This window comes from Ammospiza nelsoni, chromosome 1 (assembly GCF_027579445.1).
Source record: "Ammospiza nelsoni isolate bAmmNel1 chromosome 1, bAmmNel1.pri, whole genome shotgun sequence".
Taxonomy (NCBI): Eukaryota; Metazoa; Chordata; class Aves; order Passeriformes; family Passerellidae; genus Ammospiza; species Ammospiza nelsoni.
Window position 1 is genome coordinate 108,454,024 of NC_080633.1, and position 144,179 is coordinate 108,598,202.

General features: G+C 39.3%; 1 protein-coding gene across 5 annotated transcripts; it reads right to left on the reverse strand.

Annotated features, from left to right (window-relative positions):
- Positions 1–10,306: 10,306 nt before the first annotated feature.
- On the reverse strand, positions 10,307–97,289 carry CHST9 (carbohydrate sulfotransferase 9). Of its 5 annotated transcripts, none has more exons than XM_059488979.1 (6): positions 97,196–97,289; positions 96,426–96,473; positions 96,227–96,325; positions 89,913–90,125; positions 27,060–27,097; positions 10,307–11,849 (listed from the first exon to the last, which is right to left on the reverse strand). In XM_059488979.1, exons 4-6 carry the CDS (start codon positions 90,010–90,012, stop codon positions 10,752–10,754), a joined length of 1,236 nt encoding a protein of 411 aa, XP_059344962.1. In that variant the 5' UTR covers positions 90,013–90,125; positions 96,227–96,325; positions 96,426–96,473; positions 97,196–97,289; the 3' UTR covers positions 10,307–10,751. The 5 variants fall into 5 exon arrangements, with proteins under 5 accessions (XP_059344962.1, XP_059344970.1, XP_059344954.1 ...); XM_059488987.1 differs by having other exon boundaries at positions 97,206–97,275; XM_059488971.1 differs by lacking the exon at positions 97,196–97,289 and having other exon boundaries at positions 96,426–96,640.
- Positions 97,290–144,179: the final 46,890 nt, after the last annotated feature.

The following is a 144,179-nucleotide window of genomic DNA, read 5'->3' on the forward strand; positions in this document are numbered from 1 at the left end:
ACTTTCAGAGATCTCTCAGCCAGGTCTGAACCCCTTTGCTGTTCTGTGGCTAATGAACAGGGGCAATGCTTGAAGCAAATATAGCTCAGTACAGCAGCAAAGGCTCTAGAAACACTGAAACACACTGCTCTGTTCAGCTGCCTCTGTCAACCATTATGAGATTTAAAGATTAAATTGTGTGGTTGTTCATTTTTTTCTTTTTCTTGGGCAAGGCTGAGCCTCAGTGGCGTACATTTGACATGTGTCCAAGTGCTAGGAATTTGTTCTTTGTCCAAGGTTTTTTTTCTTTTTTTTTTTTTTGTATAAAATAGAATGAAAATATGTATAATACATACATAGCTTCATATTCATAGGATTTATATATGAATAGAAGTCCATGCCATGGAAATCTATGCCATGAATGGGCTTATGCAGCATATTCCAAGAAAGACAATTTTGCTTCAGATCATTCAGGTTATCTTTGTAGATTACTACAGTAACTGTTGTCTTAATACTATGTATTTTACAAGGATTATCTTCCCTCTCAACACTAATACCTCCTAAAAGCTAAAACCTCAGGGCACAGATGTGAAGATGTTGATCCTTTTCCCATGCAGTGGTGCATCTTTCATTGAACTAACCAAAAAAGGAAGGTCTGACTATGAATATTTACAAGTCCTTTTGTCCATAAGCTTCTAAAGAAAACCTGATAGCATGTTTTTCTCAAAATCCTTTATAGAACAGTAACTTTATTTCTGACAGATTTTTGTGTTTACATCTTGGAAAAACCCCAGCACATCAAGCTAGTGATACAGGTGCTGCATTTTTACTGGACTAGGAGAAAGGTTTCAAACTCAGAAATGACAATTGGAGCTACTCAATCCCTTAATTAAAATTAACAAAAAAACCCAAAAACATTTATTGCAGAAGACTTTGTGGATAAAAGTACTTTTTTACTTAGTAGCAGACTTAATATAAAATAACTAGTCTGATGCCATTCTTCATGACTTACCTCTTTAAACTCATCAGTCATCTCTTTTCTTGCATTCATGTTTTAGATAGATAGCCTTGCTGAAAGTTGGTGTTTAAAGTGGATTTCATGCGTTTTATGGAGAAAACTATTTTTTGTGTAGACAGGTATTGTACTGGAGTACTGTCTATGAAGGACACAGGACTGGTGGGGGCTCCAAAGCAGGGGGTTGGAACTAGAAGATCTTCAAGGCCCTTTTCCAACCCAAACCATTCTGTGATTCTAGGACACCTCTCCGGGTCAAAATAATCTGAACCCTGTTAAAAATAGATGTAACTTTCTAAGAATGCACGCAGAGAAAGGGGGATTTATGAGGAGGTTATGGTTTAATGTAGCCCATTTTGTAAAAGCTTAACATGTCCAATTCGTGTGTGATTTTCAGTGTTCCCCTGCACACTTGACTGCCACGAGCACATTTGTGTCAGCCGCAGCACGGCAGAACCAACACGGCAGTGAAAGGGATTCTTTTCAGCTACACGCCTCGCTGGCACCGTGATCCCCCTGCTCCCACTGCGGCCTGGCTGCTTCTTGGGCTGTGGGAGGGCATGGAAAACCACCCAGCCTGGCCTCAGTGTGGCAGAGTGGAATTTGCAGAATGGTCTCTTCAAAAATTAGTTTTGACTTCCAAACTAAACCTGTTTAGTACAAAAGGCATGGGGGGGGCACTTCCACACAGCGTCACAATGCAATTTTTGCTGTGCAATCCCTTCCCTTCCCTTCCCTTCCCTTCCCTTCCCTTCCCTTCCCTTCCCTTCCCTTCCCTTCCCTTCCCTTCCCTTCCCTTCCCTTCCCTTCCCTTCCCTTCCCTTCCCTTCCCTTCCCTTCCCTTCCCTTCCCTTCCCTTCCCTTCCCTTCCCTTCCCTTCCCTTCCCTTCCCTTCCCTTCCCTTCCCTTCCCTTCCCTTCCCTTCCCTTCCCTTCCCTTCCCTTCCCTTCCCTTCCTTTCCTTTCCCTTCCCTTCCCTTCCCTTCCCCTCCCCTTTTAGTCCAGTTTGATTTATTTAGTTATTTAGTTTTTTAATTACTTTTAGTTTTACTCAAGTGATGATGCCAAAGCAGAAAAAAAATCAAGTCTTGGGGGGAAAAATGATCACCTGAGTTACAGGCAAGTGTAATTTATCGGCAAAAATGGAGATTTTTAAGCCACAAACAGAAAACAATGTGAATGTAAAACAGTAGAGATCATAGTGTAGCCCAAGCAGTTGGAAAAATGTGTGAGAGATTTCTATCATGATCTTGAGCAAGATATTTTTAGACAGTAGTCTGCCCTGATTAGGTAATGAATAAATAAAAGACAAATCTTTCCCCACTGTTTCTTTGTGTAGAAGATACTGAAAGTCCTAGACTATTTCAGAAGTTTGGGCACACCATTGATTCACTTGGGTTTTGTTATGAGGCCAAAAAGGGAAAAGAAAAAAAAAAAAAGCCTGTGAAACCCTATAACTGTCCAGTCTCAGTGGTTTTGTTACTGTGCCAAAATAAGGGGTCAAGGCATAATAGCACTAGAAAAGCTCACTTGCTGTAGATTTTACATAACAAGTTCTCAGCTTCTCTCATTCAGCCTGTGCCTGTTTCTGCAACCAAGGCAGCACAGAGAGCAGATTTTAGCTACAAATGTGTCAGTGGGTAGAGCTTGTTTTCCTTTGCTAAATTTAAGAAATGCTTTGGTGCTTGAGGGCCAAGGGAGGCACAGAAAGTAAAATTGAAAATTCTAGAAAGAATACTCCCTCTTTTTCTCCATGTCGTGCTCAGAAAGGTATGGGTATGGGAAAGTAGCTTCTGCTGCTTCCAATTATAAGTATGTTTAAGGGTATATGTTGATACTAAAAGTCTGTTAAGCATGGCTTCCTAAGAACTGTGTTCTTCAGCAACACTTAGGAGTATCCACTTAGGAGTATCCCTTATTCTGCTTTTCAGAGGTGGCCTTTGCCACTCCCTGAGATGTGCCTGGCGGCAGCAATGGCTCAGCCCACCTTAAAGTTTTGCCTGCTAACTTGCAGGTTGAGTAGCCTAACATATATCTGCTTAAGCTGAAAATTTCAATCTTAGCATCACTTTTAAATAAAGCAAGGCAGCAAATGAATTGTGGGCCAGATTCTGCTTGGTAAGAGTGCTTCCACTAGGGGAGTTTCTGTACTCAGGGGCAGTGCATTGTCTTGGCCCCCACTGTAGCCACTAGGCTGGAGACAGACAAAAAGATACAGGGAGAAACAGGAGCCTTGTTGGCAGCAAGTCTGAGACAGAAAAAAAAATTATCTAACTTTGGTTCAGTGTTTGTGTTTTCTCTGCTCTTCAGGAGGACCTGCAGGGATCACGAGGATTTTGAGAAACATCATCCTCCCTTGGAGCTGAGCTTTTGCTCTGCTGCAGCCTGAGAGTACTTTGATCAGAGATACAATAGCAAAGCTGCAATTTATTATTGTTCATTGTCACCTCCAGCCACAATTAACATTTCCCCTTCTCATTAGAGGTTTTTCCTCTGTCCCTTTTCTGTTTCACTTTTTTTTTTTTTTTTTTTTTTTTTTTTTTTTTTTTTTTTTCTCTTTTCTAAGAGAATAGCAGAAGTCATAGCAAAGGTGACAGCTTGTGTCTATGGCTTGGAGTGCACTATGGGGATAACACCTCAACTTCCTTGAAAGCAGACCTTTCTGTAAACCCCTGCCTCCTTCCCAAAACCTTCCTGGTGTCCCACCAGGAAACCTCCTCCCAAAACCCACATCTGTACCCACGACAAGAAACAGGCTCAGCTGGCAAACTGCAGCCCCACAGACCTGGCAGCATCATGCCCCAAGCAAGCTAAAGAAGCAAAAAGAAAGGCTGTGCAAGAGGCAAACTTGCAGTCCCTGCAAGTAGTTTAGGTTTGCTTGGAATAACGTTGTGGTTCTGCAACATGCTAACAGAATGTTTATGTGCGTGTGTTTTCATGCACTTTTAAGGTGTTTAAAGTCAAATGCAGGACTTTAACTATGTAGCTCCCACTACCATTGTTGCACAACCTTTGTCTAGGGGTTATAAGACTGACATACAAATACTGTGAGTACATGCATTTATAAAACATGTGCATGCATTTATGTTGCATTTATGCAAGCTTGTAGGGAGGGAACTATGCCAGTGAACTCAGCTTTCTGAACACACTGAGAAGCACGCTTTTTTTCTCAGATGAACAGTAACTTATCATTCCTAGAACTTGAAAATCTGTCTCTGTGTGTGTCTGCTTTTGTCAAAAATGAGATAATTTAATATGCAGGTCCTACTCTGCAGACATCCAGTTTTTACATGCAAGTACCTACCCTGAGAAAATTAAGCCTTTAGCGTTTAATATCCTACTGACATATATTTACAATCCACTGAGTATTGATTTACCTCTCTGTATGCTGAAATGCCCTGATAAACCTGCTTTGCTCCCACACCTTATATCTCAGAATGCTGTTTCTTGAATGCAAATTACATGGGCCACTCAAAATTTACAAATCTTGGGAGATGAGCGGTACTGTGAGCTTTTGTGGAAAATGTGTTTTCTGCAAGAAATTTGAGAGGAAAAAGCCCAAACCCTGAGACAGAAGGAATTTCTGCATGACAAAGTCAAGACAGACACGTGTGCACAGATGGTGCTGACAGTACCACACTCTCAGGCAGGCTCATTAGTGCAGCCTCAGTGCCATGATAACATAGATGGGCTGGACTGGAGGTGGCTTACACTTGTCAGCTGAGAGCAACCCGGCAATTGGTCTCACCCATTTGTGCTGACATGATTCGAGAGGGAGGGAAATTCTCTGTGAGGAGTCAGAGGAAAGGAAGCAACAATTACACATATTTAAAAAAAAAAGTTATGGTCATGGCCTTGAGATTTTCCCTTTCCTTTTGTAAGGAGTCTTTTCCCTTCTATCACAGTTGTTAATAATATAATTTTTTGAAGACAAGAGGAAGAAAGCAACATAGTCTGTCTCAATGGCATCCCCATGTTATTTGTAGCCTCCACAGGGTCACAGAAACAGTGCCTGTGTTAGTATGAGGTAAATCCTGAGATGTTCTAGCATGCCAGGTAAACTGGAGCCTGCCACAAGGGGTGGCAGGACCTCAGAAAGGGCTGGGGGAACATGGCCCTGGGTATTGGGCCATGCAGCTCTGGTGTATAGGACAAGGCAGGAGTTTGCATACCTGGATGGGATCCACTGCTTCTGCAGAACCCTCTTGTTGAGCATCACTTCATGTACAGCTACTGCAGTAAAAGAAATATGGCAGTACTTATTTACACCAAAATAAAACAGCTTCTCTTTCATCCTGGCTGTGAATAAATTGAGACAGCAAGATTCTCACTCTGTCTGCTCTCCCAAAGGAGCCAGAGGGACACTTCCCCCTGGTCAGACATCCTGGCACTGGTTTTATGCTGAGGCAGTGCCTGGGTAGGCTTGACAGATGCACAGTGTTTGGAGACAGAGCTTTCATTCTTAAGGCTGCCAACTGCCCAGAACAGAGCTGAATGATGTGTTTCTCGGCTGGAGCAAAGCTGGGAAGTCCCCAGCTTCCTCCAAGCCCTTGGAAGTAAAGCATAAGGAAAGGCAATGAACATCCTAGAGTTAAATTCCTTACTAATACCTAATTTCTAACCACTGCTCTTTAGCCACACACTTTAATGATTTTAGGAGAAGACACATGGTATAATTTCCTTCCATTTACAGGACCACTTTACCAGTGGGGACATCAACACAGATAACATTTCATGTTTGTCCAACAAGTGCATGAAATCACAGAACCTGGATGAAGATCCAGATCTCTTAAGTCCAAGTCCCAGGCAGAGCTACATCTAACATTGAAGAGACATGTGGAGCTCACTTCAATTAGCTGCATAGCCAAAAGCACCCTGTTCTCCCATAAAACATGAAATTTCTATGATAACCAATCAATCTAAGACATTCTCCTTAAGCTAAATATTATGACTGTTTCCTGAATTCTCCCACTTGTGCATATTTCCGAAGGAAAAGCAATCCTAGGTATATAAAGCAATCCTAGGGGATATAAACAGATGTTTTTTGCTAAATCAGAGTTTCACCTCCCAGTAGTGTATATGCTTGCCCTGCCCTGTGAACTGTACATTAATTGGTTGATACAGGACAGGTGCATCCATATTTTTAATGAAATATAATGATTTATGGTCAGATTTCAGACTTTATGTTCCAAGACCAAATTAATATAGTTTTGAAGGCATCACAGGAGTTATAAAGTTGATAAACTGGTATTAGCATTACAGTTGAAAAGACTTTTCTGATGTATTGTTAGCCTTAAGGCACATACAACAAAGATGTTTATATGTAACCCACATATACAATACAAAGCTCTAGAAAAATATTTTCCTCTCAGACTTTTGCAAAGTGTCACATTGCAATTTTCAGTTAAATTTAAACTCCATTTAAAATTAAAGCAGTGATCTCCAATGACATATCACCAAGATAGCACAGCCTGAGGCAGGAGTAGCTCCAATAAATTTGGCCTTTTGGGGGAGTTCCACCAGAGGAAATTTCCAGGAGTATGTGCTGCATTTGATTGCACTGTGGCTGCACACCTCTGACTTCAGCAAACAACAGTCTAGCAGCAGTTTTGGAAGAGATGGGCACAATGGCTATGTCTGAGCTGTGCAAGCCAAATCCTATCTGGAAAAAAGAAGCTGCCTTATGTTGATGCGTATATCAGAATTTGGGAATGCACACCTATGAAGTTTAATTCTTTAAAATTTGTTTATTCTTTAAAAATTTTGCTATTAAAAATTTGATTTTATTAATACTGATTCATTTTAGAAGCAAAGCAGATGTAGAACATTAGGTTCCAAAACCCAAATTTTAATTTCAGGAGGGATGCATGACTGTCTGGTGTTTGGAAGAGACACATGAGCCAAGGGAACACTCTCCTGCCACGCCAGCTCTCCCACAGGCTCCCTGTAATGCCTTTACAGCACATTTGACTTGCTCTGACAACTGACCTGCACTAGAGAAGTGCTTAGAGATCTTCAAATGAGGAAATGTTCATAACTAAAAAGCTTTTACTGTAATGAAGCCCCTTCAAAGAGGCTCTGCATGTCACAGCTGATCTCTAGTGTAGATATAATCTCACTGAATGTTGTGGAGTGTATTTTCATTCCTCTTCTGCATACATAATATATAATTTTCTGAGTAAAACAAACATCTGTGTGCAGTTGTGGAGATGAGATTTTATGCTAGTTATGGTGAATGACCTTCAGTTTTTGTTTTTGCCCAGGATTCATTCAAAATATAAACAAAGTTACAATGCAGCCTCCCACTTTGACCTTTTAAATTTTACTTTTAAAAATAGAGGTTATCTTTTATGCTGCAAATTATGCCTTTATCTCTTATAATCCCATAAGTCAGATATCACAGTCCCACTTCAATTATGCTAAACTCTTATGTTAATTTTAAATCATGTAACTTAATTCCTGGCAAAGCAGGCTGGTGATTTTCAAAATGTGGTTAATGAAGCAAAGTACAATCTAGATTCTGCTACTGAGATCATCTGAATCCCTTAGGTCGCTGAACATGACTGTGGAGAGGCTCTTCTTTACAAAAGTCTCAGTTAGATTTTCAAAAAATGAATTTTTAAGTGCAGTTAGGGGCTATGAAATTTGAAGTTGAGCATACAAAGAAGTTAAATTACTTTCACTAGAGCCATAGAACAACAGTGCAGCTAAAACAATTACACTTCTGTGCGCATACATGCTTTAAAGACCTTAACTGGTGTCCTCCCCTGTTAAATCACAAATGCAAATCATATCAGATTTTCAAGATGATAGTCTGGGGACCTGATGTCCATGTCCATGGATGTATGCAAATCAATGTCATTTTCCCTATCATTTGCAGAAACCAAATATTTGCTGATAATTTCTTTCAACCCCCTCCTTGACTCAAACAATAGCTTTATCTAAGACCCACTAGTAGAAGAAATCTTATGAGAATGTGTAGCTTTTCAATGCAATTAAGCTGCCCCCCCAAATCTCTGTCATTCTCTGATCTGATGGGCAGAAAGTTTGCCACTAAAATGAACTCAGTGTGAAGCTCAAGTTCTTCAGAGACTTTGTCATTTACTAACATTAATTTATTTCTCTGAATTAAAGTATTCATACCAAACTCATCTATAAATTGGCCTCCATTCTTTATTAGCATGTTGCACTTTTTTCCTCGTGTGCTTTTTTGAAAATACTAGTACCATTAGTGTGACTTTTTTTTGTGTGTAAATTATCAGTTAATTAACACATATCCACAACAGAGAAGACAAAGCAAATATATAGACACCCAAAGGTTGGTGGACATTAATTTTTTATTTAAATTTACTATATTCATTGGTCTTCCTGTAAGGCAAGAGAGATTCACTCAGGATTTGAGGTTGAATCCAATACTTACAAGAGCAGAGAATCTAGAGGTCAAACCAAGGTCAAATCCAAGGCAGTTTTCACATGACTTAGAAGGTTAAACAAAATCAAAACTTTCAGGAGGTCTTCTTTAATTGTCTTGGATGGGGTGGAGCTCAGAGGAAAACCAGGAGGGATTTCTGACAGGGAAGGTGGGAGTTGAGCACCATCCTGTGTTAAAAGGGGGAGATTTTTGTTCACCTGAGGAGAAGCATGTGAGGGGGAAGTTCAGTTGCCAGATATCCTCTCCCAAACACTTCTGGGTTTTAACACCTGCGGGTCCACCCATGCACAGCTCACACAAGCAACAATGTGTGTGTTCACCCGTCCAAGGCATCCTTGTAACTTCTCCCTGGTGCTCAGCAAATGCATCTCCCCACACCTCATGTTGATGGATGGCTTTTTGCTTCTCCTCTTTGCTTCATGTTCCCTTGGAACAGCATGGTTTAAGCTATGGGTGCTGCTAGCCACAGACATCACAAGCCCTGGCTTGGGCTGCCCAGTGTGCTTTTACCTTTTCCCCTTGGAATGGCCTGTCCTGCCACAAGGAGAGATGTGCAGAGCCTGTTTGATTATACTCTGACACCATGGAGACTGGAGGAGGCTTTTTTCCCTCTTCTGAGGAGAAAACTGAGGGAGAATCAAGCAGTGAGGGTACCTAGGAAATGATCTGGCCTTTCAGTTAAGACCCACAATTACTCCTGTGGAAGGACTGAATCTGTACATCATACTTTGCCTGAGATGAAGGAAAAGACAACAATAACAGCAGTAGCTGTGACCAGTGATTGGGAACAGAGAAAAAGGATATTTTATTTTTAGTACTTTCCCATCAGGCTGTTTCCTCACCCTACAACTTGCTATATCAAGGCACTGGAGCAAGATGCACCAAACCATTTCAGAAAGAAAGGCATAGGGGACAACTTTATTTTGGAAGGGCATAGAAATTTTTCCCTATCCATTTTAGAGATTTGGTCTACTTGGCAGTGTTAGGTTAATTGTTGGACTCAATGATCCTAGAGGCCTTTTTCAATGGTTCCATGATCCTATGATTTTCCAGAGGTTTCTCCTCCTCCTGTGACACCCTGGCCCATCCACTGTGCAAGAGAGGTTGCAGGAACAACCTGTCAGGCAGCACTTGTGGGAGGAGAGGGAAGAGAAGGGTAGAAGGTATCTATTCAAACCAGGACTGTGGGATTCTGGACACATCTTCCTCTAGGACAAATCACCAATACACATTACACCACATAAAACTGCACCATGCACCCATTCTTTGGGCTTGGTGACCACTTGCAAGGCAGGCAGGACAGCAAAACACTGGTGACTCCAGGAAGCTCTGGGGGCAGAGCCAGTTTATAGATTTGGGATGCAATGGACACACAACACCTTCTCTGTAAGAGATTTCTGGGAGCTGGGCTGATAACCAGACCCCAGCAGACTGAGAATGGTCACAGTAGTTGCATTGAAGTTGCTTCTCTGTACAGATCTCAGAATATCCCAGAGCTGCCAGGCTGAAACTTAGTCCATTTCACCAAAATTGAAGACCACCATGAATATTGGGATCACAGTATGCCAGTGTCACATGTAATGATGAATCCACGGTGCGTTAAAACCTTAATTTTGTTGAATGCAGCAGCTCTCTGAAAGGAGGGTCATATTTGTCAACTACAGTGCATCAACCAAAATGAGGCAGTGGACTGGTCCTTCACAGATTTACCCATATCTACCCTGCTCATCAACTGAACTGCTGTGCTATTTTTAGTTTGATGCATTTGTATTCAAGAGCGGCCTTCAATAAAAAAAGTCTAAAATTGGCTACAGTCTAATAGTAATAAAAAAAAAAAAAACAAAAAAAACCCAAAACTTGAAACTGAGAACACTGTAAACATTTTAGAAAATTAGCCAATGATTCTTTATTAATAAGTGACAGAAAGTAAAAATACAATCAAAAGTTTTTTCAAAACCCATTTCTAAAGCAAACATACCAAAAAAAGAATCATGCCACTCTGAATTTTTTTTTTAAACCATTAAAAGAACATTAGGTAAGGTAATGCAACAGCTGTCTGAGCTACTGCTTCCATAGAATAATCCATAACAGTAAAAACAGCTTTTTCAGGCATTTTAGTGCAATTTATGCTGTTTACAGGTCTTTTTTCCTTTGAATTCTCCATAATTTAGTATCAAATGATATCACTCTAGCTTATAAAATCTCCACTAATTCAAGACAACTCTACTTAGCAGTAACTTCATTTCCTTTCAGGACTAATATCAAAGTAGTTGTTTTGAATCCCAACATGATAAGTATCTAATAGAAGCCTGAAGCTATTCTAGTGCTATACAAGTAGTGATGTATAATTGAACATTAAGTAATCCAAGTAATAGAAGTCATAGGTCAGCTGTCTCTCCTCCTTAGACAACTCCTTTAAATATTGCCTCACTACTTCTGTACTTGTTCTCTCATCAGAGGAATGTCTGTCTTTGAATTTAGGGAACTTCAGATTGGCTGGAGCACCTACCAGCTGCAGAAAGTAATTAGCATCTTCTTCCAGGGTTTCAAACTTTCCTATAAAGTCATAGTTGATGAGGCAGGGATAGCAGAGCTTGCTGACTTGCTCCCAGTGAATGTCCATTCCTATTGGTCGGCGGGAGTCCAACAAATATTGGATAAACTCCTTGAACTTAACTCCTGATCCTGTTTTCAGTGCTTCTTCATCTGCATTCTGTCTATACTTTTTAATTATTGCCTTCCCAAATACCGGATGGTAATAGCTGTTTGGATGCTCAAACTTATCCCTGAAGGCAGATACCAGTCTTTCCATAGGATCACGTACAAATATGAACTTGGTGTACATGTTCAAGCGTGTGTAGATCCCTTTTAGGTCATAACTGTCCAATTTCCTCAGGTGCTTTCCGTAGTGCACATCATCATGGGAGATGTTGTTTGCTGAAGCAGTGAGTCCACTGAGCACCATGAGGACCCTTTTCCAGTTGGAGCAGCCTGCTTTTGGCACTTCACAGTACAGAACCTTGTGCCTGTCCTCTACATAAATCCTTGACACCAGGTGCACCAGGTGGGTTTGCAGCTTCTTTCTGCTGTTGTATTTCCTACAAAAGTCCTGAAGGAAGGCCCTGCGCTTTTCCTGGGTGCTGCCTGTGTCCTGCCACTCACCACCCTTGACAAATGTCTTGTTTAATGGGTGCAGAGCAGGAGGTAAATACACCCCTCTGAACCAGCTCAGAGAGGACTCACTTGTCTTCTGCTGCTCAGGGAGCCGGCTCCCCGAGGAGGCAGCCACCACAGCTAAAGGGTCAGCCCTGCCCCGCCAGGGCCTGCTCCTTGAGACAGCCATCCCATGGTTACTGAGGCCCACAGGAGCACTTCTCCTCCACACTGCTTTCCTTGGCATCCCCAGAGGCTGGAGCGTGAAGTCCTGCAAACGTGGAAAGGATCAGAGCTTAGAGCACAGTGACAGCCCAGCCCAGCCCGCTCATGTTGCAGCAGCAGCAAGGATGGTGAGGTGTGCTTGTAACCAAGCCACATCTGGCACTAAAAAGTCCCTTTTGAATTGCTTGATCAATACACCTAATTTAGGAACAAGCTGGGCTAATTACTGAAATACATGCTTCTGAAGATTACCTGTTAGCACACAGTAGGTCTTCCTACAAAAATAAATAGCTCAAGTTACACCTCTTAAGAAATCAAAAGTGGCTCACACAGCAGGGCTGATAGTCCTGCTAGGGGTGGCCAGGCACTTTTCTCTACTGAGCACATTTTCCCCTGTGCCAGCACTGGCACTGGTGGAGTTGCACGGTCATTCTCTGGAGTGCACTGGCACAATCACAGTAACAGGTGATGGATCTACTCCCACCACTGAGACTTGGAGCAGGCCTTGTCCCCCAGTGGTGTCAGGGGACAAAACCAGGGCCCCTAAACAGTTGACATCAGTTGGTTTGAGCAGGGTGTAGTGACAGAAAAAATCATCCCTCCAAAATGGTCCTACTCCTACCTGCACACAGAGACATGATGGAAATGAATTCACTGGATTGAATGTACATACAGGTGTCTGTGACACAGGTGCCTGCACCTGAGCTGCTTTCACAGCTGATAAGGAAAAATAGATGCCTTTGGAGCCTATTCCATCTGACTTATTTAAACATCAACATAATGATACCAACTAACTAAACATTAACTAGTAACCCTGCAAAGAATGTTAAAGATGAGACTTTCCTTCTAAACATCTCTCTGTATGTCCCCACCCACTGTGCAATCCACAGACTGCAGGAACAGCAAAGCTTGCATCTGTGTTTTGATGTCAGATTCTTCAGGATCTTGTATCATGCAAGTTGACTGAATAATTTCTTGCAATATGGGTATTTCTGTTTGCTTTTTCCTGAGTGGATTCTCATGTGTCTGCTAAGCCTTGTAGATTTTTTTCCTCCTGTTAGTAGGCAAGCCTGCTGCATTGGGACACCTCTACAGCTGCTTATTTTCATTACACATCTGGAGAGGGAGGATGCTGGTCAACAGGTTTTTAAACATCTTGTTACAAGTAACAGAAAAATGGTTAGATGGACAGACAAACAGAGACTACCTGACTGCTTCCATGAGGCTAACATTTTTGGCAAGCTACATAAAAAGGCTTTTCTGGAATAAACTGATTAAACATTTACTGGAAAGTTGATTTGTGGACTGGCAGATCACACATGTGGATTTGGGGGGATGATAAAGTTCATAGGCCAATTCAAATAAAGCTGTTAAAAATTCAGAGGAATAATGTAAGAAATTTTAATGAAGGGAGCACAATTTGAATTCTAGTTTGAAAAAAAGCCTATGAAAAAACAAGCAGTTCCAAGGAAAGTTAGCATATGTTGCAGTGTAATAATTTCCCATAACAAAAACAAACCCAGGGGATCAGGCTTTTCGGTACTGTTGTAAGCCACTGACAAGCAGGTCTTTATGCCACTGATTTTTGTATTGGTGAAAACAAAAGAAGTGACTTGTGCAGGACCTGTATGACCATGCCTCCCTGTGAGAGGGGAGGCATGCTGGTGTTTTTAGAGATGCAAAAGGATACTTAATTCATTGGATTTGATGTGGTCCACTTTTCTAATATATATTTTTTAAAATGTACTCTGTCTAATACTTTATTCTTTAAAACAAATAAAATGTATATGTCTAGAGATTTATCCCTTCTGCCCTAGGACAGAAATAATTCAGGAGCTAAGTCAGTGTGTAACAACAGAAAGTAGTGCTAGTAGTAAATCAGGGTATGACTGAGCCCAATGGGAGTTTCAGCATCACAGTGAATGGCAAAGTGCCATTCTTGCAACTGCAGAACCACAGACTTACAAATAATTTAAATGTTTTTACCTTAAAAGGGAAACCTGGAACTTAAAAAGGTGAGATGAAAAATACGGGACACTCAGAAACCAACTGCACAATACAAGGCTCAACAGAAGTAGGAATAAAAGTGTGTCAGTGCTTAAGTAACTAAAGCTTGTAAGTTCATCAGTGGAACTCTGGTGAGTTTGAAAATTTAGAAGACAGTCTCCAATGATACATGGCTGTACTGGTGTTCCCCAATGCAGAGAAAAAGAGGGCAGTACCTCATGACTTCCTATGGTATGTCACCTGAATTTAGCAGCTCATTTCTGTGCAAAGAAACTTAAACCATCTGAAGTTCAAATCAAAGCAAATAAAATGAATCCTGTACTTCAGAGGAAAGTTCAGCCTTCTCAAGCCATCCTGTCACCCTGAACTAGTGGAAGATGTCCTAGTTCCACTAGAACAGGAGGGAAAAGGACAGACTGAAAGGGATGTGTGGTCCTGATTTTGTTCCATTTCAAAGAGTCTGCCTGGGATCCAGGACAAGCCTTGATGGTAACCCAAGATGGTACCAGAGGAGGGGATTGTATTTTAGTTGCAGAAACTGTAAATGCAGCTGTAGGAATCATTACTAAAACATTTTTATGGGATAAAAAGCTTCAGAGAAGGATGGACAAAACTATTCAGAGAAATCTCAGTACCAATGTAAAGGAACAAATGCATAGTTGGAGGCAATTGGAAGGGGCTCATTCCTAGTGAGATGAGGCAAAAGGAGAAAGAATCATTTAGCAAAAAATGCTAAAACAGAAAGCAAAATAAAAAAATAATCCCCAAAAGAAAACCAAAACCCAACCAAGACCCCCACAGGCCTGTCCCTCCCTCTCTAAGCCATAAAAAAACCCCTCACACAAAACCCCAAAACTCTAGGGCCAAAGCAATGATGCAAGAAGATCTGAGGACAAAGAACTTATCTGAATCTGTAAAATATTATTATTTGCTTTCCTCTTCCCCTTCTCTCTGAGACTTTACTTATCCCACTTATGTTGGCTAAAATATGTTTTTATGGTCTCCATGAGGGGCAGTATCCTTGCTGGCTGCAACTTGCTCTAAGAATAGGAATGGATAGTGATATTTTCCAAAGGCATAAATGGCTGGTACATTGCCATGGAAGTTTTCTAACTCAAAAAAAAAAAAAAATTAAAAAAAGAAGAAAAAAAGAGATAAAATCTTTCTGTACACTTGCCTGAGTAACTAGATAAGTACATAATAAAGGTGAGATGAATGAAAAGATGAATCAAGCTTTATTTTTCATGAGAAATATTTAACTAGACAGTTTTCTTGGGAAACTAAGAGAAATTGTTTAATAGATAGTGCCATGTTCCTTAAGCAAAGCTGCCTGACAGTCTGACACTTATCTGCATGAAAGAGCTGAAAGCCACACACTCTGAAAGGATTTAAATATTTTATGACACCAGTCTTACATAAAGAGAGCTGCCTTCTTTGGCTTGCTCTTGGTGTCAGTGATGCTTTGTTGTGCATTTTATGACACTTCAAAGATCTGAACAGCTCTATGTTGTATCTTTTTCTTTTCCACAGCAATAATAGGTAAACAAAAATTTGCAAAACCAATAAACCCTTTTGAAAAACATCCATGTCCATATATCTGCATTCCTAAAAGTCCATCCCACAAGCTGCTGAGCATTGTTGTTCTGAAAACCACCTGAACATACACCAACAACAGGCAGCATGTAGGCAGTGTCAGACACTGACTCTGGACCCAGATCTCCCCATGCAGACAGCCCCTACCAAACTCTTTGAGCCAAGTGTCCAGGACAGGAATGTCCATTTATGGCTTTCCAAAGAGCTGTTAAGGTTGGGAACCAGCTGCCTGGCATGAGAGGTGAACTCTGTGGTTACCTTGGAAAGATGCAAGGCTGTCCTTGAGACATGCTGACAACCTGTGCAGCAGGCTGCATACATTTAGTCTGAGAATTAAAAACAGGGAAGTGTTGAACCTTTGCCAGTAATTGTGCAAACTGTCCTCTGTTCACATAAACACATTTGAAAGTTAAGAAGTGGCCATGAGCCTCTAGAAGTGGCCATTTATAAGAGTAGAAGGCCCTGTCTCACTTTAGCTAGGCTGGAATGGAAGACAGATTTAAAAATGAGTTTAAATTTGGGGAAAAAGTGGAATTAATAGAATATTTCTGTGATGTGTGGCTACTGGCAGGCAACTCAGTAAAGCTGTTGAAACAAAAGGCATTTTAGAGTCATTAATGAGTTCATGGATTTTTTTTGTCACATTTTTATTGCTGTAGATTCCCTGCTCCTCCCCATTCATAAAAGGATTTCTCCTCACTGTAAAAAGAAGTAGCCAATACTTTCTTTTACACACATTGAAGCTGTCTTTTCCTTTAATACCTTCACAAGCCACTGAGGTAGAAGAGATTGACTACTGCCAAGAATGTTTAAGACTCATCCAATTATGCTTTGTGGTGATTTTACAATGCACGGGTGAGATCTCATCTAGGCAGTTTGCAATTAGAGCAACTCACCACGCAAAAAGATAATGATGCATTGGAAAGTCTGATATTCCAGGGCTGATTTACAAAGATTTAATGGCTGCAGTGCAAACAGTGCTGTTTCCTAAATGCCTTAGTGCTGGATATTCAGCTTTACTAACAAGAATAATAAAATTAAATAAGCCCAACAGATAACATAGCATGAAGAATAGCAAAGGAAAGAAATATTCTGTTTTCTTGTGCTTTTCTCTGATGCCAACTTACTGTTTACCTAGGATCTCTCTACAGAAAATCAACAAAGAGTAATTTAAGACAAGGTTCATTTTCCAGTTCACACTCAGACTCTAAAATGATCAAAGAGCACACAGAAATGAGTCTCTTAATTTAGGTTTTTAGTGGAATACTGGAGGACTATAAAACAAACATCCTCCTACTTGGATGATAGGTATCTATGAGTCTTTGAAAACTTTGGAACCAGTAGTTTCAGCCTAAAACCTCAAGTATTTCACATAATGGTTGGAGGGGGCTCTGAGCAAACTGATTTAGTTCAAGTTGTCCCTGCTCATTGCAGGAGGATTGGACTAAGTGATCTTTGAAAGGTCCCTTCCAACTCAAACTGTTCTGTGATTCTGTGATTCTGTGATAATTTTTGGGCACACTTAGAAGAATCTCTTAATCAGAGGACCAGGACTGTGGCAGATAGCTCAGTCTTGGTGTGCAGTTTAAATATGAGGAAAAGTTTGCATGATTCCTATTTTCAGCAAGCCAGTGAATCCCGGATCTGTTACTACCTCACTTCAGCTGTACAAGCATGAAGAGCTGTACTTGCATGTGTGAATTTTCTTAAGCCTGCCAAAAGGAGAGATTATCCTAACTTCTTTTGTGCTAGAAGACTGTTTGGAAAACGTAATACAGAGTGATCAGATTCCTCTACTACTACTATGCTACCTGAGCTAACATGTAAATATGCTCAGAACTCTCCCATATCATAGCAATCGTTTAGTGTAATGTTGGTGAGCTAAACAGAGATCCACAGGATCTCCCAATGGAGAAGCTATTTATGCTGCCCACAAGTGACAGAAAATATTTGCTGATGAGGTGCTTCACCTTCTGTGCAGTGGAGATAAACCTCTTGATTCATCACTTGTGCTTGTATCAGCTACTCCAAAGATAATAGGCAGCACTAACCCCTCACCTCCCAGAGGAGCCATGAATTTTTGGCTTATCTAATTTATTCAGGGCATATCACTGATGGTACATTCCTCAAAAGCCAGAGGCAAGACCTTACTGACACAGACACCACATTTTCCTATGAGATATGTATCCCTAAAACACATGTACTTGTACCAAGCATCTCTAAGATTACTAAACAGGTTGAGGGGGAAAAAAATAAGAAAAAAGAGAATACAAGATACTCAGAACTTCCTTCAGAGACTAAGAGGCAAACCTCATAGTTTGTAGCTGAATTACAATTAGGTTCAAAGGAGATCCTTGTGAACTCTGAGCCAGACACAAAATAGAATAACTGATCATAGTAAGAAAAAAAATACTGCAGGTAAATTTTAATTAACAGATGCCAGTAATTTTAAATACTGCTTTTCAAAACACAGCTTTGTAAATCTAACCATTGCTCCTAGAATCTGTTAGCAGAAAGTCCAGCATCTCATTGCACGGTGACTTGGAGTTATGGCAAGGATACAGACCAAGATAGTGAAGAAGGAAAGGGCAGAGGGAAAGAGAAGTTTTTTTCTTTTTATATGGTGTGGCCAAATGTCAGTGATCGGTGTGGAAAAATTTGAAGGGAGAGCCCCAGCCCAGAGATGGTTTTGGAGGAGAACAACCCAGGCCCACAGGCAGTGGGGAAAGTGGAGAGGCCCAATGGGGTAAGATAAATAGTAACATCATCACAAGTATGGTAGTGTACTGAATAAGGAGAGAGGAGAAATCCATTTTTCTTTGGCTGAGACCCCATAGATACCCAGCTCCTGGCTTTCCACCAGCCTCCCCTCCTCTCCCTGCCCTGTCCTGATCTACAGAAAGCACTAAGTCATGCTAATGAGGCAAGACAGTCTGCACGAGCCGCTTCCACAAGCTGATTCACATGGTCAGCAACTTGAATGAAGGAAATTAAGCTCTAATTTACTTGCCAATTCGTGATCAAATCTGGAATTAACTCCCTCCTGTTTCCACCTTCACAGTCAAAGCATATGGATTCTCAAAGCATGCTTTGAATGGGAGGAATAAGAAAGATCAAGGCATAAATAATAGAAAGAGTAGCAATAAAGATGCTATTATTATCAGAAACTGAGTTTTGTGTGACAGATTAAAGATTCAGCAATACAAATGCAACCAAGTATAGCAAATAAAAAAAGCACTCCACTCCCTTATTGCTAATAAATACATAATAGGGAAGGTCAGTTGATAGCAATAATAAATTGGTTTCAGGATAGCGCAATGCTGATGCTGCTTGTCTTGCCTTCTGATAACAGTTTTATGGTGCTGGTTCTTTGCACTATAACTTACAGACTTGAAAATAAGCACAGAGCCACTGCAGCCCAGACAGCTAGTGTCTGGGCAGAGTCTGCAGCCAATTTGCATGGAATGCATGTTGGCCTAGATGTTCAGCTAAGATGCACTGCTAATAAAAAGCAATTTTCAGGTCATGGACCTCTTAACACTTGACCATATTTAGCCCTACCTAGCAACACTTGTTTTGGGTACAGGTAAACCGGTGTGTTCAAGTTGTTTAATTCTGAGCTCAGTTCTCCTCTGTATCAGTAAAACCTAAGTCAAACATTGTGGTCAGTGGCCAGAAATCTTCACCAACACTCATTCACATTTCTGTACAGAGCAGCAAAACACTTTAAACAACCTGAAATTCAAAATTCACTAAATTAAGCATGCAGTATTCATTTTATGAAGCATAGTGCTTCTTAACAAGTAGGTTTACCTTATGCATAGAAAGAGCTTAAGTCTGAAGATGACACTTTCAGGCAATCTCTGTATATTACATATTGTTCTCTTATTTAACTCATTAAGTAATGCTAATGTGCCTACTTTTTCATCACTTTAAGCACAGAAGCAAATCAAATGACCTAAACAATTCCTGCTGTTGACAAATACAATTCCCAAAATTGCTATTTTCAAGTGTATTTGAAACACATCTTTGAAAACAAATAGTGTCTCTTGCATGTTCACAACTCAAGCCAGGTAGGAATTGTTGAGCACATTTCATATTTCAGACAACATCTATTTCCGCCTCTTAAGAAAAGGGACACCAACATTTTTTTATCCAAGGAGGGGCCATGTCCCAGCCTTTGCTAATCAACACCCAGCCTGCACAGGAGAAGCCCTGTACCCATTTCCTTGTCTGCATAAGTAAACATATTTTGCAGGAAGCTGACCAAACTGCTGGGTGTTAATCCTGGAGGTTAATCCTGCACATTTGGACTGAAACCCTGGCTCCCATTTCCCAGCAAGTGCTTTGAGAATAGAGGGCTGAAATCTAATGCTGTGCTTCTGCACACAAAGAAGAGTTCCTCACATTAGCGGCTGTGCCAAGATTCACAGGTTTTTTTTGTTTCTGGTAAACAGAATCCATCTCTATCTTGTTTGCAGGTAAACACACTTATCTTCCAGCATGAACAAGACATCTTGCTGTTTTAGAAATAATAAGAAAAGTTTCAAATGAAACTAAGTTCAATGAAGAATATTAATGTATATTCAGGCACGAAGAATTCAATTTCTCCTGAATTGCTTTGGAAGAGATGCTGAGATCTCTAGAGGTCTCAGAGCATTTTCCCTTCAATCAAAATTAGCATTTAATTCAAATTAGATGACTTTATTGGTAAATAAAAAAGAAATAGAAATGTAAATGTGCTCTAGGTAGGCAAATATCTTAAATATGTGTTTGCCTACATTTGTACACTTTTAACAAATTTGTGTGTTAATTTCTAGACAGAAAAAAATAATACTTGAGAAATGATTGCATTCATAAATTACAGTGGGAAAAAACAGACTGTGAATTGACAAAGGGCATTATTCACTGTACACTCCATCCTCACACTGACTGATCCTGTTTCACTGAATGGGGCTGTCATGTCTATCACAGGTAAAAGAAAATACACTGGCTTATTCTGTAGCAGATTTTTGTGTGGCTACCCTCCCAATATGCATTAATGTGCAAGCAGTGCCACAGCTGATCAGTGTGCCACCCAAACACTAACTAGTTCAAGCACCATCCCTCCCTGAAGCACAGGAATCATAAGAGCAGCACTGTGTTTGAGGGTAGCTGCACCCACCAGAGCCACAGTGTCTGGTTTTATGCAAGTCCCTTGGCCTTCACACTTTGTTTTTCCATGTCTGTAAACCATGGAAATATAATAATTGCCTAGCCCGTGTGAATATTGTGATTCCTACCTTCTGATTAACACTGGTAGAAAAACCTTGTCATTTTACAGAGCAAGAAGAGACAGAAATCTGATAACTGGGATTGCCACACAACTTCCCAGTCCATGCTGAAACTTCATAGCTGAAAACTCTCACCATATCTTTTAATATTTTTGTTGAGCATTCAATCTGTTGCATATTATTAAGTTTGTTTGGTTGGTTTTTTTCACAAAAAAGAATAATTTGTCATAAAATTTAAGATATTTTTATCTTCAGACAGTGCACTTATGTTCCTGTCTGTACAGCCTGAGAAACAGTTTCCTCCACAAGGGACTGAGAAGGTTCTCACATAAAAATGTCTTCTGTGCTTATTTAAATAATTTTTCCTCCTGCATTTTTTTTCTGAGAGTCATCATCTTGGTGACTATATATTATGAACTAATCAGTGAAGGACTGTTACATTATCTGAACTCAAAGGGGGCAGAGAATGATATCAGAAGCAACCTTTATCAGCTTGGAAGAAAGAAAATGTTATGTGTAGGGAAAAATGGAAGGATCTCATATGTGTAGGGAGCAGGAAGGATCTCATATTCAACCAGACAGGGCTCAGAGCTGTCTACCTCAAACAAGTGAACAAGTGAGAACCTACAGGAGATTATCAGGTGACCCACCTAGTGGATCAGGGAAAAGAGGAGTGGTTAGAAAATTGTCCAGTGGAAAAGGGCCTGGGGATGCTGGTTAACAGCAGCTGGATCCGAGCCACTGTGTGTGCCCAGGTGGCCAAGGGCTTGGTTTGTATCAAAATCATTTGTATTTTTGATAAAAATCAAGGAATCTTGGTTTGTATCAAAAATATGGCCAGACAGGACTAGGAAAGGGTTTGTCCCTTTGTAGTCAGCACTGCTAAGGCCACACTTCAAGCCTGGAGCAAGGAAGGTTTCCTTTGGTGGAGAAGGATCAGTTTAGGGAATATTTAAACAAACAAGACAGAAACAAGTCCTTATGGAACAGGAACAAGGAGCTTATGGAATGCACTCATGAGTGTTGAAGGAGCTGGAGGATGTCACTGTGAGCCTATTCTTTATTATCCTTGGAAGATCATGGTGACTGGGGAAGGTTTCCTGAACTGGAAGAAAGCAAACATCATTCCTATCTTTAAGGTTGGATAGCAAGGAAATGACAGGCTGATCAGCTTTGCCTCATTACCCAGGAGCATGACAGAGCAAGGGACTATTCCTCCCCTGGTGCATTTCACCTTGATGAACTTCATGACATTACTGTTGGTCCATTTCTCCACCCTGTTGAAGCCCCTCTGAACAGCAGCACAACTCTCTGTTGTATCAGCAATTCCTCAGCACAGTTTTACATCCTGTGACAACTTCCTGAGGGTACACTCCATCCCATCATCCTAGTACATAATGAAGAAGTTAAATGGTATTTATTCAGCTTTGACCTCTGGGGTGCTCCACTGGTGACAGTCCTCCAGCTAAATCTCATGTTGTATGGATTTATGAAGGGGAAATTGAGCCTGACCAATCTAATTGTCCTGTACAAGGAGATGACTGAATCAGTGGTGAGGGGAGCACTGGATCTTGTTCATCTCAAATTTACTAAGGCTTTTGGCATTCCCATAACACCTTCATGAAGTACAAGTTAGGTAGGTGCTCAGTGAATTGGACTGAAAAATTGAGCTCAAAAAGTTGTGCACAAAATGCAGCTGGAGGCCATTCACTACTGCCCTAAGGTGGATGGTGGGTCCAAAAGTGTCCCACATCTTTATTACTGACCTGGATGATGAGACAGAATGTACCCTAAGCAAGTCTGCAGGCAGTACAAAATTGGGAGGAGTGGCTGATACACCAGAGGGCTGTGCTGCCAATCACAAGGACCTCAACAGACTAGAGAAATGGCTAAACAGGAATTTCATGAGATCTGACAAAATGGAATGCGAAGTCCCGCAGCTGGGGAAGAACAACCCCAGGAACCAGTACAGGCTGGGGGCTGCAGAGTGGGAAAGCAACTTTGCAGGAATGGACCTGAGGGTGCTGGAGAACAAGCTGCCTGTGGGCCAGCAATGTGCTCTCAAAGCAAAAATGGCCAACAGCCTCCTGGGCTGCATTAGGCAGAGCAATTCCAGCAGATAAGGAGAGGTGATCCTTCACCTGGTGAGACACAGACACACTGGGAGTGCTGTGTCCACTTCTGGGCTTCCCAGTGCAGGAGATGTGGCCATACTAGAATGCGTCCAGTGTATAAATGGACATGGATGTAGACATGCTGGAGTGAGATCAGTGAAGGGGCAACAAGGTATTTAAAGGTTAGGAGCATGTGGCAAACAAGAAGTGGCCAAGAGAGCTGGTGCTCTTTAGCTTGCAGAAGAGGAGGCTTGGAGAGGTCTTATCAATGTATCTAACCTGGGAGGGAAGAAGGGGGGGAGTAAAAATGATGGTGCCAGACTCCTCTCAGAGGTGTCCAGGGACAGGACAGGAGGAAGTGGGCACTGAGTGAGATACAAGGAATTCCATACAAATACAACAAAATACATTTCTACTGTGTGAATATCAAGCACAGGCATCCAGGAATATCCAGGAGCAGAGGAACCACTATTCTTGAAGGTACTCAGAATCCAGCCAGATGTGATCCTGGGCAACTGCTCTATGAGTAAGGTAGTTAGACAAGATGATCTCTAGGGATGCCTTCCAACCTCAACCATTATAGTTCAGTTTGTTTAGTGGTCTAAATGCATTAGCTCTCTCTTAGATTTTCAAACTCTTAATTTTGGGAGAATAAAGTATGTAACACTGAAGAATATGATCCCAAACTGGGAAAACAGAAGGAAGGATCATACCTATCAGATAACCTCAAAGTGGCAGGACTTGGAAGTTGGCATAAATGGACTGAAGTTTTTTTTAGATGGGTCATTTGAGACGATGAAGGGGATAGAGGAGAAAACTGGAGTAAACTACAGCAGTGCACAAGGGCAGCTAAGGAGTTTGGTCTGAACTGTGAAGTTTTCAATCATGTTAATATAGATTTATTACACCATGTGCCTGAAGCAACCTTGAGGTCATATTCATATTCCTCATCATGATCTGTGCAACAAAGTTATATTGTCATTTAACAGAGGTTTGAGTTATCTTTGACTTCTTTTCTTTGGTACAAGGTGTGCATATACTGACAGTATGTCGGAGCTGCAGTAATCCATGGTCCAACCCCAGCTCTAGCAAGTACATTGCCTCATCATTATCCTTTCTGTGTTCCTGCTTCACAGCCCCTTGTGTAGAAAGGGGAATACTCCCTGACAGAGCACTGACTGCGGGAGGGATGTGCCACTTCAAGAGAGTCTGCCTTGACAAAAAACTTCTCAGTGACAAAACAGGAGGACAGATATTGTGGGGTCTCCCTACTTGACATGCAGCATCACTGCAGAAGGGACAGGCTCAAGTCTGAGCAAAAACACAGCTGGGATTTTAACCCAAAAGTCTGACTCTGTAAGCAACTTCAACTTCTAAATGCAATAACACATACTCTTGTCACTCCTTCAGAGATTGAGGCACTGGACACAACTGTATGTAGGAGTGTATATTAAGAAGACAACACATGCAAATATGAGCGTTAAGGATGAAACATAAAGGATTTCCCCAGACACATTTTGATTGGTGGTATGTAATGTGTTGTTTTGCCAATACTGTTACATAGAAACACAATTTTTTTTTCTTGCTTCCTTTCATTTTCCTCAGCTGTCATTAACATGGTACAGTAAACAGCTGTACATTGGTGCCAGGACTTACCCTTGCAGTTGCAAAGGTAGTTAAAAACAGGTATTGAAAGGCAGTGTGTGTGCTACATCTGGCTGACTGGTGGTGGTAGATGACCATAGCTGTCAAATGAATATACAGATTTATATACATAAATGGCAAAAATGGTGTTTGAGGAAAACCAGCAAATGACTTATGATTAAAGGGAACAAAAGCTAGTGAAGATGCCAACTGTAGTGAAAGGTTTCTGGAAGCAGATACTCCCTTAGTGTTTTGTCTATGTCATGTTTCACTAAACTTTGCTTAGGCTTTAGAAGAGCTAAGAACCACACAGAAACCACAGTGGTCTTCAAGATTAGAGAGGTCCCAGATGAACACAGACAGTCAGGGTTTACCCAGCAGATCACTGGGACAGCAGCTTTATAATTTCTCCATCCCCTCTCTGTTTCACTCACCTCTCAACAAGATATTTCCTGCTATTTGCCCCTTTGCACTCCTGCTCCTGTCAAGTCGTAACATCATCCATCTTCTGCAGAGAGCTTCTCCCTCACTTAAATTACTGGCAGCCAGTTTAACTCACTGTTGCTGAACTGAACTTAAAGGGGACTTAAGGATCTTACCCTGCATATAAAATTTTAACTTCAGTATTGAAAATAAAAAGAATCCTCCAATTACAAATATTCCATCATGATCAACACTTTAAATATTTTTGTTGAAGCAATACAAGTACCAACCAAATATTAAGTTCTTATGTAATTGTGCCCTAAATGACAAACTTGAAAATTAAATTGATTTCTGTTCTGAAATACTCTTCTTGGAAATCCAAAGGATTTTCAGCTGGAATGGGACATCACCAGCTGAAGTCGTATCCATTTAAATGGGCATGTCCACAAATCAACTTTTTACAGCTTTATTTAGATACATTCAGCATACCAAGACAACATAAAATTAGATACTCTTAGGTTAACTGCAGAGAGACAGAGCAGGTGAGCCATTCAATGAAGGCAAGACAGTGGCATGCAGGAAAATACCAAGACCGGCCACACAAAGTACAGCACATTATCCACCCTTTGAAAACGTGGCAAGTTTTTTTTTTGTTGTTGTTTTTTTTTGGGGTTTTTTTTGTTTTTTTTTTTTTTTATCACAATACATTCTTCCTCAGAAAAGGGCAATGGCATGCACCGAGCAGATTTTGTAACACAGAAAATGCGCAGAATTAGGTCTCCAATCAACCGTTCACACACTGCCAATGTTGCCTCAAGTTGTGGTTTAAAAATACAAGTGCCCCCCCTTCTGGCCAACAGAGACTCCCAAAAGTGGCTTTGCAAGAGATTTCAGGCTAATTTTAAAATGCAGTTTCGGTCATAAAAACTAATTAGAATTGTTCTAGGATATAAAATCTCAGTCAAAGCACATAACTCTCAATAAATTCCAAAATATTTCTACAGTTATTTTAAAAAGTGAAAGATTTCCTTTGCTTATGCAATGCCATGTTCTGGACTAGATATCTATCCATCAGTTTCTCAATAATAAGAATGTTGTAAAAACTCTGAATATTGCATTGTGCCACAGGACCAGGCTTCCCATAAGTGTCCAGCCATGCAAGGGTTTACTTGGTGCTGAGTGGTGCCAGCTCAGGCCACTGAATGTGACACACTGGCATCTGTGCCATGCTCAGCCATGGCAGGGGACTTGCTGTAAGACCCAAACCAGGCTGCTTTAGGTGGTCAGTCCCCTGTCAAGTTAGTCCTTCACCTTGGTGATCAGTTCACAGATAACTGTGATGTAATTACTGCAATGCCTCCATATATAGCTTAGAAGGAAGATGGCTTAAGGGAGGGTAATTGCTGGACTGCAAATATTTTAATGACTGCCTTTTAAGTGGCATTTCGAAATAAATCTCACAAACAATCCAGACGCCCATTTATATGCCATCTGGACAACAGCATTCAGCAAGAGGACAAGAGGCCAGAGAATGGCAAGCAAGCACACTGCTTCTGTGGAGTTCTCCATCCACAAGGGCATGTCACTGAGGAAAGCAAACTCTGGGTTTCCTTCTCTCTTTCTGGTTAGAATTTTTTTTCAGTTTAGTTCCTATATGCTTTTCCTGATGTTGAAATGAGAAATTACAATATATAAAGTTTTTTCATAAATAACTCTTGATACAATAATAAGGCCAGGACGGAAAATGCCTCTGCAAGCAATGCCACAGTTTAGTGCAGCCTCAATGAAAATTCATGGCAGAAATAATCTAAGAGACACTAAGATACACTGCTTACATGTGTAGTTCAGGTATTTATATCAGTAGCTTTCTGCCTTTTAAAAGAAATACTAGCAAACAGAAAGGAAAAAAAGGCATAATGTTGTGCTGCAAAATTTGATACCAATGAACAAATTACCTCTGGGCTTTGTCCTCACCACCAACACAGGAAGTAGATGAGCTGAATTGCTTAAATGGTAAATCTTAGATGAAATCTGAGATGGCAACTCTTGTGAATTCAACACATCTGCAGAGACAGCAAGTTGTCTGACACGTGATCCTTAGCACACCTGTATTACTAATTTTAGTGTATCTCATGAAATTCTCCTTTCTACTTGCCACAACTCTACTGTCTGAAAAATTAAGTTAACAAAAAGTCCAAATACCTGATTAATTGTCTCTTGTTGCAGTTTTTTTCCAGACTCTGAAAGGGAAAGAAAAAAAATAGTTTGCATATATTCTAATCAATATGATAGGGGACAGGCAGAGCAACAAACAGTAAATTAGTAAAAAAATAATCAAAACGTATAACTAAGAAACAGAATTTAACATGTAGAAATTACTTGACAGTTTGAAATGGAAATGCACCTAAAATAAACAATATAAAAGAGATAAATCTTATAAAAGAGATGTGATAGAAAGAAGATTGAGATAGGCAGCTAATCTTGCTAACCTGGAACCCCACAAAATACTTAAATATTCAAAAGGGAGAAAAAAATTTCTAACATGTAGTATGAAGCCTCTTAATGTTGCAAGATGTACTACGTGACCAAGAGACTGGTAGCATCCAACTCACAATGTGACCACTGGAGGAGAAAAGCAACTTCTGCCATTACCTTAAAATAAAATTGAATGCCTGTGTCAAGACTGAGGCTCAGCACCAGCTGGCCCAGAGAGAAATTCTATCCTGATATTATCCACAAAGTGGCAAGTTAAATTATAGTCTTGTTTCCTTATTCTGGCCTTCTTCTTCAGTGTCCTTCAGTGTACTCATGGAGATAAAACCTAGACAGAACACTGCTTTTCTAGTGTCTGGGACTCTAGCAGCAAGGACACCTCAAATCTGTTCTTTGCTTTTTGACCAAAAGGAGCAGTAATTTGTTCCATTTACTGCTCCCATGCACTAGTTGTCAAAAGGGCAGCTGGTATCAGTTTGCTACTGGAGACTGTCCACACATATTGGGGAAAGTCAGGAATTTCACACTTGCCTATCCAGCTAGGCTACGTGCTCCCTGAGGGTTTTTAAAAATAATAATGATAGGACAGGACTTCCAAGCTGTCAGTATCGCTATTAACTGTGAGGGGAGCCTGCCCAGCTCGGGTGGCTGCCACCTCCAGCCCTGGAAAGGATACTCCATTTCAACAAAACTTTTCCATATTGATAGGTGTGGCACAAATAGAATTTTTAAAATGAGGTGAAAATATTTAAAGTGTTAAAATACAGTATAAAGACTCTACTTAAAGGAAAATGATCCTTCCCGTCCCTGAGACTACTCCTCTTTTCAATGAAAGCATTATAGATTATTCAGATGAAGATGATTACTTTAGGCTATATTATAAGATTGTCGCTTATGATAATTACTTCCTGCATGCTTGTGTTGTGTTTTTATTTGCTAAATATAAAAACTATGCTTTTAAAAAACTTCACAGAACTATTATTTAGGGGAGACTTCTTAAAATGTATTTCCTTGCTCACTGAGTTCATCTTTAGGAGAAATAAGATTTATTCTTGTAACAAATATTTTAGGCAAATAGATTGTTGGTAATAGAAGATTAAAGGGGTGTGTTTAGCATTCTCTAATGATATACAAGTTGCTAGGAAAGCAGAGTGTTTGAAATCTCTGGTTAGATCAACACTATTTTGCTCAAAGGTTTGTGGACTTTGAATACTGATGCTTTCCTGTTTCCCAGTACATTTGTTTTTAGGCTATTTTGATTCACTTTAAAGGAATTTTAATAACTTTCTGTTGACAGCATGGACAGCTGGTCTTGAGAATTAGTGAAAATTCACTTGCTGACTGAGGAAGGAAGTGACATCAATGAGTTTCTAAAGTCAGCCCTGAGGGAAAAGTGTGCTCTGCCAGAGTAGCCTTTCATGCCATTGTATTTCCAGTGATGCCTCAAGATGCAAATTGCATTATCAATCAAACTTGTGGTTTCTACCTCAGACAAGTATAGAAAAAAAGAACAGAAAGACTGGGAAAGACCTGTGCAGCCATTCTTGACACTACTAAGAAAAAGGTTAAGAAGAATTTATGATAATTCTTTCTTTGTTCTCTCTTCTTTCTTTTGGTGATTTAAATGTACAGTACCAAGGAAAAGGCAGTTGCTGTATGATAGAACAGCAATGATGACATGGGTTATACGGGACAGAGATTGACTGTTGGGCTGTTGAGGATAGAAGAGAGATCAAATTCAAGGTCACCACTAAATTGAATACTGAGTTCTCCATTTATTCGCTAGATGATCCTTGTCCTCATCACAGAACAACTATGTGCATTTGGCAGAGTCAGCACTTGTGCTCAGAAGGGACCAAGGTCTGTAATAAAACACAGACTACAAATCAGGGTGGAAATATATTGGCACCATTACATGGGGAAACCTGCAAAGTCCTGGTGTGCATTGTACTATTGCTTTGGAAGGAACATCACAAAAAGCAGTGAAAAAACATGACACCTACTGTGTTGAAAGGGGGTTTGGTTTCCAGCAGCCAGAGGCTGATTGTAGGGCAGGACAAGGCCATTGAAAGTGGGCAGAATTTTCTTTGTCCTGTTTCAGGGGTTTTTTGTTTGCCTTTTATTTTTTTTTCCCTTAAATTCCCAGAATTATCTTATAATGACAAGTTGCAAACCTTTGTTTTACTTTTGGCACTCTCACTTTTGAGGAAGGTCATTTGTGGTGACCATCAACCATCAACATTGACCAGCAGGATTCATAAAACACCACTGGAGAGGGTGCTCCTTACTCAAAGGACATGAAGCAATGGGACACTGACAAAGCCAGAACTGTCAGAACACCAGTCCTACAGGCAGCAACTGCATCAGTCTCATGAAATGCAGGCAATACTTGACACTTACAAGAAGTTTCATTTCTGGTAGACATATACATGCTAAATTTAAAATTTTTGACAGGTTTTCCCAAGCCACTGCAATGAGGCAGCAGCTTATGCAACAATGTCAAACTAACTGGGAAATTTTCTGCCATCTGAAAACTCTCACGGAAGCTGCCCCGTAGGAAGCCAGCGCAGTCCCAGAGCATTCCTTCTGCAACTCAGACTGCTTGTGAGCAGCTTGCTCTTCTCCTATATTTTTCTGGAACTTCAATTTTCTACCTGTCATCTTGCAAACTGTTCCTAAATGGGCTCAACGGTGCCACCTGAGCTAAAAATCACAAGCAAATCCAAAGGTTTTAATCATAGGCAAACAACTGATACTTTGTGATTCGAAAGTTGTATTTACCAGTATGAACCATGATCCTTGTTTGCTGACACTGTGCTTTCCTACCATGCTAACTGAGGCCAAAATGCTGCAACTGGACCCCAGTGATGGTTTTTTGCATCAGGACTGGAGAAACATACCACTCCCAATTAATATTTACAGATTTTCTTTTCTCTCTAGTTGCAAAAAGTGTAATGGCAGGTGACTGGTTGAGATAAATGCCCTTCTTGGGTTGACCTCAAGCTATATCACTTTAGAAAAAAAAAAATTACAACAACATTGTTTAAAAGAATTCTCTGTATGTTCATACACTAATTAGTATACTAATTTCTGTTTCCAGGGCAAGTTGGTTTTTTAATTTTTTTTTTGTTGTTTTGGTTGGTTGTCCATGATTAAAAGATTACCTTACTGGGAGGAATAATGTATGTTTTCTAATTTAACTGACAGCTGCAAGACATGAGAGTGTGCCATACCTGCTGCTGTCACGAGGAATGGCAGCACCAACTCCTCAGCCTCATGCACACAGCCTACACAGAGAACAGCACGTAATTATGCACTCTATGCCCTGCTTACCTCCATACAAAGGAATGGCATATTTGTGCAGGTTTACAGATTAATCTGCTGTAATTCCCTTTAATGTTAAACTACTTCCAGCTCAAATATAATTAAGATCACCAGGTACAAAAGGTTCAGATTGGAAATATGAGTACACTTCAACAGAACAAAAAACAGCTTGATGCTGTTCTTTACGTTCAAATAGTTGGATATGTTAAGGATTTTGACAGCATGTTTGTTCTGTAAGTATGCAGATGAAAAAAAACAAAGGTTTCATTTCAAAAGGCAAAACATTACTACTGCATTTAATTAGAGAGAAAAATCCCTTAAGTATACAGATCTGCCAATTTATGTGACGTGACTGCTATAAGATCCAGCAACAAAGGATTTTTTTTTTTCCTTTCAAAAATCAAATCCAAATTTATATATACTCGGAACAACCATAATCAATGTCAAAATAAAAGCTTTGGAATAAAAAGTTTGCTTCCTTAAGCCTTCAGATAATTCTACTAATATTTGTGGCATGGCAGAAAGGAAGGGGATGAACAGAAATGCTGAGTCTGTTTCTCTGTTCCCAGGTATCTGAGGGTTTTCGGAAAGACTGAGAATAGTGTGGAGATCTCAGGGGGCAGAGGGGACCCTCATCCTTGCTCTGAAACTGCCATATGCATAGTCTGGAACAGCCATATTCACTTAAGTTCAAGTGGGAATGGTACTTCTAAATAATAATTTGTGAAGAGGGAATTTGATGCTCTAATACCAATTTAGTTTTATTTTTCCAGTTTGTGAAATAAACCCTACCAACTTCATCTTTTAATTTATGTTTTTAGACTTAAACACATATGCAATCTATTAAATTGTCACCCACCCCACCTTGATTACTGCAGTCCTGACCTACCAGCACTGATTCTGAGACGTGTAAATAAATCAAAGCACTCATTTTTGATAAACTTTTGCAGCAAATTCCCATGGCACCAGAGCCTGGGGAAGAAACACTCAGATTTGTTTTTCAGGCTTATAACAGACAAGGTGTGACACTAACAGATTATCTTCTGTGAAAGCCTGTAACTAGGCACACAAAGATTAAAATATTTAGGGCAGAACCATACATTTCCTATGTTTTATCAGCAGAATCCCTGGAGTCTGCAACACAGCTCTTGCAGACCTGCACATCATTTCCTACTTCTTCTAACAAGGAATTTAATAAACCAAAAGTGTTCATTTATACCATTGCCTTCAAAACCTAGTTTAGCTTACTGTTGCACCTCAACGATAATTATGCAACTGGATATGATTACAGTAGCCTAAAATATATTAATCACATCTTCATGGTATTGCATAATCCTTCTCAGTTGTCACAATGCCAACTCATAAGTTGCCCTGGCAGAAGGAAACATAAAAAGAAACCCAAGTTGATACTGATTGAAGCAAATGAAGGAAAGTTGGCCATCTCAAAATATTGAAACTCTCACAGCATTCCAAGGTCTCCCTGGCTAATTTTTCGTGATTACTTTTGATATGAAAACAGACCTTTAATTGTCAGTCTCTAATAAGGATGCAGAACTGTTCCCTGGAAGGTTCAAAGGACCCTGGGAAACTAAACATTTACCAAAGCTTGAGTAGCCAAATGTCTTGTGCTGATTAACATAGACCATTCAGTTTCCACCTAACAAAGTCATAACAAGAAGGAACCCCAAAGGAAAAAAAAAATTGGACTGACAAAGGAACATTAGTCTTAATAAGACTGAGGACTCTCATTCATTAATTCTGTTGAGTGTTAAAAGGAGGTGGGGGTAAAACTCAAATCCATTCCTGGACCAAATCCTGCATTGACTAACATTGTGTAACTGTACTTAGGGTGACGAGATGTTACAACATAAATTAATTAAAAATTTGAAGTTTTACCTGCTCTCTGCCTCATCAGCAGTGATAAAAATTTTCAAATGAGACAGAATTGCCAAGATGACCACTAATGGAATTAGTAAACAGCCTTGTTTGCCAGTTTTCTTCTAGAAGGCTGTGCTTTCTGTAACTGGGAAAAGGGAAAGCAAAAATTTGTCCTATTTTTCCTTTAAGGATGGAAGATTTGAGATAGTGGAAACGTGCCAGAAAGTGTATTTGGTTGTAACATCAACACAATATTGATATCACAATTTGGATGGTTTCCAGCTGAACATGGTGCATATTTTCAATGCCTATTTGGCATTCCTCCTGTGTAACAACAAGAGTAGTTTGTTTCAAATTTGTTTTACAGCTCACTATGCAATTGCTTTGAAAAGTTTTTTTCTTTTTATCCAACTGCTTCACTACTTTTTTCACATTCCTGCACTCTTAAAGGAACGGAATGGAGCGAATCACACATTCCTATTCATCTGTAATAGGCAAGCAAAGACCAGTTAATTATGTCTTAGTAGGTGCATTTTTTGAAATCCTATCACAACGTGATCCAAATCCAATGGTAAAAATTCTCAGTTCCCACACTGCAAGGGCCATTGCTTTTTCATCTGAACTCCTACAAACCACAAGTCTCCCCTTTCATGTTGCTAGTTATGTATGAAGTTTTACACTGCTTTATGTTATGATAATCTGGAGGGTAGGTCACATAATCTGTTAAAATACCTTTTAGACTGTGCTCCTATGTCAAGCTAAATTGCTTATGCAGTTCCGAAAAAAAAGAAAAGGTTTTCAGGCTTTGACACAAAGGAAGTTGTTTCTGCACATCTGTTGCAGTTTCCTGTATCAAGGTTCTTAGTACATCATTCTGTGAAGGGTCATAAAATCAAACAATGTCTTGGGTTGGAAGTGACCTTAAAGATCCTAAAGATATTCTAGTTCTAACCCTGCTGCCATGGGCAGGGACACATTTCACTTGACCAGGTTGCTCAGAGCTCCAGCCAACATGGCCTTGGATAGTTGACTGATTTTTTTCCAACGAAGGAAAACTGTCTGGGTTTTTACTCTAAGAACATCACAGTAAGAGCTGTCATGATAGAAAAGAGCATGGAGAGCAACTGGAGCTTGAATCCACATGCTCAGACCCCACACAGAAATAAAGCTGTGGGCATACAACTCTCTCTAATACACCCTGCTATGCTCTTAGGCAGCTGAACCTTTGGACTGGGCTCACAGTGGACTGAAATATTGCAGTAGTCTGGCTTTGGTTTTGGCTCCTGCTTGGGTTCTGTTCATATTAAGGACATATGGTCGGCCCTGTCCAGATGAGGCATATGAGTACAGTTGAAATTTGCAGTCCAATTAACCACCTCAAGGCAAAGCCTCATGGAGTCATCATCATCCTGGTTGTCATTATGGTCAGCTGTTGGTTTTTCAATGGTAGCCAAGAAAAATTGATCTCCACCTCTATTCTGATATAATCTTAATTAGAACACCCTGGGATTGGCATATGAAGGTACCAGTACCAATGGGAAGCAGCACACAAGCCCAGAAAAACTCATTTTGACTCACCTGCCAGGATAACTGCACCACAAACAGCTGAGCCACGAAGATTCTCTAGTGTGAATCAATAGTGTAAGCAAGTTAAGTACACAGCAAGCCCAAACAGGGATGGAAAAATCCAGCTTCTTGGCACTAATTACAAAATAGAGTCCCACAGCAAAGTCACCATGGGAAGCCTTAGTCTACAGTTTCTGCATTTCAGAAATAAAAAGAAGATGAATTGTCTGTACAACATAAGGCCAGGAAGTGACCAGTGGTGATGAGAGCAAATATTCTTTTTATTTACTACTCATTCTGAATTATGCCTACATAAACAAACTGTAGTTGTTTAAATCTTCCCTGTTTCTTTGTTTAAGGTCTAAATGTGACACTCTGAGGCATGCTCTTAGCAGAATGGCCTCAAACAACTTCTCTGAAATCATTCCAGTTAGAAGTAGAATATTGCCCAGTGAGAACCTGAGAGTAACAGAAAGACACTGCTCACATTTATGGGAATAATCTGTAATTAATCCACTAGTAAAGAAGAGAGAGGAAAAAGGAAAAGGAGAAATAGGAACCTTACGAAACAGAACTTAAACAACTGGAAAAGTAAAAAAAATCTGTGAACCAAATAATTTTATAGTGAAAGAAAATTAGGTGAAGAAAGGCAAAGAGAAACAAAAGCTAGAACATAACCTTTTCTAATGCATGGCTTTGAATTAAAATTGGTCAGATACAAACCAAAAACCTACAGCAATCGGTTGCTGCAGGGAGTGCAAATTTATCTACATTTTGTATAACTGGAATATGACCTTTTACGACCAAATCTTGTGGTTGACTTCAGCTGCAGCTATTGGAAGTCATTTGTAAAAGGTCATCCATGACTGAGAACATAATATGAATCCAAGATGCACAAGGATTCAGGTTTGTGCTACTCAAAAGAACTTGGGGAAGGAGAAAGAGGGCAGGAAGCTCATCCACTGCTACAGATTCAGTTCTCAAGTGGATTTATAGTCTGGTAATAGCAATTAACCTAAATAATCAATTTCCAATATGTGAATGCAAATTACAAGAGGATACAAAGTTTTTATGCTTGTAATTTATGACTACATTACTTAAATATTACCAAAGGAGATTATATTATCAAACAAGGCTACTTATTTAGTAATGTAACTTGAATCAATTTTTGTTGTCTAGAGCGTGGTAAAACCTCTTCTTCCCACAGATTCTCCACTACAAGAAAAGACTATGGACCCTCAATTCTTATTGTTATAAAGAAATAAGGTTCTTAGGCAAAGATAATTTGTAGCCCTAAATAACATATTTCTCTGACTTTATTCATACAACCTTAGTACTGTTTTTCTGGGTTTTTTGTTTATTTTTTTGTGGGTTTTTTTTTTTTTACTTTTTTGCTTGTTTTTTTCACAAAAAGTATGATATTTTAAGGAGCTCCTTATAAGAATAGCTGATAATGGTGCACAAGCAATCCTCAACAAGAAAAGTGCTGTGATATATAAAAACATGTAAGGTTGTTCTCTGAACATCAGAAAATTCAAACTATGATTCAGGGTAGTTGATAAGGGAAAAGAAAAATTATACAATACTTTATGCATAGAAGTAAAAGAAAATTCCTGTTAGACAGAGCTGTCAGCAATTATTTAACCAAGATCTCATGACAACACTTCCCCAGAAACCTAAAATCAATTCAGAAGGCCAGTCTGTAAAGGATTCACCACCACTATATTAGAGTACATTTTAAAGTACGCCAAAAAAATACTCTTTTATGCCTGTTGTCTTTAAAGCCAAACCTGTAGCTCAGGCTTGCAATCTGCCCTGCCACTAGCTTTGGGCAGCTGTGTAGCACTGGGTATATATTGCACCTACCATGGATAATTGCAGCTGCCTCCTTGCCTGCATGTGAAACACCCTGATGCCCCAAGCCTCACAAACAGCATCATGCTCTGCTTGGGAGGAGCCTTTTGCTCACTTTAGGAATGCCTGTTGTGCCTCCCTTTGTGTGCCATCCTTGCTACAGCAGTGAGGATACTGGCAGTGCTCAGAAGCGGAAAGCAGCAGGGGTGATGAAGCAAGTTCAGCGGAGAAGTCTTTGTGAGAACTGAACTCAACATATGTCACTGAAAACATAGTTAAGTTATTCTTTTTAATGAAGCAGAGACTGAAAAAATAACAGCAGTAAGGCGGTGTATGGTAAGGTTTTCTATACCCAAAAAATTCAAAGTACCCCAATACCAAAAGCATGAATGCTGCACTGCATCAGTTTGATCACTCGAGCAGGGTCTAAGTAGATGCTCTCGGGTGCAGCGCATCCTTTTCATGCACAGAGGGTAAAATAGGCTTTAAAACTTCACCTGAATGTTTTGTACATGCCAGCAATTTCTGCCCACAAAACATGCTGCTGCTGCTTGCAAAGGACCACAGGTACATACCAAAAGCTGCTGCTGAGGTACAATTTGCATCCATAAACACACAGGTGCAGTTCTGCAGAGACCTATGAGAAGAACGTGACCACACAGCCAACAACTGCTACTTACACAGCAGCCTTCAAACAACAATCTTTCCATAGGATGTGCCATGCCAGGCACAGCAAGGAGAGGCAGAATTCACAGCTGAAATTGCAGCTGTGTTCATGACTGGCAGACTGATTTAAGAGACAAGCCTACCCAGTCCTGGTTGCAAACCATGGGTGTGTGCTAATACTGGTAGCTCTGATGATACCCCAGACTGAGGGCAAGATTAATGTGTCAGCTACAAAGGTGGAAAAATTTCTGAGAGAGTCCTTTGCACCAAGTGATTCAACATGGTTTTCTATGACTGAAAGAACCCACCTTGTTTATTCTTCCCTAGTGAACTGCCTTCTTTTCCAGGCATTAAAATTAATTCTGCAAGCCTGACATGAATCAGCATGAGAATTACTGACTAAGTAAGCTTCAGCAAGTACTGAGACACAGTCCCATAGTATGGTAACTTTATTCACATGTACATTACTGATTTCTAATGAAGTGAGCACTCAGGATGAAACATTTCTCTTGTCTTCTGACAGGAGAACACAGTCAATTTTGTATGTGATTACCAATTTGGCAATGTCTTCTTGCTAACTGCAGGGACAAGGTCTTCACATATGTCCATAGACTAAGGGAAAAGGGCATATTTCTGTTTAGCTTATTATTAATATTTAATTCTAATAGACATAATACTTTATATGAAATCTAATTAAAGAATGTGAAAAGAAACACAAATGAAATGTGGAAAAATTATCTTCAAATTAGAAGTTATTTTGGACTAAAACCACACCAATTGTGATTGCTTAAATACTTAGTGAAGGGTAAAACGCAGTTTGAGAGCACTGAATTTCCTGCCTTCCAAGGGATCTAAAACGAAAATGTGATAATTGAGCATCCACATAACTTTTGACCTATTTCTATAATTAAAGTAATTTGTATACTGTGGTTTGTTTATAATTTAAAGGCTAGGTCCAAATGTTGCAAGCATGTGAGATGCAAATCTTCAGCAAAATTACTTTTACGTATTGATGTTGCTAGCGGGGGGTGAAAGAAATGCTTAATATTTTTAAATTGCTGGTTAATTAGATGTACAGTCAGAGACTCTGGAAGAACAGAGATGCAAATGGCTTGGAGCTTCATATTTCTTCTCTTCATACAAGCATATCAGTGTGTTCCTACTTTCAGTATTTTTTGTCCCATGGATTACAGATAACTAGCTCTCAGAATCACATTAAAACAGAAACACCACTGGTTGCAACTGTATAGAACCAAGCTTAGGGTAAACATAGTAACAAATTATTGTAGTAATGGAAGCTAGGCTCATCAATCATAGGAGAAAGCAAGACAGAAAAAAAAAAAAAGTTATAAAGAAATCCCTTCATATTTAATTCTCACTTCTAAGAAGAGACTAGACCAATTCTACAAATCCAGTGTGGACCACTATTTTTTTGCTGGAAAACTTATGCCATCATGCAGCCACCTACACACACTCAAGACCCAAATAATCTTAGCTAGAAATGCCGCTTTATAGAAGTTACAGACAAGCAATGTTTCTTAGGGTATGCTTTTATGATTGGTTTGAGCTTCCCAATGCCCAGCCCTTGCTGCAGCTGAAGGGATGGGCTTTCCTCCTCCCATGTGCTGGTCACCAGTGCAACTGCACTGCTGGGCCAAGACATATCACAGTCCTGACTCAGCTAAAAATTCTCATATTGCCTCAACCATATGAGCTCAGAGCAGCCACATCACCTGTGCAGATCAAGACACCCGGCTGGAAACAACTGTGGGGGCAATGAGAAGTCCCCATCTGGGAAGCTCATGTGTAGATCAGCATAAACCTATAGTTCCATATCCTCAGAGTCCTTATCTGCCCAGCTGCTTCAGATCCCTCAGCATCAGAACACCCAGGTTTGTAACAAATGACTGAATAGTTCAGATGCACAATAATAACAACTCACTTGACAACCAGCTATTTTCTTTTAGGGCATGCATTGTATGGCACTCTTTTCTTTTTTTTTAATTTTTTTTCTTTTTTTTAATATTCAGATACATCATCTATTTGGCTTCCCAAAAAGTATTTGAGAATATCTCTCACAAGATTTCTTAAGGAAACCTAGCAGGCACAGAACTAGAGTGAACACCTTTGCACAGTTTTGGAAAAGCAACTGTTGAAAAGAAAGGAAACAGGGCATAGGAATATGACAGAGGACAGTCAGTTTCACTGTGGAAGAAAATCTCCAGTGGAGTCCTGCTGCCTCATGTTCAGGATATCAATGTAGGATATCCTCATAATGATATTGATCAGCCCATTCTGAAGTCACCTGAGAAAGGGAACAAACAGGAAAGACACAATGTTTGTGGATTACAATAAGTTATTTGGGGTAGAAATGATGCAGGCTAAAGAACTTTCTATGAGAGTAGGTTCATAATAAAATGACATTTGAAATGAAATTTATACAAAATGATGCTAGAAATCTTTTAGGGGAAATCTTAATTTAGACTCAAAAGTAGTGGACTCTGAACTGAGTTACAAGCACACTGCTACCCAGGAATGAGATGTTGGGGTGGTAAAACTTGACATTTACACTTCTTTGTAAATGTCATCTTCCTGCTCACCAGTAGAGAAAGCAAATTGAACACCAGAGAAAACGTAAAAGGCAACTATTGTGTTTCTGCATATTCACACACTTGCATCTTAAATATTATCTGCAGTTCTGATCCTTCCACTCATGTAACAGAGCTGAAGAAGAAGTAAAGAGGGTGGACTGAAAGTATAAACTGGCTTATAAGGAGCAACAACTATGAAACCTGGAAAAGCAACGATCCAGGAGATATGATAGGGACCTGTAAAATCATGAGTGACATGGAAGGGGTGAATCACAGCTGACTGTTTGCTGCCCATTGTAACACAAGGCTGGGGGCATCAGATGAAGCAGGCAGATGGCAGGTGGAAAACAAACATGAGGAAGCAGCTCTCCATGCAACTGAGAAAGGAAACTCAGGAACTCTTTGCCAGGGGATGTTACAGATGCTAAAATTTTACATGGATTCAGGGGACAACTGAACAAGCTGAGAGACGGGAAATCCTTCTGGGGCTGATAAGAAAACAAAAACCACCTCTGGCACAGGAAGTTTCTGAAACACAAACTGCTGGAGTTTGAGAAAGTAACATGAGAAGGTTTCACTTTGCTGCTAGGATTGAGCAAGACAGAGCTCTGGTCTCAGGCAGTGTTGCTGCTGTGTGCATGTCTAACAACACAAGAAAGTTAAAAAAGAAAAGCACTGATTTAAAATACTTCAGAGTCTGGACACCCTCAATAACAACATGCACCACCTGCACGTACTGTTGACCATTCCCATTGAGTCTTCAACCACAGGAGACTGACCAACACTTAAATATTAATTTCCAAGAAATAGGAGGAACAGATTTACTGAATATTAAAAGCACTAGACTCTGTGTGCAATGAAAAAGAAACAAACACAATGATTTCAGTGACTTCCAATGTCACCTGGAAAGTTTACTGTGAGCAAGAGACTGACCTGCAGTATCCTAAGGTAGATGCTAACACCAGACCATTCTGTTGTGCCACAGGCTGGAAACACAAAGGGTTTAGAAGGCATTACAGGACATTTTTACCACCTATCAATTTTCTGGTTTACTGGTTCTGCTTCCTTGGAACTACACAAAAATCACTAGAGAAAAACAAATGAGCCTTTTTGAGAAGTGAGCTGAGTTTTGTTCATAAGCCAGATATTAATTTAAAGAATACAAATAGCCCAACAGCCATTAAAATGAACTCTTAAGCACTATTTCTAATTATACTGCATTGATTAAATACAATTATATTTTAATTAAGCTTTGTTCATACCATCATCCTCCTATGTTTTTTCTCTGTCTAGAGGAGAAATTAATCTCTTTTTCTAGAGATTCATTTTCATCGCAAATAATGCTTATCACTTCATTTATTTAAAAAAGAGAAAACAAAATCTGTGCAAGACATGAATTGTCTAGGCTGCGTTAGACCAAATCAGCTGTCTGCTTCAAAGTTCACCTGCATGGAGAAGCCCAGTCAATGCCTGCTCTCTTTTCATTCATTGCTCTTTTTTAAGTCCTACCAAGAGGCTCACTTTTAGCATTCTAAGCTGCTACGCCTGCAGTTGCTGAGTTATATTAACAGATTGTGTGAGTGCTTCCAGTCTATTTCCATGGAAAATCAGGTTACCTACAATCTGGGATGAGGAGCAGCCTCCTGGTCTGCCTCCATAGCGTTGGGCTACGGAGAAGAGATCCTGAATGTTAGCACCTACTGCCCTCTGCCTGCTCCACGTAAAAAGCTTAGGCAGCAAAACTAGAGAAAACTTCCCTTTCCAATTTTTTAATTAATAAAAATTGCTCTTACCACTCTGATGGGAACTGGTTTCTTTTGATTACAAGAGTAGGAAGTGTTATTCTCCCTTACAGTCTAGATAGGGATTGCCATTACAAAATGTGTAGATATATACTTAATGCATAATTTTATCCTGTTTTCATAAAATGCAATTTTAAATTTCTCTTAGCATTCAGTGGGATCATGAATTCAGAGGTTCACCATATCTTTCCAGGAAATGTGGTGGGAGGTGTACTGCAGTGAAGTTCATCATGACAGACAGAGAAAAAAGAAGTCCAGGTTGTAAATCCTTGCCCTGCAACATGATCCATGTAGTGCAACACTTATACAGGCCATCTGAGCACCTGGCACACACTACAGAGGGACAGACCTTGGTGCCTACACAGACAAGACTGCACCATCAAGGACAAAGTTCTATAAGCCATAGCAGACAGCCAGCACCATGAATGGGGACCCAGAAAAATTCTGTCTCAATGGTTTTGACCTTGTATTCAGCTTAAGCGATAATCCACAGTTATTGACTCTGACTTGAACTTTAAATTCTCAGTTCTGCCCAAAGAGCATTGCTTGGAATTCCTTAGATATAGAAAATCAACAGGAAATCTATTCCCTTGGGTTTTGCTAGAGGGCACACTAACCTCTGGACTTTTAAACTTTTTCTCTGACCTGGAGAATAGAAAATATTTCCATGTCCATTTGTGGAGGGACAGAAGCCATGCAAATGGCATTCAGAGAGTCAGACCTGGCCCCAAGTCCATGAGTGCAAACGCAGTGCTGCAGCCCTGGGTATACATGTCCATTAATCATGAGCTAGAATTCTGAACAGAAGGGACACAGGAAATCCTGGCAAGCTGTTACAATTCTATTACTCCACCTGCATGTCTTCCAAAATGCACCACAGTAGCATTCCCTCCATCTAGGGCAAGGGATATAGGAAAACATAAAAGGCAATTTATATATGTAGCTACTTGAACATGTGTTGTCACAACTCTTTAAATTTCCAAGTTTAAATTTCCAGCAAAGGCTTAATCTGATGAAGTTTGGCTTAGAAATAAAACAAACCATGTGCTTCCCGTGTATTTGGTCCTTGTCACTGCTTCTGCTTCTCACAAGCTCTATCAACAATGGTCTGGCAGTTACCATCCCTTCCCATTCACAGACTCATTCACACCTGGAATACTCACCCCTGGTTCCACCCACTCACAACAGCTGATTATTTTGATAATTAACCTGTCAGACTGCCCAGACAGCTAAAAAACCCCAAGTAACACTGGACCAAGGCCTTCTATGGGAGGCTTTGGTCAGAAGCCGAGGACAGAGCTGACAAACAGACATGCCTTGACTGCATGCCATGCTTGCTGAAAGTATGTGTAAATTAATACTGGGCATTCTGCATACCTCAGCACTAAGCTGGCCTGGTAGATGCAGTCCCTGAGTACCTTCCTTCTCTCTGTGATTGGCAGTAACAGCCAGCAAAAAAATAAAGCAAACCCACCCTCTTGGGACACCCCCTGGGGCATCAGCTCTCCAGCCCACTGGAATTGCTTATCCATCAGAGAAAAAAGGTCCCATGGCAAACTACCACAGCCATGGAGCCAGAAGGTAAAGGACACAACTTCCCAGCACAAAGGCAGCTTTAAAGGTGTGCCATGGGCTGCCAGTATGTCCTGGTGTAGCCAGGCTGCCAGTGAGCCTTAATCACCCCATCAGAAATGGCTGAGGTTCGGTGTCCAGGAAAGTAAACCACCATAATAAGCTAGATGGCCTACAGTAAAGTGCCAAGTATGCTAAATCCACTTATAAAAGTGCACTCTACTACCTAAAATACTTCATGAGTGGTGTGTGTAAATGAGGGCTCTGGCTTTGTTTGTTTTCAGAAACAGGAGATTTTCATTTGTCAATTTACAGCAGAGATTTTGATACTTGAGAACTGTGTCTGTGTTTGTGATTACACACCCCTGCTGCTAAGTATGATAATTTGTTCCACTTCAGGTTTTATTAATTAAATTAATACTAATTGAGCAACCTTTTGGTATAATTTTAGCAGTTTTTTGTGCTAAATCCTGTACAAAAAGCTTCCCTTTAGCTTCCCTGTCCCAGAGGAAATAATATGCTTCTGTTTATTCCCTGTCCCAGAGGAAATGTTTCACTGCAGATCACTGCCCTGATACTCTTGGGTTTACAGATATTTATGGCTATACTTGCATACTCCAAAATCAATAATAAAATCCAGCAAAATCAACAAATATTTTAGAAGATATTTTAGAGAAAGAAGCTGTTACAAAAAAAAAACCCAAACCCAAACCCAAACCCAACCCAGCCCAAACATGGATAATTTTATGTGACTAAGTGCCCTCTAGTGACAAAGTCCTACTCCAAATAACTTTCATAGTCACTTTCATGAGTTACACAGTTTTGGGTCTCAGTATTTGAAACAATGTTTTTTTTTTTTTATTTTTTTGTTGTTTTGTTTTGTTTTGTTTAAAGAAAATAAAGCAAAAGTGACAGGCAAAATCTATCAGTAATGATAGTAATAATAATAAAACAGTAACAACAAAAACAACAACAATAATAATGACAAAAACCACCACCAATCACTGTGTTAGTCTAAAATACACTTTATTTACTGAAACATGATGAGTATTTTCCTGCATCAAAGTCAATGCTATAATTTCTATAACTCAAGGGAGACACATAGTTAGCTCTATGGCAGGTTGTTTAAATTACTCAACAGTCCTTGAACTGCTGATGCTTCTGAGAGCTGTCTGCCACTGAGTGGGGATGCTGCAAAGTAGAAGAGAGAATTAACTCTGGGCCAGCCCTACAACCCTTACCCTTTGTTACAAATCCCTCACCCCACCCTGAAATCCACCCCACATCAGTCATTCCTTCCCCAGAACAGCCCACCCACATGCTGGAGCAAATGTGTCTAAAAGGCAGGCGTGGAGCTTCACCTGCTCCGCTATCTTCTCCAAACATGTAAGTAGGGAAGCCTGGCTTATAAATGAGCTCTTAGAAAGCAAAGAAACCAACCAAAATTTAAAAATCCTATTTTTTTAATCCCTCAATCTTTTAAAATTTGTTAAATTAGAGAAATCATAGAAAAGATAAAAATGTCTTTACTATGTACTGCCACTCCTTTAGGTGAAAGCTGAAGATTTACAATCTATCTCTTCTTAACAAAGAAAACTGTATTACTACTATTATAATATATATATAAAATACAAAATATATCTTTTCTATACTATGTTATAATATATAAATTAATACATTACATACTATCAATAATGTAGCACGTGCACACACACACACGCACACACACACACACACATATATATATATATATATATATATATATATATATATATAGACACACACACACAGCATTTCCATGATCAGATATCAGATTTTTGGATACCACTTCAAAATTATTCACTACTCTTCTGTAAAAAGCATTTCTCCTATTTAAAAAAAAAATTAACTTTTGCTTTCTGATATGGAGAATCTCACACTGACGATTACACTTCAGTCTGTAAAACTGCTCTTGGTCATTTTTTAAAAGACCAACAATGAATAATGTAAGTAATACTGTTCTCTGCTATGCAATTTTTTTTTTAAATGAAAACACTTCAATGAAAACATGCTTTTTTTGTCTTTACACTTAATGAGCATGAATTATATTTTCTGTTTTTTCTAATGAAGTCATAACCTTACCACATTAATTTTCTTTGCTGCACTCACTGTCTTTGCAGTAAGATAATCAATGATGTTAGCTAGAAAAGCAGTTTGCCAGTTTGCTCTCAAGTTACTGTAAAACTGGAGATTTAGACAGAAGTACTCCTATTTTCCTCTGGAACATTAAATTGAAGGCTTAAAATACAGCCTTTCAGTAAGCAGTTCCTTAGAGAAGATAAAAAACAGCTCATAAACCAAAAAAAGGATGTGGCAAAAGAGACAAATTTTTCTAACATACACAGCATAAAACACACCGAAGTAAATTCAAATCTCCTAAGGAAATGTTGCTTCCTTAAAAACAACGAACAACAATGCTAAGATGCTCTGAGCTGCAATTTGACCTTTCAAATTACTCTCAAAAAGGGTAGAGTTTTATTGTTAGCACCTGTTCTCAAGTTTTATCACAGTAGTTACATTTCTGCCTCTTTGTCCATATTCAACACTGCCTAATATTGGTTAGAATCGACATAAAATATCAAGGATTGTAAATGCAAATGACCTATCTATCCAATGGAAGGAATAAACTACCCTTAAGTATTTTCTCAGTCATGACAGAAACTTCCAGTGCCTTCTTAAGGCTAATAAATGTAGACAAGAAACATGTTACTCTTACACTTTCATGAGACATAAAGCTCTGCAGTTCAGTGTCTGTGGAAATTTCTTCTGAACATATTAAAATGATCTTAGGGCTCTGCAGAAACTCTGCTCATAAAACAAAAAAGCTAGGATAGTTAAAATTAATACATCATAAATAAAACATGCATTTCTGTATATATTAAGTGACAGGTCTCAGAAACTCCACAACCACATACACGTTCACAGAGCAGCAAAAACACATGCAATTCATTAAACTCACTCAAGTGTGCTGCTTCTTCCTGGCATTATTCATAATTGAAACATTTCAATTCTAGTTAACGAAAAAAAATCCTCTAATTTAAAAGTAAAACAAGAAAATTAGTTCTGTGTTTCAGGATTACAATCTCACAGTGCTTTCAACTAGCCACATTAAGGCTTAGGGTGGTTAATTTTAAAATGTTTGAGCGGTTTTGTGGCTGCTTATTAAAAAAAAAATATATAAAGAAGTAATGCAGCCCACTCAAACAGAAATCTTTACAAACACAGATCTCTTCAATATTTTTTCCAGTATACCATACAAAGCCAGACAGGAAAACAATGAAAAGTGCCAACCTATATTTTAATGATAAAATGAAAATGCCATTCCTTAAATATGAATGCTCTTAAACCAGCAAAAGGCACAGATGGGCTGCAAAAAGCAGAGTAAGAGCAGTGTATCCTGCAGGATATAGTACTGAGGTGACAGATGATAGGATGGGGATGACAGTATCCCCCTATTTTTCCCTGTTTTAACCATAAAAGCTCCCTGCCAAGCACCTATGTGGTTAGGACACCTCATCTGGACTGCCTATACAAAAGGAGGAAAAGCACCTTGAATGAAATGTATTGGCTTCCTACAATGAAAATGAATGACTAAGAATTGGATTCTGCATCTCAGATTCGATGTTCATAAACCAGAGGTGTGATGTGAAGCTCTGAGCCCAATCCACTGTTACTCAGCATTTGGCTTTTTCTTGTTCACAGAGATGAGCAAAAAGTGCATTTTCCTACTCTAGTTCTGTTTTAATGGTTCACTAGGTCTCCATGCTGCTATCCTCAGACAAAGACCCACCCTCTCAATTTAAAAATAAAAGAAAATCAGCTGCCTGAACCTTTCCTTAAAGCCTTGTTACATTTTAGGGCCATTCCAACAAACATCACCAGCTTTTCTCCATTTTGGGAGAAGGATAATTTTTTCCCTGAAAATTTACTCTGTAACATCATTAGAGCATTACCTAAGTGGAACTGGCGGAGCCCTGGGGGAAGGGACCATGAATTACTGCTTTTTTCTTGCATTCTTCACTTGCAATCTGCTTTTGGTTACCTGCTGCAGACCAGATAGATAACTGTAGTCAGCAGAACTTTGGTCTGGCACCGCATGGCCCATTAGAACTGGGCAGAAAAGAAACCTCCTTATATAAAAACAGAAAACATAAAAAACGGCTTTTCATATGAAAGCTGTTTCAGTGCAACACCAGATGCAGGAGGAAATCATCATTCTGGGTTGCAGCTGGTGAATTCCTGAAATACAGATCTGTGTTGCTTCTGTAACTTTTTTGTCAACATATCAAAAAAAAAAAAAGGAAAACCCCAGCAAGTTCCTTCTGAAGATCCAATTTTTCCTAAAAGCCTGGTCTACCTTATTTATAATCTCTTTTCTGCAAATTAATGTTTTAATGAGTTGTACAGTGAGAAAAAAGGGCCATACAGACTTTTGTATTTGCATATTGAAAAATTGATTTTACCTGAAAGTGGTAACACTTGACCTCATCAGTTACATGGGGCCAGAAAAGAACACACATTTACCATGCTGAACAGTTCCAGCTTTTAACTTTTGGAAAATTAATTATTATTACTCCTTAATGCAGCAATATCAGTAAATCTTTACTCAGATGTCTGTAAGTCTTTTTAAGAATTTTTAATTCAAGAGAATAAACTGTTCTGTAAAACAAACCAGCTAAAATAGTTATCATGACGCTGTTTAAATAGCTTCCACCACAAATAAAACTATGCTGATGAGTCTACACGTCTGAGGTCCATGTCTGCAAAAATCTGAGACATGTGAAAACCATTCTATTAATTTATTAGTCACACGGTATAAGAAAGGAGAAAAAAGCCTATACTCTTAAATTTGTCTCTGTCTCTTCATAAAATCATCCTCATGAATTCAAATAGGAAGAAGCAGCTTGCCACTAGAAAGCAAAGTGTCTGAGTGCCATGGCTACAACACACCAGCAAGGGGAGTAGTAACACTTTGAGAACTTCTGTCTCCAGTGACAGCCAACTTCACATAAATGCAGTAAGGTATAGAATATTGATGCCAGGCTGTATAGACAGTGGAAGGGATATTAATTCTACTGAAAGGCTGAGAAATTTAAAAAAAGCAACCCAAACCCCACACAGACGCTTGCAGTGCTAGAAGGTGGAAGAACACATAAAGGATTCTCAGATCAGCCCCATATGCCACTCACCAAACAACCCAAGGCAGCAAGGTAAAATAAAGTCCTCTCAAATCTGAGGCTGTTATTTCCATTTCATGTATTTATATATATATATATATATATATATACACTTACATATACATATACGTAAGTTGTTTTCTGTGTTTTCTCCTTTGAAACAGTAATGACTACATATTTATTTCTATGGGAAGGAGAGACATTTTCAGGCATCGTAAGAAAATAAACAGATGGCACTGCTGGGGTCGTAGGTAGGAGAGATGAAGCATTCTCAAACCTCAGTTGCAGCCCTTGATAAGGAAGGTAGAATGTGGAATTCCTCAAAGCAGGCTTTTACACCTGGATTTCTTAGGGACAGATAACTGAGCCAGCACTTTCATAGAGGAGTATATTTTATAACTGCTGGCAGGCTGACCTTTTAAATGCTTGTGCCTGCAGCACTGACACAGACTTGCCCATGGTGGTACTAAAGGCAGAGCTGGACATCCCACCACAGCTCCTACCACAGAGTGAGAAAAAGAGGGAGCACTGACAGTGCCTCTTCCTGCATCATTCCCACTCTTCCTTTTCAATCCTGTCCCACCAAAGGTACCTCTGAACAGTGGCACTGCCCAACACAACTACAGCCCAACCACAGAACAGAATACCACATCTCAGACAGGGAAATGCTGTAAAAAAGATGCAAAAGTGAGAAGAAAAACTGCTGCCTGCCCCAGGTTCTTTGCTACAGCCAAGGTTCCTGTGTTCATACCTTTTCTACAGCACTGTGAGTTTTTTAGAAAGAAACAATAATCCCTCTCCCTTCAAAAAGCTGCAAGTTTTTAACAACTGCTACCCAAGTAGGTAACCAAGGTATTTAATCAACTTGTAAATGCCCAAGTGTGAAGGCAACCTAAGTACTAATCATGAAATTACTATGCATGACAAAATTCAGAATAGTGTTTTGCTGTAATTGTGCATAATTTAACTCAAAAAGGCAAGAAGAGTTATATTTGGATACAGGAGAAAGAGGTCAATTTGATGAAGGGGAAAAAATGCTGTCATTTTTACTAGTCTGAGAGAGAAATCCTTCACCCAGTAAAAGAATTTTAGGATGTTGCTTCTCCAATGTGATGCCATGGGGAGAAGTCATCATCAAAGGAACATGTAATAGAAAAAATGGTGTTCCAGAGACAGATTTTCAACAAAAGAAATCCACCTCTGTTACCTTAAAGCACATTTATTAACTGCAACTTCAGCCATTGGAGGCAGATAGAGACCTGTATGTTACAATCCCAGAGTACACATGTAAAAATAAAAATAATATAAAAGCTTTCCTCTTTCTAAAAAGAAGGAATGGAAATATTAAATTTAAAAATCCGGGATGGTCTCATTAATTTCCTAATAATTTAATGACATTTCTGGACAATGGGCTCAGCAGATTTCCTAATTTTGAGTTTGCAAGTGGATGTTGATGGGGACAAATCCAGACCTGGTTTGGACAATTTCTTCTTTTCTTCCAAGGAACAAGATACGGGATGCAGGGTGACATCTGTCCTGGATGCACTGCTACTGACATGGGTGAGGCTACGTGACCTACACAGAGCCTTTCAAACGCAGACACAGATGAAGGATGTGTGGACAGTGGATTCTGAAGGTCTGCCCAACCCATCAGGTCAGCCTGTGCTCCCCTGAACTTTGCTAACAGAGCACCAGCTGTGAAGGAGAGCCTCAAACCTCCTGCCCCAGCACTCAAATGTTGATTTTGCCCTCCTTTTGTACCCTTCCCTTCATCAGCACCAGCCCAAAACAATTACATCTAATCCCTTTACCTGGCAGAAAGCCAGCACAGAAACATTAAGCAGGAGTCCAACCTCAGGAATTTTGTGACACAGAGGAGAAGGAAACCAGAGCATGAAGTGCCTTTCACCATGCATGGCCCCTGCATCAGTCTGAGCAGCCTAACCTGTGCTCTCTGACACAATCCTGAGGATATCACTCCTTGGGACAGAATTTTTGGACCAGAAGTAGAAAGAACATGAGATAATATCAGGAATAAGTGCTTTTCAGGTAACCAAGTTCAAAAAGGGTACAGAGGGCACAGAGGCTATGGTAAGAAATTTTCTTGATGCTAATGCAAATGATTCTAGTTTCTTTCAAAACATGCTCTTGCACTTGACCTTTAAGGCACACCTTCCCAAGGAAATACTCTTATCAAATCACAATAAAAATTCCATTGGGTTTCTTTTAAATACAAGTAAATTGCATTAGCATAAACACATCTCCATCTTAAAAGGCAGATTTTTTGATAGGTAGCTTTCAATGTACATAGACTGCAAAAACAGGAGGATGGCTTTAACAACCAGCCTCTAAACTTCCCTAGAATGCAGCTGGATTGGTAACTCTCCCAAAAGTCATAAAAAGAATATATTTTTCCACTGAAGGTGTACACCTTTGCAGCTTTTAGTGAGTAAAAATATATTTTATTGATTTTGAAGACATCTGGAAAAATAAGCCATTTTTGTTGATTTGGAAAAGGTACGAGAAACAGGATATATTTTCAAGAAACAAGCATATGTAAACACAAAGTTCTCTAGGCAGGCACGATATACACCACAGCCCTGTCTAGGATCTCATATGCATTCTATATAGACTTTCTTCATAATCTAACACAGATCACATAATATTCATGTGACCACAAAAGGTTTGCTTTGCTTTGGACAAAGGATGGCAGCTTTATATTTTGTGTTAAGTTATAGCTGGGTTAGTCCAACCTAGACAAGCCCCTACTACCCTTTGGCAGGAACACCAGGCATGACTGGACAAAAATCTGCTCATCTTTCTTCTGGCCATTTCCATCTTCCCGGTTTTCAGTCTGTATCACAAACAGGCATAGGTAACCCAGTTTTTCCTGTGTTAGTTGTCTTCTTCCTTATGTAATGAAGTCTGAAAGGATAACTTAATTTGCAAAAAGAGAAAAAATACTCAAGACCATAAAGAAAAACAGGATGCTGGAGAGAAATGCTCTGGGATGAAGCTATAATATGAAAATGGCCTTTCATCTTTTCAGGATCATCCTAAGAAAGATTCTTTTTCTGAGCTCCTGGTTTGCATATATGTGCCTTATCCTCTTCCTTTCTCTTTAAAGTAGCAGACATTTTTATCTCTAATCCCCTTGTCATCTGCTAGACAAAAATACAGATTCAATGTCTTTGTTTATTTTTGAAAAATAGCATTATTATCAAGAATGTTGCTAATTATCAGTTACTTTGAGAGCTATGAAACACTTCTCCTACCTTTGGAAAATATTTGAGGTTTTTCAAAAACTTCTCTACTTGAAATCAGGAATAAGCGTGTAAGATTAGGATGACTTTATAACCAAAGAGTACTTTTTAATCTTTTGACTAGCTGAATCTTCAAAATAATTTCAAAACATGTTGTCCTTTTACTTAGGCTGCAAACTCTGACAAATTCAGAATAACTAAGAAAGGATTCTTTTATTCAGAAGATGTCAAAACAATAATGTCAGTAGAGCTCTCCAAAGAAATGAATTTAAATAGAAAATTCATTTGAAATTTTCTTTCCCACACACTGTTCTGCAGTTGCACTGGATCAGCACTTCCTTCTGAAGACAATGTTTTGTCACAAAGATCCCTGACTTGCTCTAGGCTCTGTGCTTACTTGGATTTTAGTAACAGGACAATCAAGGCCTGAAAAAATGTTTTTCTGCAGTAAGTACTGTACCCTTCCTCCTTGGGGTCCAGCTGCATGTGATCTCAAGCCAAGGGCTGGTACAGCACAGCTGTGCTACCTTGGCTCAGATTTCTGGGAAAACTGGAAATTTGTGAGGCAAGGATGTGAGACAGTGGGCTAGAGCCACACAAGAAAAGGATGGGAGAGGTACAGGCAGAGATGCAGTTATTGAGCTGAGGATGGCTGCTGATGCAGGATTCAAGAGAAAAACACCAACATGAGGAAAGTATAAACTACTTAGGAGAATGGAAGAAAAATACAGCATCTTACCTGTTCCTTTCTGTTCTCTAATTTCTGGAACAAATGAGTATTCAAAAAGAAAAAGCACCAAACAGACAACTAAACTGACTGAAGTGAAAGTTCAATTATCATCTCAAATATTAGTCTGTGCAATTTTAACTCAGTTCCTATTGCTAAAGTAGATATTCACTACACATGAATGAATAAAACAGTATTTAGTATAATCCTCAAATAATCTTTCTGTAGAATATTTTTGAGCTGCATGCTTCTATCTGTCAGTGATCTAAACTGACCTGATTATTCCCATTTTACTGCATTGTTTATCCTATAGCCTCATCTCATAGCTAGGAATGAATCATGGTAAATCTGTGCATCTAGTGGCTTCCTGATAAAACACATTTCCAATACTATTTTTAAGCACTTACCAGACAGTGTGGCTAGGGGCACTACGTGACAGATGCTGTGGAATCACTGAGCATTTAAATATTACTATTTTAATTTTAGAAGAAGTGTTATACATACCACATGGGCTTGTTAGTGATTGTATTATAGCCTAAGTGACCAGGAGGTGAGTTCCTAATCACAGGAACAAGTGATCAGAGTGGGTTGGGGATACTGAAAAGCCAGGTTCTATGTCATGCCCACAGTGGTCTTCAACAAGGACATGTATTATTTACTATGCATTTGTTAATTCTCCTGCTGCAGAAGACAGGTGACCTACTCAACTAAGCATTCACATAGCTTGTTTATAGATAACATGTTTCCTCTTTTCTGAATAGACTCTTTTTTGCTTTAGCAAAGCCTACTTCTTGCCTCATAAACTTGTCACTTCCAAACCTGGTTCAATATTAGGGAAGATGATGTACTTTGGCTCTCCACTAACATAAAAAGATAATCCATTTGCTCTCATAGAAATATCATAAAGAAGTTTAAGAAATATGATTTTCCTGCTCTTGTAGCCAAGACCAAAATGAACACAGGCAATTCCTTTTACGTAACACTAAACTGGGAAGACTTTTTCCAAAGTTTGCTCAAGGAAACAGGCACACTGCCCACTAGCCATTGTGCCACTCCACAACTCCAGCTGCTCCCAAATGGCACCTCATTCACAAGCCCCTCTAGCCTAAAAGAGGTAAAGAACCAGTCTGTGCATTATTGTATACTTCAGTTTATTCAGAAACTATAAATACAGGACTACCTTTGTTGAACAGCATCATGAGAAACAAATTTGTTTGTTTCTGATAGTAGTAATGGTGATGGTAGTGATGGTAGTAATTTTCTCCTTAACTCCAAAGGATGCAAGGGTAAGGTGTACAACAGGACTGCATCAGTTACTGTCTGCCATTGGTATGACAGTGGATGACAATGGGTTTAATATCCATCAAAAATAAAGTAAAATGTTCATGCTAATTTACTGGATTAGGCATCAAGTCCTCTGCATTACAAAGTCAAGGAATAACTGCTTGTGATGATGCCAATGAAAATTATCACAAAACAAATCATTTATTTCGCAGCCAAAATTGTAGAAGTGCATGGCACTACCAGATACACTTCAAATACAACCCAGTTGCCACCACCTGCCAGTCTTTCAAACTAATAATTTAGTTTCCTTGTGGCATCACAGTGATGCACAATCTGTATGCAATTCACATCATTTACTAATGGTATTTTTCCCTTTTTCTAAATTCAAGCTACACACAAGACTAAAGATATATATTTTCACATCTGATTAATTTCATTATCATTTATGCTAAGTCTGCTCCAACTGAACCTAAAAAATATGGAGGAAAACAGTTTTGTTTTTCTTTTAGCTTGGATTTAGATTTAAGAAGACAAGTAGCAGCAGCAGCACGAGACACATATAATGGGGCTTAATTACATCTCACACAGGCTTAATTACGAGAAGTGGCAGAAAGAACCTGCAACATTTCATCATTAGAGAAAAGTTATCAACCATGTTTCCCAAACTTTTAGTACAGAAGTGCTATTAATTGCTTACTGCCAGCACACAGAATTCGCATTTGTTATTCAGGCTGATATACATATCACAACTGCCACAAGAAATGGATAACTGAATTAGTTTGATGAATTTCGTAATAATAAACATAGCACTTCCACAAGAAGCTTAGGGAATTGAAAGCCTGCCTTTATGAGTTCTGATTTCTGCAGCAACTGGCTTGCCTTTTTTTCTTCTTGTAAATTCAGGATAAAATATTGCTATTCTTATGTCCCTTGATATCTTTATTTAATTCCCAATCCATAGAGAAGATAGTCTATAGGCCCATGTAAGTAAAACAGTAATTTCAGAACTAGTTGCCTCTCATCCACAGAGGCAACTTAAAACACATTGGTTTCTGGGCACAGAAAATAAGAAGAAATTTTAGAAAGTGTATTTCCACAGCATCCCATACAACAACTTTATGAACATTTTTATTGTAAATTTTAATTTCCGTTATTTCATGACACATCAGCTGCAGTTTCATACAGTTATTTAGATACAAGTGATGACCTTTCATTGCATAGATTTAGGTGAAAAATGCTAACAGTGATTATTGTATCATTGAATGATTCACACAGACTTTTATGTAGACAACTTGTAACACACCATTTTGTGTTCATCTTAAGTCATGTCCTACAATAGTTTGGAGATACAAACAAGTTCAGAAAAGCTGAAACTGTTATTTCAACACTTGGTGGCAATCTGTCAAAAGAACCCCAAAAGTTTTTCCAGCAATTCTGGCTTCTACAAGAAATGCATATTTCACTGAAAATAACTTGACAAAAGAATTTGTAGCAGGCCTAATCCATTTCTGGCTGCTTTGATGGCCTTTAGTACAGGCTCACTTCTTAGACATTCTGCTGCATTTTTGTTGTCAACATCTTTGAGCAACAATACCCCAAACCTGGTTACTCAGGCTGCACTACTCCCTGGTCATCAAAGCTGAGCCCTTCTGCCATGCAGTGGAGAGCATGTATGAAATACTGACTGCGTGCTGCCATTTTCTGTTTCATCCCATGTCTACAAGAAAGAAGGTGTAAACACCAGGGAATGACCCCCAAATACCTGGCTCTGCTATAGGGTGTCACACCCAGAGGCCTCAGAGTCCATTGGAAGGGCAGGACCACTTGGGGTGGGGGTACCATTTGCTACATATACGACTCTGTTGGGCAGCTATCTGGGGTTCAAACCTGTAGAAAAAGACTACAGGGACAGAAATTTCTCACACTATGTTTCTTTAAATGGCACATTATGTTGCTTCTTTCCCCCAGTACACAATGTGATGCTTCAAGCAGCAGACCTTTGAGGAGCTCTCTTTAGGAAATCATTCTACAGCTTGAAATACATCTTTGACAGAAAACTAAACTCCCTTTAAGTTAAGGATTCCTGAAATCCAGCTGAACACTGCTGCTACTCCTCAGTCACCCAGTTTCATTTCACCTTTCTGTGGTTGTCAGCACTAGGGCAAATTAAGTCTTTTCTCTTGAAATAACAATAATTTTGAAAGAAAGGGCTCTTTAGCTTCACTACTTCTAAGGTCTAAGCATTTCTAATAAATATTAATTTTTTGTCTTCTGTCTGAGGTCATCCTACTAGGTATCAATATTTTACTTATCTGCCTCACTGTCATTTTTGGCAAGGGAGGAAATCAACAGCAGGCTGAAAAGATGCTGTAATAAAGATGTTAAAGAATAAAAACTTGAGCATAAGTCCTGACCTCTGCAGAGCCTCATTAGTACAATTCACCCTGCCTCAATTCATCACCAGTCATCACTGCTCATTATTTATAGTCCTTCAACTCATCTACAGTCTGTATGATCATGTTTCTATCCAAGCCAACATGTATTAGTTATTTGTGTATGCTTTGGCAAGATGGTATCAAAAGGTTTACTAAAATGCATGTATTATACCACTTGCCTTTCATCTGCTTATTTTGTAATCTTATCAGAAAGGTAAAAAAAGCAATCTGGCTAGATTTATCCTCTCTAAGCCTATTTGTCTTATTGCTTATGGTTCCATTATTAAAGCTGAGGAAAATAATCTTCTTTACTCAACCCTGCAATGCACTTATCATTTGCCCGATTTTTATGGTTCTAATTTCACTGGCTCTTCCAGTTATAGTCACAAAACACTCTCAAAAATGGACCCTAACATGGAAAAAGAAACATGTGCACAGTAAGGATAAGGTTTGTGGAAAGAAGTAGAAACATAAATGAATTAGGAACAGAAATAGAACACAAGGTATAGCAAATTTTGATCCTAAATCTGTCTCTTCTGACCACAAGGAATTGTGCGTGCTAAAATTCAGTTCTGCAGCCAGCACTACAAATCAGCCAGCCAGAGCACTTCAGCACTCCCTTAGCTTTAACCACATGAAAAGTCCCTCTTGACTTCAGGGTCTACTCAAGGTTCACAAGCTAAGCAAAAGTTTCACAGAAGGAAAAAACCAATCAGCCACAGTAAATCACAAGCCTCAGTTTTCAGCTCTGAGGGCCTACATCCTGCAGATGGAGGAAGCAAGAATATAAGATATTGGTGCCACTGAGGGGCTCTCAGTTCCAAACCTGGCTTTTCACAAGGTTTGTGCTTTTTTTTGTTATGCTGCTTGATAAGCATTCATTTGTATTCTTCATCCTCTTTATTATTTGGTTCCTGAGCTTCGTTTTTTTCCCATTCCCTGGAGGATCTTTTGTAAGAGGTTATACTCTCCCCTTGCTACTACTAAGCTGACATGCACAGACTTGTCCTCTGCGCCAGCAAATTGTAAAAATGGTTTGAGATGTTACTCAGTACACTGCAGATCAAGTAGAGGTTCTTTACTCACCAAAAAATCAAAAGTAAAGGAACTGCAAACTCTGTTTTAAATAGTCAAGTCAATTTTGTCCACAGAAACTTTGGATGTGATAGCTAGGAACTGCATTTTTATATGCTTTTGTTTAATATGTATTTTTTTATATGTTCATTTTTCAAGTCCCATTACACACTGAGACTTACCGAGTGTCCCTGCAACATTTTTCCTTAGGTATATTTTCCTCAAGCCAGCAAAACACAAGCTACCTCAGAAAAAACACCCACAAAACCAACCTTGCTCAAATTCCCAAACCCATTCCAATAGTCCAAGACAAAACCAACCCACCATTACTGCACTATAATGCCATGATGCTGCTTCACAAGAGGGAAAGGAAAAATAAATAAAATAAATAAATAGTTAGCAGCTGAAAGGGTAACAACATCTGCCAATTCAGTTTCACATGGAAAAGTAGCTTCTCCTCTAAGTAGTGGGAAGATGATAGATACTGTCATAGGTCAGTTAGAGTCCCTGACCTAAAGCTGGATTTTCAGAAACAACAGCAAATATCTGAAAGTGTTCAGCAAAAGAAAAGCATGAACACAGTAGGGATGGTAAAAGGAGAAAGAAAAGTGAACAGGAAAAGTCTAAAGAGATGTGATTCTTAATAATAAGACATTAAAAAATTAATGTTAAAAATAATCGTGATAGAGACTACTCCAGAAGAAAATGCACCCAAATAAAAGAGAATACAGTGTGGGCACAGTTGAAATCAGGAATATTAAAGCAAATGCTGATGGACCAGCAGTGACAAAAGAGGAACAGGAATGTTCAGCCTGAATTGGATGCAGAAGCAATTTGAATCACTGTGTTTACTCTCCTTTTTTCCCTTCCCTTTTGTTTTATTAAATAAGCCACTTCTGCCTATTCCAAGGGAAAAGAAAAAAACATTCAACCTTTCAGACATCTGTGAAACAAGATCCTGTGAGGCCATCCAGGAATGCTGTGGATATGTAGAATAGGGTTCAGTGAACAAAATGGATTTGCTCAGACTTCTGTGAATGTCATTGACCTCCATAAGAATGAAAATAGTGAGATTAATGATTGCATCATGAGTGTTACAGCACCAAATAGATCAGGAGACCCTTGAACAGATTTTAAAGAGAGAAGCAGCTCTAATTCTGTTTCCTGCTATTTAAGACACATGGCCTGTGGAGTCATGCTAACAGGTAACAAGCAATTTAGGAAGTGCTGGTGCAATTCCTTCCACAGCCTGGGGATCTTGAGGGCATTTTGCAACACAGCAGCTGCTAATTGAAACGCAGAGATACCTCTTTCACTCATGGAAGTACAGAGCACTTCAGTGCTTAGTCAGAGATACACACTGTAATGTGTTTTGGCAGCTGAGGTAGAGGTCAGAGAGGGCCAAACACACATACACGCACTGATAATGCAAGAAATCCCACTCATAATTCCCTCAGCACTTCTCAGCCAAATAGGTCTCCTTACTCTTTTCAGTTCTGTAAGAGAAAAAGACTCATACAAATGATTCATACAAAAAGAGGTAAAGGATGCAGCTTCACACACATCACTGTGCCTCAAAATGCAAGTCAGGTTTACAGCACTTTCTCAGGTGAGTTACAAAAGATACACAGACATTCCAGGTCATACATGAGTACTGAAGATTTCAACTAGGTAATGTGTAATGAACATGTGAGCACTATTTAATTACTAATTATTCAGAGGGCATAGAATTTAATTATGCTCTCTTTCATTTATTGTTATTGCACCCAGCTTTACAAATACAACTGCTTCTGGAGAAGAACCATGCATAAAAAATTCCAAATCTGGCTTTAGTCAGTGTGCAGCTATATATCTTTTTTTAAACAATAGTAATTTTTAATTGCAGAACTCTTTTGCTTGCTTAGATATACTATGTTTCAGAGCTGCATTATACAAAAAAATCTTATGCATTTGCAAAATTGCAGCGCACAGCTGTTTTGTTACTTATACTCCATTTTAAAATTGACTGGTTGGAAAATGAAGTTTGCCTGAAAACAATCACTTCTGAACTCATTTAAGTTTACAGAACTCCTATGAAAGTCCCTCTTATTTGACCTAAAAATGTGATATCACATAAATAAATGATAGGCTAAAACTGCAGTGCAGGATGAAAGGGGCATTTTATTTTCACTCTTTTCATACTGGGTCATTTTCAACCAAAAACCTAAAAAATGTATTTAAGGGCAAAAGACCTAAAGCAAACACAGCTGACTCAAGCTAGAGGGTCAGTAAAGCTGAGAAACAGCTGCATGAATATCTTATACTGATTAGAAACTGTAATTCTCAAAAAATAAATAATTATCCCCGATACCAGTCAAACTAGTTCTGTGAACCTTCTTTGCTGAATGCACTTTTAAAGAAGTAAAGGCACCAAAAGCTGTTTGCATATCCAGTTAGTTAGGATAGGTTGCAAGCAGACAGTCCAGAGATTTCATTCAGCAAAACTAGAATTAAAGAGCACCCACGGGTAAATCTCAGGTAAATCAGTGGCACAACTTACGGTGATTTCAAAATGAGGAATCTTGGATCTCAAGAGTAAGGATGGCATTTGTTTCCTAAACAGAAACTCTTTCTACTAATACTAGAGAGACATGTTAGAGGAATCTCTCAAAAATGATGGGTTTGGTGCTTATCTAAACAAAAAAAAGAAAACTAAAGGCAGGTTTTTATGCTTGTGTCATCCCACTAAGGGATCTATTCACAAGGGTTAAGAGGAGATGTAGCAGGTGGTACCAATCCAGGTGATGACTGAGGAGAAAGGAGGCAGGGGGACTCTTACCAAAGCAGTTTTCCAACGGAGAATAATCTCAGCTCTAGCCAAAGCCAAATACTGAGGCCTGATATGTTGCAGGAGGGATATGTTGCAGCAGGTAATGAGGGACAAGCCTCAGAAGGATGAGTCAGAGAACCCCTGCTACACCATAAAATGCCATAACACACCTACACCAAGATCTTTGTGTAGTAAGTTCAGGTGGCAGTGGTTAGAGAAAAAAGCAGTGTTCAGCAAAACAAAAGCAAATCTTCTTTTGAAAGGAGTCTGGACTTAAACAGACATCCTTGCTAAATCAAAACACCCACCACACTTTAACAGTAGGCTACCAACTGTGAACAAACCGGGGAATTGCCTATTAAATGCAAAAATCTGCCCTCTCTGTTTTGGCAACAAAACCTGGAATACTACCAGACACTAAAGCATTAGACTGTGTAAAGGAAAAAATAAGTGAAAACCAAAATGTTTGCTGATAGATGTTAGCCCATGGAAATGCATCAGGACAGCTACAAGGAGCACAATCAGCAGCTAACCTTTCACAGCCCCTCCCCTACAACTTCTGCAACACTCTGAAAGGTTCACATTGTCACTGAGCAGCAAATATAAATACTTACCTTCTGATGACTGGGAATAAAGATCTCGATGGATTTCACATAGGAGACAGGGCATGACCGGTATAATTAGGTAATTTGAAGACTGAGAAAAGGCAGGTTTGGCAGGTTTTAAAGCACAGGATAGAAATCTGTGCTTCTGCATTGTAATAGGCTGTTTCATCTCCAAAGGAAAATGTTTATGACATTATGCCAGTCCATGGGATTGTCTCAAGATAACTAGTTCTTCTACATTCAGCACACAAATACATTACTCCATTTTATTCCTATACAAACAGCAATTTCCCACTATTATAAAATGAGCATACAATGAATCTCATATTCGCTCTACTCCCACAGTGCCTCTTCTTTATACTGAATGAATACAAAATGTGAAAGAATTAAGCTTGTGTGGCCAAGTCATACTCTAACACCTTTTGAGTGCTTGAAAAGTAAATGTCTCCAACATTTTATAAATACATAACATTCAAATATGCATAGAGAAAATTCAGTTCTTATTTTTGTCTATATGCATACATGAAATTTTAAGGAAAAGCTAAAAATGCAGTGCCATTTAAGACAAAACATCCGTTGCAGCTTCTCCTTCTTTTCTCTGCTAGAAAACTGTAATTACAAGCTTAATGCCATATCCAGTGTTTTGGATATTTTTTAAGTACAGCACTCAATACAGAAGTCCATTTCAGGCCCAAAAATCTTGGTATGGTTCTATAAAGCCATTAACTCTATATTAAATTATACTACATTTCATTTATACTACATTTCATTTTAGCTGTGATGGCCCAGTAATTACTCCTGATTGTTTCTGATCTCTCACATATAAAAAAGCATGGCTGGTGAATTAGTGATGATAACCAATAATGAGAAGCAAGGGCATTTATATTTTTTCTTTGTACACCATTCAATTATTATTAACAAAATCCATTATGCTCTGTATTTTACTACATAAGGCAGATATAACCCACTAAATATATCTTTTACTTTCTCTCCTTTTTTCAACAGAGATCACAAGATATTATCATATTGCCTTTTCTCTCTCACTGCACTGCCAGGGTCTGGCCAGCCAATTCTGAATTTGCTTTCACTTTCAGACATTTATCTGCATACAGTTAAGTGAAAGGTATTATTAATCATATCCTGCTGCTAGGCTACCTGGAGATGTTCATTTAAGCTTAATGTTTCTCTTTGTTATAAAGTGCCATGAGGAACACACAGATGTGAGATAAGAAAACTACCTTGCAGAGGCTGCCTAAAAAATAAAATAAAACCAAGGCTCTCATAACAGAATACGCATTAATAAGAAAAATAATTTTAAAAACCCCAGTATAGTCTACAGTTTGCATAGTAGAGCTTCATTTTAACATGAAACTTTGAGATAACTGATGCACATGAACCTTTTAGATAACTGATGCACAATAAGAATTAAAACTGAGATTTAGTGTTCAGCCGCATAGCTGTTGGAAGAGCTTTAAAGACATACAATGTCTTAAATAGAAATAATTTTGCAATGAGAGCATTATCTAATATTCAATGAAATAAACAGAAATGTATGAATTACACACAAAGTAAAGAAAAATACTATATATGCCCATATAAATTAGCATATTATTTATAAGGTTTTTTGTTCTAGCTTATGTGAAGATTCACACTTCTGCATAAAGATTCATATCCATCACATCTAGGAAGAGTTACCAAGCACTTGACAGGGGCTTAAGTTACATGTTACAAAGTTCTGTGTAACAAGAGAGAGCAGCCTAAGAGTGAGATGTGACTTAAATGGCTCTTTTAACCCAGTGAACAGCAGTCGCTCAGTGGAATTGGAAAACATGAAGGAAAATCCTCGCAAAGACAAGGCCATGTAAAATTTTACTCCAAGACTGCAGGATGACCTTCTCTGACTCTCTCAATGTCCCTATACAACCAGCTGTCTCATTTAAAAATCTGCAAAAGCCTATGCTACAGCTTTAATCATGTTAGGGAACCAAATTGTTTCCCCTTCACTCTGCTCCAGCTTGTCTAAAAAAAAAACCTGGACGTACTTGAATGACTTTCCAAGTATTTTGGAATACTGATACTCATTTTAATTCTCTGTAGGATCCCTTTCCATTACTGAAGACAGAAAGCATCCACTTTGAGAGTATCAATATCTGGTGCACACACTCATTTGGAAATTTGGGTTGTAGCCCTTAAAAACATATAAGCAGCAGCACCTACTCAGGATGGTGGCCCCATAACTTCTTAATCCATCCATTCTGTTGAAATGCAAAAATTCTGAATACCATAATAGACTGGCAAATCCTCTCTGTTTCTGGGGAAAGTAAGCCTTTTTCTGAAGTTGGACCTGCAAGCCAACATAGCACTTTGACAAAATGAAAGTAAGCAGTGTTACAGAGTTTTCAATACAGATTCCTGGCTTGGATTCTGGTTATCACCAGAAACACACATGGGTGCAATAATGAAAGTAGTCTTCACCCTTTACAGAGTTAGGAAAACAAAAAATTACTCACAGACCAGCAGTGAAATTCACTGGATTCCTTTTCTAACTCCTGCTACATTGGTGCTTTCCAAGTAACAACTGCAAATAATGTTCTTCCTGATTTTTCATGTGAAAAATAGATGCAAAATACCTCTGGAAGGCATTATTGCAGGGCATTGATATGTCAGCAAAAAAGACTACAAAAATGTCTTCTGCTCTGTAGAAGAGTAAGTGATTTTTTAGTTTCCATTATTAGAGACATTATTTCCAATTAACTTTCATTTCTGCACTAACATTATAGGCATAGAAAAGTTTGCATTCAGCATTTTCAGAAGTACTAAGCATGGGATTTTAAAGTCCATAGGAAGAGATTTTTTTTCAAAGTGGCATCTGTGGCATTGGGGTTTGAAGTATGTACTGGTTAGTTTAAAAAGAATTTGTTTTAATCAATATTCAATTTATTCTTTATGGACAAAGACAATAAAATGCTGCCCAAAACAAACCTAAAGGCCAGCAGGTACATTTCCAACACCAATTCTGGTCTAAGATTCCTAAATGCAGTCATGTTTTCCTGTTAGAAAGCTGAGATGAAGCCAAACAGGCAATGTTGAGGAAAAAGCTAGTGCTGCTGCTATCATCATAAGATCCAGGACCTGTACCTCTGTCGCTGTTTTTTATGGTAAGTGTTGTACCAAACAGCGATTTCTGCAATGAAAATCTATTTTGCTTAAAATCTTACAAATAAATTGTTATGACACTGTGGCAATTTTAAAAAATTTATTCTAGGAAGATAAGGTTCAGCTTCATTTAAAAGACCAAGCTCTTCTTCAGAGAGAGAAAAACACCCATGACAAATGTGGTACCACTCTAATTTTACAAAACTATGTGTTTTGGTTTGGTAGTTTTGCTTTAATAATGCTTTGTAGCAGTACTAACTCCAGATTGCTACCCAAGTTTTTTTTTTCCCTTTTAATTCAGATTTTAGCTGGGTAGGGGAATTAAAAGAAAACCAAAACAAAACCAAACCAAAACATCCTTTCTTGGAATGAGCTACAATTACAAAAAAGCATCATTTTTAGCTTACTACTTTATAAAGAACAAGTGTAACAAAATATCCCACTTGAAGGAGTTAAAAAGGATAGCTGTGAATGTGTTTTGAAGTTGGCAACAAACGTAATATGGCAATTACATCTCACCAGAAGGAAAAAAAAAAATTAAAGAAATAAATAATTTTAAAATTGTGCTGTGCCTGGTGTTCTGATAACCACTACTGCCACACTTATGGTGTGAAACAAAGCTGTCCACATGTCCTGATTCCTCAACTCATGTAATAGGAACAAATTCTGCACTTCTGTACTGCAGAGGGAGACCCTTACAGCATAGATAACAGACCTAACATTTAATTTCATACTCTTTTCCTGAGTTTCCACTCACACTTTGAGAAAACTACTTGATATGTTATCCTTATTTTTTGTCTTGGCCTTCTTTTTCTGAATTGACACCTTTGTTTTTCCCACCAGATATACAGGACAGGTCAGCTGGTGTTTCAAAGCCAATGAATAATTCTTGCTGATATAGAGGGCAACCAGCCTGGATCCAGGGTAAAACTTTTCAAAGTTTTACAATGTTAAGTTAGAGGCTACTCCGCCCCCACTTCAGTAGCACCCTGTGCCACCATCATATTTTCTGAAAAATCCTCTTTGCCCAGGATTCTTCTCCTGGGAAGCTGAGAGGCCTCAGAGAAAAACAATATTACCTCATTTGCTTCTCCTGTGTTTTCCTGCTTTGGAATGTGGTTTGGAGATTGTTTATCCAACAGGTGGTTCTTTGATCGGTTTCATGTCAATTGTTTTAACTTAATGACCAATCATGGTCAGGCTATGTTGGACTCTGGAGAGAGAGTCACGAGATTCATTATCATTCTTTGTAGCCTTCTGTCTGTATCCTTTCTCTCCTCTTTAGCATAGTTTTAGCATAGTATTCTTTAATATAATATCATAAAATAATAAATTAGCCTTCTAAGAACATGGAGTCAGATTCATTCTCGGCCACGGGGGACCAAGAAAATATCACAACCCTGCTTCCTGTGTGGGAAAAGCTAAACATAGCATTTATTGGAAAGGATTTAGTAGTTTGGAGAATGGAACCCTAGGATTTTGTATGCAGATTTTTTTATCTTGTTCCCTAAGTTTAGGGGTTTTTGCTACCATGCCATCTTACAGCTGTGGGAGCTGTTTCATCAGTAAGATGTTAGGGTGGCAGAGACTGAGATGACACGAGCACTTCAATGAGCAGGTGCTGTGAAACCAAGAACCATCAGTTAGTCAAGAAGCAGCAACGTCAACAGGGTAGCATCCTGATGTTAGGCACCCTAATTAAAGCATGCAGGGCAGAGGTAGTTGAGGGTACCTTTGCTGCAGCTCAGCATCCCCAAATACAACAGGGAGAAAGCAGTGGAGAGTTTCCTCCCCACCAGAAGGTAACTTCTCATCCTTCAATGCCCTCCATGGGGTCCATGCCAGTGAAGTGCTGTGTAGGCAGTGTCACATGGAGTCTTCTGTAGCCCATGAACATTGTGGTAACTTCTGTACCCCTCCAGAACTGCTCAACTTATGGCCAGGGGCTTCTCCAAAAAGTATCCCTCAATCAAGTGTATGTGAGAGTGATTTAAAGCTAACTGAAATTAATTTCCTAATGAGCAGGTAGTTCTTTGAGAACCTGAGCACACCACACCTGCTGTTTCACCTAATGAGATGAATTATTAAGGGATTAATGAGTAATCTTCCTACTGCTCATATTTTTAACAACCAGACCTTTTAACTCCCACACTCAGCTGCTTACAACACTATGCTGAGCATGTAGTTTTAGTGATCACTTCTACAATTTAACATCCTACCTGCAAGGTCTGTGCTAACACTTACTGCATTGAGGTTCTCCACACAAGTAAGGATGCCTTATTTTCATGACACCCTTTTCCCCTACAATTGACATTCAGCTTTTTGCTGTTCAGCTAAAAATTACATCTTACTTTTTCCTAAGTGCTAAGAACAGCTTTTGTTTCACAGGCATCATAGAGACATCTTTCCACCTTTGATGCTCTTTTTACTCCTCCTTTAACCAATCAAATATAATTCTGCTTCCTGTGACAATGCATTCAGTCTTCACACACAAGCCCTTTCCTTGTGGGTAGGCTTTGTTTAACACATTCTCCTTTCTCCTATAGTACATTTCAGATCTATTCCTTTTACTCTTTCCTTGGATATACAGGAGCCTCAACACCTCCTGTCTTGCAAGCTTTGTGCATGCAGCTCAGCACCTCAAAAAGTCCCAGTTTTCTATAACAGAAGTAAGATTTTAGCTAATACTACCAGTGTATTTTCCAGAGCTACAGTCCATGCCCATCTTACAGCAACACCCAGATATCTTGGCATGCTCCAAGTTTGAGAAGTGTTTCTTTTCTTCTACTTCTAATTGAAAATGAGTTATCTAAAATACAGTTTGTCCTTCTTAACCTTTGTTATCTTCATCCCTCATGAAACATGTTTTCTCAAGTGGAAAACCCCTTCCACTTGAATTCCACTCTGGTTCCACCTGACAGCATCCCTGTGTATTTCCCATCCAAAAAAACTCCGTTCCACTGGCTCAAGAGATCTGGCCTTGAGATACAGCATTTGAGCTCTGATGGCCATGTACAACTGTTCATAGCAGAATAATTGCAGTCTGAGCCGATGATTATATTCCAACCCATAAACATTTGTTATTAACAGGTAGAGGGCTGTAACAGAACTCTTCCACATGGTAAAATAATTGAAAAAAAGATTTTTATCTCTGCAGGACTCTAGAAATATACAAGTTTTAAGACATGCTTTGAAACACACTTTACTTTAAATTATTGTTATCTGCAAAATATGAAGGTCATGTCATGGACTATATATATCTTCAAAATGTTTATTAAAGTAACATTGATTACTAACTTAATTAGTCATAGCTGCAGCTATTTTTCTCCTGTATATTTCCTTCTCTCCACACATTTTCAGATTCACAGCCATGTTTCCCATTTTTCCCAGTATTCCTCTGTATTATTTCTATATTCATTAATAATAATAAAAATGCATAAAGAACAAAGATTTTCAACTTTTCTAGGAATTTTCCATAATAGCATCCATGAATCTGTGTACCAAACAAGTGAAAGCAGAACTCAGTCTGAATAAAAGTACTTTTTAAAGCAAATTTTAAGAACCAACATCTGAAAAATAAGGTACTGCAAAAATACAGCTCTAAAAGCAGTATATATAAATTAGAAGCAAACTTTCCAACACAGTTAATCCCCTATAGACTGTTGAAGACATTCTAACAAGCATGTAGGAAAAGAACAATAAAATAAGAAAAACAGCTAACAGAACATAAAGAAATCCACTTTTTATACCACAGCTTAACTGTTCTCCAAAGAGGGGAAGGGCTGTGCTGCCATCTTATGAAGGAAAGAAAGGAGAAGACTTGTGTTCTGAGGTTTCAACATCCAGTTAGGAATTTAGCAACCTAAAAAACTTTATGTCCATATATAGACAAGCATGAGCTTTGTTGTCTTTTGCTTCTCAGGTCTCTTTTAAACATGGGTGTGATTTTTTAGATGATTTAGATCTCAAGTCTCTTGGAAAGCCTGACGCACTACGAAGAAGTTTTACCCAAATTATGTATTTTTAAGATGCCATAGTAATGAATGGAGAAATTATTTATGTTTGGAGACACAAAAAGAGCAAGAATAAAGAGCAATTGATTTGTTTCTATATACCCTCACATTTATGCTCCAATGAAGCTGCAGAGAAGCTCAGTAACACACGGAGAAGGCAGTACAATATAACAAAGCATTTGCAGATAACTCCATCTCAGTTTTCTGCTCTTTGGTTTTATAAGGAGTCACAAAAATACTTTACACTTCATTATTTCTATAGCACCTATGAGCAAAGTGTACTCAGTTTTTTTATGTCAGCCAACCAACCATTAAACTACCAGAAGTTAAACCTTTTAATATCTTACAGTTCTGCAGGCTCCATACATAAAGCAAGGATGTGGGAGAACAAACCCTACAATTATTAGCCAAAAGGAACAAAGCATACTTCTCTCTGCCAGCCTCTAACTCTTGCATCGCTTGCAATGCTATTATACATCACTAATGCTATTTTTTTTTTTGTATATAAAAAGTTAAAAATGTGGCTGAAGCTATCTAATGCTTGATAAGGAATAAACACTTTCCTTCAGTAAGCATGACAAGATAATGAACTATAACGACTTGTACACAAAAATAGTAAAAATAAACAAATCACTGAGCAGTTTTAAGTTATGGATGCACCAGAGTAGAGAAAATAAACCATGAACAATTTGTGCTAAACCCAAGATGATCTGGAAAAGAAAGCCAAAAAGTTTTCCATCTCTCACCTACAACCAAAAAGAAACTCTCTTCACAGCACCCCGAGATCCTACTGGATATCCACGTCAAAGGGACAAGAAAGAGTGTTAAAGACAACAGCGTGCATAGTGTGTATAGTGTGTATATGTGTGTTTGTGTGTATTATCTTAGATTTACTATCAGAATTAATTGTCCTGTGCAACAAACCAGAGCTTTATGGTGACATTACTTTGGACAGCACTCAAGGATACATACAAGAGCCATGCTTTGTATCTTTGACCACTAATAAGAGCATAGCTTTTATTCCCACTCTGATTATTGGTATAAACAGACTCCTTTTTTACTGTAGCTTATATTGTAAACATTTGTTTTTTAAGTCTTTTTTGGTACAAAAGAACATCTTAGCAATAAATCAAAACAACATTACCTCCAAAAAGGAGGTAGTTTGAGGCTCTTGGGTGCAGATAAGAAAAGCAAAGGGAGTTAATGCATTTAAGCTAACTTGCTCTCCTTTATTTATTCATGCCTATTTGGTTCTCAATATTTTCCTTCTCCTTATTATATATAGCTTCTGGAATTCAAATTATAAGAAAAGAGCATTCTGCCTGAGGGATTGCAAGAGAAATGTGAGAACAAAAAGAAACAATGAATCTGTCAAGCTCAGATAAAAAGAATACTCAAAGAATTATGGGTGGTAGTTGGATGTTTCACAGAAAATGTAACAATTTTTTTTTGGATGGTATTTCCTTGATAATAAGAAGTATCTGTAGTCATGTCAAATTGATGTGTTAACACAAATTATCATCTCTCTCACTGCCTTTTCCACTGTCTTTACTCCAGTCTTTAGAACAATCTTTCTTACAATTGAGCACTTTATAGCTCAAGTATGTAGAAAACATGAACAAATCCATAAATCTTTATATGAGACTCAAAAAACTCACATAAAAAATGCATCTAATTTGATTTTGATAATAAAAGGCAACAAAAAGGGAAATAGAACACGGCAAAAACTTATATGCAGAAAGATTCAGATTCTATGAGGACTTTTAATATACCAGATGCAAAATGTTTAAATATTAACATTAAACCTGAGAAGTAAACATAAAATACAGATCTGTGATATGTAAAGAAGAAGATACCAAGGTTATAACACAGCTTCTGGTTAGACCACTGTGATCAGCATTAGTACCTTTAATATAAACAACATTGAAACATCTCCAACCACATCTTTGTGGGAATGGATGCTGAAATACAAGACTTTAACCTTTGTATACATTCCTAGCTTAAATGGTTAGTGAATTATAAATTGTATTTTCCCACATCATTTGGCTCTTAAATATGTAAATACTCAAGCTATATACAACTGCCTTGCAGATATTGACATAATACTTATTGCAAATTTAGAAATTGTGAATTTATTAGATGCAAGATTTTTAGTTCAATGTTTAATTTATTATTTTAATTACATATTCAATATTACTTAATATTTTAAATCAATATTTATTGAGGGTGTTTTTTAAATTTTTTTTTAATTTTGCTTTATTAAGCCAAATATAAAAGAACATAGAGACCCAGAAAATTTGAGACAGTGAAGGGACTTGGCTTCTAAATGCAGTAAACTAAATACTCATACTGACAGACTGATAAGTTATAAACCTTAAAGAAAGATAAATCAGGAAGTATTCCTATAGTTTTGATTTTATACAACACCTGTCTGCTTTGCAACCAGAGCTCTGAACCTGAATGCAGTGACCACTGTCATTTACAAGAAATCATTTTATCTGACTTGACAATGCCTTTTGATAATACAAATGAATTGGTTAAAAGAATTTAGTAAGCAATGAAACAAGAGCATAAATCTTGAGGAGGGGCAAAGTTCTATCTAAGGACTAAATTCTTAATTACAAGGATTTTTAGAGTTACTAAGAAGGAGTGGAATAAAGAGAACTTCATCCTTCTGTAAGGAATGTTCTCTTGCCTTTGTAAGGAGGGGTATCAAAGCACAACAAAGATGGCACAAGCTTTCATCGAACCTGAAGTGCTGTGTCTCTGTCAGCACAGGATTCTAATACCAGAAGAAGCCTTCAAAGTAGGACCTAGCACCACCTCTGCTTCGAAGACAGGGAACTAGGGCATAAGTTTTCTTGATTATTTTCTTAAGAAATCATTGGCAAACTCAGACAGAACATGTTATCTTCCATCATATCTAGGACCTTGAATAAGAGATTGCTCCTTCTCCCCCAGGAAAGGGAGGCAAAAGAGTTTGATGCCATGAACCTCTGATTTTCCTGTTTACCAGGTAAGCATATTACATGTAAAGGAAAAGCCATCCACCTCCATGAAACAGAAAGAAACTTCCTCAATGTCTTATGGCTGCAAGAGGGTGCAACACACCATATAACACTTCTACTTGCAGCATTTTATGCAGCAGGTCGTTTTTCCATTATTTTTCTTTTATGTTCAAAGAACAGTATCTTCACTTTTTTATCAGCACCTGAACTGGTCTTTCAAAAGGATCTTAAAATGTTAACTAGAACTTGCCTTGGTTTTTGGTGGGATTGAGTTAACTTTCTTCCTGGAGACTGGTACAGGGCTGTGTTTTGGATTCAGTATGAGAATGATGTTGTAAAAACACTGGTGTTTTCAGTTGTCGCTAAGGAGTGTTTATACTAAGGCAAGGACTTTTCAGCTTCTCGTGCTGTGACAGCAAGAGGGCTGCAGGGGCAGAAGTTCACAGAAGAGCCAGCCAGGACACTGGGCCAAAGGGACATTCCATACCACATGGTGTCCTGCTCAGTACACAAACCATGGGGAAAGGTGGCTGGGGACCACTGTGTGGGACCTGTCTGGGCATCGGTCAGCAGAGGGTGAGCAATCACATTGTGCATCACTTCTTCTGCATATTCTGTTTCTTTCATCAATATTATTATTTTCTTCCTTTTCTGGCCCATTAAGCTGTCTTTATCTCAACCTTTGAGTTTTCCCACCTCTGCTTCTCTGATTATCTCGCTCATCCTGCTCTGGGGTGGAGTGGGCTGCGTGGTGTTTGGTTTCTGTCTGGGGTTATACCAGGACAGAACTACACAACATACTTAGAGGGTTAACTAAGCCCCAGAACTACAGAAGAACCTGGCAAACCTTTGCAGTTTTATATAGCCTAGCAATATGAAACCTCTTTCTATTCTTGGCTAGATTTCCTTCACACACCCTCTTACAAAAGTTTATAGAGAGAGAACACAAACTGTAGTACCTCTAAGGGGTGTTCTCAAGGCTAATTTTAGGCAGTGGAAACCAGCCTCTTTCTAGACTTTCTCTTAAGCCTCTAGAAAGACTGTGACTCCATAGAAGATGGTCAGAAATGGATATTTAAAGTGGATTTGTAATTATAAACATGAAAAAAAAAAGGAAAGAACAAAAGCCCTGTTGAAACCAGTCACACACCTGCACCTGTACCTGCCTGCTCACCACTCATTTTTAGCTTCATCCAGACAAGTGTTCCTGCTCCTCCCAGTCTGCCCAGACCCCAAACAACAAATATTATGAGCTCTCTTCCCCAGCCTTAATCTGAACCAGTGTGTGAGTCCAGCCCCACTGACACTACACCACAGTAAAGACTGACAACTGATGTTATCTTGCAGGACAAAAAGGAAGATAACCACTCTCCACAAACCACTCTGGTCAGGAAGATCAGCCTAGCAACCCCAACATTTCTCTTTCAACTCCCTCCTACACATCTTGTCTTCTTTCTTCTCCTGTATTTTATGATTCACATCCCAAGGCTTAAGATGCAAAGTGTGAATGGAAATATTTTTACATATTCTTTGATGAATCTCCATACATAATTTACAAAGCCTTACATAAATTCTCTTAGACCAACACAAATCTTCTCCCTTATTCATGTATCATCATCACGGTTTATTAGGGCATGGAAGATCTTGATCTTCTGCAATTAAATTCAGGGTTAAAGTACTCCACAACCATAATATACTAATGTTTGAGGCTAAAATGATGCAGCAAAGGTCCACTAAAAAGAAAAAAAAAAATTCTGTAGGACCTGTAAGACTAACACCACGTACCCGAGAAGGAAGAGGAGCACCACCCACTACAGAACTATTTATTTGATCATCCAAAGTCACTTACTTTGTAATTCTGTAATCCAGGGCTAAAAGCATTCATCAAAAGATCTTGCTGGCAACAGCTATATCATGTCCAGTATCATGTGGGAACATGTTACAATGAGTTATTGCTCAAATCCAAAATACCTCAAACTTTTCAGACTAAAAGTGAGCTATGGAAGTGGTCTTATTTGCTTAAAGCATGAAAAGCATAACACTGAAGGAAGTTGACATTACCCTCATTTCCATAAACCACTGCAGCTACTGACTGACATTTTGCAAGTTAAGCAAGAGAGGAGTCAAATTCATACTGGCATTTCTACTGTCAGGCAAAAAAGTGTGAAGCGTGCATAAACCTGCAGTCCTGTCTAGGCTTGTCACTGTCCCCCTGAGAAGCAAGTGCATAATGTCACTTTCTCCTCCTATCCCTTTGCATTGCACATAGAGAAGGCATGATGCTCTGTATCTTCTCAAATCATGTTTTATGTTCAAGAGTGAGCCTTTACTGTTTCAGAACAGTGCCCACTAGGACAGGCTGTTTGATGGAAACCATCAGGCTAGAAATCTCCCTCAAAACAGCTGCCATGTGTTCAGGCAGCAGCTACACTTGTGTTATTAAACAAACAAAATATCTGAACTTTTTTGGCAGAGATATTCAGCAGCTTGAAACATGCATCATTGCACCTCCTAACCGGATGGTGACCAAAAATAGACTTCTTGATTAATTCTTCCTCCTAGAAAGTTTCCTATTGTAGGAGGATATATTCTGCTACAAACATGAGGTTCCTCCAAACAACAAATGCATAAAAGAAAACAATAACAGAATGAGATGGCTTATATTGCTTTTGGAAAGCTTTAAAATGTTTGATTAGAACTGCTTTGGAGATTATTTAATCTCTGACAGAATGCTGTCTTTTTCTAACTTTCAGGAATTGAATTATAGTGGAATGTGACCTCTATCTAACAGTTCCAACAAAAGACAGCACAATTTCTATCAGAAAATATAAATTATTAGAATTAAAATAAAAGCCTCACAGGTTTAATAAAAGAATTAAAATAAAAGCCTCACAGGTTTAATAAAAGATGGAAAAAACTTGATTTCTGCATCAAACTCTCCAACTCATGCTTCAAGAAACTGCACAGGCAGACTTTGCTCACAAAATTCTGAGGACGTTTCATCTCAAATCAGGACTTAATCAATTGATGTTGCAAGGTCTCTTTATGAGAAATCATTCTTTAAAGGACAGACTGCAAAATATTTGCTAATAGTCTATGAAATACTGTAGCTAACTAAAGAAAGTACATTTGTCAAATAAATTAAGTGATACATTATCATTTGCTTTCTCAGTAATCTATAATGCATCTCCAATATATCAGCATGAGTTAAAGGGGCCTTTGTTCCAGCTAGTAAAAACCTCAATTACACTTCTAAAGAAAAATCTGACATTCTATCTTTTATCCATTCTTAACAGGACTCTATACTCAAGCTATATATCATATAGTTCTTTGAATCAAAATTTTCTTCAAAAGCAAAGCCAGATATTAAACAAAAATTTTTTTATTTTATTACTTTTTCCTCTGAAATAAACAAGAAATACCCTTATTTTTTATTTGCATTTAAATTCTACCTTGATAAAATTATACTTTCCACTAAAAATCATTCTGAAGGTTTTCAAATTAACTCAACTTTAAGCTGTTTCATCATTATTCTTCTGGGGTAAAAACCTCAAACATATCCTTACAGAATTATTTAAAATGTCTTTACAGAATTATTTAAAATGTCTTCACTTTTTCATTTTTCTTTTTTTTTTTTCAACCATAAACTCTTGCCAGGAAAATAAGTGATTTTTTTTCAAGAAAGCAAATGTAGGTGATTGCATCTATTTAGTGTTTATGTAATTTCTCCTAGAGCCTTTCTTTGGACCACCTAGCTTGTGGGGCTTTTAAAAAGTCATTAGAGCTAAATTGCTTGAAATTAGTAAAGTTATTTTTCCCATTCATGCACCTGTCTCAGCTGAGAAAATCATTCAACAGTGAGCACTTGACAGTGCAGCCACTTTCCCCATTAATTGTCGACTAAGACAAGAAAATTGAATTTTTGTCTGCTGAAGTTTAGGCGGTGGTTTCATGGGTAGAACAGCCTCAGCTGCTGTCAGCTGCTCAGTTTCTCTAAGCTGCAGAAGTGCACTGGCATACCTACACCTGCTGGTGACAGACAGCTCTTCTGAGACGGAGTGGCAGCAGGTTAGCTCCTCCAAGCAATCCACAGGGCAATGGCCATGGCTTCACAAACACTGCCTAATTGTTATTCTGCTCCCAAAGGTGTTGCAGCTGATTGATACGCTCAAATTTCATTCCAGATAGTGAGAAAAACCCCAAGCTATCACACAATTCTATTTGCTATCCTTACCCAGCAAACGTTTTGCCCAGCTCAGACTGTCAGGTCCATTTCTAATCGCTGTAAAAGTAACATTAAGTAAATGCGGCATTTGGAACACTTGATGCTTTGTACAAAAAAAGCAGAAATCTTCACTTATTCTTCACTTCCTCTCAATCTTAGGCACTAAGAGATGCATGTTTTGCCAAATGTATGGAGAAAATATGCATCTAATAAAAAAGTAATAATTTCAGTCACGTTACTGACCTGACTGCCAGAGGAGTTTGCTTGTTACTCATTAAAAAAAAAAACAACTAAAATTTGTCTTTTGAAGAAAGTCCTTAATACCTAAGCCTCTCTCCCCTCAAACATCTATCAGAGCTCTGATCTGCTCTAATCCAAATTTCTCTTCTTGAAAGACAGTTTATTTACACATGTGTCAAGTCAATCCCAGAACATTCATGATTACAGTTAAATAGATATCTCTTTCCCTCGTACAAAAAAAATTATTGGAAAACAACATTCTTCAATTTACTATCAACACTTTGATAGGTATAAAGCTGAAGTGATACAATCAATCATTCCTGATTAGTTTTTGATAAAGAGAAGCACAGAAAAGTGCCAAAACCATAAAAAAGTAGCCAGGATGTTCTGCTGAGCCATTCGTCCATGAGTCACATTTTAATTTTATGATCAGTAAATAACATTCTCACAGGGACACAAAGCGGAAAACTTTTTTTTAGTGATTCAGTTATAACACACTCTGGAAAATATTTCCATAGAATTGAAGAGCATCATGGGAAAAATGCTTCCAGTAGTATCCAGTATTCTAGCTGGATTTCTCATCAGAGGAATCTCAGAGGAAAGGCATCAGTTAAGACAACAGTATACAAACTGATGGAAGAAGGAATAATTCAGGGCTACTAAAACACCTCAAATCTAGAAGGCCTCTAAATTATAAAACACGAAAGGCAAAGAAAATTCTCTGAATTACTATTATAAACTTCTCTAGTTTATAGTCTACTCCAAACACTGTTTGCAGAGACACTGGAGAGACCTTTGAACCTGACCTGATTTATTGCTTCTTTTTGTCTGCCACAGAAAATTGGATTCCTAAGCCTCTGCTTGAGCTACCTGAAGGTAGAGGTTGTGGGATCTCAGCACCTCAGGATGGAGGTGCGGAGAGGCCGAGACCACCCTTGGGGGGCTCGGGAGTCCTGGAATGTTGCCAGAAGTGTCTGGTGCCTGGACTTTGATCCTACACAGGAGACGACGCCTGTATGAGGACTGGGAAGGTTTCACTGGGTGAATGGTGAAGGGATAAGTTAATTAGAGTGTAAAACACAGGGTTTAGGATTTTGGTACAGGGGGGTCTAAAGAAGCAAGATGGAGGAATTGGGGCGTGTCCTGTTCTCCTTCTTCTTCTTCTTGGCCTCCATCTTCTGTGGTGATGTTGGCACTTTGGGATTGGTCATTACTAAAAGTGCACCGGTTAATAAGGGTAGAAGGTATTGGGGAGAAATGATAAATATTGTACACGTAACTTAGGGTATAAAGATAAGTGACCGCCCCGGGGGCTCGCAGTGTGCCCATGGCTGACTTGCTGTGCAGACCTCTGTCGGGCTGAAAGAAAATCTTTTAGATAAACAATTAATAAACACCAAGACCGAGACAAGATCAGAAGTCTCTCCTAGTCCTTTGAAGCGCCGGCTCTCCAAGGCCATCCCTAACAGCACCGAAAACTTACAGAGGTGACCTGATATGTCCTATGTGACAGAAGGTGATCGTCTTGCTACCATACTTGCTTGGCTCAAGCAGCATTTCTCTTGGAAACTCACAACTTTCAGGTCTATCAGTCTGAATGCCTCCCCTCATTGGTATTCACGGCAGTCTAAGGCTAAGTCATTACATCCTATAAACATTCCTCATTTTAAAAGAGTATTTATGATCCACTTGATTACACTGCCTTCCTATTCAGAAAAGAAAACAAAGCAGTGTTTGTTTGTTGGACTCAGCTTGTTGAATGTCACACCACCAAAACTATTTTAGCTCCTTTTCAGGCTCTGCCTTCCCTCCTCTTCACAACCCCCTGTTCCCCAACTCACAGCATCACACCATCACAAGGCTTCCACATACAAATGTTTACAGTCACTTTGGATGTTTAGACATAAGATCAGACCTCACTCCCCCACAACAAATATTTTGTTTTATTAGTAACTGGAAAATACTCCTAGATAGGTACAGTTTCAAGTGAACATATTTAATAATATAGTATTTGACATTGCATCAAATGCAAACATAATTATTTGCTCCGTTTTATGGATATTTATTGAAAAACAAAATGTGACTGTCTGTAGCAATGGAACTACCCGAAACATTACCTCTATGCCACAAACACTGTTGTGCAAGTGCAATATCACATCAGACGAGAACATCAAAAGACAAAAAGTATTTAGGAAAAAAAAAAGCAGGAACAGACTTGGATACTTTCAATTGGTCAAACTTCAGTATTCCTCACACACATAAAAAAATCTTCAATAATTCTACTTAATCTCTGAAGTACAGATCTTTTTGGCTAAGGGTTATTTTAACATGAGGAAGATAGTTTTAAATTGGACTATACAAGGAGATACTATTCCTACAAGTACACCCATTTAAAACTTCTACAGACTGCAGCCATGTTAGCTGCTTCCAGATATTTGGAGGGCAAGAAAAGAAATGTCGGTGAGAACCAGAGTTCTGGAAAAACCTGGAAGGTCAGAAGTTTTTTCAAGGCAAAACCACATTTGTGGCCAGGTTACTCATAATGAATGGCTGACTGTGTGGTGTGATGCCAGCCTTCTTTAGATGGTGTCACTAGAGAATGATTTTATGATAGAGAGTTTAACTAATGATTGATATGTGAGAAACAACATACTTAAAGGATAAAAATATTTCAGTAATAGGAACTGCCAAGCAGTAGTCTGAGAAAAGTAAAACATAATCATGAAAAATATAAACATGTACAACAAATATGTAATAATAAAAAGTAACTTTAGCACATTTCTTGTAACAGAAGTCATAACAGAAGTTAGAATTAAACATCTATGGCATGCTCTCCTTTCCTATCATCAAGGTTCCAAAAACCATTTGCTTTACTCTGCCATTTTTGATCAGTTGCTCTTGTTTTTCTATGGCTTACCTCAGGGGATACACAGTAACAAAGCACATTTGTTAGTGAATGTGTCAGCTTCAAGAAACACATTGAACAGAATTAACAAATGGTTTTGATCATTTATGTGGTCTTTGGCCCTTGTGGAGAGACAAAACCAAAAAGATGTTGTTCTACCAGCTCTAGAGCTAGACATTGTGGCACCCTTCTGACCCAGGCAAAATACCTGGTCCTCAGCCCCAAATGAAAACTGAAAGGACAGCAAAGTTTTGCAAATAAACATCTGACCTCCCTCAAATAATTAACATGATTGCCTTAAGTGGATACTGGTCCACATGGATTAGATAATTTAAAATACCAAGAATAACTTCTAACTTTCCAGAAAATCATTTATTAATTTGCGTGTGCATTGATCACCACAGACTAGACTTTGCTTAAACTGCTTCCCAACTGTCATTCAACTGTATTTTATTTACAGAATATTAATACAAGCTGCCCAATATGCACATTTTATTAACTGGAGAGACAAGGCTGAGTCTTCTTTCCAAGAATACCTTGAACCCACCTGTCAGTCACAGCATCTGGCAGCTTTATCTGCATTATATTTATATGTACATCAGTCCTAAACCTGATGCCAATAGAGTTTTGTTATAGTGCATGATCAATCATAACTCAAGTGGTAGCACACCTCAGCTATTTGCAGATTAATTCCACCAGAAAAAAATTCTGCTTAAAGGTTAAATAAATCATCAAGTATTTATACCTCGCTGCAACTACCTCAGCCTACGCAAGCCCAGTCTCACCTGCCTGTTCGTCTTCAAAATGGGCACACTGAAGGGAAAAGATTGAAACAGAAAAGAGGCAGGGTGAAATTAATTTTGCCATCTGTAAGAGGATAAAGCAAATTTTAAAAAATCCCCAAAGTCCACATTATTTGTTGCATTTCACATATACTTTGTGCTGGTCCCCATCCCATGAAAGTAATTTGAAATCCAGGAGCAATGCCAGGGGTTTTTCTGAGATGTTTTTCATTGTCTTCTACCTGCCATCAGATTGCAATAGCAAATCCTTAACATAAAACTGCACAGAGGAAGAAGAAAACTCATCAAATACTCACTGGGAAAAAAATAGTGGTTTTTTTCTACAGTTTGTTGCTTCATTGGATATAATTTAATCGGAAGCCAGTCAGCCAACTCTCACTCTAATGATTCTGATCCTACAAGTAACTTCTTTAGTGATTAGGACTCTATTCATATCCAATGGACTCTATTATTGCATTAATAATTCAGCAGCTCCCACAACAAGAGAGTAAAAAAGATAAAAACACATCCAAATAAATTCCCATCCCTCTACCAGCCTGCCTGAGCTTCTTCTTTCCTTCCCATCACAGAACATGACAGATTTGGTTCTTCACCAGGGCCAGAATTTTATGTATTTGATGACCTCTTTGAGGACTGCTGGTAGGTAGAAAAGGTTAGAGAACTTGAGAATCTTATATTCCCACAGAAATTTCAGTTTCTAAGGAAAACAAATATCTGTCACCTCTATTAACAACTGTCCCACAGAGCTACTTGGCTTGAGCATTTCCAAATAGTTTATAAATCAAGCTGAAGTTCATGAAAAGTCTTGATTCATTGGCCCAACATCAAGAACAAAAGTGCTTCCTGGAAAGTGCTCCATAATTCTTGACTGCAAGTACAGAATCATCTTAAAGCAATGACATTTAATGAATTATATGCATAATGTTTAAAGTAACAGGCTGTATTTTGCACACAATTCAAATACCATGACCTGTGTTAACAGATGGTTCCCTGTTAGTTCTCAGTAGTGGACAAGCCATACTGTGCATTAATGGCTATTTAATGAGAGCAAAAAGGAGACAGAAACAAAGAAAAAGAAAAATAAATTAATGCATCTATGTATTTTCCTAATTTGTATTGCCAGAATTCATTCAAAAACTGTAGTGTGAAATATACAGTAGGTTTCTTTTCTTTTTTTTTTTTTTTTTAATGAAATAACACTATTGCAACAGATTCCACTGCATTATTTGGCCACTAAGTGTTCTTCCTGGAATAAAAAAAAATGATTTTGCACAGATGAGTGGACCAGAAAGTGAAATTCTATTTACCCAGTTCTATTAAGCTTTTACTAACTAAAGATCCTTCTCCTCTGCCATTGCTGTAAGGCCAAAGTCAAAGTAACCTGTCATGACATGCACTTCTGAAAAACAGAAACATTATGCGGGTATGGCAACAATTCTGGAACAACTGTTTTCTACTCTTCCCAGGAAGAGCCAGCTCTTTAAAAAAAATTAAGGAAGAATATAAAGTATAATCAAAACTGTCTCGGCAAACAACATTTGCTATAATTATTATTTCCTGTCGGACATATTTTCTTTTCTTAGCAGAGCTGTTTTGTGGGTGAATGGCAAAGCATCAGGCACTGATATTTTCCAGTTTAACACAACAGAATGTTTCCAGCTGCAGCACCACATCTTCCTAGCTGACCATAATCAAAACCAAACACCTCCAAACCCTCATTTCTCTTGCATATAATTTACTGAGTGACAACATGCCCACACCCAGGACCCAACAACACAATTCTAAACAACCACAAGTTCCCTTGAGCTGATCCTAAGTGCATGCTTGTATTAGGCCTAGATTGTAACACATCTGTCACAGAAAGTATTGCAAACCTTTAGCAGCTTCTTCCTCCATCTAAGCCCTCACACATGTGCACAAAGCTGTGCAAGTTCTTCTATTGTTGGACTGTAATTAGTACTGAAATGGCCTGCTCCATTCCAATCACATTAAATATAAAATCAGTTAACACCTTGCTAACACTGGCATACACCCACAGTGAAATTTAATATTGGCTCTGATTATTCTTAACCTTTGGCTGCTGATCTTCAGTTATTTTCTGGATGCTACCCAGTGTCTGTGACATGCAGAAGACATCCCCTGATGTGACTGTCAAAATTTGTGGATTTTAGGCCATCATCTGTTATGTTCTAAGCCAATGAATCTCTTCGCTAAGAGACAAGTTTTGTCTCACTATCACTGTTACTTAAGAAAGTCAATTTTCCAAAGCCAATGACTTTCTTAAGAGCTCCTTACCTCCTTCCCCCTTCATTGTCTGCTTGGCTCATAGGAGTTTTTGTCCATGGGAAATGAAGTCCTTGCAACCATTTGACCCATCCCTGCCATTCCAGGACTTTCTGTGCTTCAGCATCCCTGAACAACAACAAAAATACCCCAGGCAACCAACAAACCAATCAAAAAACTCAACCAAATGAAAAGGAACCATTGCTCATTTAGAAAAGCCTGACATTGACCAGTCTTATTTGCTTGTTTTTAATTAGAATATTATGGAACTGTAAACATGAAAATTATTATTACCAGTGTCCAGAAAAAAAAAGTCTATCGTTCCCCAAATATTTTGATAACTCATGTCATTTTCCCTTATAGAAGGTGCCAAAATCTGTGCCTACTCAGCCTGATTTTGTTAGAGCTATGTGCTGTGAATTCCTGGCAGGATTGTGTGATAGAAAGCTGAGTGGTCAATATAAACAAAACCATTTGAAACAACAAAGCTCTGAGGGACAAATTCCACTTCTAGCACACAGGTTTCACACAGGTTTAATAGAGGTCAACGATAGTCTTGGATGTTGTTACCGTGGGGAGGCTCTGAAGTGATAAGGAAACAATTGTTTTTTGGTGATTTGAGTGGAACTGGGGGGGAGTGAGAGTTCCTAAAGAGCTACCGTGGGCAGTAGTATTTTCTAGGTTGCACTTGCTGCCAAGTATGGCTTTCCAGACTTTCCAGTATAGGATGCTGCTGCTGCACCTCTTCACTAAACCAAGATTAAACCAAACTAAATCCAAAGCAATGGATGTGTGTGATATTCCATCCCCTATCACTTTACATCAAGTGAGGCTCATACTTGCCTGGGAACGGTTTCATCTATATACAGGGCAGTGCTTAAAATACAGCATATTTTTCAGTTTTCCTGAGTAATGAATATTTACTGTTTTACAAAAAGCAGAATCTTCAAGCTGATTTGATTATTGACCCTGACTTTCAACAGAAATGAGCAAATGTGGTAGTTTTGAAAAGGGCTTGCCTATTTGTTTATTTTGGATTTTGTTGTTTTTAAAACATTTGATAGCACCCAGCCAGCCCTCCCTTCTTTGTGGCTGCAGACAGCAACATTCCCTCCCACACATATAGCCACAAGGCTCAAGGTTGAAGGAGCTGAGAAGAAAAACACTGTATGCTGCTGTGTCATGCATCTTCCCAGTTTCAAACTGACAGATAGGAAATGTCTTGCACGGGAATACTGTAGAATGTAGAAACATTCTTTTTCTTTGAATATGCTATTAATATAAATTTAAAAAAATACAAGAAGTAAGACACTTGTCTGAAGAAGTAGGGACCAAACTTAAAAGCCCAGCCAATATTCATGCTGATGTGAAATAATGATTACCTTTAGAAATAAAAAAGAACCAAAAATAAAACCAGTTTCTTCCACATTAAAAACAACAAAAAAAGAAGATGTTAAAGGCACTTCTCTTCTTCCTTGAACCTTTTGCTCCGTGACACAAATAATGCTTTTTTCTAGCTAAATCATACACATCATCTGTCAGATATTAACCCCTTGTACAGTAAAATGGCTCCCTTTACTTGAAACCTCTCAGTCTCCTGATCCTTAAATGCTTGTTTCACACATTGCAAGAAGTATCCCAAATTAATAGCAATAACCTGACCAAATGAGTAAAGGGAAAGAGACAGAAATGAAGGCTCTAGAGTGTGAATACTAAAAAAATTCTTACATATAAACTCATCTCCATGTACCCCAGCAGCTGATTGTGGTTAGGAGATAGGTTTCCAGCTAAAACATTTCTCCTAACAGGAGTCTCTATACCCACAAAAAAAAAAAAAAAAAAAAAAAAGAAAGAAAGAAAGAAAATAAAGGGGATACTTTAAATAAATATATATCCATGCATACCTATATGTATATACTCACCCTTAAAACAAACATTAGAATTTCTAATTTAATTCCAGTAAGAAACTAAAGCTTTTCCTTGGAATTTTGCAGAGACCACATCACATGTTTTAACAGGTCTGTTTGCAATCAAGTGACATATCAAAGCAGTTCAGCATCAGACACAGAGGTAAGCAGCCTTAAATATACTCCAGCAGCAACCACTTGCTCCTCTGAAAATGTGCACTGCACGAAAGGAAAATGGAACAAGCCAGGAAAAGAAAAACATTCATCTTTTCATCATAGTTCCTAGACAGTCATATGAGGAGCAGCTGAGGGAGTTGTGTTTGTTAATCCTGGAGAAAAGGAGGCTCAGGGGAGACCTTATCACTCTCTACAACTCCCTGAAAGGAGAGTGTAGCACATTTCTTCACCCATGCAACCAGTGACAGAATTAGAGAACATGGCCACAAGCTGCACCAGGGGCTTTCAGGCTGGACATCAGGAAGAATTTATTAATGGAAAGGGTATTTTAGAATTGGAACTGACCACCCAGAGAGGTGGCGAAGTCATCTTGGAGGTGTTCAAGAAAGACTGGACATGGCATTAAATGGAGTGGTTTAGCTGATAATGTGGTTATTAGTCAAAGGTCAAACTTGATGATCTTATAGGTCTTTCCCAAACTTAATGATTCTGTGATCTCAATTTTTTTCTACAGTTACATCTAAATGATGATTTGCAAGGTGAAAAATACCTCTCCGCCCTTCTTGCTCTGTAAGACTGTATGTTTGTCTTAAATGGTACTGCATCATACAGTCCATGCCCAGAAGAGACAATACTGCAGGGCTGTACTGCCCGAATGAAAAGCTTTTAAGGAAAAGACACTTTAGAACTGAAGAAGTGCCCTGAACTAAATGTTATTAAAAGCAGTAACAATGGTGGGCAATAACTGAAAACTGACCACTTTACTGAACAGCAGCACATCTGTCAGAAAATTAAAAAAATTTTGGAAAACAAACCCAAACTCATATAGCATGCTAAAAAAAGAAAAAGCATAGCTACTTAACAGAAAGATTGACTGCTAAGGACTCTGTAAAATCACATTTCCAAACATCAGCCAGATATTTCACTCTGAGGGTCTGACTAACTGGAAAATAGCATGAAGAGCACCTGGTACATATTTTCTATCCAATTCAAAAGAGTAATTTTAAAAACAGCATTACTGTTACTCAGCCCTCCCAGGAAGGAGGATACCCCAATTCATAAGTGTTTCACTAATCAAGCCAAAAAGCCCTCCAGGGGTAACTACAATTCAGATTTTGAAGTGAATTTGGTTACATGCCCATAGATACAAGAAAGTTACAGAATCCTCTTAAAGTTCCGTTTGAAAACAGGCAAGAAAGAGAATATTCAGATGACCTTGGTATAATTAAGGTATGTGCTGCACCTTTCTAGAACTAGGTCTCTGTGGTCTAGGTATGAACAAGGTTGTGTGGGCTGTTCAAAGCTTATACACAGTAATACATGAAATGTCATCAGTTACCACTCAAACATGAAATTGGATATATAGCTATGAGGAGCCCCAAAACCTCATTCCATTTAGTTTGCTTTACACCACCAGAAAGTGGAAGCTGGAATTTCTTCTAAAGCAGAAGCATTTATAAAATTAAATGGGATTTAGCTATAGGAATGATAAAAGTAAAATGAATGAAATGCAAGATGAAAATGGCTGAATGAAAAAATGAGTGAAATGGCTGCTGAACAGCAGACTTGGGAAGAATATCCTCAGAAATAGATAAATACAGCCTTAAGTGTTAAAAAATATGAAATTTAAATTTTTTTTCTTAAAGCTTCTGGGGTTTTTAACTGCAGAAGACAGTGTGACTCTACAGTCAGAAGCTCAGGAAACATCTTCTCTTCAAATTTTACTTGTGTTTTCAGGCAATCATGGTTTAAGAAAGTATCCATTTTGACCTGTTTCTTAGTGGCTTTTTTCCTGCAAAGGCAACTGTTCTCTCCCTACAGCTTCCCTCTACTGAAAGCTGGGGGTGAAGAAAGGAAAACCATTCTATGTTATAATAGAGAAATTTCCCTAATAAAATTTTGTAGCATTTCTAGGATTTCAATACCTGTGTAATAGTTCACCAAGCAGCATGATCCTACTGAATCTTCCATCTTTTGTGCTTTAGCCCAATAACGTGGCAGATTAAAAAAATAAAACAAAGAAACAGAAACATTTCACACAAAAACACAGCATATTATAGCCAGAAGGGTAAAACCTAAGTACACCCAGAGTCATTAGAGCAGCCTCATTAGTGACTGGGCATTGTAAACCTGAAGATTTGTTTTCCATACCAGTGATGTTCCATCAGACTTGGGAAGACTCCCGTAAACTGCTCAAGACCTTGACAGCAGAAATATTTCAATCCTACTAGAAGAAATAAATTATTCATAATTAATAACCATTGCTGAGCAGTGTTCTTTTCATCTTTATCTACAAACCTCTTTTCCACAAATATATTTCTTTATTGTATTTTATGATGATTGTCTAGAAAAACTTTGACCTCCATGAAACAGGTGCCTTTGCAATTCATCACATATGAATGGTTCTTTAAGCCACATCAATGTTTCTTTGCTTAGACAAAGTTTAAATAAAAATCAACCCACAAAAAACCTAAGAGTAAATATTATCATGTGTACACACATATTCAATTGCTACTTAAAGTATCAAGATAAGGAAGAAAGGCATTCAAAATATCTCACCAGATTACCAAAGGACACAAAAGACCCCCTTGGATAACAAAATCTGGCAGGGTGGGGAAATAAAAGCCCACCTGTGTATGCCAGGGAATATGTATAAAGGATACAACCCAGATGGCTACAACAATAGCAGATTAAATTGTGAAAGCTCATGCAAAGAATTGCGTGAAAGCTCAAACTTTTTTTAAAATGTGATTTTCATCTGATTTTTTTTCTTTACAAAAAGAGCACCTGTGGCCCGAGGAATGGGTACAAGGTCTGTGTAGTGAAGCTTTTCAGGAGGTAGATGCACAAATTGCAGGAAAGCACACTGACTGCAGAAGGATGCCTGGGCAATCACTGATGCTACAGAATGGATACTCTGCAAAGGGAAGGGAAAGCACATGGAAAAATCTTGTTATCCTTAAGGTGAGATACAGAACTGCTGGGAAAGAGGAGATGCAGACTTTTTCACCCTTGGGAGCCAGAAATCTATGGGAGGACGGTGCAGCCTTTTAATTAGTGGTAAGACTACACTATTCTAAAGTAGTCCTTCATAATCATGGATTTACTACACAAAAAAAAATAATTACACAAACTTTGAGAGAAGGGAAAAAAAACAAGACATGGCAAAACCCCAAACAACAAAACCAGCACAGAGTTCTAACCTTAAAGATATTCTCAGATTATTTTGAAGTAATCAGTCACAATAAATCACATCAATCCACATAAAAAGGAAGGGTTTTAAAGCAAAAAATTAGAGCCCCTATCTTAAAACTCCAATTCATGTCTCTAATATTTCAGGATTAAATTGCAAGTGTCCTTTATACCCCACAACCCCCTAATTCAGGTAATTCATGGTACAGAACTCAACATCAGCCATGACACCCAGCAGTTTGCTTCATCTGAATAAGATCAACAGTGCTGGAAATTCCTAAGCATGTAACAAATAGTGCTTGCTTCTTAATCAATGCCACAATCTTTGACGTTTGCACTGCTTAATGCGTGTGGAGAACTGTCAAGTAAAACTGTAGGATCCAGCTGAATTCACATTAAGCTTCATTCATGTATGTGAATTTATATAAAATGAATATATTTATATATGGAGAACATGAAGTGCTCCATATAGACCACATTATCAATGTTGTCAATTAAATTTTCATCCAGATGTAGTCTGGTACATATTTATGCTCACACTGGAATACTGACAAGTCTGTTCCCAATTACTCCACTGAGCTGAACTGAAGCTACCCAACAGAAGTAAAGATGTATCATCCTGTCTTTATACACTCCACGCCCAGAGCCAAACCAAGAAACTCCCCTGTTCTCTCAGTCTGCTAATGTCTCTGAGAAGCCATCAGAGAGGACCACCACCTAGCTAGCAGCTGTTTCTTAGACATCTTTAAATGAAAAATTTTCCCTTTTTTAAGGTATAGGGATGATAAACATGACTAGAAATATCCTGAAGAGTCCAAGCACAGTGGGAGGGAGCAGAAGACATGGCTGTGCTGAGAAGTGCATCCAGCTGCTGAGCCTACAGGTGCATATGGAGTAGATGGACAGGATGAAAAATTAGAGGTGTTCCTGGGCTGGATACATTTGAGTAATGAGGGAAGTTAGTAAAAATAAATCATAGAAAAACATGCTTGGATAAGATCAGTCTAGAGCAACATCAGACAAACAGGGGAATGAAATCACAGTTGAGATCTCAGTGATGTGAATAGGAAGTAGAAATAAGAGACCCAAAAAGAGAGAAAAAAAACTATGAATAAAAACCGGCATTGGATCTAGAGTGAAAAATTATGAATATCTAGAAAAAGTGGCAATAAGAATGGCAAGTGTCAAAGAAAAGAGTCCAACTTGTAATCAGCAGGCCAAAGGTTAATAAGGGAATTGAAAACTACCATATAATTTTCCAGTTCCCCCCTAAAAAATCTACATCTGGGAATAATTCACACTACAGTTAGGAGAGCCTGAGAAATAAGCATGAACACTACAAACCACAAAAGAGTAAAATGCACTGTCTTTTCCATAGATTGTGATTTATAAAGGCTCTGGGTATTCAGAAGAACCGGGTGGTAAAGGAGCAGCATTTCACAGGTGCAAAACAGATACTTCCCTTAACTCAAACACATCCAACTTTCCACCCCTTCAGCAACCAAATGCAAACATGAATGCTGTAGGTCTTGAGCAGGGCACTGTGGAAGATAAAAATAGTTCTGCCTACAACAAACACTTGTCTCTACAGGCTCTGAGCATGGCAATTGAGGAGCACAGGGCGCACTTTCCATTTCCTAACAGAACTTCACCTCACATGCTCAGCCACTTGCAGATTAAAACTAGCTGTCTTACAGCTGTGCAGCTAGTGAGAGGATTAAAGGAACACATAAAATCCTTGCAAAGATACTTGTCAGTTTAGGATTCTCCAGATACAGCTCATCCCCAAAAAAGCCACAGCGAACAACATGTGGCAATATGAAAAACAGAGCAGAAGAGGGAAAAAAATTTGCAAAATGCCCATAACTAAACTAATGTATATTGTGAATATGCAAATATGTTCTATTTCATATCAACTCTAAAGCAGCATACAGGAGAGGAGCATTAGAGAATTGTACGGCAGAAGGTTTAGGAGAGATACAGGTGTTTGAAATAAAAAAGAATGGCTCTCTAAATGTTAAATTGGAAGAAGAAGCAAGAGCAGACACCAAAGAATGAGTTTTTTCCATGCTCTTGCCAATGTGCATGACCATATAAATTCTCTACTGCTGCTGTAGAGAATGCCAAAATTCTTTTTTTTTGGATCTTGATGAAGTGCTGTCACAACAGCAGTCCAGTGAGATAGAAGGGCACTCAAAACCGCAGTCACACTTTAAGCTCACTAACCATTCTGTTATTCTCTGATAGCTTCCATTTTATTAGAGAAAAGTTTGCACATGGAAATGACCTATGTGTGTACGGAGAAGACTCTCTCCTGAAGATGATTATAGCAATATATCAAAGAAAACCCCAAAGAAAGCAACTGGTTGGCCAAAACAACAGAGTCTGTCCTAGTTCAACCTTTATTTTATTTTTCTCTTTCTTTTTAATAGTAGAGAGATACATACAAAAGAAAGGAGTAAAAAAAACTGCAGTGAGAAACCGCAACAAGGAGCACTGCAAGGAAAGAAAGGTTAATTACAGCACAAGAAAAGATGCAAGGAATGTGAAGAATGTCAGCAAGTAAATAAATCAATAATCTACAGTCATCATCTACATTCCTGAACTACCTTGAAAGCAAGGATATCTACCCTTAACATTCCTGACAACAGTAGAGATTTTCAAGGAAGACCCCCCTCTGCTTCATGCTCAGTTTCTGCCAACACCTTTCTATCAACAACTGATTACAATGGAACCTTTCCAAAGGGAGCCTGTATTACCTCTCACAACAGTTTTATTAATACAAGCTCTTGAATACTTTGGGACAGCCCCAAAAAATTAACAAGCCAGAATTAATGCTGTGATCATTGCACTTAGTTGAAAAAATCCTCAAGGTCATTGTCAAACATCTGCAGAAATGATGCACTGTATTTCCCCCTCAACACTGCTCTCTAAAACATACTGGAGACTAGCAGCTCATGGAATAATAGTACAAATCAATAAAGCCAGAGACTAATGTGCTTTTACAGATATATTTCTTCACAATGATATCAACATACTATAAAATAGGAATTTTACAGAGGAAATGGAAGCTGTGTGAGAGAGATGAGAGGATCTGAAAGTCAAGACTCAACAAGTTAGAAACAAACAAAAAAACCCTGTCAAAAAAACCCAAAGCATATATACCAAATAATAAAAAAAAAACCCCACCAAACCCAAACCTTGAAAACAAAACCCTAACCCCCTCCAATACAAGTATACAAGTAAAATCAAAGATATGCCCTCAATAAGAAGTGGACCTGCAGAGCAAAACCGTGGAGGACCTTACTGACATTTTGTGGAAGGTCACTGAGCTTCCCGTAGGGGTCGAGGTAAATGACCTGGTTTAGTTTAGTCCATAAGAGAATCTAGATTAAGCTGGGGTTCAACCCAAAACATCACAAATGGGAAACAACAGAAATACAATTCAGTAGTGTAATCCTGAGCCAGTCCTAACACAGATTTACCTGAAGTTGCTAGATGACTCTGATGCTATATATAAAAAGATTTCTAAGCCCAGTCTCAAACAAACAACAACAAAAAAGAAAGGGAAAGAATGATTCCATGAGCACTGCTGCTTAGAAGACCACTTTTGTCTACAAAACACAACTGTTTTTCTCCAAAAGTTACTTTACTACAAAAAATGTAATGTACAAATCCCACAACAAATCATCATTGAGAATAATTTCTAAATTGGACATGCAGAATGCTTTTGCAACACTTGCCTTTGCAAATGAAGCTGATACAATACAATTAGGTAGCTGGGGGCATCTTTTCATGTGACTGAAGAAATTTCTTAATGAAGTGTAGCAATTGAAACAAGTTTATTTTCAATGCTATTTTACTTCCAAAGTAGGGGTGGGGGAATGGGAACTCCACCCCCCACTGTCCTCAATAGGTTTTATGGTCATCTTAAAATAACAGATGCAACTATGTTAAAAAAAAGCCAAGAGAGAAAGCCTAGTGTACCTGTATGGTGTTCTTCAATCCAAGCCTGCAGATACATGAAGAGGAGTAGACCAGCTACTCCAAACAGCAGTACAGACACGAAGACTTGTCTTAGGTTCATGACCCTACAAGGGGGCTTCTCTTCAGCGTTCAGAAGGACTCATTGCTCACTTTTCTGAAGTCTTCAGCACGCCTGCATCTTCTTGCAGAGACATCTTCCCCAGAGACACCAACCTGGAATAACAAGAGAGGGAGGTTGTTCTCGTGTTACACTTTTATTCTTCACCAGAGACCGTGTTAACAGCGTACTATAAACAAGCTGGAACCCTTACAAGCTATTGCTTTCAATGCTGATAATTCTGCTCACAGTCTCAATGTTCTTTCTAGCCCCAGATGAGTTCCAAGCAGATGTGTTTCTCAAAGTGGCTGAAAAGACCCTTCCACCTCCAGCAGAGCAAACGTCACCTGCTGTCATAACAGAGCGAGGTGATGACCCAAATGAGGTCACTGGGTGTCACACCAATGCCCCACTCTGCCCACCAAGCACCACAGCTGGGAAGGTACAGCAAGCAGCTGGAGCCTTCCAGGTGGCTGGGTCACACTCCAGGAGGCTGCCAGCCCCCTGTGATGGGCAACCCAGCATCTCTGCTTCTGGACTGTGTAATCCATCACATGTCCTTAAGGATTGGTGACCCCATAACACAACCACTTGGCTCGCAGACCCCAGCATTGGTTCAGCCTGTGCATCGAGGAGTCATACAATGATATCCACCCTCAAATATGAGCCCAAGTTTTGAGTTTTGCAGGATTAGGAAATGTCAGCATAAGATGGTATCAGTAAAAGAGCAAAAAATTAATTATTGGCTCATCTTTTTATTCAGCTCTGTTTTGCAATATGGAGAGGGACTTGTCAGGAACTCAATTCTTGCCACAAAGTTTAATGGAAATGAGCTCAACTGTAAAAACTTATCAGAAAGATTTCTTTATTGAACAGCAGTGGGCCCAGAGAAAGTGATTTACCTGATACCCTGCATGTGCCACAAAGGGGTCATAAAATTAATTTTATAAAATCAGAACATGGATCACTAGAGGACAGCTCCTTAACCTGAATAAGAATGTGCTCAATTGAAAGTGCATTATTAGAAGCAGAAGAGATGTTATTGAAACTGGTCTGCACAGCAAAAGAAAATGCCTTAAAATTCAACATAATGGACACTGTTGGCATTACATATGACAGAAGTGTCTGATGAACTAACACATAGAATTCTAGGAAAAACTCAAGCTTTTAAAGGAATACAGCCAACTGAAAGATATTTGAAAGATAAATCTGTTAAATACACAGAAAAGAAAATGCAGCCACTTAACAGTTATTCTAAATCATACAAGTACTCCATGTTCCACAAGTTTGTATTTTTTAATAACTCAGCACTGTTACATCTATAATTGCTGAGTTTCTAAAAATACAGTACACATAAAGCTTAGCAGGAACTCCCATTAAAAACAACTGTTGAATGAACAAAGGAACTATGTTAGAAAGATGCAAAAGATTTCAAGAACAACAAAACCGTTCAGGACTTTTCATATGCTTTTTCCAATCCCATGCTATTAAACTATACACATCCCTTAAGCACAAACTTGCCTGCAGAAAATGTAAGCCACAGTTTAAATATTAATCATTTTATGTGTAATTGTTCTGTAGAAGACAGATAGCTAGACATTAACAGAATGTAAGTGTTCTATCTGAAGTTTTTTTATAAGGGTCATGAAGCAACTGGTTCAAACCATGCACATGAAAGGTGACAGAGGCTTTATTCTTAATCTTGCTCTTTCTACTTTGATTCTACAGAGAGGGAATATCTTACATCTATATACAAGTACCTGTTTGCAGCTATTGTGATGATGCACAGGATTGGAAGGAAGCAGTGAAAATTGGGCAAAAACCAAGAAAATGCTTGGGGAATGCTGCGAAATACTTTTTGTATAGGTGTGGGTAGTGGAGCCTCCTTTCACCCAGGTCTTCATTAGCTGTTATCACTTGCACCTCTTTTTCCTTACAGTGCTCTCAGCACTCTCAGACTTGCAGTGCTCTTTATCTATGCTACAAAACTACTTAGGGCTTTGCACCTAACTTCAGTGCTGCAGAAAATGCACTGTTTGCATGTTTTTAGAAGTCACTCTGCTGATGAGACAGAAGCTTCCCAGCGCAAGCAATGCTTCAAGAACCATCAGTTATAGAACTGACGAATACAAACCTCTTCTGTTTCCCACAAACAAAAGCTGTGTTGTTCATGTAACAGGACATTGACAGCATCTGGATTAGGAGGGAAAAAAAGCAGCAAATAAAAAGATATGAGGGTTTGAATATATCTTTGAAATAGATTACTTAAATTATAGGTACTAGAAAGCAGGAATCAATTTCTTGCTGTTTGGGATTTGCCAGTTTCTCTCATAATAAAAAGGTGAGGAATCCAGACACACACAATGACAGTGCATGCTTCCAAATAAGCCCACTTCTGTGATGTTGCTTTCTTCTATCTCCGACTACACAAAGCTCCCATATATTCAGCCCTTCTTTCTGAAAAACAGCATTCTTGAGTGGGCAAGGAAAGCTTTCTCAGACCACATGGACGATGCTGAAAGGAAAGTATCTCACACCACATCTCCATGAAGATTTCTGACACTTGTAGGCTGCCACTGCTGCTCTCTCCAGCCACTTGCTCTCATTCTCCCTGTTTGCCCAGCTCTTGCCACCATCATGAGCACTTTCTGACCAGGTTTAACCAAATTACACCCCACAAAAAAATTTACCCAAGCAATGGTGCCAATGGTTTTTCCTTTAGCAGTAGCTGGTATCACATACATCCATGACCCATGACAGCATAAGATATAGAGCTGACCTAGCCCAAACACCATCGTGGTTGCATGCAGCACCACCTACAAGCCCTGAAACGTGATGATGAAAATGCACAGTAAAATAAGGAGCACTTTTAAGCTCCTTTTTTAAAGCTGTTTAATCTGTTAATAAGAAAACAGATGTTTTTCTGCTAGGTTAGTTTTGGTTTTGAGCGGAAAGAGGTCTGTAAAAGGAAACAGCAGTTCAAGGTGTTTTTCTTTTTTTTCGTTTTGAACTACCAAACACACCCTAAGGCAGATTCACTCCACCATCACAGTCACTGTAATTATCTTTGTATCAAGAGTTTACACACTGCTTGCAATTAGTTTAATTTATTTTAATTTAATTTATATGAAACTGTGTTCTTCATTTACATGTTGACTAAATTTTAAGATTAGTTTTAAACAAGAGTAACATTAAATTAAGACTACTGATTTTAGCTCATGTTAGACTCTTAAATACATCAAACCCAACTATTCGGCTACCTTATAAGGTTTTAAAGGCTTTTCAGCTTGAATGAGTAGTTTAATTTATTTAACACAGTGATTTGTAACCCCCATATGAAAAAATTACAGTGACATTTAAAAAAGTCTGCATCTGTGAGTCTTCTAGAAGAACTTGAAAAATGGCTGCACAACACTGACAAATATTCTTCTTTTGTATTAAAAAGCAATGGTCATGGATTACACTCTCAGGCAACCTGGGCAAGAGGAAATACTTGTAAATATTCCTTAATCAAGATAAATGCTTTCTCGTGGCTGTGAAAAGCCAAGAAGCAGTTACTTTCAACCCAAGTATTTTCACAAGAGATCAGCCATATCCAGACACAGGTTCAGCATCCCTGCTTAAGCTGTGAATCCTTTTTTTTGCTTCTAGTTCTGGGGGACATGGCTCCCCTGGGTGATACCTTGACCATCCTTGCTGGATGGATTTTGCTATGAGAGAACTAACGTAGCCTGAGAGACTGCTCTGTGCCTTCCACCTGTGCTGAACTAGATTCTTGCTTTTGCCCAACATTACCCCCATTTCTTTGGGATGTATGGACCCCAATGTCCCCACTGTTTGAGCTCAAGCTATGCACCCCAAAATTGCAAGTTCTTTTGAGTACTGGAAAGAGACTACTGCATATCCTTATCCATCATGGAGAAGCAGTAAGTCTGGCTGACAATAGGACTATGTGCCTTAAATGACAAGCATAGCAAAAATGTAGAAATTTTACAAGTCTATAATCATTTGCTTCTGAGCACAAATTGTTTAACTTTTGTCAAATATTAAGAATTTCAAAAATCCTCATTCTACTGATATAAAAGCCTTGCATTTTCCCCATTGTGTTTTGGGATCAAATAGGTTCATTCCTGTACAGAGCCAACAAGAACAACTGAAATAACACAGTCACCCAAAAATGGGGAAGAGTGTACCTCCTGCTTTTGGCATGATTCCTCCTTTCAGCACATCATCCAATTTTTCTTCCTTTCAATCAAATATACCTGCAGCTGAGGAGAAGCACCTCAGCATTCAGGTACCATTCCTGGCTCATTCCTATTCTAGACCACACAAAACCAATGGCATCTAGTCAGTATGTTTGGCTAACTTTAGATTTCCTTGCCGCTGTAACCCTCACCATCATCTAGTTCCAAAATCAATGCAAAACATTAGGTTGCTGCCTATTTAGAAACCTTTCCTTTTAATTTCAGATTTTTTTCCTTCACTTGGAAATAAAGAATATCAAAATGCAGGGCTAACCAGCAAAATTCAGATGAAAAAACCCAGACAATCTTCATAATGGTCAAAACATTCATATTTCTGTGGGATACTACAAATTCCCACCCACTCAGTATCTCCTTAGACACAACTGAATTAATGAAAACAAAATGAGAAAAAGAACACAGAAAGCTACTGCAACTGCACAGTTTGGGGGTTTTTTTGGTGTTTTTTATTTTCTTCCCTCCATCCTTACCTCAAGAAGCACTACATTTTCAGATACCTCCACTGGAGTTATCATGGCAAGAAAATTTTGCAGTGAGGAATGTTCTGCTGGACACTGGCCCAGACTGTCAGCTCAGTCAGTAGAAGGAAGCAAGGATATCTTCTCACTTCAACGCTCCCCCTCCTCCCTCACTTCTCATCTGTTAGCTCATGTCCTACTTCACACGCAGATGATCCTCCAGGATCACCTTTCCACTGCCCACATCTCAACTTTCTGGCTTCACAATGACTGGCGCAAGGCAGAGCTCCAGCTCTGAACAATGCTTGCACAGTTCCTCATATCAGGCAGTACTACTTTTTGTTCTGGTTTATTACAGAGGTTGTTAGAAATAAACATACAGTATTTGCCATTTTCTATCTCCAAGCAAGTTAAGCTCAGAGTTTAACTTAACACTGAACCAACCAACCCCTCACCAAACACCCCCCAGATAAACAAAACAAAAGCAGACAACAAAGCCCAAACCAAACCAAAATTCCCATAAGGGAGTTTTTCCTGTCCATAGGAATTTAATAGGGGTATAGAGACAGCATATGGGCCCACTGTTACATCAGTCCTGCTGACATCTCAGCAACTTCTTCATCTGAAGAGTTGCTTATAAGAAGGCTGTGTAAAAGTATAATTGAAGACACCATCTGGCCTGCACAACTTTTATTACTGGCAATAACAGAAGATTACTACCTACCAACACTGCAAATCAAGTTAAGAGAATTCTGTAAGAGCTCCATAAGACACAAATAATGAAATATTTTTTTATGAAATATAGAGGGATTTCTCTTCAAAGGAGAGACCTGTTTTCATCAAAGTGAGTATTCTTACTCACCCACCGCCAATTATAAAACAATAAAGCCCCTTTAAAAAATAGAGCTTAAAATTTTGAAATTTTAATAGCAGTCAGGAAATTCCAAACATCAACATCACCAAAGTAACTTCCCACCCAGTCAACTTGTACATATTAAACATTTTTCAACCTCATTCTCCCTTGTTATGTAGCAGACCACAATGTTGTTATAGCAATTACATTTTGTTTTAAATGTACTTCATAGCATACAACATGCTATAAAAAAATAATAACATGGCAAAGAAAATATGGTTTGCATTTGATTTTGCCATTTTAATCTATTAACATCACTAGTTTCTCATTATCCTTTTGATATATTTCCAAAGGAAAAAAAAATCCATTTTAATGAAACAAGGGGCATAAGTTAGAGTCTGCTTCTGAGGACACACACAACATTTACCTGGTCCTGCTGCTCCACCATAAATCCTGCTAAACTTCAGAGCATGTAAGTTTAGTGCACATAGCAACTTGCCTCAGACACCTGCAGATTAATTTAAAGCTGCAGCTTTAGACAAACAAAAGTTATGCTTGTGTTAAGAACAGATAAATGCCAAGCTGACCTAGCCATGTGTATGCAGGTTGACACATCAGCATCATGGAAAGCTTTGGTTACTTACAGACAGCAGAGAAGACGGAAATCATCAGATCTGGAACTTCACCAGTTCACCAGGATATTCAGTTTCACGGGTTTCATCCTACAGCTGCTGGACATCTTGCTTCAAAAAGGAAAAATCATTATTATTGTCAGTAACATTTGCCAGTCAGGACTGAGGGACCTCAACAGAAAAAGGCAAGTTCGGCATGCTTAGCTCTTACCTGTCTGTAGCACTCCTGGGAGTCAGCGAGCAGTCCCATGGAAATCACCTGGGTTTTGGGAAGTTAAACAAAAACACTGCTCACAAGACAGCAACTTGATGGCTCTCAGTCTTCTAACAGGATTATAGGTGGGATTTCTTCCCACTGTCAGGGTAAGGAACATCAGCAAAAGCACTGTGTCAAAGCCAGATCTTTCCTTTTTTGAACTGTTGAAATGACATGGTCTTGTTTACAGACTGCAGCGAACCGAGGGGCTATCAGCATGCCAACAAGACTCGCAGCCTACCCCAGTCATTCACTCTACCGCTAGAAAACGCACAGGCAAAACACCAGTCCATTTTTTTATTTTGGAGACGTGCCACGAATTCCCGATTCCCGATTCCCGATTCCCGCTGTGTGACGAAGGAGGGGGGTGTGTGTGGCTGTCGGGAGTCAGCAGAAAAGTTGCTCGGTGCGCGGCGCCGCAGCGGGGGCTCTGCGATCCCCTCAACTTCTGGGGACCCCGCAGCGCCTGGGGGCCGCTCCCGGCGCTGGAACCCTCGCCAGGGACACGCCGGGGCTGACCCTCATCCCGCAGGGCCGCTCCGCGCTGAAGGCTCCGGTTCGGCCCCGCCGCCGCCTCCGGCCCCGCCGCTCCGCGTCCCGGCGCCCGGGGCTGGGCGGTGCCGGGGCAGCGGCTGCTGCCGGGGCCGCGGGGAGAGACCCGGCCGCAAGCTCACCCACCTCCCGCCCGTCCCGGGTGGGTGCCCGGCGGCCGCCCCTCACCTCACCTCTCCTCACCTCTCCTCACCGGCCCGCCGCTCCCGCCGCTCCCGGGAGGCGCTGCCGCCGCGGCGCCCACACACACAAACTTTGCCGGCCAAACTTTGGGGCCGGGCGGGCTGGGGAGGGGCCCCGGCGGGCAGGGACACCCCCGGGCGCAGCGGGCCGGTCCCCGCGGGCAGGTGAGTCCCCCCGGCCGGCCACCCCCGTGTCCGCCCGCGGCATCGCGCTCCCTGCCCGCCGCCCGCAGAGGAAGAGCTTTGCTCAAAGGTTTTGTTTGCTGCTGCATATCCAGGGGTAGCTCTCCCCGTGCTAGCGAATAAATATGTCTAAACTGCCAGGTAGAGGCAACTCATAGCTTTAATTAGCTACTAAAACAGGTAGCGTAGAAACTTTATTGCCGTCTATGGGAAACTGGATGACAGAGAAAAATGCCTAATTAGCGCTTATTGGAGCTTCACGTGTGCCTTGCAAACCTTATCTGCTTATTGTGACAATAGACCAACCGTGTAGATAAATGGCATTATCTCTCTTTAACGGGAATATCGCTTTGCTTACATTTCTTCAGGGGAGTCCTTGAAGAAATAGCTCTTAGCCCTTGCTAAGGTGAGACAAGAACAGAGGCGTTCTAACTTTCCAAAGCCGCGCTCAAACAACTTCTGTATTTGTCTCCTTTGGGCATTTCTCGGCAGGGTTGTGTTCCTAGAACTACCCCAGCAGACAGATACTTCTAAAATGCTTCCTAATTCACTGCCCCATTACTCACTTACGGCATCGAGGCCTCTCCTGGAGTAACAGTATTGTAACCATTCATGTTTTTGCAACATCTTTTACTCCAACAGGTTTCAAATCATCTCACGCACTGTTGAGACACACGCAGGGATCTCTTCCCAACCAGAGCAGCACCGCCTCCGGCAGGAAGCTGAGCAACGTCCACCAGCCGAAATCCAGTGTTTCAGAGCAGAGGGTGGAGAGCTGGGTGCTGCTCAGATTTCTAAGTGGGGTTAACTAGGCAGAGAGTGTAATTACCCTGTCCAAAGCTTAGATGTTCGTTGAAAAGTGCTCCAGGATCTGCAACAGCCGTAGGCAGCCAAGACCTGTGTGCAGGAGTATTCCCTTGGGTTTTCAATCCAGCCGCTAAAACTGTCCTGCCCCTGCTTAGTTTGGGTTGAGTGACTACATATAACCTCACCGTGGTGCTGTACATTTTCTCTGGTTTATCTCACTTCAGGGTCTCCCTAGTCACAGTTCAGTATAGGAGCGAGCAGCTCAGAGAAAGCCTAGGGAGAGAAGATTTTTCCCTTAAACCTAATCATGGATCCATTTTAAAGTTCTAGTGAGTAATGACCATCCCTCACACCCGTAGCTTGTCTGGCTGCCTAGTAGAAGTAAAAGGGGAAGAAGGAGAGTGTGAAGTAAAATATGGCATTTTTTTGCTATTTCAGGAGAGTTGAGCGTATTTCTCCTTTTAGACAACCTGGTAGGGATGTGATCCCATGTTAACCATATGCCTTAACAACAAAAAATGCAACGTCATATTTAAATTATGGATCTATTAGTCCTTGATGGCTAGTGAGATTTTAGAGAAAAACAGCATGCCAACTGAATTTTAGTTTCCTGATGTAGTACACTCAGAGGATTGTAATGAAGGTCACTGAAGCTTCTAGTAAGGATATACAGATTAACCTTCTGGGTGTTGTAGATTTAATTTCACTCAGTAAGTACATGCAGCAAGCATATTTCTTCAGATTGATCTACTCAGGCTGTATCCATCAACTAAATAAACTTATATATAACATTGAATAGATCAGATGTCTTTATTTTTATTTTTCTTCAGTTAATAAATTAATAAAGGAATAAATTAATTGCTTTGGGATAAAGCCAAGTCTTGTTTTACAACTTAGTTAAAAAAAACCAACCAAACAAGAAAACCCCCAAACCACAAAGAACTCCAGACTAGTGCACTTAGTTTTGATAATACTTGTTCCACACAGATTGTCCTGGCGCAGAGGGTATAGTCCAGCTATTGATGTAAGAATCTTTACCGGATTAAAGATTAAAAATTCAACATGCAGGTGAAATTAGACACTGGATTAGGAAGTTCATCAACTATGTAATTGTAATCAGTACCTTCTGAAGGCTGACATGTAGCAAAAAAGAAGCAAATTACAAAAGGGTGGCGGCAGTCTGTCTGTGGCAGCAGGGCTGGTGTGGAGCCAGCGCCTACATCAGAAACTCTGTTCTTGGCAGGTTTCTGCATGTTTCCCATGAATTCTGGTAGACAAGTAGCTCAAGAGTTAAAGAAGCAGCAGCATCCTCTGAAAGCAGTGAGACAGCAGCCAGGTGGTGATGCCTTCTCACAGGAACAGGAGCGGTCAGTGCACTTAGAGGAGAAAGGTAACCGGCTGTGAATCAAGACTGCGACCTGCCAAAAATTAGATGTCAATTTGCTGAAATAAAACCACCTTTACTCTGCAATAAGACCAACTTATGCTCTTTACACACTTCCTGTGCAGATTTTCAGGGACAGCCATTGAGGAAAGTATGGTATGGATGGTAGGTAGGTAGGTAGGTAGGTAGGTAGGTAGGTAGGTAGGTTAGGTCGCAGTAACCCACACTCAGAGCTGCTTCTCCATGGACTGTGCACTGTGTATGGCCCCTAAATTTGTGGGTGCTCAAACCATGGGGCAGAAACCATATATATCATTGCTGTAATGTGTTAAGAAACCTCCCTCATTTGCTGAAATTTCCACCCAGCCTAGGTTTCCACTTTTCATTTTTCAAAAATTTCTGCAAAGCTAGCACAGCCATCTACACAGATACACACATTTCAAGGAGTCAGAATTTGAGATTCTTATGTTTGAAAAAAAATTTAATACAAAGGCCCTGGCTCATGTAGCAGGGCCTGTTTGGCTTGATCTTTTTCCAAAGGGGAAGGAATAGACCTTCAGAGACATTTTTAGATTAGCCAAATTCATTCCAAGTGCTGTTATCATTTGCTGCACTGACTTCTAGGACGGGCCACGCTGGCATAGTTTCAGCGTGTTATATATAAATATAGAGCCCATTAAACAAGCCTTTGGTGATTAAAAACGTTTTATCATTATGAAGGTGTGTTTTGCTCCAGGGTACAAACTATTCAGCAAGAAGTTTCATTTTATTTCCTTGAGCTTTTTTCATTTTCAGCTAATTAGCTAGAAATACACCACCTAAAATATTCCCCTTTCCTCAGTCAGGAGGCTAAAATTTGCCTCTACCAAGCATTGCTATAGGGCATTTGCTTTGTTCTTTAAAAAAACTACTAGCAACTTGGTATAAAATTCACTTGCTCAGTAACTGGTATGCTGGGGTAATTATCAAAGCCTTTCTAACCAAGCTGTGTGTTCATTCAAAAATATTAGGCAATTCAAAATGTCTGTGGTTCTACAGCTATTACAAAGTTTTGTTTTTAAGCAGTCTCCAAAAACTTGACTTAAACACTTCAATGAGTTGACTGTGAAGCTATTTTATCCTAATGGGGTCCTATTCTCAGAAGACAGCCAAAAGTAAACAGTAGCAGCAATTTTTTTTTCTCTAAAGGTCGGTACATTATCTTACTCCAATTCCAAAATGTTCTTCAAATAGCAGATACTAGTCTGTCAAGTGCTGCAGGGCTACAAAATGCCTTAGGATATCCTGAAAAATTTATTTCTGAAAAAAAAAGTGAATTAATTCTATGTTTGAGTGACTGGTGAGGAATTCCACTAACAGGTGTGAATGGAAAGGTGGAGATTAGCTCTCCTTCTCTTACTCCCTCTGCCCTAGCTCTGGGTGAACAGGTTTATGTGAGTATTCACGCTGTTATATGATGCATTTGTATCTTAGAGGAGGTATATCCAGTTTTACAGGCTCCATGCATAGAGCCTTTTCAAGACAAGACTGGACAGACCCCTGAGCATCCTGGCCTGACCCCATGGCTGACCCACTCATGTGCTGCAGGTGGGACTGCAGATTTCCTGTGATCCCCTCCTGTGTGAGTTGTCCTGTGCTGCCTTCCTGGATAGCCCATCTAAAATCAGGAGGTCACACTTTGCCCAAAGTGGTCTCATCTCACTACAGAAACAAGTTATGAATGCCTTTTACAGAATTACAGAGCACAAATGCATTAATGAGGTCCTTAATTCTGTTGAAATGTGGTTTGTAAAGGAGGAAGTTCCTCTGAAAAAAAAAAAAGCCTGTTCTTCCAGGCTTTTGCAATATGTTTGTAAAAGCTGTGTAACATTGTAATTTCTAGTTTGTCTTATTCTAGAGAAGAGGAAAGATTCATCTTTGTTCTACCAAATAATACTTGATTATGGTGCCTCCTGGAAGAGAATAGCCTATTGTACCAGAGCGCTAAGCTGGGAGACAGTTTCTTTGGTCTTTCAGTTTTTGGTATCAAAGTGGCCACACAAAATGAGTTAAAAAAACCCTTAACTGTGTGATTTAAATGCTTTAAAAGCATCCATAAAGATCTTGAAGGTGATGTTCTTGTCTTCCAATTTTCACTAAGGGGTACTGCTGATCATCTCCATCCTCACTGTGGTGTCTGGATTTCTCAGCTACAACTGACTGCTCTTAGATATTACAAACACTGAAAAAAAAACCTTACAAAAACCTCTTTTAGACCAATTTTACTATCTTTCACATGACTACTAAATGTCAGAGAAGTAAATTCTATATGTTGTCCTTTGGTCTCTACACATCCCCTGAATGTGAGACAAACAAAATTCCCTTATTCCCAACACCATGCTTGACAGTACAGAGTTCTGCACTAATTCAACATCTGTTGACAAGCTGTCTATATAAATCGACAGAGAAACAAACTGATTAATGAAACTGGGGGTGCCTCCAAAGTAATTCACAATCTGTTGAAACAAGACACCATACCAATAAATATGTAATTCCAATGCTCTGGTTCCTCTTGCACCCTAAAATACCAGGAATAAAAAGCAGAAATACAGTGACATGACAGTCTGGCAGTTGTCCTGAAGTTAAAGGAGGACTGAATGAAATAAAACAGGATGTTTTTTTCCTTCACCAGCATCAGCATTGTGTTGAATGTTTGCATTGCTTATTAAGACCAATGGACATATCCTGAACCCATTCTGACAGCTTGGAATCAAACACTGAGCAAATTATGACATTATGGTACTCATATATGCCAGGAATAAAAAAGTTCCTGAGAAATTCTGGGACCAATGAAGGTGGAAAGTAGAATAAATACTAGGCAGACTGACACAAACGTAGTATTTAAGAGACAGCAAAAGAACTAGAGATTAAAACATTATCCAAAATCTCATGTGAACATTAGTTCCAAGTGTTTGGTTGTTGTTTAATTGTTCACATATGGCCAAGTAGTGTCCCATGCTTTTGCACCTCCACAAGATTTTATTACAGTGTCAGTCCAAGGAAAATGAGGTCAAATATTCTATACTGGATATAGGACACATGCTGGCCAGCCTAAGATTTGCAAGAAATTTCACTGCTTATCACAGACCTCCCTTTAGCTAGAAGCTGAGGTACATATAAAACAAAAGACAGTTTTTGGGGGCACAACTGAAATGCTTAACCTATTATTGCCTATTTTATACAAAAAAATATTCTCACAGCTGGGTTTTTAGATGAAGATTTTTCACTGAGACAGTAGTGATTGCTCTGGTGGGTCATCTTCTTTCAGATACAAAATTTTAGTCTAACTAAAACTGTGCTAATGTAGGTAAATATGCTGGCAGTATTTGGTGGAGTTGACCATTAAGTGGTGCTCTTTAACATAAGATCTAGCAGGGTAGATAAGGCTGCACATCTCATTCTCTTAAGCCGTTTGCTAGCCATGTCATTGTTTAGAATAGTGCTCCTCATTCTGGGAATATCCTCATGAATTTAAAACTCTTCATTAAGATTGGGATATGAGATGGATTTGGGAATCAGCAGCATGCATAGGCAATAAAACTCTGCATCTTCATTACAGCGTGATCAAGCTTTCCAAACACTAAAGGGTATAACTTCACACACTAAATGGAAGAGTAGCCTGGGAAAACTAACATGCCTCTAATGTTGGACTGTTCAAAGAGAAAGAGATCTGGAAAAGCTGTGTCAGCTCAGGCTGGGAACTAGGCTTGGAGCAATTCTGGAAACGTGAGTAATGGCAGAAAATTCTCTAGCCAGCGGCATTTCCCTCCTGTCACATACCCACAGACATTTCTCCTGCCCTCAGGCCCCACTGCTGCAAAAAAAAAAAAGAAAAAGCAAGTGAATGCCATGATGGAGCCTCAGGATCATAAAATCCTAACACATCTCACAGGATTCCTGCTAATTTCCCTTGGCTCGGCTCAACTCAACTGTATATCAACCATGCTCTCCAGGATTTGGCTTACTTTCTCTCAGTAATTAGGTTTCACAGGAAGGTTTTTCTTTATTTTTGGGAAACTTTTCCTCATAAGCAATATAGTTTATTTCATGTGCTTTTCTTCTTGCTCTTTTCCCAAAGGACACAGGATAGTTCACTACCTTTTTTGTGAGAATGTTACATGGTAAATGCCTACCAAGGAAACCACTGCTCACAGCACATTTTTCCTTTAATAGGAAGCAATCATCCTTCATCCTATATTTGAATTCTGCAATGAATTTATCTCACTCATTAATCCAGTGCCAGCCACCTTCTTTCTGTCTCTGTCTCATTGTAACCTGCTGAACAAAGGTGACTTTCTCAAAGATGCTTTAAATTACCCATTCTCCAGGACTTTTTTTAAGCTTTACTAAAGTCATCTTTTCCAGATGGTATCATAATTTCCTACCCTCCCATCTTCGGAATGAAATGTAAGAGCACTTAATAAGTAACTTGGGGCAGATAATGAACTTCCACAAATACATGAGTGCAATGCTTTCTTTGCTAGAGACTGCTACTCCACATCTGGAGAGGGGAATGTGAGGGGCTTGCATGACAATATCTGGGGGCAGGGGGAGGCAGGCTACAGGGATGGCTTCTGTGAGAAGCTGCTAGAAGCTTCCCCCATGTGTGACAGGGCAGGTGTCACCTGGCTCCAGGACAGACCCACCACTGCCCAAGGCTGAGACCATCAGTGACAGTGACAGCACTTCTGGGGTAACAGAGTTAAGAAGGGGAAAAAAGTTACTTCACAGGAGTAGGTTGTAGCTGGAAAACAGAGAAGGGAGAATATGTGAGAGGAACAACTCTTCAGACTTCCAGGTCAGTGCAGAAGAAGGGGGAGCTGCTCCAGGCACCAGAGCTGAGATTCCCCAGCAGCCCGTGGTGCAGATCATGGTGGGGCAGCTGTGTCCCTACTCCCATGGAGATCCATGGTGGAGCAGAAATCCACCTGCAGCCCGTGCAGAACCCCACACCAGAGCAGGTGGATGCCTGGAGGAGACTGTGACCCCATGGGAAGCCTGTGCTGGAGCAGCCTCCTGGCAGCACCTGTGGAAACATGGAGAGAAGCCCACACTGGAGCAGGTTTGCTGGCAGGACTTGCGACCCTGAGGGACATATTCTCAGGTGCCTTTCCCAGCACACACCTGATCTGGGCTGCACAAATGGAGGGGTTGTTTATACTTGTCGTAAGTTATTTTTTTTTAAATGTGTGCTTGGGAATTTAATCTGATTTTGGAAATGGAAAAGCATAATGTTTCTGTTTTGTAATTTTTGGGATTATCTAATTACTATAGGAAAACAGCTAAAGAATAAACAAAGCAGCCTGTTATTCTCTTGTTTGCTTTACAAATAAATGCTCTGCTTTTTAATTATTCCTTTAAAGCTAAATGCTTAAGTACAAAATATGTTGCTTAGGAAAACTTCACAGTCATCATGACAAATATTTGACAGTACTTGTAGAACTAAAGCACAGAACCACTATTTATTTTATTGTTTATAAACTGTGACGTTTTGGTCAGTAGAGCTGGAAGTCTTTTTATTTTAATATTTGACAGGAGCAAGAAAGGTGGGCCCTGTACACACATGGGAGCATCCTTGACCAAACATTAGTTGGTTGTCATCAAACTATTTTTTTGATTGTATATATTAAAGTCAACACATGTGCAAGTCTGTATGTATACATGGTGCATTTATATCCAAGTCTTTCTGCATCTGTGTGTTCCTTTGTCAAGATTTGCAAGTCATCTACAAAGAGCTTAGCTTATAAAAACAATTGAAACTTCCAGCAGTGAATTAAAATAGCAGGAATTTTTGTTTGTTTTCTTTAATCTCAAATTGGTGTGAGGTGCACAGTTGCTGCTTGTGTCAGTGTAACAACACTGACTGCCAAGTTATGTTTTCAAAAGCAAATAGATTGAAGTAGTCAGGATTTTCAGGATCATCTGCAGTTAAAAAAAATCCATATGTTAGGTAGCTTACAGGGAAGCCATTATTAGCAAATCCCACAGACTCCCTGCTGTCAGAGGTCCATACATGGCACAGAAGCAAATGCATTCTCTCACTAAAGTTTGGATTTATTAACCTAGAAGTTCAGAGCTCCACAACATGAAACTTCTGTTGTGTCTGCAGCCATACTTTTCACCTGTGATTCCTCTTCTCCTGGTCCAGAACCTAAACAAAATTACTGCCACATCCCTTCTTCCAGATGGACTAACTTGCCAGCTGCTGGTAGCCAGCTGTGAAATAACCAGTTTTATAGAGTGGACAGCCCCCAAGCCATCAAAAAGAACTAAGAAGATGGAAAAATTCAGGCTCCCACTGAACTACCAACGTTACTATCACCAACTGCTACATTGGGATGGAGTGGAGAAGAGAGGTTTTAGTAGAGGAAATAAATTATATTTGGCAAATGAGATAGTTTTTTTTTCTTCAGATAATATTTTCTTTCTAAGTATCTGCACACATGCTTTTAGAGTATATTTTTAATATAGGGGTAATTTATCATCTATAGGCAGTCAGAATAAATGAGTTGACAGAGTTTGCTCAGGCCTCCTCATCCCCAGTAAGTGTATGCATAGTGCTGTAATACTATTCTGGGTCTGCAGTCTGAAGTTACAATTTCCATTCTTCCACCCTACTGGCAAAATGGGGCATTTCATTTATCTACATCAGATCATGGTTTGCAATTGATAGATCAACTTCAAATAAAATGTAGGAAACTCACCTTGTAACATAAGTGTTTCTTGTATTCAGCACCTGCCTTCATTATGGTGCATTCTGTAGCAGCTGCCTGTAAAGATTACATTGTATAGAAAAAGAGGCTTCTAAGCCGTCAAAGAAGACTGAATTCAATCCTTTAAGAAGATGATGAGAGCATGAAACCTGGTCATTTTCAATAGCTGAATTACAACACCTTTCAGGTATTACACTTGCCCCTGAACATCCTTTTTCATTTCTGCATTGTTATGTTCACACTTTCTGCTTCACTGTCTTTTCTTCCCCTAGCTCAGTGTTAGAAAGGCAGACCTGCCACCATTACCTTTGTCACCACCACCACAAGATGGGATAATTTGACAGCAAAAGCTGCTGTATCAAGTACACACAATTTAGTATACTGAAATGAACAGATAAAGTGTATTCTCTATCTGTCTCATGTATGGTAGAATACAGCGTATGGGTAGGTTCAACATTCAGACCAAATGGCTCACTTCTAGTCACCAGCAACACAAAGACTGATGCTTTATAACAAACATTTTCCCTCTAAATGTGATAATGAAATATCTTATATTCCAAAAATACACAGTTTTGCATTTGAGGTTTTATTAAGCCCTGATCAGAGCATGTCAATGAATTTCACATTTCTGATTTTTTACTGTGTACAGTGATCTTGTAAATCAGCACAAGTATTTTTTAAGTGTTTGCACACAGCTATTGCAAAAGCTATGGGGAGCACATGTCATGGCAAAAGTAGCAGTTTATGGTGCTGGGAGAATGAGAACCTGCTGCCAGCTAAGAGCTTCCAATGGTTACAGGTAAGGCATTTTGTTCTGACATGTCTGTGCTCTCCTGCATGAGCATGAGTAGCTGTCAGGTTAATGCTGCCAAAACCTTTGGGAGAAGAGTCCTGAGGCCAGAGGTGGCTGTGTGTCACTGCCATCACCCAGCCCAGCACCCTCCTCCACATTCACAGAGACCAAGTCATTATTTCCACAGCAGCCACTGCAATTCCTTGCTACATCCTCTTTGGGAGCACCTAGATCTTTATCTGTTTCTCAGAGGGACTGTAAGCCCAGCTGATGCTGTGACTATTCAGAATTTCCCTTTAGCTGTTGTCAATCGCTTTCTCAAGCAGTGAAGGAAGAGATCCTCAGGCTCTCTCCCATGAGATAGCAGCCAGCCAGGAAGCTGGTGTAAAAAGTTTAGAGTTTACTATTACACCTAACTATCAAATGCTAAGTGCTTAATGGAACTGCAAGGGAAAAAGTATTTTAACTGTGAATAACTAACCCCACATTTAATCATCCCTGTATAAATCTGCAGGATCCCTTCTGAGTCTGACAGGACAGCCCTAGAATTACCTCATTTAGCAGAGCCCTACATAAGAAATGGGGAGCATGCTCAGGAGGACAGTGTCTTTATCTAAAGGTTAAGGTATACAAAAAGATTTCAGGAGCTTGAGGAAGAAAATTAGTGTGTGAACATGAAAACCTGAGGAAGGAATGATGAAATTAATTACCAGACTAAAGGAAAAATGAAGAAGCATGAAGAAAAACAATTAGTAGTTGAAAATGCTCTTGAGTCCAGTAACCTTGGAGAATGCATTGAGCTAGTGGTTGCTGCCACTTTAGGCAATTATTGGATATCATATAAACCTTTTTTTCAAACAACGACAGAATTGTTTTTCTTTTAGGAAGCAGCCATCAATAGTGAAATTAAATATCTGAATGAATGCGGGAGCATGTTCTAATAAAACATGAAGGAAGTAATCAGGGAAGATTATCTGTCTTGCCAGTGCGATATTTAGCAGTGATAAAAAAGAAACTTCTTGCCAATGTACTTTCCTTTTTGCAAGCTGATCCTATATAGTATAATATTAAATGGCAGAGACTCATAAAGAGTTTAAATGCTTCTCTGCAGGACAGAGCTGGAGACACGCACAAAACTGAGATTTATATTAGATTACTAAAATGGTTACTCTTAATGTCAAACCAGGGTATCCTGGGATTGGCAATAACTTCCCATGATTGCTCAGAGCAGCCTATAGTCATGCAGCTGACCTGAATTGGAGTCTGATGAGTTGCAGAGAAGCAAGGTTTTGCACCCTGGACTAAAGGAAAGCATCGCTTGACCAGCCTAGGACGGAAATTCAGCACCCACTTGCAACCCACTGATCTTTTTTTCCCTGTCCCCAGGGGAAAAAAGGAATTATGGCAGGGCCCGCCTACAAAATATTGCCTCTGTGTGGAGGTTCCTGGTACAAATTCCCATTCAGAGAGCTAAAAAGGAGGTCACTGCTTGCAATTGCAACCTTACGCTGTACCCTGGATAGAAATAACACTCAGTGACTGAGCACAGCCTCGCCTGCTACTGTAGCTCAGCAGATGGAGGAGCTGCTAAGCTTAGCTTGCAGGATTGAGAAATGGATTTTTTCTTTTATGAGCAAAACCATGTGCAGATGACCTAAGGATCACCTACAGATCACAGAAATAAAATCTATTATGTAGCAAATTTTTAGGTCAACATGTCACTCTGTTCTCTCATCTCTTTTCTGCTTATTTTATTCCAGTAACTTGTTTGCATGCTTTTCTGCTGCACTCCAGAACTTAATTTTAGCAATTGGAATTGGTGGGCCTTGCTCAGAAAGCCTCCCAAATTTACTATTGCTCATCTTTAATGAGACAGCTTAAGACAGACAGCACAATATATTTGCTTATAATTTCACATGGTTTTCCTGTGCTTTTATTGTAAGTGGAATTTGTATCAAAACCCAAAAATATACCATAGAAGCTTGTGTCAAAGCTTTACTGTGAAGCTTTGATGCCAACATCTGCTTCTCAATACTTTTTCCTGAAATATCTAAGGGTATTTTAACAGTTTCAGATATTGCACACTTTATACTTAAATTCTAATAACTTAGAACACCCAAGTTGCTACCATGAGATGGTGACCATTTTAGTTACCATTTAGTTAACCATCTCCACACCTCTAGGCCCATTAGATATAGAACTGTTAGAATCTCTAGGCAGTGCCCTAAATCCCTGAAATACCAACAGAACAACTTTTATGATATGACGCCTTCAGACTAAATCTTGGTATTTACCTTAATGGCTAATATAATTATTACAGTGATCTGCATGAGTGAATTTTTCATTTGCATGAAGAAAGCTGTCTTTGTGTCCATTTGCTTTTTTGTTTTAAATTAACATTTTCCCTAAGTTGACCAGAACATTAAAATTGCTTATCATGGGCCAAATTTCTGTATTAAAGAAAAAAAGATTAAGTACAGCTGGAGAGAGCATTGTGTGTACTGGGTAGATACCCACAGAGGGAGCAAATGTTGTATTTATTTGGTAATCTTTAAAGTACAGAGCAGGTTGCCTTCTGAGTGTAGCCATTACAATTTATGATTTCTGCCATGCTATATATTGATTTCTCTATCTTAAGAATCAGCACCTTTCCCTGTTGATTGAATTCTAATTATTCACTCCATGGTTACATTGATTTTAACAGTCTTCTGGACAATTTTGGGCCAGGTTGGTTTCAAATTACACAAGATGAATTCGTCATGACTATTGATATACAAACTTCCTTTCTCCAGCAACTTGAAAAAGAAACAAACTGCTTTCTCTCCCTTCTGCACAGGCCAAACTTGTGTCATGCTCACTTGTACTGTAGCAGTCAGCTGGCCTTAGCCTGTACCTCATGACAACTCTGGGGAGAAAAGGCAGAAAAAAAGAGTTAATTTTGTTTGTCTGAACCCAATGATGGTTATGTCTGTAGTGGATGGTGATAAACTGTACTTTTCATATATTTCATCAAAGACCAGAAAATCTTCTACCTGCATGTTACATCCAGGTGCTGCTTGGGTGTTATGGGCCCACCTTTACTCCCTGGAATCATGAGGCATGGATGATGGGCACCAAAGTGCCTATTTCAGCCATCTGGGATTGTCCCAGGCTTCTCTCCCTGCTCCCAGGGTCCCTCTCTCAGTGAAATGTACCCCTGCCTGGCTAATGCACATACAGGAATGGGCATTTGCATAAATGGATACTACAGCCTGACTTTTGTAATTATGTTTAAGGAATCCTTTTTGGCCTCATGGTTTTATTTCCACTTACCTTGGGCAATGACTCCCCCCTCTTTTGAGTTATTGCTATATAAAGGAATATTCAATATTCAGTCAGGTTGAAAGCTACTGATTACATTAATCAGCTTTAATAGGATGTGTTATTAGATCTTGAATTATCTATAGATCAAATATATGATCAATGGCAGCCTTTAAATATTTCCAAGTCAATATTTCCAGAGATTTATTCATTCAGAAGGGCCTAGAAGTGTTTTACAACTGAAGGTTCAGATTCTACTCACCAGCTTTATTTAGCCTTCACTTTCTTTCTTCTAAAGTTTGTTAATTTGGATCCTGAAGTTGTGGTGCCAAAAATGGTTGAAGCAGTAAGATATAGAATAATGGAATAATTTAAATTGGAAAAAACCTTTAAAATCATCAAGTCAAATAGTTAACCCAGCACTGCCAAGTCCACCATTAAACCCTATCCTAAGCATCTTATTTATAAGACTTAAAAATACCTTCAGAGATATCAGTCCCTTAACAATCTGTTCCAGTCCTTGGTAAATCTTGCATTGAAAAAATTTTCCTAATATCCAATCTAAAACTTTCTTGATGTGACTGGAGGCCATTGCCTCTTATCCTATTTCTTGTTACTTGGGAGAAGAGCCTACCCCCACATAACTACAACCTTCTTTCTGGTAGTTGTAGAGAGCAGTAAGATCTTCCCCATCCTCTTTTTCTCCAGGCTATACAACCCAGCTCCCTCAGCCACTCCTTGCAAGGCTGGGGCTCCAGAGCCTTCACCAGTTCCCTTATCCTCCTCTGGATATCCTCCAGCCTCTCTATGTCTTGTAAGGAGGATTGAACAAAATTCAACATGTGGTCTCACGTGTGCTAATTACAGGGGGCAATCACTGCCCTGGTCCTGGACACATTATTTCTGATACAACCCAGCGCATTTCTTGGCCAAAACAACACTGGCTCATGTTCAGATGGGTGTCGATCAGCACCCCTGAGGCTTTTTACTTCAGATAATTTTCCAGCCACTCTTCCCCCAGCCTGCAGCTCTGCATGGGGTTGTTGTGACCCAAGCGCAGCACCTAACATTTTGCCCTTTCAGCCTCATACAATTGGCCTCAGCCCATCAATCCAGCCTGCTCAGATCCCTCTGTAGAGCCTTCCTGCCCTGCAGCCCACCAGCACTCCCACCCAAGTTGGTGCTTTCTGTGAACTCACTGATGGTTATTAAACAGCACTGAGGATCATCTCTTGTGACTGGTCACCAACTGGATTTAACTCCGCTCATCACCACTCTGGCCTGGCCATCCAGGTGCCTTTTTTACTCACTGAAGCATTCCTCATCCAAGCCATGAACAACCAGTTTTTCCAGAAGAATACTGTGGAGAATAGTGTCAAGGCTTCACCAAAGCTGTAGCTAGCCAACATCTGCGGTGTTTCTCTTGTCCACTAGGTGGGTCACACTGTCCTACAAGGGGACAAAGTTAGCCACAGTCTGCAAGTTCAGACCATATCTGATGCTTTTATGTTTATATATAAACTACTAGATGCACTATTAATGCATTTCCACTGTGTTTTCAAGCTCACTTTGGGATAAGACATGGATATGGCCCTGTCTGCTTGCACCACTATCATACCCATGGGAGGGAAGTGGGATATGCAGAGCCCAGCCAAGTTGTGTCCCCACAGTTCTGATCTTGTCCCTGTGCCCCAAAAGGATTCAACTCCTGCCCTGAGCCTGCTGCCCTTCTTAGATGGAGTTGAGCCTGCTCTCTGCTGGAAGAAATGTGACTCTGGAGTACAATTTTCAGTGTAAATGGTAGAATTGTGGGTGCATTAGAGCAAAAAGAAATTAATGGAGAAAATTAAATCAGATGATGATTTTACAGCACACATCCATTGTGCATTCAGAAATCACCCACTTCACTACATGTACCCATTCTAGAAGTAGCAAACAGAAGTTTTACTGCAATGACATGCTGTTTTCTTTTCTAATGAGGAAATGAACAATGAGTTATCCTCCTTTAACCTTGCATGTAGAAAATAAGTCCAGCAGGCAGGAGAGTTTGGTGATTTAAGATGTTATTTTCTAAATGATAAAGCTTCCTGTGGAGATGAATTTTCTTACAATCTCTGACAAACTATCTGGTGATTACTTTGATAAGAGTAGTAAATGATCTAAAAATATGTATATCATCTTTTGAAGTAGAAAGGAAGTTTTACATGAGTTCTTTAAATCTCAGAGCAGAGCTGTTTGTTCTCTGTTAGGATAAACACATCATGTTAAGGTTTACCCTGAGCAGCCTAGCAGAAAATAATCTGCATAAATAGATAAAAATTTATCAAACAATGAATAAAAGATTCAAACAGAAAATATATTTTCTTTTGTTTCTAAGAGGTGTAAAAAGAACAAAATTACCAGGCTATTTCTTTTCCCTTAAAATCTTTTTATAGATAATGGTGAACAGATGATTCTGTCAAACTTCACTTGCGATGCATTCAAGACAAGATAATATCATCATCCATCTTCTTGATGAGCCTCATCATTTTATCTTCAGTCTGAATCCTGGAGAAAACTTAACAAGCTCTACACATCTCTTCATTTAAAAATTATGGTTGAAGGAGAGAAAATGTTTAAGGTCAAGCTTCTAAGCTACCATCTGGCGCTCATTTAAAAATTGCCAAGAACATCTGCCACTACTGCATATGCCTAAGACAAAACTTAGCCAACATCACCTTTTCTTTTAAGGACAAAATCTTAGAGTCATGTGAGCATTGACTGAAGTGCCTTTCTGCCAGCAGTCAGAATTTCGCAGAAATTTAGTGGTTTGACAATCCACTTGACCTTTTAATAGATAAGGGCAGTTCTGTAGTTCACAACAGCGAGTTCACCATCTAAAAGCCTGGTTTCACAAACAGTCACTTACAACTTTGCAAGACACATCAAAAGTATTGGGGGTGGGGTGGGGTAGAGGGGTATCCCCTGACTGATGAGAGCTGAAATGCAGTTATTTGGTAGTAAAAGAAAACTCCCATAGTTCCCATTTTTGAAGCCACCCCTCTGCTTTGGCTCTCAGGTTGCTGAAGGCAGTATTTTTGGAAAGTGTTGTAAGTGAAATATGAATGCAGACACTTAAGAGCTAAATAAAACACGTCCTCAGAGATGGGTATAATATTCTCTAAACTTTTATAACAAAATGAAAAGACGTAAAAATCTGAAAAACATATGGCATACAAGGTCTAATTTCTCAGATAAAGCTCTGTGTCTTTATTAATATTTCAAGATATATCAAATCCCACTGGCTATTAATTCCTTACATTGGGGAAAATGTTTAGTCTTAAAAATAGTGTAAGGATGCTATTCTTTATTCACATGCATGAATTCTTAGTAGCAAGAAGTAGATAGGAGATGAAGACCTGTATAACTAAGTACAAGAGAAATGGTTTGGGGGTTCTTTTTTTTTTCATAGCCTGTATGGAAATTATCTCCTCTAAATGATGGACATGACATATAAAATGCCTATTAAGATATGATGAAAATTTTAACTAGAAGGAGACATTTTACATGGCTGCATCATTAGTTTGATGATTTGATCAGACAGGGCAGACTCTTTCAGCCATGCTTAGTGTATCAAATTTCTGTAGTTTGGTAAATGCCATGCATTGGATTATTTTCCAGAGGTGAAAAAAAGTAATACAATATACTAAGTATTTAGTGATTTGTCTGAACTATGTAATAACCAATGTGTGCAATTCAAGGTAATCCATATGTGTATTAATAGGTATAATGAATAATTTCATTCCATTTATAGAACAATGAATCTGTATTTTAATGGTGTCTGAAAAGCAGAGAAAATTGAAGTGATTGAAAGACTGAATGGGACTAAAAATTCCCACATTGATTACAGATCAATTTACCTTTGAAACTGGAAAACAGGAGTTATGCTTCATGTCTTTTTCTATATGAGTTTTTAAATTATGCTACATTTTGTATTTTAACAGATGGTACAATTTAATACTTATCGGAGGGACAGGAGTTATGTAGAAACTGTTAATGTTTGTCTTGTGGTGTGGAGAAGATTATTGGTAAGTATAATATTTTGGACTTTTTATTACAGCTAAATATAGGTCTCCTAAAAAATTATCATCCAATTGAGTTTTTTACAGATTTTTTCTGTTTGTGTGAAAATGAAGAAAACAATGCCTGCAGCCAAATCTCCAATCTAGGATCTATAAGCTTTCCAAAATTCAGAGCACCATTATCATATCCATTTCACAAACAACATTGTATGTGATCTCCACCCAGGCTTATCTTGCCAGCTCTATTCAAGAATTTTAACTGGCAGAGGAACCTGTCACTTTGAATGTGATTTTACATTTTTTCTTGATGCCTAGAAATTGTTTATCTTTAGTAGGACCTAAATGTTTTCTTCGCTTTTGAAATGCCTCTAGTCTGAGCAGTCTGCTCACAGCTGAAACAGAATTTATAAGCAGGCTGGCATTCATGGTGTGACACTTTCTCACCTGATCCAGATTAATTTAGACTGCCACTGAATCCTCAGTCTGCTGAATCTCCCTGGAGTAACTTTTGTGCATTATGAAAATTTAAAAAGAACTTCTGCTTTTAAAAATGAATCGACAAGTTAAAAAGTGATAGTTCACAGAATACCCACAGATGTAAAACAAAATGTCTCCAAAACCTTAATTACAGAACAAGGATAAGAATACTGAGATTGGTGGTAATTTACATTTATAAGAGCAAACATTTAAAAGTTAGGAAAGTCTAGAAGTTAAGGTCAACAGGCAAAGTACGCAGGATTTTTTGGTATGGTTTGCATACTTCAAAATAGGGGAAAAAAATCTTGTTTTATGCTTAGCGTGGAGCAAAGAAAGGCAAATTTGAGTAGAAATGTGCATGGCAGTTGTGTATAAGAATTCAGTCTCACTCTTTTCAATAGAATTGGAGCTTTTCATTGGGATGGTTTAGATATTAATTTTTATTTTGCAAATAATGTCGTAACTATAAATTGTGGGAAAGGCTAAAGCTATGCTTTGATTATTTGTTTGCAGTTGGTAATCATATGTATTTGCTTCCCATGTTTGCTAAACTGTGTTTTTGAAGCTGTGTAAAAAATTAGAATGGTTCATTGTGTTAATGTCTGTCTTTGTTGTGGTTTAATTCCCTTGACTGTGAAACATCATGCAGCCAATCATTCACTCCTACCCTGGTGAGGTGAGGGGATTCAGAAAAAGGTAAAACCCACAGGCTTAGATAAGAACAGTTTAATAATTGAAATAAAGTAAAATAGAACAAAACCAGCAATTGTAGTGAGGAGAGAGAAACAAGTGACACACATTACATTGCTCCCCACCCACTGACCGATGCCCAGCCTGTCCCCAGCAGCAATCAGCCCCTCTGCCACCCCCTATTCCCGTTTAGGTACTGAGCAAAATGTCCTGTAGTGTGAAATGTCCCCTTGGCCAGTTCAGGTCACCTGTTCTGCCCATGCTCCTCCCATCTTCTTGCACACCTGCTTACTGGCAGAGTTTGGGGAACTGAAAGTCCTTGACTTAGGGCAAGCACTGCTCAGCAAGAACTAAACCATCAGTGTTTGGTCAATGTTATTCTCATACCGAATCTAAAACACATCGCTAGGAGGAAAGTTAACTCAATTCCAGACAAAACCAGGACAGTCCAGTAACAGCCAGTGTAAAGCTGCTGCACAAAACCATGTTTGTCTCTCAGCAAAACAGGGATGAAAATACTGTTTAGAGTCTATTTCAATGCAGTATGGTGCTCCTTAATCGTGTCCTACCAAGCAGGCACACAAGCACTGGAAGTCACTGAAGAAGAGTGGGGGGAAAAAAAGGAAAAAAAAAAAGGGCAAGACAATTTGGAATTAAATCATTTTGGCAGGTGAGGGAACTTTCAACCTGGGTCAAAGTAATATCAGTTGAATGATTTGGAAAGAAAATCCTCGTGTGGCAAATATTTTCTCTTTGCTTTTATGAAAGATATTTATAGGTTTTAATAAGTGCAAAGACTCACATTCAGCATCTAATGCAGCATTCTCTGTTGTGGTAACAATGCTGATAATGCAATAAATAAATACAGTGGTTTGGAGGTGCTCAAGCAATGAAATCATCTTCTTTTTTCATTCTTCCCCTTGCTAGCCCAGCTACAGCTCTTGGTGCCACCACATGTAGGCAGACTTTTGAAGAAGTATTATATGGGTTGAAGTGGAAATGAAAAATCATGTCACATATCCCCTCATGGCTCCCAGCTGCTGAAAGCTGATGTTCCAGGGTATTTTCCTCCATCATTAGGAAGGGGCTATTATGGAGATAATTTGGGTTGGGGTGAGGTTCGGTTGAACTGGAGGAGAAAATGCATGGAAAAGGGACCAGGGAGAAATGGTCAAGGAGGAAAAGGTTAGAAGAAAATTTGATATTTCAAGAAATAGGGGAAAACAGAAAAATGAGGGACTAAAAAGTAGGTTGAAGTGTCTAATGAAAAGGGTTGGGAGGGAGGGAAGAGAAAAGGAGGGAAGTATTGAAGGTTAGTTTGAGAAGTTTGCTGACGCTCTCAAAAAATGTGTAGTATCAGGAATTCCCCAGAAATCCCCAACTCTACAAACAGGAGAAGACAGGCAATGGCTGAAAAAGCTGGTCTTATTTTAATTAAATGTTTATTTAAGTCTAACATATTTAAAAATTATAATTGGTTTCCCCCAGCAATGCCCTTAACCAAGCCCCTTCACAAAGATCTTTGAAAAGCAGTCAACTCACGAAAAATCCCACTTGGCAACCCTTTTTCCCTGAAAAATGAGCTTACCAAAATCTTCAAAGGCCAGAATCTGGCATAATTTTCTCTTGAGCAAAGTTAACTCTGTGAGCTGCAGCCCCGCCGGGAAGCGCGACGTGCTCTGGCTTACTGCACACGTGGGCTCTGTGTGCCCAGACCCATGGGCAGGAGGGACTGACCCTTCTGCCAAGTGACACCTCATGCCATGCCACCTGCCCCTGCCCTAGGAGGGAATGTTTGTGCATGGCCCAGGTGGCAAAGTGCAGCTGCAGCCAGGGTGGATGGCTGAGGGTAGCACCAGGGCAGCTGTGCCATGTAACCCACCCCTGCCCTCGGCACCGCAGAGCGTGTTCTATCGGCAGGTCATGGTCCCAGGAGGAACAAATACATGAATTTTCAATGAGCTTTCTTCTGCCAAAGCTGATCCTCTCCCACTGCCCTTTGGTGTGGGCAGAGATTCCCTGCAGCAGCGGATGAAAGACAAGGTGCCATAACTGCGCACCTGAGCAGGTTTTCATCCAGGTACCACAGAGCTAAGGCCTGGCTTAAATGATTGTTTCTTGGACAGGACTTCTGATGACTGTGATCAGTGTTGTTGTGTAAGAACAAACCTTTCACTAGAAAGAATATCACATCCTATTACTCTGCAATTAAAATCCACGGGGATTTTTAGAGAAAATTAAAATTCATGTCCTTGTTGCAACCTCTGTTGCCTGAAAGCTCAAATGGACTGCCAAACTTCTCTCATGTTGGGAAACCATAGCCCCAGATTTCTGAAATTCAGGCTCTTTTAATGCATTCTAGGTATGGTACTTAAATATTCACATCACATGGTCTTTGCAAGTCTGATATTAGAACAGACACAGAATAAAGGTCAACAGAGAGAAAAGTCTAATAATAATAAAACAAAAATGCATATGCATTCACATCTTATCAAATACACAATGGAGTTGGCTGGGCATGTTTAGAGGAAGCAATTTTTCAGGCAGAAAAAAAAAATGGTTTGTGAAGGAAAGCTTTCATCAATACTTTATATACAGTTTCTGCGTGGAAAGAATTTCTGGTGCAAGTACATGTTCAACCAATTATCCACTGACTGCAGCTGCCTCTGGGGAGAAGGAACAGAAAGTTGTTTCTATAGCTCATTTTGTCCAGGGCCCTGGCCCTCTGGTTCAGAGTTCCCAGGCTCCTGGTGGAAGTGGGAAGTGGAAAGCACTTTGAGGGGCACATTCAGAGTTGGACACTGCCTTGCCCCAGCTCCTCTGCCTCACACTACCTTCTTGCCCCCAGCCCAGCCCAAACCATGCCTGGGATAATGACATTTTTCTGGAATGTGCCTGGGAATCTAAATGAGGATGTCTACCACTCTGCTGGCCCCACGGTAGCTCCAGAAGCCAATTAGTTAGAAGCAGTCTCCTTCTCTATCACTCCTGATGGTTGCTAACTGCCAAGAAGTTCATAAGAGGGAATTGAGTTTCCCATTTCTGAAGAAAAATCAAATGATTTGCTTTTCACTCTGAGACCTAGCCAGGCTCAAATGTACCAAGTACAATTTAGTGATATCAATTTAATTGCATATTTCCTTCAAACTATATGACCACCTGGATGCAGTCACAACAATAACAACAGTAAATCAATGTTTGTGAGGAAATGCTGTTAAGTATTAAGATCTAATAATATGCTTTCTTGGAAGCTGCTGTAAAATTTTTTGTTTCCCTTTGCAAATGAGTGTTAGGAATGCCAAGAACCAACAAGTGTCTAATATTATTTTTCCCAGATGAAATGAAAAGATATTGATTTCTGTGAAAGAGGTTCCTTGATATGTAAACACATTATTCTAAGGCTCAGAGGAATCATATACTTTTCTTTTGCCTGTCTTCTGAAAACACTTGAAAAAATATTTTATCAAAAGAATTAAATGAAATGTTGTGTATGTTCCCAGATAAAAAAGCCACCAAACATATAACTTACATTTTCGCATTGTGTATGTATACATTCCTAATTTTACCTTATATTTACTTAAATAAAAGGCATCTCTGAACACTAAAAACATGAATCTGCAAGATTTCTTCTGTGTGAAGTAGCGCTAAGGCTGTCTGCAGGACACAGTCTCATGGTTTAGTGTGAGGTAGTCCTGTGAGGAGTAGGGATTTGGACTTGATCCTTATGGGTCCCTTCCAACTTGAGATATTCTGTGGTTACTTGATGTCTGATTATAAGGGTGAATAGCAGAAGAGATTCTCCTTCTTATCACTTGCAAGGACCCCTCCTGTGCATGTTTTAAATGGTGATTCCACTGTTTTATAGCAACACAACTGACCACCAAACAGGTAAGAAATAGGGGTGAACCAGTACAAAGCACCTCCTTTTACTAGGTGGTTTTGCAAGTGACACTTAGGGTTCTCCAGCTAGGGTGGTCATTCCTATAATTTCATTGACTAGGGAAACCTTTAAAATTAATATAGAATTCCATTAGCAGTCTGTTAGTTCTCAGGAGCAATCAGCCATTTGAGCCTCTGCGCTGGTTTTTAGAGTAATTTGTCCACTATAATAAACATGACAGGAAATCTGTGACTGATAATCTAGTTATTTCTATATTTCTATAAAATGCATAAATATGCATGCATATGTGATAGAAAAAATCATATAAAATTATGTATTGCATATATATTATATCTAAAATTATGAGTTAATGCTTATTTATAAATTTATACATATAAATTTGTATCTAGAAATCTAGTTATTTCCATATACCCAGAATGAGAGAAACTTTCCAGATTTAAGAATTTTAGATTGCAGGAATATCCTCTACTCTAGTTTTTTCTTTTATATTTTCCTCAGAATGGACCGCCATCATTCAGATTTAATTGGGGCATTGGCTGTTCTAACTCATCAGCTGAAGTATCCTTCTTCAAGAAGCTTGGCCATGGTACCATTTCATAAATATCTTCCATTTCCCAGCAGCTTTGCCTTGTCTTGAGTGTGCACAATGGAAAAGGAAAGGCCCATGAGTTACCAACTGCTCATTAAGGAGAAAAAACATTCCTGTGTCTGCCATGGAACAGCACAAAACAGTAAAGAAGAAAAGCATGTGTTGTATTTGTGGTTAACCAGGACAGCAAAAGGAGAGGAAGCCCCAAGTTTAATAGAAAAAAAAAAAAAAAAAAAAAAAAACAAAAAACCAAACTGATTCGTGATGGTCACAATAACTAGATGGACAAAAGCCACAATGTATTTCAATTCCAGTTAAATTAAAGCCTGTTTCTGCTTAATACTTTTGATAATTTGTCCATAAGCACTTCATTATTTAAACAGCTTCAACAGTTCATGTGGTAGAGCCAAGTTTAGAAAGGATTTATTTAACATGCCATTACAGCAATTAGCCCGAGGGAAAGTTCAGCTTGCATACCCAGCTTCTAAATATGTCTTGAGTTTGTATTTATCAAGCGAGTTTCCTTTTTCCCCCCTACTGAGTACAAACTTTTCCTTTTTTTCCCTCACCTCACAGCTCCTCTGAAGCTTTCAACCTGAGCTCTTTTCTGAGCACCTGGCACGCTGGAGCTCCAATCCAGAGGTCCCTTCCACATTCCCTCCTGAGGACACCGGCACAATGTCTGTCCTCAGTCAGGTGCATCTGTCAGGCCACATGTGTCACTCAGGATCATGACTGCAGGAGTCAGTAGTTAAAGACAGGATGTTTAAGAGGCAGAAAGGAGATTCAGGATGCTGAAGTTCAGTTTCGAGCTCTGATGTGACTTGAGGCAAGTCATGTAGGCATTACCTGTATCTTGGCATTCCAAGTCTGCATGGTGATGGTTGTAGTTTACCTCCACCTTGGTTACTCAGTCTGCAGTGGATGAGCTATCACTTGCAATATTTACTTACATCAGGCAGCACATCAAGGGTCCAGTCTCATTCTGGGCCTCCAGACACAACTGTTCCTCAAAAAGTTTTTTGAACCCTATGACTTTGAACAGATCTTCACAAGTAAGAATGACATTCTGCACAGTGGAGGAAATGAGTTAGTTCTGGTGCCCAAAAAAATCTAGGTTTGAGTTTTCCAGGCTATCAGGCTAAAAAAAAAAAACAAAAAACAAAAAACAAAAAAAAAAAAAAAAAAAAAAAAAAAAAAACAAAAACAAAAACCCAGATTTTTATTATTTCTGAATCCAAGACATAACTTCCTTTGTCTGTACACCCCTCTTGACAACAAGGAGCAGACACAGCACTTCTTCCCCACCAATAGCTCTGGACCTCCTGATTTTATTTTCACTTTCCTTTACTACCATCCATAGAGGTGACTCTCCAGGTTCTCTTGGGTGCAGGGAAGGAAGCAATTTCTTACAGGTTTCTGCTGAACACAGTGTGTGCAACCAGCATCCCAATGGCACAATCCCACTTCCATCTGCCATGGACTGATGAGCCTCTCACAGTGCAAGTGGCAGAACTTGCACTTTTTGCCCTCCAACATAGATTGGGACCAGTTTCTGCTACATTTTCAGCAGGATTTCCCACAACGTTCAATGCACAAAACAGAATGCAACTCGAAATCTACTGCTTCTTATGTCTTCCAATTAGATTTTTTAAACTGTTTTTGATGAGCATGCATTTTACAGTCATAATGAATTGCAAGTGGTGCAAAAGAAAAATGGTGTTTCAGAGCCTCTGCTTGCTGCACATATTAGCAACAAGAGGCCTAGGGAATGCCACTGCCTGGGTTAAAAGAGTAATGTTGCTTTGGTTTTGCAATATGCATAAAAAATCAGCCTTTTTCACTCTGCATACACTTTCTGCACAACACACTGAACATTCATTATCCCCCAGCTCTGCACAAAGCACAGTGATGCCAATGGAAATTTTTTTTCTGAAGCATCAACAGGACTGGCCAAACTCTGATTTGTTGGAAGCAAAATTCCCCATCTAGTTTAATTTTCTATTACTTTTTCTGTCTGTATCATATAAATGAACTGAAATATAATAATACTTCCAGCAAATGACTCTACAATCCCATAATTCCCTGACAGCTTCAACCACTGGACTTATTTTTTAACAGTATTTTGAACCTTTTTGTACATGTCTGCAATAAATTAAAATCAGAATATTTCCAAATCTATTTTCCTGCATTATGTCTGGTTTGTTCAGGATGAATGGCTACAGCAAGAAAAGGTGAGAGGAATTTCAAGGACTCCATGAACACTGCCTAGTGTACCACTGCAGTATAAGATTAACTGACATCAGCTTGACCTGCTACTTGCCTGAAGGAAAATGGTCTGATGGTCTTTGGTAAAGTTTATGAGATGCAGGTTCCCACTGTGGTGTAGGCAGGTCTTTAATTTGCTGTCATTTATGACTGTAATGTTCCCTAGGCATGCAGCTTTGCCACAGAAGTGACAGAGAATCAAACTTCAAATTGGTGAGCTTTTTTCCCCCTACTTTTCCCCAGCATCCTTTGGAATGAAAGGAATGTGATACAGAGAGAAGAGTGCAAGTCTGATGAATACTTTTCATGGGGTAGTCATGAATAAAATAGAAAAGAGTTACATAAACATCTGGAGAGAAAATGTATGCAACTGGTCTCAACTACTTGCTTAGAACATATGATTTAATTAAATTTAAAATTTATTTTAAATTCAATCTTATTAACTCAGAAAGAAAGAATAATTTTTCAAAACCTAGTTTGGAAGAAACAAAAATTTTGCTCCCTGATCACGAATCTGTGCTATGTTTGAAGCACTCATTTTAACAAATGTAATGAACAAATACAGAGAAAAATTGTCCTGGAAAAATTATTGAAGCCCAGCTTTTGAACCCCAGCTAGCTTTGATCAAAAGCAAACTTCTATATAATGTTAGAAAACCACTCATATATTTTAGTGGGAAAGGCTGTCTGGTTATAAAGGAAAAAACAATCACGTCTGGTTTTCCCTCACTGGATTCCTGAAATTAACAGGGAATGACATAGTGCCTGTGAGCGTTTCATAGTTTCTGGGGTGGAGAAGGAGGGAATATTTCTCACTGATTTCTACTGACCCCTTGTGGCAACCTAAACTGCATATCGTATCCTGCTGAAGGAGACTTTGGCTTCCTCACGGTAGAAGCGTTTACCATGGGCAGGAAGAGTCTTAGGAGCTAACTCTGACCATGTCAATGGCCTCTTAAGAGCAACAAACTCTTAGGTTGTCAAGAACCCAGAAGATGGCCAAAATTCAAAAATTTTTCTTAGTCCATGGGGGGAAGATTTTGGACTGCTTGGTATGTGTAACAAGGCTGCAATTCCAAAGCACAGGTACCGACAATGTAAACATGAGACTGAAATTTAGGTAATTAACTCCATCCACCAAAATCCCAGCATTTAATTAGAGGCAAATGTATGCAACTTCTATTTTGCACTACTGGGGAATTCATGGTCTACATAAATGTCTTTCCAAAGCCTAAATTCAGCACTTAGATGAGAACTTATTCAAAGATGGGAATTGCCCCTCTGTTGGGTAATTTAGTCTAGATGCCAGCCAGAATAAGAGACAGGACAAGCTGTAAGAGGGGTGGTTAGAGATATTCCAACTTTAAGCCTTTCCAAAGTACATATTAAATTCAATGAAAGATAAAAATTTAAAAAAATATCTATTTGGAAAAAAATATTAAAATTACTGTAATGTATGTTCACTTTCAAGTAGATGTAAATGCTTTCTACTTGCATACTCAATATGCAAACATTGTTACTTGGGAACAAGCCAAGTTTCTTGCTACTTCCATTTGTCCTAAAAAGAGGATCACTTTCAGAGGAAAACATAACTAAGGAAAATATTAAGGAGGGAGTAGCAAATTTTACAGTTTGATTTTTATACAGAGAAAGTACATCTGAATCTCACATGATCCATATACCTAGGAATTGTACTTTACAGATTTTGTCAGCTGTGAAAACACACAATTAGTATTTGAAAGATTGTTATTGTTTACTGATGAGAGAAAGTAACTATAAGCAGTTCTAAATTTCATGTCATGTTTTCCTAGTGTTTGCAAAGATTAAAAGTCTGCTACCTTATGTGATGTGCCTTCTCTGGAGTTGGTGGTTTGTTATATTAGTTGGAAATATGTTCCAGACTATTGGACACACATGGAACCAATTCAATGAATTCAGTATTGCTGTCATTCTTCCCCTTCTTAAGGAAAAAAGAAAAAAAAAAGAAAAAAAATTAAGAAATAGCTGGAACAATGAATAAATGTTATGTATGTTGGTGAAGCATACCATGTACTATATACATAAACTCCTCACTCCGTATGTTTTCACTTGCTTCATGTGCTTCCTGTAAAATTGCCTTAGGTTGTCCGTGAAAAGTTAGGGGGAATAATTTCCATTAATGCTTTCTGTCCCTTAAAAAAGAAAAAGAAGGCGACAAAAACTACCTTAGATGGAAACTGTTAGTTATAAAATCTGAGAACAAGTAAATGGAGCTTTTAAGCTTCAAACAACGTAAGTGGGCAGCAAAATCACCTGGGAAAATATATTTGCTATAGACATAAGTGAATTGGGCCTAAACTAAATATCCTTGTCTTCTCATATTAGGGAAACATCTTTCAGCTTAACTTTTGGAAATGGGAATAGTACACGATAGTCATACCTGATGGGCCACCCACAGCATGAGCATGGACCTCTGACATGAAAAGAAACGTGGAAATCAGACACCTCTAACTCTTCTCCTGTGATTGCAGCAGAAATAAAATTAAATGCCTGAGAAAATAACCCTGTACAGAATTTAATCAATCATGGAACACTGCCCTGGAAAATTGTACTTTTGATTTTTCCAAGTGAAAAAGAAAATTCATTGGAAATTTCCCTGTGGTTCCATGGACTCAGCAAAACAGCCAAGCCATTCAAGGGGTTGATGTGCAATAGGTTTGGGACCTAATATTTTTCTGTTTGAGCCAGGCTTCAAAAACAGTCAATAAAATATTGATTGAAATCATAAAATCTAAAATCACATGCTCTACATTTTCTTAAGTTCATCCTTAAAATATTGTTCTAGTGTCTGCAATGAAATTTGTTATCCACTTTTCCTTCTTATGTGTTTCATATACCAGTGACACTTTAATACACTTTGGGATGTTTTTGGAAGGGGTAAGTTTTCTTTTCAAAACAGTTTAAATATCTGAACAGATGTAAAATTGGCCAACATTGACAGTATAACCAGTTGTGTACTGCAGACAAACTTATAAGAAAATTGTAATATGACATTTATCAGCTTTTAAATGAGAACACGACTATCAGCTTCAACACAATCTAGGATAATGTTTACAGCTGAAGAATGACTGAATGCTTACACTCACAGAAATGTTTGCTTTTAATGGCCACATTTTCCATTCCCATGATACAATACTCTAAAAAAGCCCTTTCTGTCTCTCATATAGGCTGGGTTATAACAGCAATTATTATGATTTTTATATCTTTACAATGATGCCTACAAAATATTCAATACCTAAGCAGCTGGTGCACTGTGGCCGATGCTTACTAAATGAATAAATGTTTTGTCTTGTGTTTCCCCCGTGTACTTGCCTCCATCTGTTGTCTTGTGTCATTTTTGATTGGGGCCTAGAGGCAGTACCACAAAACAAATAATGTCAATTTTGTTTTCATTATTGCAGGGCCAAGAACCCTACTTCCAGCCTGAAAACACTGGCACTTGGTGCTGCACAAACACAAATGCAAAGAGATGCTGTCCATGCTTACACCTCATGCAGTAGGACGACTTTACAGTACAAAATTTTGCATGAGAAGTTTAAATTGGTACTCATTACAGGAGAAATAACTTTATCGAGTGTGCAGTCCGAGTGAAAGCAGATATACCAAGCTGAAGGAGGAAATTGGTGTTCCTCCTAACGAGCACTCTAAAGTGAACTGTGCTCTCCAGGTCAAAAGACAGGCGAGCATCTGTTTAACTTTGCATCCTCCCCATCCTCGCCATGCCTGCAGCCTGCCCTCTTCCAGGGCAAGAGCTCACCAGCTCTGACCCACAGACTCTGGGGACCATGGTGTGCTTGTGCTTAGCCCTTGGGTGTGTTGCACTGGCTGCCTCTCCCCACTGCAGGGGTTGGTTAATCACCGTGCTACTTCAACACCAACCCACGAGCTGATCTCCATGAGTGCTTTCTAAACACAGCTCTCCCCAACAGGGCTATTGCAGACAGTGCTTTTAGGTCTGGGGGTACCTTCTCATTTTCATTGGCTGCAGAGGGAGACCACCTGGCTAACTCAGTTGATTAATTCATGTTCTTGAAGTTGGCACCCTAAAACTCTTACAAATGTTTTAGGACAGCTATTGGGTCAGAATCAAACCATAAGTTTTCAGGGCTTGCCTGCTCAGCCAGGAGGTACATAAGCTCCTGTATTTGAGTGGTGGATTTCTACACCCAAACAACCATACGTGCAGATCCATACAGTCATTCTGTTCTTCTACAGCTCCTGAAAATACACCAGCGAGGGTTACAGAGTCGGTGCCTACTAGCACAAAGAGGGAATCTCTTCAGTCTGTGAACAATTCTGCAACCTGAGCCCCTGAAACCCAACCTGTCTGTAATCAAACACTCCTTGCTTGAGACAGTGGCACAGAGGAGAGTTGCAGCAAGAACAAGAACAAAAATGGCAGAGAAGAGAGACTGAGGACTGCAGGTTCTGGGCAGCCTGTGGTCCTGTGTGTTTGGATAGTGAACTTACTCAGTGGGTGCAATCCAGCACATCCCCTTTGTTTGGGCAATACCTTCTAGGTCTGAGCCTTGTTGACATTAGCTATTTAAGCCCAAGGAATGATTAATGTACAGGCGAGTGGGATTTCATGCTAAATGTGAGTATTTTAGGACAGGTCTGTTGCCAATCTCACAGTCTGTGAGCTCAATTTTCTCGAGAAACATCTTGGAGTTGTCTGTCTCCACTGAGCAAATGGCTTCAGGGACAAAGAGCTGAATCCTGAATTGAGTGAACTAGATTGTCCCTGACACCTCTGTCAGGACACATTTCTCTCAAGAGAAGGACACGATCTCTTTTTCTTGGAACTGCATACGACATCATTCAGTATGGCCATGTTTGACAACTAAGAGAAAAGCAGCTGTATCCCAGAACTTCAGCTAAGTAACTTGGTATCACAGAAATTTTTTGAATTTCAGTAAAAGCTGATGACCCATTTTCCATTAGCTTGAATCCCAAATAAAGTGTATTAAATATTCATTTCGGATCTGTTTCAGAGTGTACCTCTGAATTTGGAAGGCCATTCCCCTTAGGGAAAGGAAAAGGAGAAAGGGGAATTCCCTCATTTATTCAGAAGAAGATTTATTCTGTTTTGTGTAATTGCTGGCATGGGAGCAATCCTTCCCTTCAGAAATAGATGTATGTCATATACTGCCAAGTGGTCTAAAATACCAAATTCAATAAAGTAAGACAGATACATCCCACATACGGAAATTTTGTGGGAGAAACTGAAAAAACCTTATTCACTTCTGACCTCTTCTTTCTTACATATCATAAGGTCATGTGATGGACATCATGTTAGAGATCTAAATGATTCTTGGAATGGAGTAATCTCTTAAGAGATTTTGGGTTTCCTTTGTTCTGTTTTTATTAGACTGGTGGTGGAAGTTTTCTCTTCTGATCATTACTTTGCTGCTATTCAAATGCATGGCAAAAATTTTTAAGAGTTATGGATATTTTCTTACCTCGTTCCCCCTAGCCTTTAATAGTCTAATTAAAGAATAAATAAATGCTTGATAAGCCCATGTAGGACAGATGCCTCCTCCAAGCTCTTCCCACATCACTCAAGTGAGCCAAAGCCTGACAATGAGGCCAGAACCCAATTCTGGATATTATTACTACAATGGCATCTACTCCATTTACAATCAGAGCTCCCACATCCCAGGCACTGCACACTGCAGATAATCATAGAATCATAGAGTAATCTCAGTTAGAAGGGATCCACAAGGATCACCAAAGTCCAGCTCCTGGCCCTGCACAGGACACCCCAAGAATCACACCGTGTGCCCAAGAACATTACCCAAAAGCTTCTTCAACTCTGGCAGGCTTGGTGCTGTGGCCACTTCCCTGGGGAGCCTGCTCTAGTGTAAGAGAGATTTGTTATCCCCCAGGGATAGCAGCCTAATATGAATAACAAACGAAGCCAAAGGCTGTTCTTCCATTCATCAGGAAAAGAAACTGAGCAGTTGTGCCCTGTGGATTTTGTGAGAGAAAAGTCTGCAACTGCCTGCACTGCTGGTCTTTGTCTAATCCTCAGAGCATGACTTAAAAAGGGGGAAAAGGTAGGAAGATGAAGGTAAAGTCAGTTACAAAGTTCTATATCTGATAGAAAGCTACGTGGGGAGTAAAAACAAAATCATAGAATGACAGGACATAAATGCAGTGGGAGCTAGGGAAAGATGAAAGAAGAAAGGAAATTGGATAACAATAGTGATCAGAAAGAATAAAGGCAAAGACAAATAATGACAAGCAAGAAAGAAAGAGGATTAAAGGTGAATGATGAAAGCTATGGAAATAAGGGTGGTAGCTGCTATCAGAATAACAGGAAGTTATTTTATTTAAGATGTCATTGCTAGGAGTCAGAAAATGTATTTTCGTTTAAACATAGACGATCCTGAGAAGAGGAAGGTTTCAAGGCAAAAGGGACTTCGGGGAAATTGAGAAAACAGCTGACAATATGTTTACATGGCACCAGCAGCTGCTGGAGTTAGCTGAGGATGGCCTAGCTTGGTGTACAGGCAATGATACAGTTTGTGTTAGCACTGACTTTCACATAGGCTAAGCAGTCCTGTTAAAACTGAGGATGAAAGGATACACCATTATATGAGTTTTTATTGTTTCGATCTTTTCAATTATTTAATAATGAAAATTTTTGTATGGAATAAAAAAAACTCCTCAGGATATCATTGGAAACATCAGCAAACTTCCCTGTGAATAGCTCATACATGCAGCTCAGGTTTTGGAGTTTCTTTTAAAGGCATAATTTGGGCTGACTTCCAGAGAGTCCAAGATGAATACATGCAAGGAACTACAGGTAGAGTGAGAAGTATCCCTGTCTCTTGCTGTTCTCTGCCCAGCCCATGTGGAAACCTGAGATCCTCTTGCCAACAGGCTGTGCTTACACCATTTAGAGCTGAATTAGTGGTTTGGGGAACAAGCACCTGAAAACCCAGTTGCCACATAAACGGAGCTGGGAATACCTTCACCCTTCCCTAGAGTATTCTCTACCTTGCAACAATGGGCATAAGCACTGAGAGGCTGTACTTCCCAGAAAAAGTATCAGCCCAATGTCATGATTCTCTTGATGAGAGGTGGGTGAGATGAGTAAAGCAAGAAGACAGAGAGACAGACATGACAGTGAGGTCCTTGTCAGGACATCAGTGGAAGAGCCTTGGGGCACCATTGGGATAGAGCCCTGCTATGACTGAACCTTTCCCAGGGTCTCTGCATCTGGGGAGTATTTGAGATCCAGGTGCTAATCCAGGTCTGCTTCCAAGCCTGCTTCCAAGTCTGCTTCTGTCTTTGTCTTTGCCTAACAGCAGCAGTAGCAGCACAGTTTTTACATCACCTGGTGTCTGTGGCTGCTCAAGAGTATCTCCAAATTCATCTCCAGAAAGGACTAATCTCAGGTGATGTACCTGCCATACTAAATTAGAGAAGTGTCACCAACTGTTGTTTTTATATCCCACTGCTTATTTCAGTAGAAGATGTGTTCTCTAATTCCTTGTATTAGTGCTTTGTTGTCCCCAGAGAAGAAGCCTCCTTAACTCAATAGCAATACATGTGTAGTTAGCAGCTTGTAACACTTAGCTCTGCTCCCTTGAATGCAGAGGTACATTGAGTTTATGAGTAGGACTGGTTGCCACAAGACCCTGTAGTCGTACCAGTTAAAACAACCTTATTTTTTTCTGGGACCTGTGTCTCATTCAATTTCTTATGGTTCAGGCTCTTCAAGTGCCATAATTTTACTATGAAGTCTAATTCTCAAGACCTGACTCCAGGGATTTGGTGATTAACTGGGATTTATGGTGCAGGAGAGCCATACCTTTATGTGACTGAAATTAAACAATAAAAGAGATAATATCTGCAAATTTTTTTCAGCCAAAACTCTTGCCTAGAAGAACTCACATAATGAGGGATATCTGGCTGCAAAGTGATCTGTAAACAGCAATCATTGGACCTCGGTGGAAAAAGTTAATACCAACTCCTGGAGCATTTCAATATTTGATGACTGCTTTCGTGAAGATTTAAAATAAAAGCTCAAAATGTCAAAGTTCTACTTCGTTGAATTCCAAGCTCAGTTCAAAATCCATCTGAGCAGATGAAGACTGTTCCTAAAGCCTCAAAAGTTCTGAAATATAGACCTTGATGATTAATTAATCTTTCATGTGAAAGGTTTTTCCACCAGGAAGGAAAGGATTTCTGAGGTCAGGCTCTTTGAAGCCCACCCAGAGCTGGCAGCCTGACATGCGCCACTGGTGGCCAGCAGTGAATAATCTATTCTCACCAGAGTTTCTCCCAGTGAACTCCAATCCTTCTTAAACTGACTTGAGGATGATTCAGTCTCTGATGAAAGAAGCCTTTGTGAGCCATCACTATTCAGAAGGAACTGTCTAGAAAATATGTTCCTTTCCATTTAGAATCCAAAAAGGGTACAGAGAATACCATGTTTCACCAGCATAAATAATTAACTGCAGAATGACATGTAATATTCATACTTAAAAATCATTAAACAAAATAGGCTGGAAAAAATTTTTAAACGTGGATTTATATTAATCATTTAGCCACAAATTCAGCTTAGAGATTCTCTTTTGTTTAATTTAATTATAATTTTAAAAAATCTATTCACAGGCAGATGTTGCTCTGCAAATCCACAGAACTAATACCCACACGTGAGACAGCCTGAGGTTTGGCAACTTGCAGTATTAATTAACATCATGAAGCATTGTTAATGATAGTGGACAAAGTAAGAATGAAGAATTTTCTGAGCTTGGTAAAATAGGGATGAAAATGGGTCAAAGGAATAAGGCTTTTCATACAGCATTGCTTTCTTAGCTGTACTGATGCTCACAGATGGTTCTCTATCTTTTCTGTATCTCCAAGCATGCACAGCAGGATCCTCTAAGAATGGATGTGTTTAAAATCAAAGAGGACCCCAGAAGATTCATGAGGATTTCCTAGCAAAGAAAATGCTACCATGTAAGAGCTGAATTCATCTCAGCAAGTGGAGTCAGCCAGAGCTGTGCTACTGCTCTCACTGAGGAGTGAGAGGCAAACCCCATGAGCCGGCATTGTTTGGTTCGTGGCTTGGAGAACAATCACACACAAATTCACTGTGTCAAATCTCAGTGATGGTCTTGTTCTGCCTTTCTGGCATTCATTCTGTCTTTCCTTCCCTTTTCCCCAGCAGAAAGCACTCAGCCTGAAACTGGACCCTCTGTGAGATGGCTGCGGTTCTGACACGTAAGGTGATAATTTATAAAATAAGAATAAAAAGTGTAAAGATGGACTGGTTGGAAAAAAATGTCCTCTGGCTGGATATAAGAATGTCTGAATATTTGCTCCAATGTGACTGTCACCTATTATTCATCAGAAACCTACCAGAGACTCGCCTTAAAGAAGACTATGTGTTTATCCTCTGCTTTATTTTCATGCTTACCTTGAGTTTCTGGAATAACTGCAGCAACTTTAAACCATGACCCATTGTGCCTTTTGTGCTGCATGATGTTCTCAGCCGGTTCTGAAAGGCTTCATTCACAAACCAGCCCCTGCCATGCCAGGGAGCCTCTGCAGAGGGAGAAGACACTGTACACTCGGGTTTTGAAGTGCAGCCTGCTGAGGAAGAAAACATTATTCTCTTAGGATTTCACTGCATCCTGCTGCCCTTTCAAGTACAAAAAACACAGTGCTTGTGAGCTGTTCTTCTAGTACAGTACTATATATACTTCACAAACTTAGGCTGGAGCCATAGACAGACCTTGGACCCTGCAGAAACTCCTTTGTGCCATTAGAGATGCACAAAAAGTGACTTAAAGCTGCTCTGCTGGGAAAGGCAATTGTTTCCCTGAGCCTGGACCATGGGCAAACATTTGTGAAACATTACCAAGGACTTAAGACATCTTACAGGCTGTTGTCCTTGAACATATGCATGTTTTGGAAAGCAAGTACAAAATCTACCCTGTGATGATTCTCTCCTACTTCATGGCTGTGTTTGTTATTTATTTCAGTCAAAAGGCTGAAGGGGACTGCACAAACCAAAACAGAATAAGGGCTTGTGCAGTTGCAGGTCATATACAGTTTTTTCATGAAATGTGCAGTTGTGTAAAGCACCTCCAGTTAGGATTTCTTCTGGTGAATTGCCTGTGATAGTGAAGTGAGGTAATTTTCTGCATTGGCTTGCTCATGACAACCTCATGTTGAATATTTTATACATATATAAGGGAGTTACAGAAACATGCATGCTTTTCTGTCTCATCTGCAGGATTATTCCATCTTCAAAACTAAACAAGAAAATTGTGATTATCCTGTGGTGATTTACTGTACTATCACTAAATTACATGGAAAAGGATTTTTTGTTCTCCTTCAAATGAAAATCATAACACAGCTACACAGAGGTCACTGGTGTCTCCATGGCAACTCTCAGGTGTGTAAACAGGTAGTCAATGAAAATTTTCAGTGAAATAATTTTCTGAGTTTGTGATTTTCCTTACCTGTTTAACAGCCCTGTCTGTTGAGCTGCCATCTCACCTGAGCTGTGAGGTCTCTAGGGCAGGCTGTGTGTGTGCACAGTGCCCAGAGGGATGTCCACTTTCCAGTATCTTCAGCTCTCACTTCGAAGAAATAGGCCAACCAGTATGATAGGTGCATACCAGGGTGGTGACCAGTGAAACCACAGTGTTGCTTTGCTGCTGTAATATGATCCTAGAGAAATATTCCTGCTCTTAAATGATATAAAATGTGAGAGGAAAACACCTTTCCTTGCTGGCAAAGAGAGGCAGGAATTGGGCTAGTGTAGACCTCTGGATGGCAATGTGCTTTGTAGGCAGAAGAAGTTGGCAGAAATGGATGCATCATTTAACACAAATGTACTTGTGCTAAAAACTGATCAATTTATCTGGCATAAAGGAAGACTCTATTTCTACTATCAAGATCTGAAGGCATAATTACATGAGCCACAGCACTTGTAAGGATGTTCAGTGCAGACATAAATTTATTAGAAAGCAGAGAAAACACATTTGCATACTGATTTAATATTTCTAGAGAAAGAATTCTATGCACTATGCCAAAATAAGAATTTAAATTATCCAACATGAAATGGTGAAATTTAATGAATGATTTAATAACATCATTGGCATTAGCACAGATGGCTCACCATGCTGGTTCTTCACTCTGTCTGGTATAATGGGAATGGTTGAAAAATGCCACACATTTCTATTACACTGTATTATCCTTGGTGCCTGCACAGTGTTCCAATGCAGAAGTTCTAATGCCAAAGCATGAAAGTTATCACTTATGTTTCAAGTGCAGAGGAAAAGCCTTGTGATTTATAACAACTGCTGAGTGTCTTAGAACAACAGAAACAATCTTTGTTCTCTGAGAGTCACACATTGCCCTGAAGTGATATGAAACAAAACAGAGTTCCTATGGATCATTACTGCTTATAAAATATTTCTTTATGGGGGGGGGGGGGGGGGAATTGACAATGAGCTCTAAAGCTGATGGGTTGGGCAGTAGTCTAAGCCTAAAAAGGGAATAGTATTTGAGTGCTTTCTGTAACCTTTAGCCCGACTTTGGTTATCTTTGAAGGATGCAAGAATTAAAAAATTTAGCTGGACATTTTCTAAAATATCCGTAATTTGCGCATGCTAGCAATTAATGTGATGAGAACTTATGTGTATTTAAATGGAAGTGAGGCCAAAAATCACTCTGTTTAAATCTCTGATTTGGTTAACTGTGTAGTCTTATGAATTAGCAGAATCTGTGCTTTGGGGAACAGGTAGAAGAAAGAGGAGTGGGGGTTGGTCACTGGTGCAAAGCTGTAAATGCTGGACTGTTACCAAAATAAATGTTTGGGAAATTATACCCTTAAAATCTGATAGATAGCAATCTAGGTAAACCAGAGGACCCATTTAAGACCAGTTGTTCTGTTATGAGAACAGCAAAGCTTCAGCTGCCTCAGGTTGGGTACTAATTCGTCTTGACAGTGAGAGCTGATTCCTTAGCAAATTTAAATGCATCATATATAGTTAGAATATGAGGAACTTCAGAAAAACTTTTCACAAAATTTGTGAGCATGCAGATGACCTTCCTGTTTCATTCTGCATTTCAGATTTTCTAAACAAGCAGATAATTGTTATTATTCTAATGTTTAATTCAATAATGCCTTTTCTGGTTTCATCAGAACAGGGAATTATCATAAAAAGCAAGAGAACAAGGATAAAACTCTGATTCCCCTGAAGTTCTTCTCAAAATTATCATTGATTTAAAGAGGAAGGAGATGTGTTTTTCCCCCAGTGCTTATCTACATGCTTGCAAAACATAAGTTTATTTTAATTTTGTGCTAGGATGCATCTAGAGCTGCCAAGCCTCCTTCAAACAGCAATGTCTCAGCTGCTATTTCTCCATACAAAGACAATTACAGATTTGCCTCTGACATCTGTGTGTATGTTTCAAGGCTGAAGTAGAGTGAGGCTTGGTTAAACACCGTTTGTGGCGGTGGGGTTACCTTGCGTGCGACAGCCCTCACCTCCGCTTTCATCTCCCCCCGAGAGCAGCCCCTTTGATGCCTTCAGCAGAACGACTTATCCCAACACCTTTTCACACACACTGCACAGTGAACCCCAGAGCAGTGAACCAGAGGGTAAATTTGCTTTCTGTAAGAGTTTGCTTTTGTTGGAGAGCATGACTGAGACAGTGGGTCAGGAGAAGCTGCTTCTGTCTTTAAAGCTCTGTTGCTTGGTAGGGGCTTGTGACTAGTTTGACAAGGCTAGATCAGACTTTCAGTATTGTACATCATTGTAGTTAGCAAGGTAACTCTTAGAAGAGATACTTTAACATAGTTTAAAGCCAGCATTTGACCTACCTTCAAAGGCAGTAACTGTTGTCTTTTAGCACACAGGACCTTTGGAAGTTGCACAACTTTTATCTTGGTGTCATGGACTGTGGTGAAATGTGTTGTCTCTATCTGACAAATGTAAAAAGCAGCAACAGAATTGTGAAGAATTCTCCCTGAAGTCTAATGATCTGTTATTCATCACTGTTTATCAGTGCTCCAACTGTATATTTGCTGTGCTGTCATGGAAACAGCCATTCCACCAACTGATTAAGAGAAAATTAAAGTGACACTGTCAAGAAAAGCATATGTTAGAAATTAATTTCTTACCTGTTTCACAAAAAAATAAATCCCCCAAATATTTTTAATTGGCAATAATCCTATTTACATTCATGTTTTGTGAAAAAAGGAAAGACAGAAGCTATTTCATAAATTCAGAAACCAAAAAACAACCAAACAAAAAACCCCATCTGTATACATTAAATCACAACTGAATTTGCAAGTGAATTTAATAAAATTCGTTCATTATACTTTGCTTTGGTTGTTTTCCAGTCCTCCCACAAGAGCAGGCAACTCCACCTAGTTCTGTATGCCAACTTTTTATATGACACAAAAAGGCACAGTAGTGCCATTATGGCACATTGGTATATAAGGGGACCTTGTCCCATACTGGCTCTACACTCTATCTCAAAAAATCAGGAAAAGGTTCAGTGGGGCAGTTACCTAACAGCAGTGGTGGTACTCTGCTTTCCTTGTCTTTCTCTCTCTTCCCACCTCAGCTCCAGCTTTGTCCTACATTTTCCTTGCACTGGCATAAGTATGTATTTGATCTTCCTGTAATGTGAATAAACTATAGTTACTGGATTTTTTTCCCCCTGAGCCTGGTCAGATGACCATCAATCCCACTGTATATAAAATGAGGACAGTATGTTACCTAGAATTGCAACCTCAACTTAGGATGTGGATCCACAATATAACTGCAAGGACAAGGAGGCCTCCAACATGATGTAATGTAAGCCTTCTCACCCATCTAACTCTTAAAAATTATAGTATTTCTTTTACTGGAAAATTGTTCCACTCCATCAGCCCCAGTGGAGTTCCTCAAGAGTAGCAGCCTCCTCTGCCACATCTCCAGCGTGTCCTCTCTTGCCATTGAAGAATATTCTGCCCCCTACTCATGAGGCAGGCAGATATGCAGTGGTAGAGTCAAGCTGTGCAGATTTTCCTGTCCTGGGGGACTCTGCTAGCACTTTGTGTCTCTGTTAGAGCTTCTTCTTGCTGCCTTAGCAGTGCAAAAAGCTGCGCTGCACAAGGGAATCTACCCAACAGACCCTTGCTAAAATGTTGCTCACGTGAAGACAACACAAAAGCCATCCCCAAAGTCACTAGAGTCAAACTCTAAAACTAGACAGAAAATAAAAGGAGATCAAAGCCTGGATGGATAACTCTCTCCCTTTACTATTCTTACATTCAGATGAAGAAGGTGAGGCAATAAGTCAGTGCTAATATGTGTGGAGACCTGGAATGTGCTTCATCATTCTCCAGTGATCTACGGTCAAGAAAAAGGGCTGATGAAAGTAATTATTTATAGCAAGCATAACAACAGTGCTAGTTAAAGCTCAATAGCTGTCACCATGACTTTAACAAAAGCTTGTGAGAGTCATACCAATTTGATGGTGTCTTAAAGGGAGCTGAACTGTAGAGAACTGCAGTTTTGTTTCTGATACCAAGAAAATCATCACGGTAACAACAGCAGTAATCAAAATGAATGAACCCTACCAAGATAAAATGAGTATAGAGCTGTCAACATTTTTTTCCTCCTGCTCTGGTTGAACCCCAAGAAGGGAGTATTGAATAAGAATTCACTACAACTATCAAGCACAGCACAGTCTGTGTGAGGCTTTCACTTGTTCCACTCACCTGGGAGTACCTAACCTTATCCACAGAAAAAAGAGTCATTAAAAATAAGGGGTATTTTAATTATTACTTGGGTTTATGACCTATATTTAAAGATGCATTTTAGTTTTGCTTATGCTAAGGCTGAAGTTCAATGTGTAGCACTCAGTCCCACCAAGTGCCTTCACCCATTCAGTACAGACAATGTTGGCTTACTGCTGTCTCCATATACGTGAATTCTTTTTTAACTCTCTCAGCAGCAGTCTAAACTGAAATATCACACTTATACAGCAGCATTAATTTGCTTCAGGAACAGAACAGTGAAAGTTATGGCCCTGCAACAAAGTACTCCTCTGATCTCAGGATAACTCTTGTCTTGAATCACTTTTGTCCTTTCCTGTTGTGTCCCACAATCTTCTCCAAATGACCTCCACTGATACTCCCTGCCTTCAGAAGCCTCAGACATGTGTGTCACTTTTTTATCAAACAACACAGATGCTGAATTTATTTCAAAAGGTAATTCGAGATGTCTCTAGTGACTTTGTATGGCTTTCAAAGCACTAAACATATTAACTTCATCTAATGTAAGACACCAGACCTACAGCTTGCCTCTGATTCAGATGTACTTTGCATCTTTGAAGCCTTGAAGTAATCTAATCATGTACGGATGCATGGGTGTGTGCAAGTCTGCAGCAGCCAAAACTGTCTTTAACATTGGTTTGGATTCTTCATAGAGAATCAGCCTGTGAGCTTGTCCATTTCTTTACTTTTACAGTAACTTTTTTTTTTTTTTAATGAGCCAGTAATGTGCACTTGCAGTAGAGAAAGGCAGCCATGTCCTGGGCTGCATCTAAAGCAGTGTGGCCAGCAGAGAGAGGGAGGTGATTCTGCCCCTCTACTCTGCACTGGTGAGATCCCACCTGAAGTGCTGTGCTTAGTTCAGGGTCCACACTTCAGGAAAGACGTGGATGCTGGAGTGGTCACAAAGATGACCAGAGGGATGGAGCACCTCTCCTGTGAGGAAAGGCTGAGAGACTTGGGGTTTTTAAGCCTGGAGGAGAGAAAGCTGCAGGGAGATGTTATTGTGGCCTTTAAATATTTAAAGGGAGCATATAAGAAAGATGGGGATAGATTTTTATTAGGGCTTGCTGAGATAGAGGATGTCCCTGCTCCTTGTGGAGGATGCTGGACTAGATGACCTTTAAAGGTCCCTTTCAACAAAAACTATTCTATGATTCAGTAAATATCAAAAGGGATAAAAATGTCATAAATCTGTACATAGTTCAAGCTGATATTCTATTTCTACTGTCAATGTTATAGTATTTTTGCATTAATGATTTCTTGAGATACTTGCAATGATGATTAGTCATTCATATGCCAACTTCTTTAACTGTGTTTCACAACATTAGGCATACATCTATTTTTATACAGTTTATGATCACACAGTCCATTTTATCCTTATTTTTAGAACCAGGAGTTTTAACAAACCAAACATTAAAAAAAAGCTGCAAGAGCTGCTTGACCGTCAGTATTAATTGCAGAAACATTGAATTCACAAACCTATATGTGATGAATGTGATATCAATTGTCCTTGGAATATTGTTCTCTTTTGCCTTGAATCTGGGTGATGTGTCACCCAGAGTTTTGAGCTCCCTACTGTGCTGGAATTTTATTTCAGAACTAATTGCAATCCTGCTCTGAGCTCTGAGAGATTGTCTTCTCTTGTTAAAATTAAACTATAGTATACTACCTCCCATACTGCACCCACTGCAATTTTTTTATGTGTATGTACATGGACAGCTTGTCAGTGGCCAGACCTCATTCCAACACTTACAAAATGAACTATTCTGCCAGTTGATTACATAAGAAGGTGTACATTACACAGAAAAATGTGGAGGACACAGAGGGCAGACCACAGTGTTTCCATCACCCTGTGAACACCCCTGCAATGCTACTTGCTTTCTGCTGCGGGTGTTAACTCTCAAAGTTAACACACTGCTTGCTGTGAGATCACCTGGCTGCAGGACGACAGCCCAGGTCTCCTTGTCCCCTGCCAAAGGTGCCATGGTCATTCTGCCTTGTCCCTTGCATCAGGCACCCTGACAGCACCTACCACTCCAGCTGCAGCAAAGGGTTTCGCAAAGCAAACTAACTGGGTTTTATAGGAATTTTATATTAAACACTAGATGTCACTGGCATACTCTTAACACAGTTTGTTGGAATTGACTGCACAGTGCTTGCTCAGCCCCTCACCCAAATGCAGAAGCTTTTTGGGTGCCTGCACCTCACTGGCAGAGACCCCTCCAAATCTTCCTCAGGTCAGGAGTGGAGGTGCTTTCAGTGCCCTCACTGCCCAAACAATGTGTTTGCTTGGGAAGCAGCAAGTGCAAGTGTTTTCAGAACAGTGGATTTTGCTGCATTTGTGTGTTCTCATTGGTCTCATACAGACATGTTAGTACAGGAAAAAAGTACAAGTTACCCAGAAAGAAAAGAATTTATTATCCTGTTATCCTGCCATTAAGGATAAAAACTAATCCACAGGGTTCTGTCCCTTCTCTGAAGGAGAATGTTTGTCCAGCACAGCAATCAGGTCATACCTGTTTACCCATGCTGTGAATAGCAAAAAAGCAGATTTTCTTTGGAAAAGCCATAAACAAGAACAGCACTTTAACTCCAGTGTAATCAAATTCAAATATTGCCAGAGGCTTTGTTTTAGAAAATTACCTTGATCATGAAATAAGATTTGAATAAATCATCTTGGTTATTTTTCTATCCTTTGGGCACATTTTAACAACTTCTTTGTATCAGGGCTTATGCAACAGACTCCTGAGTCATGATGCAGGTTCAAACTCTGTGCACTTTTCCTCTCTCTCCCGCGAGTCTGTGACTGGTCACAGCAGCCTGGAACCCTGGCGCGGCCAAGGTAAACAAAAGCAGTGCCCAGTGGCAAACTGGAAGGTACATTTCAGCTTGTATGATAGCCTTTGGAAAGAACTGAGACATCCTCTTCTCAGGACCTGCTGCCAGGCACTGGGAAATGTGCAGAGTGAAGTGCAGGCTGGCAACAGGCAGGACAGCAGCTGTCCCTCAGTGCAAAAGTCAAGGAGAGCTGAAAGTGATCTGGCATGTATGAGAGTGTGTCTAAGAACTGGCAGAAGACTTTCCCTGCCTATTTTGTTTGGGATTTTTGCGGGTTTGTTTTTCCATTTTTCTCCCCCAGAGAGGTGGAGAATTGTCCCCAGTTTTTCAAAGCATAAAAACTGGTATGTAAACATCTGAGCTCAGGCATCTGACCAACTGTGAGCTAGGTATCATACACTGTGCTAAGAATGAAATTGTTTAATGACCTCAGAAAGTCTGAAAACAATTATAAATTCTAGGGTTAGAGCTGAGGAGCTCTTTGTGCCTATACAGAGGCGATCACACCCAGCTTTTATTCAGGACACACCCTGTGTCCATCTCTGAAAGTTCCTTTTACCCAGAAAGAGGCCCTGAAGATTCTCTCCATTTTGACACAAGTCAGTCACTGGAGTGGTCCTCATCATTCAGGATAATTTGGGGCATCTGATGCAAGGCAGGAAAAAAATAATTTTATATTACATCCATTCCCTTATCTTAAGGAGCAAATACAGAGTCTCATCAGATATCAGCCACATGGAGCAGAATTGCAACCATTACAAACTCAGGAATTGTTCCCTTCCAAAATGAAAATAGACCCAAACACCCTGTTTCCTTCATCTCCACTTCCTTTCCCACACTTCAAATGCTGGATAAGGAATTGGTTTTGTACAGTGCTTTAAGGAGCCACCACCACTGGCACCAACATAAACAATGGTTACTCCTATAGAGGTCTCTCTATGTTGAAGTAAAAGCAAAAAAGGCAGAGCCCAAGCTCTCTTATTCTGGCTAGGCATGAAATGAAAATGAGTAGAAAACATATTATGCTCTTCAAGATAAAGCCACTGAGGTATGAAATCTCAAATACACCTTTATTTCTGAATTGTTCACTCATCCTTTATCCTTTCATTGTGCAAAGGACCCATACAAAAAGCATTATTTACGTGGAAATCAACCAAGTAAAAATGCATATTTAAAATACATTACAAATTTATATAGTGGATTAGCATAAAATTTTCTTTTACAAATTCAATAAATCTTTATTTAAATATGTTGCATTTAGAAAGCAAACTGAGCTTTGGTTTTTTTTCCAGAACTAACCTGTTATTAGGATCAAAAAAGGGAATACACAAATATTCAAAATTTTTCCAATCTTTTTGTTCCCCCTTCCTAATGTGGAGATTCTAATTAATGACTATTTTGACTCTCAAATGCTGATATAGGTAAAAAGTCACACATTTGAAAATCTAATTCAGCTTTCAAGGATGATAATGCTCATGTGCACATACTTCAGAAAACCACTGGTTTACCTGTCTTGAAGAGCATATCTGGTCCTCATGGCACAGTGCCACACAGACGAACATTTATGTCCTCCTGTCTTAATCAAGAAAATTTTCACTAAAACCTTAATGGCAAAGAATTTTCAAAGTGTGAGTATCCTTCCTAATCCATCTCTCCACATTGCTCAAAATTTATTTCAACAACTGTCAAGTGTTCAGTTTCACTAATAGCAAAATCATAAAAAAGCTATTATCATTGTAATTGTATTATCTCCAGTAAACACATACTCATTTTTTTCCCAAATTTTTCAACTTTTAAATCTCTGCTGAAGTGCTGATTGACCAGTGGTACACTTAATTTTGCATATAAACTTAATCTACTTGCTCAGAAAGTTAACATGACAGATTTTGAAAAACAACCAACCATTCCTTTGTTTGATGTATTTCAACATTATCCATGAAATGCTGATGACACTGAAATCACTAGGAACTCTACAATTAATTTGAACAAAGCCATCATTTTATCTCTGTCTCTCTGTGGACTGAGGACGATGTTACTCTTTTAATAAATTTCAGTAATCAATCTTTTTCATTGATTTCTTCAGGAGAGAAGCCTACCCCAAACGTGTTATTCACAAAGTAACTAATCTACACACCTATCAGGCAAATAAATACTTGCTCTTTTGGCACTGGACAGCTCCAACCCTCTATTCAATAGCAATACCAGCAATTCAGGATGTTCTGAGGAATTCAGAGAGCAATCTGTGGTGTGTTTGTGACAATCAATCACTCAGCACCATCTGCAGAGTGCAGCAGCTCTGGTGGGGATGCAAAAGGTGGGGTGCCGCCTTCTCCTCCCCGTTGTGCTCCGACCCCCCGTCCCCGTGTGCCCCCTCTCCTGCAGCGCCTCTTTGCCTCCACACCTCAGGGCTATGCTGGTTCCCTGGAATATGCTGCAGCTTCCTTTGTCCTTCCCATCACCTTCTGCACAGTGAATCTTGTAGCCTTGGCATTTATAAAGATCTGAGATGATTTAGCCACGTACCACGTAAGCTATTAGACACAGCTTTTTATTTTCAGTTATCAAACTGCAAAACTTTTTTCATCCTCCCTTACAAGCCTGGGTTATTAGCAGGCCCATCTGTGAGGTTCACCAGCCTGTGTGATTAACACACCCATCTGCTTCAAATCTGTTGATAATCCGCAGATCAAAGTCCCACTTGACTGTGGTCATTAACACCTTTCAGCGCAAGAATATAATTCAAATACACTTTTGCTAAGATGTAATTTTTTTTTAATGCTAAGAATCTGTTTCCGATGACTGTTTTCTCAAGGAAATTCCAAGTGCTTAAAGGCACTTGACAAAAAAATGAAAAAGAGGTTTTGGTGCAGTAGAATATGGGGCAATAGATTCTTTAACTTCTTTGGTGCAATAGAATCTTCTTTAACTGTTTACTCTTCAAAGAAACAAAAGGCAGGGACTCACACCTTTCCCCAGTTATCCGATATCCCAGCTTCAATACCTGCAGCACAAACAGTATTTTCCTTGCATGAAATGTCTTGTACTTTGAACCCCCTTTCCATTTTCAGTGCCTCTCAGGACTTCTTGGTAACTAAGCTTCCCTATTTATTAAATGTGACAAAATGTTTTTTTCTCACAACAGTAAAGTGCTCATGTTGACTATCAGCCTCCACTGCTTTAGTTTGGAAATTATGTAATGCAAATGTTAAAGATTTTTCTGCACCTTCATGCTCCAGGACAGTCACAAATTAACATTTGTTACAAGCAAGTTAACTATTTTATTGCTTTTTAAAGTCATATATATTGATTGCATAATTTTCTATTTGAGTCTCCTTAGTACAGCTCCTTTCTATTTGAAGCTCCTTGGTAAAGCAGCACTAGATCACAAAAATGTTGGCTGAAGTGAATCCAGGCTCAATATGCAATGCAGAGCAAGGAGATAAATCTTTCTGGGATATCATCTTTTTGTTCTCACATTTCACTGAAATACATTACTTGCTGTGAAGGGGAAAAAAGCCTCAAGGGCTCTTGGTATTTCACAACTGTGAATTTCCAGCTACTTGCTATATTTATGGCTACATTATCAGTCTTCATCAGGATGCAGTAAATACCTTTGCAGAGGTCAGTATCTTGGATTTAGTTCAATTGTTATTTTCAGTCGTGGTAGAAACTTGGCTTAAATCACTTCTGTCATGTACTTGAGACACTCAGCCTGTTCCACTGTCTCCTGCTCCTTCTGAAATGAAGGACAGTGTTCCTGCATGGGGCCACTGAGAATAAGAAACTCTGCTTTGTTGCCTTCCTGACAGCTCTCCTTCCGTCAGTCTTCTCGTTCCTAGCGCTGGTCTGATCCTTTAGACTCAACAGATAAACCAGTAATTTCTGCTTTAACATCTCCAGATGGCTTTCAGTTTCTTGGTCTTTATTCCTACACTTCCTTTATTCAAATCCAGCTGTCTGAAAATCCATTCTTTCCCATGTATACCTGCAGTTATTGCAGCTCAGCAAAAAAAAAAACCCAATCCTTTTCCATTGTTCAGTCTACTTCAGGCTTCAATATGGAGCACCATAGCACTCAGCCATGCAGG

What these genes read in the sequence shown, in the direction of transcription:
- CHST9 (XM_059488979.1), bottom strand. Translation starts at nt 90,012, where the DNA reads ATGAACCTAAGACAAGTCTTCGTGTCTGTACTGCTGTTTGGAGTAGCT. An exon ending in GATTGAAGAACACCATACAG is followed by an intron (nt 27,098 to 89,912) that starts GTACACTAGGCT and finishes TTTCCCTTTCAG; the next exon opens with AGTCTGGAAAAAAACTGCAA. An exon ending in AACAAGAGACAATTAATCAG is followed by an intron (nt 11,850 to 27,059) that starts GTATTTGGACTT and finishes CCACGTTTGCAG; the next exon opens with GACTTCACGCTCCAGCCTCT.